At 44.0% G+C, this 144,179-nt stretch overlaps 2 protein-coding genes across 3 annotated transcripts; one reads left to right on the top strand and one right to left on the bottom strand.

Annotated features, from left to right (window-relative positions):
• Positions 1-868: 868 nt before the first annotated feature.
• SOD3 (superoxide dismutase 3) lies at positions 869-6,075 on the top strand. The gene is made up of 2 exons (XM_005554594.4): positions 869-934; positions 4,731-6,075. Exon 2 carries the CDS (start codon positions 4,747-4,749, stop codon positions 5,467-5,469), a length of 723 nt encoding a protein of 240 aa, XP_005554651.3. The 5' UTR covers positions 869-934; positions 4,731-4,746; the 3' UTR covers positions 5,470-6,075.
• Positions 6,076-8,778: 2,703 nt separating this feature from the next.
• On the bottom strand, positions 8,779-117,327 carry CCDC149 (coiled-coil domain containing 149). 2 transcript variants are annotated; one of them, XM_005554595.5, is made up of 13 exons: positions 117,114-117,327; positions 80,916-81,077; positions 78,139-78,177; positions 58,875-58,982; positions 43,794-43,910; positions 42,859-43,031; positions 42,067-42,139; positions 40,585-40,669; positions 37,191-37,335; positions 28,209-28,285; positions 26,773-26,805; positions 25,581-25,697; positions 8,779-14,089 (listed from the first exon to the last, which is right to left on the bottom strand). In XM_005554595.5, exons 1-13 carry the CDS (start codon positions 117,174-117,176, stop codon positions 13,659-13,661), a joined length of 1,623 nt encoding a protein of 540 aa, XP_005554652.3. In that variant the 5' UTR covers positions 117,177-117,327; the 3' UTR covers positions 8,779-13,658. The 2 variants fall into 2 exon arrangements, with proteins under 2 accessions (XP_005554652.3, XP_045248143.2); XM_045392208.3 differs by lacking the exon at positions 26,773-26,805.
• Positions 117,328-144,179: the final 26,852 nt, after the last annotated feature.

A 144,179-nucleotide genomic window follows, 5' to 3' on the forward strand; every position in this document is an offset into this window, starting at 1 on the left:
TGGTTGTTCCCACATGGGCTTTTCTGGGAAAGAAGAGCTTCTATTTTTGGAAAGGGCTGCTATGATTGAGAAAAGTTCATGGTAGCAAAAAAAGGACGGACATCAGGAGGGAAACACTCCGAGTTCTCCCAGACAACACATTTTTTAAAAAGACTCCTTCATCTCTTTAATAATAACAGTAACGACAATGACAATGATGATTATTTATGAGTGCGGCTAGTGCCAGCCACTGTGTTCTCACTGGGCGAGTGATGATCTCATTGGATCTTCACGGTGGGCGTGTGGGGTGGACAGCATCACATCCCCATTTTACAGATGATGAAAAGGAGGCACAGGGAGCGGTGCAGCTGCTCCAGGTGTACACAGATAGGAAGTGACAAGGCTGGGACTCTGCAGCCTGTGTCATCACGACCCACCCGCTGCTCTGCTCTCAGGTATGACAGCACAGCTCCGCAGCAAACACCGTGCACATTTGCGAGGTGCCCATTTCCATGCAGCAAAAATAAGTCAATAAGTTACTGACTTAGAGAAAAGCAAAGGGCCTCTCAATAAAGAGGTCATTGTACATCTCTCCAAACAGGCGATTTTCTTTCTCATTTTTATTCCCCTGCTGTGTACTGAAGGTCACTGGCTACAAGCCGGTGAAGTCACGGAATGAAATCTTTGGCCCAAAACCCCAGAAATGGGAGGGGCAGGGGAGGTGGGGACAGAGCGGGAGGAGGTGGAGGCGAACCAATTCTACAAGCCGGGGCTGTCTGGCCTGCTTTTCCTCCGTAAACCAGCCCAATGGCCTGCCTCCCTCACGCTGACCACTCCTCTGGGCTGGCCTCCTGCTGGGCTAACAGCCCAGGCTCCAGGGACAGCCAGCATTCCTGGGCCGGCTGGGTGCAGCACTCTTTTCAGGAGAGAAAGCTCTCTTGGAGGAGCTGGAAAGGTGGGTGCTAAGTTGAGGTTCATTTTGTTCTTCTTGGAGTGTGTTTATTGAGTTTGAAGTTGGGTTGGGGCAACAGGCCTCTTCTTGGGAACAAATTGCATCTTCTTGGGAGGGAAATGGACTTTCTCTGGCTGCTCTGAGAGGTTAGTAGGGAGGTGGAGTGAAGGGAGAGGAAGGCAATGAGGGGAGGAAGAAACCGTTCCTCCTGTGGATCTGCAAAGACCAGTCCAAGAGGACCTTAGTGTTAGGAAAAAGAGCTCCTTCTAGGAGCAAGCTGAGGGATGAAATATACCCAAGGCTCAAGAGGGGCAGGTTCTTCCCAGATATAGACCCAGGAAGGAGATAAAGGCTTGGTGCCTCCATTTGGTTCAGGATACAGGCCCCTGTCCTCTTTCTTTGATAACACTGTCCTCCCCTCCAGATCCATGTACAAAGGAGGCCCTTAAAAAGGCACTTGGTCATTTCACAGCTCAAACTGAGCAGGAGGCTGTGGGAGAAAAATGAAGTTGGTCCCAAGGGGAAGAGGTGTCAAAGGCTTAAGAAACAAGAAGTCAGAGTTTACCTGGGTTTAAGGGAGAATTTTCTTTCCCCCCTTCCTCCTCCTCTTCCTCTTCTTTTTCTTTTCTTTTCTTTTTTTTTTTTTTTTTGAGACACGGTCTCATTCTGTCACCCATTCTGTCGCCTAGCACCCAGGCTGGAATGTAGTGGCATGATCACCATCATGGCTCATTGCAGCCTCCACCTCCTGGGCTCAAGCGATCCTCCTACCTCAGCCTCCTGAGTAACTGGGACTATAGGCACATGCCACCACACCCAGCTATTTTTTTATTTTTGCTAGAGATGGGGTTCTCTCTATGTTGCCCAGGTTGGTCTCACACTCCTGGACTCAAATGATACTCCTGTCTCCGCCTCCCAAAGGGGTGGGATTACAGCAGAAGCCACCATGCCCGGCTCTTCTTTTGGTTTAAGAGAAAAACATCTCCTTAAAATATTTATTTCCCAAGGATTCTTGAAAAAGAAAGCTCACTGACACACCCAAAACAATCTGGTTTTGCTCTGTGCTTTTATGGAGAACTTTCTAAGCAGCAGAGCCCTTCTGAGTGGCAGGGCTGTCTTAGGAGGAAGATGTCTTTGATGATGGGGAACTTCATGTCCAGGTCTGGCAGGAGAGTTACCCCACTTTCCTGCCTACTCCCTGGGGCTTTGGGGTAGTAGTACCACATTGGGCCATGTCATTTAGGTGAGTCCTTGAACATCACTTTCTCTGCTTCTCCCTCTTTCTGGATACTTCTTCCTGGAGCCTTTCAAGGGCACCTCCTCTCACAGTGTCCACAGCGTCTCTTAGCTAATGGTCCTAAAATCTCTACCAGCAGCTTCTCTCTGATAGCTAAGAGCTGCCATTTCCTGAGAACTTTCTAGGTATTGGGCTCTGTGCTAAGTGCCTTAGATGAGAGATGTGCAGTGTGGTGCCTAAACCTTGGGCTTGGAGCAGACACACACTTTCAAATCCTGCCTTCGGCTCCTTATTGAACATGTCACCTTGGGCAGGACACATGCCTCTCTGTGCCTCAGTTTCCCACACTTTAGAATGGGGATAACAGTTACTGAATAATGTTCTTGTGAGGATGCAGGGAATTAACCCACGCACAGTACTTATAATAGCGTCTGGCACCTCTGTTCAATAAGTTTTAGCAATTCTAATAATCTTTTAAGCCTCGCAGCAAGCCTCTAAGGTAAGTCTGTATTAGTACCCCTATTTGCAGATGAGAAAACTGAGGTTCACAGGGGATGAGGCAGTGCACAGTCTGCAGTCCAGCATTTACTCTGCTACTTAGCAATAAAAATAATAACTGCTAACCCTTAGAGTAAGTGGCAGACTCAGGCTTTAGATTCATGAGGTAGCTCTAGAATCCATCCCTTTAATCACCACACTAAATTGGCTTTCTGAAATGGTTATATAAAGCATATCTACTCAATCTTGGAGTTTCTTAAATGGCAGCTAGTTTGGTGTTGGAAATGCAGTTGACCTTTAAAGCAGTTCTTTGGAGGCAGCACCGATCCCTCTGGACATATCTTGGTGGTATGGCTGGCCTTATGCTACAGGTAAGGAACCTGAAGCTAAGCATCAGTAATCCCATGAAGTCACAGTTACAGTTAGTATAGGTTGGAATTGGGATTCAAATATGTACCTGACTTTATAATTCCTGGCTGGGCTCCAGAATCTTTGATGGAGGTTTCTTCTTTCTTTTCTTTTCTTTTCTTTTCTTTTCTTTCTTTCCTCTTTCTTTCCCTCCCTCCCTCCCTCCCTCCCTCCCTCCCTCCTTCCCTCCTTCCTTCCTTCCTTCCTTCCTTCCTTCCTTCCTTCCTTCCTTCCTTCCTTTCTTCCTTCCTTCTCTTTCTTTCTTTCTCCTTTCTTTCTCACAGAATCAGAATCTCTTGGGGTGGCGCCTGGGCATCTGATTTTTAAAAATCAGAATCTGATGTGCAGTCAACACTGAGAACCCCTGCCAGCTTCATCTCCTCTTCCAAGTGCCAAACCCAAGTTTCCAACTGTCTGCCCACCTGTCTCCCCACCTGGGCACCGGCCAGCATCTCACCCTCAGGAGACTCCAGCTGAACTCATCCTCTCTCCCTGCTTCTCCAGAACAGGTCCCACCCTCCCTCCACCCAGTCTCTCCTGCTGGGAACCTTGGTCATTTGCACTGTGCCTTCATCTACCAGCCTGCCAGTGCTGCCTGGTGTGTCTCTTAAACCCATGCCTCCTCTGTGTGCACTGCCTCCACTTTGGTAAAAGCCTTCATTTCCTGCTTGGGTTACTACAATGCCCCCTAACTCATCTCACTGTCTCTATTTCTGCTTCTCTGTCTCTTCCTAGGCTACTCCCATTCTTTCTCCCCTTTCCTCTTCATCCCAAAGTCCAACCCATACATATCCTTTTACCTGTAGGACTTAAGGAATGAAAGACCACCTCATCACCCACTTTTCTTCTTAAAAACTTCCACTGCACTACCTGCTGAGATGGCCTTCTTACTCAACTTGGCTGGAAAACTCCTACCCATCTTGTGGAACCCAGTTCAAAAGTCACCACCTCTGAGAAGCCTTCCCGGAGGCTCCTAGGGAGATGGGTACTGCCTCCTCAGTCCTTCTCCAGCACAGGCCCGTCTTCAACCGTAGGATTGTGCTGGAATGATTGGATGCCAAGTCTGTCCCTCACTTAACTCCTTATGCAAAATCACATATTATATGTTTCCTATGGCCAGGTGTGGGCCCAGGTGCTGGGGATACCGATGAATAAAACTGAGTTTCTGTCTTCAAGAAGCTCCAAGTCTACTGAGTGTAGCAGAGAACATGGAGAAGGCACTTCAGGGAGAAGGCATAGCACATGCAAAGCCACAGAAGGCAGGGACAGGGTTGTCTGTGGGGGAGGATGGAGGAAGAGGGTAACAGGAGACCAGGTGGGGAGATGAGAGAAGGCCATGAGACACCCCTCATGCTCCCTGAGACCCCCTCCACGCTATGGAGATGGGACTGGAGAGGACCATGATCATTTGCGACTCAGATCCCTGTGGGTTTCTTCAGATTGGGTCGCAGCCATCTTTACAGCCACAACACCTAACACAGTGCCCGGCACACAGCAGACCGTGGAGAAACGTTTGCCACACGAAGGAATGCCCACTGGGCCAGGAAGCCCACTGGGGACTGGGCGGTTGGGTCTGCGACAGTGGGGTCCCTGAGAGTCCATGTTTCAAGTAACTAAGCCTCACTCTGCCCCCATCTCCGCGGGGGCGTCCCGCAGGTGCGCGACTCCAGCCATGCTGGCGCTGCTGTGTTCCTGCCTGCTTCTGGCAGCCGGTGCGTCGGACGCCTGGACGGGCGAGGACTCAGCGGAGCCCAACTCTGACTTGGCAGAGTCGATCCGAGACATGCACGCCAAGATCACGGAGATCTGGCAGGAGCTCACGCAGCGGCGGGACGGCGACGGCGCACTCCACGCCGCCTGCCAGGTGCAGCCGTCGGCCACGCTGGACGCCGCGCAGCCCCGGGTGACCGGAGTCGTCCTCTTCCGGCAGCTCGCGCCCCGCGCCAAGCTCGAGGCCTTCTTCGCCCTGGAGGGCTTCCCGACTCAGCCGAACAACTCCAGCCGCGCCATCCACGTGCACCAGTTCGGGGACCTGAGCCAGGGCTGCGAGTCCACCGGGCCCCACTACAACCCGCTGGCCGTGCCGCACCCGCGGCACCCGGGCGACTTCGGCAACTTCGCGGTGCGCGACGGCAGCCTCTGGAAGTACCGCGCCGGCCTGGCCGCCTCACTCGCGGGCCCGCACTCAATCGTGGGCCGGGCCGTGGTCGTCCACGCTGGCGAGGACGACCTGGGCCGCGGCGGCAACCAGGCCAGCGTGGAGAACGGGAACGCGGGCCGGCGGCTGGCCTGCTGCGTGGTGGGCGTGTGCGGGCCCGGGCTCTGGGAGCGCCAGGCGCGGGAGCACTCAGAGCGCAAGAAGCGGCGGCGCGAAAGCGAGTGCAAGGCCGCCTGAGCGGAGCCCCCACCCGGCGGCGGCCAGGGACTCCCGAGGTCCCCGTCTGCCTTTGAGCTTCTCCTCTGCTCCAACAGACACCCTCCACCCTGAGGTCTCACCTTCGCCTTTGTTGAAGTCTCCCCGCAGCCCTCTCCACCCAGAGGTCTCCCCTATACCGAGACCCACCAACCTTCCATCCTGAGGACCGCCCCAACCCTGGGAGCCCCCCACTCAGTAGGTCTGAAGGCCTCCATTTGTACCGAAACACCCCACCCACGCTGACGGCCTCCTAGGCTCCCTGAGGTACCTTTCCATCCGGACCCTCCTTCTCCACCCCATAAGCCCTGAGACTACCGCCTTTGACCTGACGATCTTCCTCCTTCCCGCCTTCAGGTTCCTCCTAGGAGCTCAGAGGCCGCTCTAGAGGGTTGTTTCGAGTCCCCCTACCCCCACCCCTCCCCACCCACCACCGCTCTCGCGGCCAGCCAGCCCGTGCAGCGGAAGCCAGGCCAAATGCCCCGCGTCTTCAGCTGTTTCTCATCCACCGCCGCCCCACTGAGACCTGCTCCTTTGGGGGGAAAGTTTGGCAATCTTTGTGTTGCACATTAAAAATTCAGCAATTCACTACTGCGTCGGGGCCTTGGTTACTTTTTTTCTTTATTTGTTTTAGGCTTCTCTCCCAAGCTGAGCTTTTTGTTTTGTTTTTCCTTTTTTTTTTTTTTTTTGGAAGTGGCAAACATACTTCCCAAATCCCTGCAGGACTTCTCCTTATCCTCTGCCCCCACCCCACTAACCCTGCTGGCAACAACGTTCAGCCACTGCTTGTCTTGCCCTTCCGTGTGGCTCCAAGAGGAACATCACCAGAATCACTCAGGGCAGTTAAAAAAAAAAAAATACAGCTTCCTGGGCTACATCCCAGAGCTGTGGAATCCAAAGGGAGAAGAGAAAGTTTATTTGCAACAAGCCTCAGGATGATTCTGACACTGGAACCTCTGGCCTGAGAGGGGAAGAAACCTTCAATCTCACCTGGGCTGGTAGCTTGTCACATCTGCCTCTGAGTACAGCCTTAGGTCCATTTTCCCAGATACCAGAGACAGTGCCAGGGAAACCAGGTGACTGCATCTTGCCTAAGCACAGAAGAGTAGGGTTGGAATGTGACATTGTTAGCATTTGGCAGGACCAAAACCAGAGGAAAACAGAGGCACTGGGATGGAAAGGTGGTTGATTTTGATGAAGGCTTGTTGGGAGTTTAGCTTTCTTTTGAAACTTACAATCTATACCCATGCTAGAACAGTCTTGTGCATACACCTTCATTCACAGAATAAACTTACTTGCAATAACTTTTTAGCCTCTCAGGGTAGCCTCACTTCCTAGCTGTGACTTTTCCATCCTGGTTACTGGGAGGCAGCTTCCATTTCTCCCAGACTCCTAAGGCAGTGCGACCAACTGAACCACAGCCAGAAACCCGTCCCCAGGGGTTATTTTTACCTCTAACTAGCACTAACTTGTTATTTTAAAATCTTTCCTTGAACCCAAGTGATAACTGGAGCGAAAGGCTATTGCCTGGTGACTTTTTTCCACCAACTGGTTCCTACTGGTTTGAATACTAACTTGAACTGTACTCATCAGCACTGAAAGGGGATGAGCAAACAGTGTCTCTAAACCTCCCAATCCTGATCTCAAATATCCCCCCAATTACAAGTTGCGACGAGGCAGCTATTACATGGGGACAGAGGATGGAGAGGATTAAAATGTCAAACACCCATCATCTACTCTGCTGTCTCGATTATGGTAAATTCACGACCATCAAGGGAGGTGTGGACCTTTTTTTTTTTTTTTTTCCAGAAGGAGGCTGACACTTCTTGTCAATTGCATTCTGTTCTTAGTTTCTCTCTTCACAACCCTTGACCCTGTAGATGGAGTCTGAAGAGGCACCCTAGCAGACTCACTCAATTTCTGTTCCAGGAATGGGATGGATAAATTATCCTGTGGGCCTCCAGAGCCAAAAAACCAAAACGAAACAAAACAAAAATCCCCAAAACAAAAAAAAGCAAAAAACAAACAAGAAACACACACACACACACACACACACACACACAGAGGAAATAATAGGAGGACAAATTACAGTTCATTGTCAGGGCAAAGATATGCGTCTAGCATGATGGTTAACAGGTCAGACTCAGGTAGAAAGGCCCATTTGAACCTCAGCTCTGCCACACTCACAAACTGTGTGATCTGAACAAGTCACTTAACCTCTCTGAGCATGGGTAAAATAAGATCATCATACCAGATTGTTTTGAAGATTAAATCAAGGGTTATTCATGAGAGGTGCATAGCATTGCATGCACAACAAATAAGGACCTAATAAGTATCTAATTAATAACAACGGCTAAGATCCAAAAAATAGCTACCTACTAATAAATAGATGGGACTGCCTTGTAAGGCAGCGAGCATCATGCAACCAGGATTCAAATGAAGGACAGTTGCTACCTCTGAGGTTCCCGAGAAGGATTTCTGCATCCATTGAGAGACTAGATGACATGAACTCTGCGATCCCATGTCTTGCGGGGAGGGGGCCTAGGATGAAGGGAAGATTGTGGGCCATAAAGGCAGACATCTGGTTCCTGGCACAGAACCATATGTGTGCCACCAAAGCCACCCACCGGACCCCACTTGGCCCCTGGAGTCTATTTTTACTCCTCTCATCTTACAGATCTATTTTGTTAATCTCCTTATATTTGCTGTTTTGACTTCCCAGCCAGCTTGCTAATCAGTTTGCCTGTTTGACTCACAGGGTTTGCATTTGTCACTGGGACTGAAACACACGCTTGTTTTGATTTCTTTTTGTAAAATTAGAAGCGTTTGATGTAATGACTCTACCTAGACACAGCTGGTAAAGTGAGAATAATGCTCAAGTTTGCACAGTTTAAACACAATGTAGACAATAATTAGAAATGCTATCTTTAGATGTTTAGGATAAGCTTTTTCTCAGAATTGCACTGATTTTTTTTTTCCGAGTGGGGCTTTTTAGTGCATATATACAGAAATACTAAAAATGTAAGAAAATAGAGCAAATCAGTGAGCGCTTTGGTCAACTTGAAAGACTGCAGGAAATCAACTGATTTTAGATCTGCCTTTTTTTTTGACTGAATGCATAAAATCTTTACATTCTCCATATTTTTCATGACTACCATATGATCAAATAGTTTTAGGTGACAGATTGCAACTGATAAGTTGCTGTAGTATGTCACAAGTCATGCTCAGCCTCCACTTGCCCTGTGGTGAGGGTGGAATAGGAAGTAAACAATAAAGATAATTAATCATCTCTATCAGGAAAATTGCCACATTTTTATTTCAGGTAACAAAAAAAGATAAGAGTTATGATACACAGTGACCATAGAATCCAATAAAGCAAGTTCTGCAAATGAATAGAAGGTACTTTTTCTTTAAATGAAACTACAAAATGGCAGCTGGTTTTAAAAACAAAGCCAATTGTTTTACATTTAATAGGCTACCACCGGCCTCTGCTAAGATCCCCAAATCTACTCCTGAGCTCACATAGATTCCAGAAAGTCAAACTTTTCAATAGTATGCAAACTTTCTCTCTGCATCCAAAAAAACTCTCAATTTAGAAAAGAGGTGATATGAAATGTAAGGCAGCATGTCCGTATCTATCATTTTAAATTGCCTTCATGCCGTATCAACTTGTTTTGTTTTGTTTTGGGAAGCAACCATAATATTGAGAGACGGGTCTTTCCTATTTTTTCTGCTTCTCATTTCTAACTAGATTCACTACGGAGCTCCCAATTGCATCTCTCTGATCTATACATTTTTCTCTGTTCAGGAAGACACCTGGAAAGAAGGGAATACATTAAAGGACTGTGTTGGGGGCAATGCTTTGGCCTTTTGACACCCTATCTAGTCTGAAGGGATTCTCACTATTGCTAAGGAGGAGAAGTGTTTTAAATGGAGGTTTCAGAACGAAAGTAGAGGAAGAAGGTGCTTTTTCAAAAAGAAGTAGGGTACAGGCCGGGGCAGTGGCTCACGCCTGTAATCCTAGCACTTTGGGAGGCCAAAGAAGGCATATCATGAGGTCGGGAGTTTGAGACCAGCCTGGCCAACATACTGAAACCCCGTCTCTACTAAAAATACAAAAATTAGCCAGGCATGGTGGTGCATGCCTATAGTCCCAGTTACTCGGGAGGCTGAGGGAAGAGAATCACTTGAACTCGGGAAGTAGAGGTTGCAGTGAGCCAAGATCATGCCACTGTACTCCAGCCTGGCCGACAGAGTGGGACTCTTAAAAAAAAAAAAAAAAAAGTAGGGTACCAAGTCATCCATAGGGCTGTGGGAAACCAACAAAGCCAGGAGGCCACCCCATTTTTTTGGAGTGAAGACCAATAGGGGCAAAGGCATGTTGTAATTTTAAAGAGACAGGGAAGATCACTTCTGTAAGTAAGTAGCTGGTCTTTGCCATTTCTTAAAGAAGAGACAGAACTTTTCATGTCATGTGGTGAACTGGGATGCAAAGGCTCCCAGTAGGAATAATACACCAAAATATTTACTCCAACATGTGAATAACTGATAGCAGAGCCCTTTTCTAGAACTTTGCGTCGTGATGGTGGTGCATGTTTGGGAGGGAGGTCACAGAAGAGGGCAACAATGGGCAAACTAATTTAGCTTGCTTAAGATTGCCAAAAACGGGGAGGGTCCAGCTGGCATTGAGCTGAGGCCATCAGGAGCCTCCCAGCTAGAGAGGCTTTGGGAATAGCTGCGGGAGCAAGAGAAGGAAGGGGGAGGGGAGAGGAAGATGGGCAGAGAAGGTGTGGAAAGAGGAAGAGCAAGAGTGAGGGGATGAGAAATGCCTGGTTTATAAAAACCAATCCATTTCTACAGGCCTTAATTAAAAGAAAGACAAACGCTCATGTAAAAATCCACACCCAGAGGCTCTCAGGCACAGAGCGATCACAGGAAAGGCAAGGTGTGCAAACAAGCTTTCATTAAGAGACCTGTCAGCTCTGTTTCATTTCTCTAGACTGCTCTGCATTCTGCTGGCAACCCAGCTGGAAAAATAATGGAAGGACAAACACGTCTGAACAGGCAAACGAAGGTGGGAACATTCCACCTACAAAACAGGACAGATGAGAAAGATGCCAGGGAAGGGGGATGAGATGGCATTTTTCTGAGCAAACCACCATAGCCCCTCCCCCTAACTCCAAAGTCATCAGAAACATGATTTTCTGGCTTTTTATGCAGCAACAAAAAGACATGGTGTTCAGAGACAACACTATTGGTTGTCTATTCCCAACTCTCTTACACATCCCAAGATATGATCCTGTTTTGGTGTTTTAGAGTCTGAATGTCTAGGGACAGGGCCCTTCTTCAGTTCTTAAGGGTGAATCTTGGTGAACCTAAACGGATCATGGTAATACCATCTCCCTTGCTAAGGAATGGTTAAGACATTGTCATGTGACATCATTATGTGACAATGTCGCATGCGACCACAAGCCCCAGGTGATCATTCTGACCAATAAAATGTGATAGGAACTGGGTTTCTCGCTCTTGAAACACACACACATGTCTGTGGGGAGAAAGAAACTTCCTTCTGCCTTTGAACAGATGTTATCTGGAGCTATTGCAGTCACCTTGTTATGAGGAAGCAGCTGACACAGCAGGAAGAGAAGGAAGATGGAAACCTAGAACACCTTGATGCCTTTCTTGAATGTATAGCCCTGGAATGCCCTACTTCCAAAGTTCTTGTTATAGAACAGAATTCACATCCCTACTGTTTAAGTTTCTGTTAAGTGTGGCTTGAAGCTGAGAGGACCATGCCTGATGCAGGGTTATCTAGTGAAGTAGGGGAGAGAATGCCACACCCTTAAACAATGATCCTAAAAAAGACAAAAGACAGCTGGAAGTAATTGCAGAAACTCCCTTTAATGCCTGTGGAACAGAAGAACCATGTTGGATGGGGAAAGCAGGGGCAGGACACACGTGTCACATATCTATGGGGTGTTATCATGGTTACATCTGTGACAAGATCAACTAACTGGCTCTCATTTCACTTAATAACATAAGACCCTCCCAGCTGACTATCCACAGTTCAGGTTATCACTCCCTATGACTCCTGCTCCCTGCCCTGCACCCTAGATTCTCTGGGACTCACCGCAGTTTTCCTCACTCTGATGGAATGTGCTGGAGTCTATGACGAGCCCTGCTTTTCCGAAGGTGCTGAACAGGCCCTGAAGATGTGCATCTGGCCGACGGTGGGTCAAAACCAGAGTTCTGCAGGCTGAGCTTTTTCCTTTTATTATTATTATATTAAACGTGGCTGTGTTTTCCTTCGGTGGCTCTGGCATCCTACGCAGTAGTGCTGGACATTTGCAGGCAGTTAAGGCCCACTCCAGCAGGAAGAATGATTTCCGTGACTGACTGCTGGTCTGTGCAAGCCCTCCAGCTGTGGGAGCAACCGCCCTTGAGGAGAGGTTGTGGGGTGGGCCTGGTGGGGAGAGGGATAGGCTGGGACAGAAGGAAGGATGGAACATTGGACCCAGTGGCCAGGGTCAATGGGATGTCCTTCTCACCAGGAGCAAGAGAACGCTGACTCCAGCATGCTCCCATTTCAACTCCAGTAACAGGAGGCCCACCCAGTGTGCGTCAGACAAAGGAATGGGTGCTTCTGGGCTGCACTTTGGCCTACTTCAGAGGAGCAGCACAGGAAGGGATGGGGAGCCCATTCTGCTAGCAGACTGATTCCTGGAGATGCAATCTGGGAGGGATGTATCTGTGTGGCTGGCCCCTCGTGTCCAGATGTCACATCTTAGTGTCATGAGCCTGGGACACACACTGAATTTTTAGGATGCATTTTCACTAAGAGAGCCTACCACTCTGGGAGCCTCTTTTTCCTGCAAGGAGCGCCTCTCAAAGGAGTGACTCTGGTTCTCAGAGGCATTCTGAGCTTTGGGATCTAGTCTCAGGCTTTCCAGGGAAGGAAAAAGCTATGGCTGGATGACCTTTTAATTTTCTGCGGTGCCGGATGCCACCTAGAAAAGCTAATATTTATCTGCAAGGAAAGCACCAGCTGGGATTGAGCACGCCCCCCTTTCCCACCCCTGGATCATGTTCTTGGTTCCACATCCCCCCTCGCCATGCTGTGGTGAAACTTTTTTGTTTTCCTCTCTCTTTCCCATATAAGGTTATGAGCTCTGTGTCTGGTCTTTGAAATTCTAATACTTGATGGCACAAATGAGGCAGCCTCCACATTCTGTTGAAGGAGTGAAGGGTTTGGAAGTTCCAGGTGGTGCGGGGAACTAGACTGGCTCCCAGCAGGTAGATCTTTCCCAAACCTGAAATGGCCATACGATCCTGTATGTGAGACAGGTTGAATGCAGAGAAGGAGCATTTCCAGGCTGTAGCTCTCATCTCATCTCACAAAAAACCAGACCACCACTGGGAGTCCTGTTCCCCGGCTTTTACAAAAGCTCACCCCTCCCAATCACTTCAGATCAGTTAATTCTTCAGATTTACGAGCCAGAAAACTCAGCTCTGGCACTCAGCACACAGGCCTCAACAGGGGCTGTGGATTTCAACCCAGAAGCCCAAGCTTCTCAGCCTGCTGAGGGCCCCTTCCACCTGCCAGTCTGCACAACAGCAGTGCTGTGGGCTCCATGCCAAGCACACCTATGCCAGGCAGTCCTACCGGGCGGGTCCTGACTTGATGGGGTGCAGCCATGGGCCCTCTGGACATGTTCTGCTCAATTACACCTTCCTCTCCAGCTGCCTAACCTTGACCAAGATGGGGGCCTGATTAAAAACCCCATCAGTTTCTAGCTCTTCCCGTAATTTTGATTGACAACATTAAATGCTAATACGAAAACATCTTCTCTCTGATAAAACAAAAGCTGACAGAAAGACGGATGCTGACAACCAGCCATATGGTGGACACAATTCCTGGGCCTGGCCCTGTTCACAGTAGCACTCTCTGGCAGAAAGAGATGACACTGAGAAGCTTGAGGACCTACGTTTAATAAATCAAACTGAACTGGCATCATCAGAATATTCACAGTTTGCAACAGGATCAGAGCATTTTCTCACTTGCAGACTCGGAGGTGTTTCAGGAGCAGGCGACGTGGGCGCGCCGTTCTGATGCTTCATTCTTGACCCTCTCTGGGCTTTCAATGTGTCATTGTGTCAGATCCCTCTCCCCTTCAGGTTTTCACGGTGCTCCTCGTGCCTCTGCCCTCTGGGATCCCTTTGCCGTCTTCCGGTGTGGAAGCTTCGGCTGCTGGCTGGCTGGCCTCGATGGAGTCCAGGTGAGATCTGGGGAGCTCCCCCTGGATGGCCAGGCCCGGTGGGGCTGGCCCCGTCTCACTCCTCTGACCCTCCATGGGACTCTCTCTTCTGACCTCTTCCAGTTCTGCAGCTGCCTGTTCCTTTGTCAGTTTAATTATTTCCCTTCCAAGGCTGTTTACTTCTTCCTCAGAAGGTAACTGGGGTAATGAAGGATGAAAGAGCTTGCATTGGTTCCCGTGGCTCTGATTTGCTGGGGAGTTGACAGCGGGCCTCCCAGCATCCTCAGGCGCTGTCAACGCCTCAGCAGCGGCACAACTTTCATCTCCTTCTTGCTTCTGAGCCTCCCCTGAAAACAGAACGAGGACAGCATTAAACCTCTGGCAGCAAGTCAACCCTCACCGCCCCTCTTCTGCCAACCTCCCGCCCAGCCTACCAGCACAGGGCCTCTGAGAAAGGATCAAGACTTTTTTTGGCTCCCTGTGCAGGGAACTGGAGACGAAGGGGAACACAGGACCCAGGTGAAACCAGTGAACATGCATTCTAGTGATTCCTGCATTATTAACAGAGGGCAAGAGAGCACTTGGGCCATGTCATAATCCATCCTTTCCAGGCACCTGGTTAGCTTCTGTTCCATTCTCTAATGGCCGCTTCTTGTGCCCATTAAATATTTATATTGAGGACAAAGGTTTTGTTGGTTCTGCAGCTCAGAACTGGGTCTTGTGAGTAATGAAAAAAGGTTCCGGCTGCATTGAGGGTGGGAAGCAGAAGGATAGTTCGGGAAGGATTTAGTGCCACCCCTTCTCCACAATTCTCCATCAGCATCTCATTCCTTAATGCAGACACCTGGTGTTCCTCAATATAAAATAAATCATATGCAAATACAGCTTCAAGCTTCCTCCCCTGTTGAGTTGTTGTCCCTAAACCCCTTTGCCATAGGATGGAAATTCTAGCACTGCAACAGGAAGGACATGGGAGAGAAGGGTGAGCCCTGAAGTGCTGACATCCAGCCCTCATTTTCCTACTCACTTGCTTTGTGATCAGGACAGGACTCTGATGCTCCTTCTGAACCTAACCAGCAATGGTTGCTCTGCATGACTGGGGAGCAGCATGGTGGAGCCAGCTCTTAGTACCCGGGCATGTGCATTCAACAACAGACACTGAGTTTCCCCAGAAGCCAATCTCTTCTCAGCCCTCAGGCTAAACAGTGAAGAAAGGTATGATAGAGCCACAGTGGGACTGGGTTTAGCCTGGGTGCAGGTCCTAGACTAGGAATAAGGGGACCCCAGGAACACTTCCTAGTACCCCTGAATGGAACCACAGCAGAACCCTACTGCAGTGGGGCTTGCTATCAGATATGTGCAGGTATGTTTTCAGGCTGTAAGTTGGAATTTGGGGAGCTGGAGAACTGCAGCAGGTTAGAAAGGATGTTGAGCATCATCTGGCCATGCCATTTTCCTGCTTAAAACCTTCTACTGGAGCCTTGTCACTTTCAGAATAAATTTCTTTTCACTTAGGCCCTGTCCTGCTGATGCGCTCCTGTTTCACTCTTCATTTCCCACAATTCCATCACACATGTCCTCCCAGCCATGCCATGCGCCCATTAGGTCTCCACACACACTGATCAGTTTCCCCCCTGTCTTAAATAAATCCTCCCAGCTAATGCTTATTGGGTGCTTTTCCACGCTACGCACTGCGCTAAACATTTGACGTGTTTATCTCATTCTAAATTTAAGTCCATGAGAGCAGGAGCCTCACCTGACTCATCCAGTGTCTGACACATTCTAAGCATTCAACAATATTTAAAAAATAGTTCCCTTTCTTTTATAAATGGAAGTATAATACACATGAAGAGAAGTGCACAGAACTCACGTATCCAGCTCAATGAATTTTCGCAAAGCAAACTCACCCATATAACCAGGATGAGAAACAAAATATTACCAACCCCTGCAAACACTTTAGAGTCCAGGACTCCTGGACCCCCTTTCCAGTCCCTTTTCTTCTGCCAAGGATAACCATTAGCCTATTTAAAATTCCGAAATGAGAACTGCCTGGTCCTGGAACTTTATATTCAGGAATCTTACTGTGCTGGGTCCTTTCACTTCACATGATGTTTGTGAGATTTACCCATGTTTATGAGTACAGAATTTGTTCATTTGAATGTACCACAATCTCCAACAGGTATGTAAATGTTGAATGAAAATGGGTAAGCCGGAAACAGAAAAAGATATAGAAATGGAGAGCAGACATATTAAACGATTCACACCATCACTCAAAATTGCAGAAATCTAAGTCCTAGCAAAATGTAGTTTTTCCTCTACCAGAATGGCAAAAATGAAAAGGTTTGACAAAGCTCAGTGTGGCGAAGGATGCAGGGAAACAGGTACAATCATATGTTAATGAAGAAAATAAAACTTAGTAATACTTACTAATAGTAAGACTCTTTTATAGGCCAGATATTTCAAGACATATTGTTCTTAGATACTCACTACAACACTGTTTTTAAAAACAGAAGTCTGGAAAAATCCAAGTGCTCATCAACAGGGGATTATGTATACAGATTTACTTGCCAAGTTGCGAGATTCTTTCTGATAATATGCACTAAAAATTGTAGGTTGTCTTTGGAAAGCAGACTGAGGACCACAGCAAGAAGCAAGGGTGGAGGAAGACTTTAAGTTTAATTTTCCATCTTTCTGTGCTATTTATATTTTTTAACATGTGCTGTATTCCTATTTTATAAAACAAGATATGCAACCTCCAAGATTCTACCATCCATTATCACTTCATCTTTCCTTTGCTACACTGATCTGTAAAGCTAGGAACCCATATCCACTGCTTCCACTTCCCAGTGCTGATTCACACCTTCAATCCTTCAGTCTATCCTGCGTCCCCCCTGCCTGTGAGGCCTCCTACATCTCCCTCCCCACCCTGTAGCATACTTTCCCATTGGCCACATGCTCCTCACAAGCTGTTTCTCCCTGTAATCTCTCCTTCAATCTAGTTCTGTGAGCATGATGTATTAGTTCCCTATAGCTGCTGCAACAAATAACCACAGATGTAGTGGCTTAAAACACATTTATTCCCTTATAACTCTGGAATCAGAAGTCCAAAAAAATTTCACTGGGGCTGGGCACAGTGGTTCACGCCTGTAATCCCAGCACTTTGGGAGGCTGAGGCGGGCGGATCACCTGAGGTCAGGAGTTCAAGACCATCCTGGCCAACACGGAGAAACCTGTCTCTACTGAAAATACAAAAATTAGCCAAGTGTGGTGGCGCCTGCCTGTAATGCCAGCTACTCAGGAAGCTGAGGCAGGAGAATCAATTGAACCCGGGAGGCAGAGGTTGCAGTGAGCCGACATTGTGTCAAAGCACTCCAGCCTGGGTGACGGAGCGAGACTCTGACTCAAAAAAAAAAAAAAAAAAAAAAAATTTCACTGGGCCAAAACCAAGGTTGTGCTCCCTTGGCAGCTCTGGGGCAGAATCCATTTCCTGCCTCTCCGACTTTCTGACAGCTGCCAGGATTCCTTGGCTTGTGGCTGCATCCTTGCTATCTCTGCTGCCATGGTCACACTGCCTTTTCATCTGTGTGTGCACAATCTCTCTCTTGCCTCCCTCTTGAAAGGATACATGATATTGCATTTTTGGCCCACCCAAATAATCCAGGATAATCTCCTAATCTCAAGATCCATAAATCAATCATATCAGCAAAGTCATTTCGCCATATAAGGTAACACTTACAGGTTTCAGGGAATTGGACCTGAACTCTTTGAGGGTCAGTATTCAACCTCCTACACATGCCTTCCCAGTTTCCTTTGTTGATTCTGATATTTTCTTCTGGCCCCTCTGAGGGCACTTTCCCCAGTGATCTGCCATCTGTTTCTCTTCATTCATTCTCACTCTTTGGCTATCATATGACCTTAATTCCTGCCTCTGAGTACAGCTCCCAGATCTATATTGATGGCTCTGCTAGCTTCTTGTAGAAGAGACAGACCCACGTTTCTGGCTGCAAATAGGATCCTCTACCTGGAAAATCTGCTGGCACTTTCCAGAAGATAGTTTTCCCCCATAGAGTAACCTCTTGTTTGCAGTTTCAGTAATGCTTCATAGTCACATGGGCTTAAGACCTTGAAGACCAGTCAACGCTAAGTCCTGTCTTTGTCCCTCTGTATAGTCTGTTTTCATGCTGCTAATAAAGACACACCCAAGACTGGGTAATTTATAAAGGAAAGAGGTTAAATGGACTCAGTTCCACATGGGTGGGGAGGCCTCACAATCATGGCGGAAGATGAAAAAAGAGCAAAGGGACATCTTACATGGCGGCAGGCAAGAGAACGTGTGCAGAGGAACTCTCATTTAATGAAACCATCAGATCTTATGAGACTTATTTGCTACCAAGAGAACAGTATGGGGGAAACCACCCCCATGATTCAATTATCTCCACCTGGCCCCACCCTTGACATGTGGAGATGATTACCATTCAAGGTGAGAGGTGGGTGAGGACACAGACAAACCATATCAGCCTCAGTGCTAGAGACTGTATTCTTGTGTCCTCCCAACATTCATATTAAGGCCCTAATCCCCAGTGTGATGGTATTTGGAGGTGAGGCCTTTGGGAGGTACTCAGGGTGAGAAGAGTCATGAAACAGGTCCCTCATAATGGGATTTGTACCCTTATATGAAGAGGAAGGGGCCAGAACCCCCTCTCTCTCTGCTGTTTGAGGATACAGCAAGAAGGCTGCCATCTGCAAAACAGGAAGAAGGCCCTCCTGAGTCACAGAATCTCTTAGCACCTTGATCTTGAACTTCCCAGCCTCTGGAACTATGAGAAACAAATGTCTGCTTATTGTTGAAAACACTCTGTCTATGGTAGTCTGTTATAGCAGCCTGAACTGACTAAGACACTCAGAAATGTTCCTTGCATCTGCCCACTCTTCTCTTTGCCCAACACCAAACACTGCTTGGATTTCTAAGGTTTCTAGATAAATTGCTGAGGCATATTTCCCCATGGTTCAGCTGGATGTGACTTTTAGACCATCCCCCCAGCCAATGAACAGGTAAGCATTCAGAAGGCAAGTGCAAACAATGCCCAATATTTCCGGAACTCAGACCCTGGCAGGTGACAGGTATGTGGTGACAATTTATAAGATGAATTTACAAAGATTATTTCATAATTTAGAAAAAATGTATATTCAAAAACACATGAGACTAAGCATGTGGTTAGATACTTTAGGTTAAATATAACCTAAAAAGGGCTGGGCACGGTGGTTCACGCCTATAATCCCAGCACTTTGGGAGGCTAAAGAGGCAGATCACGAGGTCAGGAGTTCAAGACCAGCCTGGTTCACATGGTGAAACCCTGTCTCTATTAAAAAAATATAAAAAATTAGCTGGGTTTGGTGGCGTGTGCCTGTAGTCCCAGCTACTCAGGAGGCTGAGGCAGAAGAATCGCTTGAACCCAGGAGGTGGAGGTTGCAGTGAGCCAAGATCGAGCCACTGTACACCAGCCTTGGTGACAGAGCTAGACTTCGTCTCAAAATAAATAAATAAATAAATAAAACCTAAAAAAGAAATATAATCTAACAAGTTTGAATTAAAATGGAGCTCAGAATTTCTGCAACATGTAATAATGTTATTACATCTGTGATCCACTCTAATTTTAATACAACATAAAAGTATTGATATGACATAAAAGTATTTATTGATATGCATGGTATGTGGTGAGCATTTCTTAATTACATAATTGAATACACTTTCGAGCATTTATTTATTTAATCAAATGTTTAAAAGTTTTTAAAGACTGAACCTTGGTAAAAATTCTGAGAAGCTCTAGAAGAAATGAAAGAGTGAAATCAGAGGGACTTTAGGACTAAAATGAAACTACCAAGATGAAGGGTGCAGCACAAGGAAGAGAAAATGATCACAGACAGAAGCAGCAATGTGATAACAAACATCAGTATCAACAGAGAAAGGGACTGTGGGTTTCAGCTAAGTAAGGTGGATCTTGGCTGCTGTCACCACACCCTATAGCTCTAATTCTCCTGATATACATTTGCTTTTCATATTCAAAATAAGTTTCCATTTCCTTTAGCCTTTGTGATGACCACAGACAAATCCCAGGGACAGAATTTTGACCAAATCTACTTTATGCTTTCTGAAGGCTGCATTTAGTCACAGACAACTATGTTCACTCTCCTAAGAATTCACTGACCTCAGTAAGCATTATATCTGCAAAGGAGACCATTACTTGTACTTACAATGAAATACATGAATGTAATAAAGCAAGCCTTGATTTTTTTTTTTTAAATAGCTATTCAGATCTGTTCAGCCAGGATAAGGTATGTTATTCCTGATGCGCAATGTATAGATGTATAGATGTGTGAATAAATCAAGCCTGGATTTTGAAAAAACAACTATTCAGATCTGTTTAGCAAGGATGAGGTATGTTGGTTTCTAACAGGTTCGTTTGATTCTAGTCTCCTCCTGCACTAATCCAACCTGTTGCGAGACAGGAACCTTCCCTAAAGCTTTGCTACCTAAAGTGTGGTTCATGGACCAGTAGTGGCAGCATCACCCGGGGGCTTATTAAACATGCAGGGTCTCAGGCTCTGCTCCAGAATGACTGGTTCTGAACCTTCACTTTAATAAGATCCTGGGTCATGTGGGTGCGCACTTCAGTTTGAGCAGCACTGCAAGCTTGAAGCACAAATCTCACCATGTCTTTGCCCAGCTATACATCATTTAAAGGCTGCCAGTGTCTCAGGAACAAAGCCTAAGCTCATAACCTGACATTCAAGGCCTTCCACGACTAACATCCATCTACATTTCTACCTGGCAAACCAACTCTTCTTTTTCCCTCTACTCCAGCCACACTGGCCCTTCATGTCGCCCACCCCTGTCCCCAGCACCTATAACTTAGAAAGTTGATTCCTCCATGACTATCATTCTCTCTTGTATGTCCCAGGGATGAACTTCAAGAGTCACCTCCACCTCCACATCTTCCATGATGCCTATTTGATTAAATCTGGCCAGAAGTAATACTCCTACCTTAAATATAGAAACTTGCCTGATTAATTTTTTAACCTTGTTCCATAGTGGGGACTCAATAATAAATAGCTTATTAAATGTTTGAATATATGAACAATATACATGAATGCGTGAATCCATGAATATATGAGTACATCTCTTTAAATACCACTCGTTAATATATGAAAGCAATCCTTGAATTTACGGTATTCATTTAAGGTTGTATTCAGGTTGCTACTCTAAAAGTTCTTAAAATGGTACTTTTGAAAAAGAAAGACAAAGATTTCTGACTTGCACAAACATTTATCTACATCTAAGGTAGCTCAGGGAAGCAATCACATAATTTTCATACTCACAGATGAAAATTTTTATAGTGGTCATACAGGGGACATGAGAAACAGCGGGTCAAAATGAGTAGGTTTCCAGCATGGTGGGGAGGCTTTATTTAAAAGGAGTAAATTACGGTACTTGCAGCAGCTAAATTTTCCACCAACGTGAGACGAATAAACTCCTTCTGGAAATTACTCTTATGAAATTATCTTCCAGGACACTTAATAGTATATTCTAGTGCCCCTGAAAAATTAATTAACCTTACTCGTAACAACCTAACCCCTAAACCATCTGTGGTGTGTTTTTACTGGAGGTCAGCTTAATCTTCTCTACCTTAATTTACATCTAAGTGAGGGTGGTCTAAATTACACAGGGGACTTTCAGTTGCTGGTATTTTGCCTTGTGCCATTTCGTTAGATGACATTCTGCTCATGTCCAAAGGTATGAGTCTCTTTTAATATGGTAAACCTCTGAGATTAGCAGGGAGAACTTTTTAAGCAGCGGGTGCGGGGGGTTGTGTGTGGCGCCAACACCGCTGTCCTCATTAGGGGTTAAAACACAGCCACAATAAGAGGAATGTACTCAGGCTGTAATCCTACTCTGTTTACTTTTTCTGACAAAGGCTAGATTTTCAGAGCCTTAGGACCACAGAGCTACAGGAGCCAGGATCTAGGACTGGATTGTAAGTCAACAGCAGGATTTACCAACCCACTCCCCCATTCTTTTCAAATCTAAATTTTAATTTTTAATTTAATTTTTTTTTTCTTTGAGACAGGATCTCACATTGTTCCAGGCTGGAGTACCATGCCACGATCACAGCTCACTGCAGGCACAACCTCCTGGGCTCAAGGGATCCTTCTGCTTCAGCCTCCCGAGTACCTGGGACTACAGGCATGTGCCACCACTTGCAGCTAATGTTTTCATTTTCTTTTTTAGAAATGGAGTCTCACTATGTTGCCCAGGCTGGTCTCAAATTCCTGGCCTCAAGTGATCCTCTCACCTCAGCCTCCCACAGTGCTGGGATGACAAGTATGAACCACCCTTAGACTATCTTTTTTTTAATCCAAAAGATACCTAAAATTATACTCAAGTCATTATCCGGAGACCAAAAAAAGTTATTAAAAATGTCACGAGCGTTGAGCTATCACTGGGACCTCTGGTTACTTGCTGTGGGAGCAAAATCCTCCTTTGAAGATTCTAGAATCTTAACTCTTAAGCTGTGGGCGTTTTATTTGTAAGGACAGACACATAGCATTGCTATTTCTATAAAATATTTCTGAACCAGCCAAGAATAGGAAAATATTACAAATAATCGTAATTATTTGGTGTTTTAGCAAACAGAATCATTAACACTTATTATTAATAATGATACACATATCAATGATGAGGAGGCAGTGAACGGCTACAAACGCATTATGACACAAATAATGTGGAAAGAAAAAATATTTCCTCTAAAAGATAAAGCAACAGTATCTCTTTGCTTAAAAGATTGCTAATCACCCAAAAGTGTGTCCCCCACTCCCCACTGCCACTGGCCCGAAGGGGCGATTCATCTTCCTTTGTTAGCTGCTCTCTGATAGGCTTTGTCCTCCCAAGTGTGCGCTGCTTTCAGTTGGAATTGATCACAGATGCGACAGTGATGAGGCCATCCCGGACGCTGACAGCCACGGCGTAAATGCTTCCTTGTTCCCACCCAGCGCTGTCGGAGGATGGGATAGGAACAATGAGAGCTAATGATGCAACTCTGGAAGTTATCATTTTGAATCAGTCCATGACTTACACCGCCCTTGTGAAAATCAAGCCAGGCTCATGCTCCATTTCAGGTTAGCAGGCCCAGGTCCACCCTGAGGCTCAGCAAGCCCAGAACAGACAGAAAGCTTTGGATCTCCACGTGGACGTTGGATGCCGGCATGGCATAACCACCATCCAAGACATGCTCCAAATCACACAGGGGGCCGCGGTGATCCAGGCCAGCCTTATAAGCAGCCATATGAGGCTTTCTGGCCAGTGTGGAACCAATTAAAGTCAGGGTCTCGCTCTAGAAATTCTCCCCACATGTACTTGAGGGGTAACCTTTCTGCTCAAATCCCAGATATGTCCTGGCTTCTACCACTCCATGAACTATTATGGTCTTATGATCAGGCTCTCAACCCTGTTGGCTTATCTGGGTCTTCTTACTCAGCGATAAGAAGTGGTCTTCTTACCACTCCATGTGCTATTATGAGTGATTTAAAGCAATGACTATGCATTATTTTCCATGAGCCTTTGGGTCAGATGGGTGGTTCCGGTTCTGCTAATCTAAGCTCAGCTCGGCAAGGCTCCCTCATCCCTACGCAAGAGAAAGCTTGCAGAGCCTAGCTTAGATTAGCAGAACTACCCATCTGACCCAAAGACTCATGAAAAACAATACATAGTTGTTGCTTTAAGTTCCACATTTTGAGTTGGTTTGTTACCCAGTAATAGCTAACTGACACAGCTGGTTAGTCCATTTAGCTGAGAGCACAGTGTTTAGGGCAGACAATCATGAGGTTGGAAAGGCAGGCTAGGCCAGGCTGCAGAGATGTTAAGTGGAAGACAGTGGAGAGCCACTTGGGATTTTTGAGCACGGCACAAATGTGATGAAACAGTACTCCAAAAGCTTTATTCTATAGTAGCAGGATGAAGATGAGAATAAAGGAAAGACAGTCAGGGAGGATGGAAAACCAGGAGAGGAGCCCTCCTGACAAGAAAATGAGGGCCTGAACCATGCCAGAGGCGGTAGCTCCCGAGGTGTAAAAGCTCTGCAGAAAGAGTTGAGTGAAAGACCACATGTAGATGGAGACAGAAGGTTGACAGTGGTTGACAGCTCCAAGGTTTTAAGCCTGAAAAGCTGAGAGGGTGACAAAAAAAGAAGGAAGAAAGCAGGAAGAGTTGGCAATGCCATGCTTGAGAAGTCCACAGAGTATTCACGGCAAGGGAAGCTGGGGCTCTGGGAAATGTGGGGTGTAACTCTGCAGATGGAACCCTGCAGGGGAAAATACTTTGAGAGTATTTTATGGAGGTAATGATTAAAGGCATGAGTCTGAGCAAGAGAAGATGGAAATGTGGATGTCTATTGTTTATCTATTGCTGTGTAATGAATTACATCAAACCTAGCAGCTTAAGACTCAGAAGTCTGAAAACAGTTGAGCTGGGTGGTTCTGGCTAATGGTCTCTCACGAGGCACCCATGAAATGCTGACCAGGGCCGTTGGCATCTGAAGGCTTGACTAGGGCGGGAGAATCTCCTTCCAGGATGTCTCACCCAAGTGGCTGATGGCTGGAGGCCTCAGCTCCACACCACGTGAACAGTGTGGACAGCTGCTTGAGTGTTCTCATGACATGGCTGCCAGCCTTCTCCAGAGTAAATGACCCAAGAGAGAGCGTAAGGGACAAGTCTCATGTCTTTTATGACCTGGATGTAGAAGTCACATACCCTCACTTCTGTATTCTATTAATCAGACAGACTGATCCTGATACGACACGGAAGACAGTTACACAGGGGCATGAATACCAAGGGATAGGGAACATTTGGTGCATTCTTGGAAGCTGGCTGCCACACTGGGGTGGCAGAACAAGACAAGCAAAACTTCAACAGATATGAAGTTTGTTGGGAAGACAAGACTCCCACACGAGTAGAGATCAGACTCTCAAACCTGTTGGCTCATCCGGGTCTCTATATAGGTCTTTGATCCCTTCCAGAACGCCCTGCCTCCAGAACAGTCTATCTGGTAGAGGAGGAGCTTTTCTCTCTATTCTACTGCTTTGCAGACTTCCCATGTACCAGGCAACGTGCCAAGATTTCCCTGAGGTTGACATGATCGTGTCACTGTTTTAAAGGGAAGAAAACTGAGGCTGAAGTCTCCAGCCCAAGTTCTCATAGCCAATGTGATATGGAACTGGCCATGAACCCAGGTTGTTCAGCTCCAGGGTCCTCACTATTTATTTTTTGAGATGGAGTCTTGCTCTATTTCCCAGGCTGGAGTGCTGTGGCACAATCTTGGCTCACAGCAACCTCTGCCTCCTGGGTTCAAGTGATTCTCCTGTCTCAGCCTCCTGAGTAGCTGGGACTACAGGCATGCCCCACCACACCCGGCTAATTTTTGTATTTTTAGTAGAGACGGGGTTTCACCATGTTGGCCAGGCTGGTCCTGAACTCCTGAGCTCAGGTGAAACACCCACCTCCACTCCCAAAGTGCTGGAATTACAGGTGTGAGCCACTGCACCTGGCGTAGGGTCCTCATTCTTAACCTCTCTGCCAACATGCCTAGAGAGCAGGGGCCTGCATGCTGCAGTTGAAACCTCCCAACAACATGAACCCACAGAAGCAACAAGAGGAAATCTGAGGAATGTCCCAATGATGCCAAAGCAGCAGCAGGAAAGGGAAGCGGAAGAGACCGATGTTCATTGAGCCACTCCTCTGTGGCAGGCACAGTCCAGGTAAAGATGGAGAAATTGAGGTGCACTTACCATCCTTGGGATCTGCTTTGTTCTCAGTGGGCTGCTCGACAAACTTCAGCAGTGGGGATCTCGACCTCTGTCCACTAGGAAGAGTGGGGTCGCTGAACAGTATGGTGTCCTTTCCCCCTGTTGTGGAAAAGGGGAAAATGGATGTCTTATATCATCAGTGGAGCTGGGTTACCTTTAGGCCCACACACTTAACTGGCTCAGGGCTGGCTGCCCACAGACACTACCATTGAAGGGAAGCCTGCTACGACTGCTGACATCCTCCATACTTCTTTACACTATTGCACCATCCTAGCCCTAGCCCTTGCACACACATACACACACACACAATCCTTATCATTAATTTAGTATTGAATTATAGGCCATTTCTTACTTTCCTCTCACTGCTTGATGTATATTCATCTTGCTTCCCTAAGTGGACCACAGGTTCTTGAAGGGGGCAATAAGCATGTCTAGAATGCCTGGTACAGAACTGAATTCACAAAGTCAATGCTCAAAAGGGTAACAACACATTGGTGGGCTATTACTGGAAGAGACACTGATTCTTCCCAGGTGTTGGTAAATGAGAGAGAGTTGGCAATTTTTTGATGTCATTGGAACTCTGCTCTCCAGTTGGCTAAACACTATGATTTGACTCCTACTTTGGGAAAGAAAGAAGAGGAAGAGGAAGAGGAAGAGGAGGAGGAGAAAAAATTGTATTGTGTCTTATTCCACCATTCAGTAATTTAAATGGAGACACAAAAAAACAATGAGCAGACAGAACAGACTGATCTTATTTATACTAGAAGAGGCTCTTTTTCCCTTTACTTTCAACATGGTTTGAAAATATCATAACATGTTTCTTCATCATAACACCCTTCACCACTGCAGAAGGTCAATGCTATTGCCATGACATAAACTGTATCAGATCTGGGGAGCTGCCACTCTTTCCTGTCCTCCCATTTTGTATCTATGTGGAGACCAGAGATTAGAACAAACAGGGCCACAGCATAAAATTCATTCAGCCAAGTCCCCAAAGCTAATTTCATCCTTTAATATTTGTTTTGTACTAATTGAATTCTCTATTTCAATTGACTATTCTAATCAGAAAAGTTCAAGGAAAGGTAGATAATGCATTTCTACTTATTTACATGCAGGGATGACATAATGCACTGCTGACGTTAGCCACAAAAACAAGATATTTTAAACAACATACTCCCAAATCCTACTGAAACATTGTAGCTCAGGCCTTCAGGCAGCAAAAGGAAAAAAGGAAATAGTTGTTATTGCATAATAGCCATTTGAAGTTGTACCCAGACCAAACAAAACCACAGAAAATTCTCGGCATTTGTTCACTCAAGTAACTTCCATCTTTTAATATAAATTGTAGAAGCGAAACAGTGAGAAATTTCACCAAGTCATTTTGAGAAAAAAAAATCAAACCCCCCATACACGCACAGACATGGCAATCTCAATGTACAAATACATGATCAATTTGCCCAACTGTGTTGAAATTCAATGCAATAAAAGAAAGGCCTTCCTAGAAGATGAGGCTTTAACAGCGTCAAAAGATTCTTGTGCAGAAATGGATCATTCAAATCCCCAGGACTGTACCCGGCAGTAATTAGTTCTGTTAGGTCTTTTGACATCAAATTTAAGGAATCATGGCTAAAAATTCCAATTCTTGAAACACACATCCAGGCAACCTAAAGCAGCAATTCAGGTTTACATTTCAGAAAATGTGTTGTTGGCCACCTGCCTCCCTGTGCTGACTTTTACTTATCGTCCATTCCAGGGAAGCACCCATATGATTCAAGGATGAAGGAGACTGGTTTGTGCGGAAGGTGAACTAACTAAAACTATAGGTACAACATGGTTTCCAGGGAAAGGGGAGATGGTGGAAATGGTAAATACAAGTTTCTGAAGAGTAAAAAGTCAATGGGGAATGGCTGACTGGGGTCTCACAAAAGGAGTATTTTACCAAGACAAGTGGGATAAATACAGCTAATTAAAGTAGAACACCAGAGCTTCCAAATACAGTGTACAACTGGAAAAAAAAAACACAGGAAATTCAGATTTTCAGACTAAGTAAAAACGGGATGGAGGAAGGGAAGAGAAGGAGGTGGTGGAGTACATTTTGGGTTAGAAAAATTGTCAGTTTTTATATTCATTTTTAGTACTGGTGATTAAATTGGACAAATCTTTGTATGTTCTTAGATTCAATTTTAGGACTGGTGATTAAATCACACAAATCTTTATTAAGTTCTGGTATTAACTTTTAGGGCTGATAATTAAATTAAACAAATTGAATAAATCTTTATAGGATATCTACAGATTAAAAGAAAAGAAACAATTCACTACATTCACAAAAGTTAAAAAAAATATATAGACACAGTGACAATTTCAGAATTCAGGCTTGCTAAACTTCATAGTTCCACAGATGAGACCCTGAATATTTATTGCATTTTTCTGATTCTACCCCCAGCCTGCCACGTAGTTTCTAAATTTAGAACACTTGTAGATTTTTTCAGCAATGATCTACTTTAAATAAGGTAGAATAAAAGGACTTTAAAAAGGTAGAAGATTCTTGTAAATTATGTGGGAGCTTCATTTCTTAAAAAAGGAAAATAGTTTTCATGAAGTTCTGTTTACCTGGAAGACTCCACAAACCAGAAACTTCCAGAGTTCTTAACTTTTTTTCCAGCTCAGCCACCCGATTCCCTAGGATTCTGAAAAAAGGGGAGAAGATGACAGTCGATTATTGAGCCTCCTGTCAGCCCGCAGCCCTGGAAATCCCACTGGTGCCCTAGTAGAAAAGTTTTGAGATTTATGATATACGCTAAAAATGGAGCATTTGTATGTATGTGTGTGTAAATAATATGTGCTCTATTGCAAGTGCATATGCAAATAGAAAGTACATGAATGATTAAAAATAATACTAAAATACTGTGAAAGTGAGCCCTCTCCCAAAAGGTAGTTTTCCTGGGAAGCTAAACGATGACTCCACTGCTGCCCAAATCATTTGATGGAATCTCTATTTAAGAAATGCTCATTGCAGAGAAGACAATAAATTTTGAATACCCTTAATAGTATCACACCTTGATTCTTTGAGGGTGAATCTGATTTTTGGAAACAATCAGGTCTGAAAAATAAGATGGATGGACACGCTTGGTAATGTTGTTTTGAGTCAATAAATAATACCATCAGCCTTCTTAGACTCATGTCTTACTGATGTCCACATTCTTGATATTTAGCACAATGCCTGATACATGGGAAGTATTTGATAAATATATTTGATTGAATAAATGCCTTTCTTTTTTCATGACTCATAATTAGCTATGGGAAGAATGAAAAGAGATATTTCAAAAGAGTTTTCAGTAATTGCAGAATCATTAGAATAATTACATTGTTTTCCAAGGTGACCATTCTGAGTCACTAAGATATATAAATTCTAGAATGTGTGTATTTGAAAAGACCATATGTTTACTTGGAAGCCAAACTCTCACTACATGCATGGACAGACATGTGGGCATACAGACTCCCACATCACTCTATAAAAAATTAAATATAGTTGGGAAATGATTTAATAGTCCTCTAAAACTTGAATCACTTCCCATTGGGCTGGAAATTGAAAAACCAGCCTTTATTTTATTTGGGGGATTTTCTTGGCACTGCTGTGCTAAAATAATGTGGAAATCACCTTAATAGCAAAGTTTCAATTCCTTTCAGCAAGATAAATCAGAACACTAGAATTATTCTCCTATCTCTCTTTATATTCCAGAGATAGCTACACACACCCACATACACACAGAGGCATGAATATGTATATATCTGCACATACATATGGCTGTGGATTCATCCTTGTTTTACCTGAATTGACTTGTATCATCTTAATTAATATTCCCTTTGAGTTCACAGAAAACTCAGGAATTACTCTACGTGGTTTTCTTCCATCTAGGTACTTAGAGCTTTTCTTCTTTTCCCTAAGTCTTAAAATTATGCATAGTCTTTATCAATTACTTTCCACTTTCATTCCATTTGTTGGGTCTCTTTTGCTTTCATGTCCCTGACCCTTCAACAGGCGCTATCCTTTTGTAATCTCGCTTTCCATATTTTGCTCAGACCTTCTGATCCGAGCTCCCTTTTTACCAGCTGATGAGTTTGAGATGCAATCACAACAGTGTTCAAGTTGATGCCTGTTTCTTAACGAGATCAGATCATCTGTAGGTGGCTGCTTCTTGGAAACAAAAGATAAGGCTTAACTCTTCCGTGGAGGTGGAGGGATGCCGTCTGAGCGGCATTTGAAGGTGTGGTGATGAGATACTGGGTTATATTTTTTCTGATGTTTCGGGATAACACAGCCATTTCTCTCAGAAATAGAATGAAGTGAATTTCCTGGTGTCCCCAGCAATCTACTTTCAGGGCCCCTGCCTAAGTTTGTCAGTGCTTTCTTCTTTGACCTGACTCTTATCAGCGTCTGATGCAGGGCTGGAGGTAGTAAAATGGACTCAGTAGAAGTTACGACAGTAGAAATAATAACAATAGTACCATCGACAACAATAGCAACTGCGTTACTGTTAACACAACTAATCTTTCCTGAGTCCTTAAGACACATCAGAGGCCATGCTGAACACTCACCTCATCTGTGTTAGCTCATCTAACCTGACAAAAACCCTGTGGTATGCATGGTATTGTTGTACTCCTTTTACACGTGGACCCAAAGGAACACAGAGGTTAGGCAACTTGCCCAAGGATGCACAGTTTATCTCAAAGTTCTGTCTTTCCCCAGCCCCCAGGAATCTCATCCACCATACTCCCCTCTTCCCACTAGGAAGGTGAGGAACAGAAGTTAGTTAACTTGACCAAAACCGTAAGCAAGACTCAGCTGGTGGTGAGACTATATTGGAATGTAAGCCTGGACTTGCCTCTGAAGCACATGCTCTTAACCAATGCCCCATAATGGCACTTTAAAACCAACCTTGACACATTCTTTCTCATGTCTGCATGAAGTGCTCCTTAAAAACGGTTCATGTTGAAACATGGATGTGGCCGCAGCTGCCTTGCAAAATACAAGCCACAATGCTTCAAATGGCAAAGAGGATCTCTGTTAGCTTCACACTGAAAGAATGTGGCAGGGAGCCCACTGAACCTGGTGTGACGCAGCCCAGGGAGAGAAGAGGGGCTATTTACGTCTTAGTAGCCGGCAGCATGGATAGGTGGAGAGAACAGCAGGAGCCGAGTCCATTAAATTCAGTTTGACCAATTCAACAAACATTTCCTGAGATCCAGCTCTGTAAAGCACTGTGCTACAGGCTGTAGGGGATAATGAGGAGAAGGAGACCCTGTCCCTGCATTTGAGAGACTGAGCGTCTGGTGGGAGACTGACTGATGCATACACACAAAAACATACATGGACGGTGCAGTGGAAGGCTTTAATAACAGCTGGTATTTGTTAATCACTTGCTGTATACCAGGTATGCACACACACTCCCTTGGTGTCCTGCAACAACTGATGCGTCAGCTCTTGTTAGCCTTATTTTGTAGATAGGAAAACTGATATTCAGAAAGGTCACTTAATTCACCCAGGCTTACACAGCTAGTGAGCAGAGGGGCCAGGCAAAAACATGGGCTTGAAAATACACACATGCTTATTAAAACTGTAGAGCAGAAATGAAGAGCTACGTGGAAGATGAATTGAGAGAGACCAGTAGGAACCCAGACAATGAATGACCTATCTGCCATATTGACAGCATTCAGACTTTTCTATATTGGCAATGGGGAGAGAGCGAAGAGGTTTTTTGTTGTTGTTTTGTTTCATTTTGTTTTGTTTTTTAAGATACGGAGTCTCACTCTGTTGCCCAAGCTGGAGTGCAGTGGCATGATATCAGCTGACTGCAACCTCTGCCTCCTGAGTTCAAGCAATTCTGCTGCCTCAGCCTCCCAAGTAGCTGGGACTACAGGTGTACGCTGCCACGCCCAGCTAATTTTTTTTGTATTTTAGTAGAGACGGGGTTTCACCATGTTGCCCAGGCTGGTTTCTAATTCCTGAGCTCAGGCAATCTGCCTGCCTCGGCATCCCAAAATGCTAGGATTACAGGTGTGAGCCACTGTGCCCAGCTCAGTGAAGAGTTTTAAGCAAGGAAGCAGCATGAGGAAGTTTAGGCAAAGTATTCTTGATGCCTAGTTGAGAATGGAGTGGAACGAGTGTGAGTAGAAGCAGAAAGATCAGTTAGAAGGGCATTGTCCAGTTGGGATTGATATGGTCCAAATCAAGCCAGTGGGGATGCCGGGGTGCTACAGGAATGGGGCAATAATGAGGAGGTAGATGAGCTTGAGATGCTTGTGGGAGATCTGTGCAGACACACTGGACACAGGAAGAAAGGCAAAGATCTGAGAGTGCAGGCTGAGGGAGTGGAGTCAGTAGCTCACCACCAGAGGGTGTGAAGTCAGAAAGAACAGTGGAGGGGGCAGAGGAGAGCCAGGACAATGTGCCACCTTGGAAGCCAAGTTGAGAGGGGTGCAGATGAGAAGCGTGGTCAATATTGTCTTATTCTAGAAAGTGGTCACACCGGATGGGAGTTGAGAAGAGGTGGCTTAGAAGATGTGCCTGACACTTGAAGGAGGAATGTTTCAGGACAGTAGAGGGGATGAAATCCACAGTCCAAGGGACTGGGCTGAGACAGAAGCAGACTCTGGGAAAAGTGAATATAGCCGACTCTTCAAGTAGCTTAGCGGGGAAAAGCAGGAGATAAACGGCAGTAGCTCGAGGCAAACTCAAACTTGAGAGAGGTTTAGGGTTTTTTTGTTTTTCGTTTTTCTTGCAGGATGAGGGAGATTTTAAAGTTTTTATTTAGTTATGGGTTGTTTGGGGTAGATTTCAGCATATATCTATCTAGTAGTCTAGGGACATCTCTCAGGACGCCAGGACTCCAGATGGCTTCCCTGCAGTGGTTTTAGATAGTAATGACATCATTGAAGGTGGGACGAGGAGTCTGCGAAGACAGAACTCACATAGGAACTGCACTACTGTGCTTGCTCTCTGGACAACACAGACAGCAGGAATACCTGAGTGAGGGTCTTTAAGGAAAGACTGGCTCTAAACAGGAGGCGGGTAACTGTGTCTCTACACACCTGGAAATGCCCCTGCCTCCTCCCACCCCAAGTGGCCTCCTTTGGCGTCTCTGCTCTGATCCATGACACCCTCTTGCTGCTGCTCCCCAAGATGCTGAACTTCCAAGCTCATTCACCATTGGCCAGGGAAAGAGAAGAGGAAACGGTTTCAGGCATAGCAGGAAGGATAGCAAAAGGCCAATATGTCCTCATATATTCACCACCACCTCCCCACCCTGGAGAACTAAATGTGGTGCACAGTGAAACAGCCCTTGAACAACCGCCTCGTCCACAAATGCTTTGCCACCCGGTTTGAAAGACAAATGAACCTCACATCCGTTCTTTCTCGATCACCAGGTAACTGCCAACTTGCTGGCAAGAAGTAGCTCAAGCAAATTGCCTATTAATTGAACGTCGCTCAAGATGTAAAGTCCTAGGTTTCTTCATCAATTCTTTGAGATGGCTCCGGTTGGAGCCTCTCGAGGGTGGTAACTGTTGGGCAGTGGAAAACCAGCAGGGGAGCACACGCTGCCAGGAAGGAACACCTTTACTGCTATGTATAATGCTCCAGCAAAATAAAGCCATTTCTTTTCTTTTTAAAATTAATTAATTATTTTTTTCTAAGACTGCAATTGGGGCATGCACATAGAGACCAAGGTAGTTTCCAGTGTATTCCAAAAGCTATTTTATTATTTCAGTTACAAGGCTAAATCAAGCGGGAGAACACACAGAAACCAAAGCCACATTCTATTCTCAGCCCTCATTCCATGTGTAGTATAATTAGTTTCTTTACACGCCCCCAAATAAAACATTTATTAAAAGTATGAAACAGAGGACCTTCTAAGTATTAAAGACGGCACATTAGGCAACTTATGTACTGATATAAAGCAATCTCCAAGATCCATTATTACAGGGGAAAAAAAAAATCAAGGTGCAGAACAATGAGAAAAGAAAGCTTTTTAAAAAATGAATACCAGTTACCATTTGTAAAAAAAAAAAAAAAAAAGACAGTATATCTATGTAAATATATGAGTATGTGTATATACATAAATGTATTGTGCATTTGCTTATACTGTCTATGCATCCTTTGGAAGGATACATAACAAATGAGGAATGGACGTTTCTTCCAGGAAGGGGATTAAGGTAGCTGGGAGTAGTTTGGAAATACATTGTTGTTTAACCTTAAATTAATATTAAATTAAAACCACAGAGGCAAGGCATGCTGGCTCATGCCTGTAATCCTAGCACTTTGGGAGGCTGAGGCGGGCGGACCACTTCAGGTCAAGAGTTTGAGACTAGCCTGGGCAACACAGTGAAACCCTATCTCTACTAAAAAAATACAAAAAATTAGTCAGGCGTGGCTGAGGCACAAGAATCGCTTGAACCCAGGAGGTGGAGGTTGCAGTGAGCCAAGATTGTGCCACTGCACTCCAGCCTGGGCAACAGAGCAAGACCCTGTCATAAATAAACAAACAAACAAACCAACCCACCCAGAGGAGGGTTCAAAAATTATTTTTAAAATAAACATGAAAAAGTACATGGAAACAAAAATAAACATGGTCAAATGAAAATGTCAGTCTTAGGCCGGGCGCGGTGGCTCAAGCCTGTAATCCCAGCACTTTGGGAGGCCGAGATGGGCGGATCACGAGGTCAGGAGATCGAGACCATCCTGGCTAACACGGTGAAACCCCGTCTCTACTAAAAAAAATACAAAAAACTAGCCGGGCGCGGTGGCGGGCGCCTGTAGTCCCAGCTACTTGGGAGGCTGAGGCAGGAGAATGGCGTGAACCCGGGAGGCGGAGCTTGCAGTGAGCTGAGATCCGGCCACTGCACTCCAGCCTGGGCGGCAGAGCGAGACTCCGTCTCAAAAAAAAAAAAAAAAAAAAAAAAAGAAAATGTCAGTCTTTCTCAATGGAGCGAGAGAGTGCTATGAACCTGGGGAATGGGCATGTTTGCAGTGGGTATGGTTAGGAACACATTAGGGAACCAATCTGTCAGAGGAGGCTGGAATCCTCTGCAGAGGCATGTCAGGCCGACAGCTGTGGATGCTACCTTTGGCAGGTAATGGGGACTCAGCCTGCTTTGCAGGGAAGGCTAGTGGCATGCTCAGAACTGTAGCAGGAAGGTGGGTTAGGCGGGGGGAGGTAGGGCTGGGGTCTGAGGATGGAGCTGTGGGAGGGTCTCCCCAAGGAAGAAGTGATGGTCAAAGGGCATAACCATTTGTGAAACATACTAGGATGGATGTTGACTGACGGAATTTGAGGAGCTGAAAGAATATCCGGAGAAACCATCAACCAGAAGGTGGAAATGTGGGTCTTGGTCTTGCTCTTGACGGGGTGGTGGGGATAAGAGATTTGAGAAGAGTCTGCAGAGAATGAGAGGCAAAGACAGAGACAGGGAATGAGGTCTCCCAGGTGGGGGAAAAAGCACCGAAGACAAAGAAAAAAGATGGAGTGGGTCTGGGGTGAGGGGTCAGGGGAAGAGGTGGGAAAAGGAAATGGGACAATGGAGAAGGCTGGAGTTTCCCCATTGAAATCCATCTTACTTGGATTTCAAGATGAAAATCTCAATGTGAAGAAATTAAAGAAGAAAGAGACTCAAAGGTGGAGTTTGGGGATACTGGTGACCTGCAAAGAAAGAATGCCGTGGGAAATGTAGGAAGAGGTCTTGGGAGGCATTAAAGCCAAGGTTATCTTTCTTTCCTGTGCATGGACTCATTTGGGACTTACTAAAATCCAGAATTCTAACCTTCCCTCCCACAAATCCTCAATTCTGCATTTATAAAAAAGTGTCCCCACCCCCCAGCTGCTGCACCCTAGCAATTCCAACATAAGTGACCTCCCAGAACACATTTAGACAGGGTGGCTGTTGAGGAAGGAGAGGAGGCCTTCTTCACAAACATTCCAGGCTGGTGGTATTTTTGAGAAGGCAGCAGGGTTGAGGAAAGGCTTTGGGGGCTCGGGGCAAAGAGGCAAAAGCCAGAGGAAGGGAAGAGGTTGAAGAGGGTGAGAGAGGAGGTCCCAGAGGAGCAGAGGCCCAGAAGAGAAACGATCCCAGGGACCAACAAGATGGCGGCTGGTGTACTTCCTGGAGACAGGAGTGAGCAGAACATGGGGAGACACTGGTTTTGGGGCAGCTGCAAGCTGAGGGGCTCAGGGTGAGAAGCCCCGTTTTCTCAGTGAATAAGGAACTGAGGTCACCTGCTGAGAATGGACCAGGGTTTAGAAGACCTGAGAAGGCTTGAAAGATGAGGTATTCTGTAGAGAGGGAACGACGAAGCCAGCTCACGGAGGACATTTCGTGCTGCGGGGGATGCCCATTCCTTCTTCCTCCCCTGAGAAGCATCTGCATTTCAGCATCTGGCTTTTCATTCCTTGGTTAAGATTTCATTTTTCAAGAACATTTAAACCTTCTCCTGTCAATAAATTACCCTTGTCATCCCTTCGAGATTGCCCTGCTTCCCTTTGCTGCTCTCTGCTTTCTTCCACATACATCTTCATCTCTGGTGCGATCTTCCCTTCACTCCAGCTTCTCTTTTTCTATTTTGTTTTTATAATACGTTCAATCATTTTCCACTTGCCTCTCTCCCATGCCCCTGCGTTTGTCAGGCCCCGGATTCTCTGGTCCCTCCCTTTGTCACTTGAAGCCTAGCCTTCCAGGACCCACTCAGTTCTCTCACACTTGCATTTTGGTTCCGGGTGTACGTCTGTCTTGCAAGCAGGACCAGCTACATAATTTGCAGGGTCCAGTGCAAAATAAAAATGTGGGGCCCTCTTGTTTAAAAAAAATGACTAAGAATTCCAAGATGGTGACAGTGGAGGATGAGACCTAACGTGGGGTACTTCTGAGCACAGGTTGCATGCCCACGAAGCCAACACCATGTGTAGTATTTGCTACTTTAATTTATTGTTTATTCACCATTCTCTGAACACTCTCGATATTGCATCTGTCATCTCTAATGGCTACTTTAACCTGCCTGGTTTTACATAATATAGTCAACATGCTATAAAAACCAAATAAGACATTCCATTTTAATTACCCTGCCTTTTCACCATCTTTTTTGCTGATCTGGAAGAGTGACATGAGATTCTTTTCTAGGTCCAGCAGCCTACGGAAGTTGATGCTTGGGCGGTTTCTGCCATTCAAAGACCCTCAAAGTCATGCTGGGAGTTTCAAATGGCACTGAGACAGTTTCTCCCCTAAAAGAAGAGCTGGAGGAGAGGTGGGTCAAGTCACCCAGGCAATTATTTTATGGAACTCACCCAGGAAATACATATTATTCAGGGCGTAGCTCAGAGTAAGCATTCAATGTGGCTGGTACTCTTTCCTTGCTTGGCTCCAGCTGAGAGCCAAGATGCTGATATAAAGCAGAAGCACCATTCTAGTTTAGTGAGTTTCCTTCTTGATTTGAGGGATCTCACCTTCCCTACAGGTCCGTGGTTCCACCTAGTTGACATTCACTTCTGGTAGCCTCGTCCCACTTCCTTCGCGCCCACACCCCAACCCAAGAGTTAGGCCACCTACTTGTTGGTTTGCCTCTGGTGCTGAATGACCATGTTTTTCTCGTGGATTGTTTCCAACAGGGCTGTTGCCAGAGATTTCAGGTCAGAAATGGACTGCGGAGTAGCTGGGAGGCTGCATCCATGATCCTCAGATAGCAGATCCTGAACTAGATAGGATACAAAATATATAACTCAGTTGTCATTCTTCTGAAACACTGGAATGCAAACCAATGTCAATCCTTCCTGGATAATGATATGTCCCCAGCTTCAAAATGCGACTGTGTTGTATTGAGAGTCCACCTCAAGTGTCAACACAACAAAGTAAAATCCAGTGTGAGGACTAAACAGAAAGGAGGAAGTTCTCAGGACTTTTATCAGCAATTTTTAAGAGGATAATAATATTTGCATTTGTCTAGTATTTAAAACACTTTCATAATGACTAACACATAAAGTCTTAAAATTTGGGGAAAAGATACCCTACAGAATATTGATTTTTTCCATTTCATGGACAAAACAAGGTGCAGATGGGTTAAGAACACTGGCTGAAGGTCACACAGCCATGCAAATGACAATGACTCCTAGCTCCAAGCACCTTGCTTTGTGTCAGTTTCCCACCATGTGATACCCCTGGCAGGTGATAAAATAATTTAGGAGATTATTTAAAGTTCAAAATATGTTTTGTATTTTAGTAGCTATGCATTTGTTTGAAGGTATTATAGAAAAGGTTATATATGGCATAATAAACCAGTGATTTCACAGGTGCTACTACTTAGGATAAGGCCAAGTAAAATGAGTCACTTTAAAATCGACTTAAAGAAAAACATTAAGCAAACAATAGCAAGGTGGCACAAAGATATGGCAAAAAGATATATAACAGACTGCAAATAGCAAATATCTAAATATTGGGAAAGAGTACATTATGCAAAATCTAGCTGTTCTTGGATGTTCGTTACTCCACAAACTGCCAAATCCCATTCACGGCCAAGTTCAAAATGAAAGCCAAACAACATACACAGTTCCATGTAATTGAAGGATTGAGACCCACATGAGAGAGACCCACCCCTTGTGCATATCCTGCCCTGGATGAGTCTGCTAACAAGTCTCCAGTCATCTAGGGATGGCTCCGATAGAAAATTATTTTTTTGTCTAGTTTCTAAAGTGTATACTTTAAAAAAATTCCTAATTTGTTTGCATGCCACTTACAAATACATAAAGGGATATTACAGTGTGGTATACTAGTTTAGCACATAATAGGACTGTCACCTCCTTTATCCCAAATTTCCTACTTCTGTGAATAGAACGTAAGATTTCCTTAGCTTCTTTGGCAATAAAACACTATTAATGAATAATATGACAATACTATCTACTAAAACATCTGTGACTCTTTCACACGTGATGCTGTTACAACTATGTTTCCCCATTTATGCTTGGCTGGGCTTGAAATGGCTTAAATTGCTCTCAGAAACCACCAGCCCCATCCATAGCATGGCCCCAATCTACATCTGCAACTTCTGCTTCTTCTCCCACCGTTCTTTTCTACCCTAGGGTCACTCAGGTGCTCCTGCGTATGTGTCCTTCCTGACTCTGAATGGCTGTTCTTCAAGTCTGCTTTGGGTATTTCAAAAGCACTCTTCAAAGGGAGACAAACTAAGAGTTAAACAAAAGGACAACAACCACTGATATTCCTACCAGACATTAAAAAATAACAATAATAAAAATCTCACAAATTTTATTTTCAAAAATGAAAAAAAAAACCCTGCTTTTTTCACTTAACAATATTATTCATTATTAATTTCCCTTAAAACATAAAATTGGATGGCTGCTTTGTAGTCCGTGTATAGATACAGAATTATTTGGCCGGGTGTGGTGGCTCACGCCTATAATCCTAGCACTCTGGGAGGTCGAGGCAGGCAGATTACTTGAGGTCAGGAGTTCAAGATCAGCCTGGCCAACATAGTGGAACCCCATCTCTACTAACAGCACAAAAATTAGCTGGGTGTGGTAGCACACGCCTGTAGTCCCAGCTACTCAGGAAGCTGAGGCAGAAGAATCACTTGAACCTGGGAGGCAGGGGTTGCAGTGAACCAAGATTGCGCCATTGCACTCCAGCCTGGGCAACAGAGGGAGACTGTCTCAAAAAAAAAGATACAGAGTTATTTAACTACTGCTGGACATTTATTGTGTTTTCAATATTTTTTATTATAAGCAATGTATGAAGAACTGTCTTGTAGCAAAATGTCTGCATTTATCAGTAATTGTTTTTTGTTGGTTCAAAGGGGGCCAGTTTAAGGCTTTCCATAGCACGCTGCCATAGAGTCATAGATTTCATTTACCAATACCAATAGATTCTTGATAGAATGCTTTTCATCATAGGTTTTCTAGAAAGGCTGTGCCAGATTGATGGTTCTGCCACAGTGTTTGAGTGTGGCTGGCATTCTCCACATCAATGATAACACTGGGTATCAACATTCAAAGATGGCTTGCTATATATGGTATCCAGAGCTAAACTTAGATGGGCTACTTCACATTTTTATAGAGTATTGTAGTTTTCTTTTGAAAAACAATTCTAGGGTGTTCTTTTCTGGTTGAGTGGAAAAAAGAAGTTGCTTGGAAAAGAGCCTTGGTTGTTATGTAGGCTGGAGACTCAGCACTTTTTTTTTAAGCCACTGTAGTGCTGATTAAGACTGCCATATGATAGTTGCTGGTCTGCACTATCAACAACCAAAAAGTGGGCCAGCTGAGCATGTTCAACTTAAGACTTATGTTTAGCATTGAATTCTGAATATTAAGTGTCAGAAGCCAGTGTGCTATTTATTCCCCTGGACTGTTCCTGGAAGATCATTATTTTTCATTGGAATCGACAAGAAGGAGGAACAAAATTGCAATCAATAAAAGCTTCTTCGAAAAAGGCACATGTCATGTGAGAAAATGATTTCAGCAGCTAGGAGACTTTTCTGATCCTAGAGGCCAGGAAAAGGGGAAATTCAAGGAGGTCGAAATGCATCCTTGGAGATGCTGAATTGGTGATTAGGAAAGAGAGAACATTCTGGAAAGGCGAACACAATCTAGGGGAATATGCCCAAATGGGGTCTAGTCATTAGAAAAACCTCGAATGCAGTGGTTCCCAAAGTGGGGTCCCTGAACCAGCATCAGCATCACCTGGGAACTTTTTAGAAATACATAATTCTCAGGTCACACCCCAGACCTATTGAATCAGAAACTCTGGGGTGGAACCAGTAATCTGTGTTTTAACAGTCCCTCCCGGCAACTCTGATGCACGTGGAAGTCAGGGAGCCACTGTTCTATGGATCGCCTTGGTTCCCAGACCACAAAAGCAGCATCCTGGATGGGATGTGGCCTTGCAGTTGTAGTATTTTACGCTCATGAGTGGTCTTTCCTGGAGCATGATATCCTACCTTGCTTTGCAGACAGGACTCCTGTCAGAGCACTGCTGCTGGATTTACCCTGGCCCTTCGAGTTTTTCCGTCTCTCCAGAGCATTCTAAAACAGGATTGGGAGAGAATAAAAACCCGTCAGAAAAGTCAACAATGGAAAAGTACCTAGCAGATGTCTCCTCTCATCGGCACACAAGAACCCCTTGCAAACTCCAAGTGCTAGCCTAATATTTAGAATTCCAAGTCTATGCCCAAGAGTTATAATTTTTACAGCCTGGTAAGAAGACTTTTTTTTTTCCCAACAAAGGTGGTGCATGGCAGAATGATAGCAATTATAGTCCCCTGTATACAAAAAGCACTTAATACATGTTAAATTAAATCAAATCTGAAGCAAGAATGCAGCCTAACATGTGAAGTCACTAGTAATGAAAATTCCTTCTGAATAGACATGAGATGGTGACTAGGTTTATTTTCATGCACCAATGCTGATTTCTGGAAGGAAAGAGAGCCATGATCAATTAGTGATGTCTGCTGTGGATACAGATTAAGGAAGTACATATGTGCCACCTACATGTCATTCCTAGAACAGACTTACATTAAAATTGATATGTAGCATCTAGTCAGTGCTTGGCACATAGAACTGAATAAATGTTGTTAAATGAATGCATCCACACATTTTTAAAAATTATGGATTAATTATACAACTTTAAAAGTTATATCCTTCTTTGGCTGAATGCATATAGATAGACTGGTATAATGTGTGGCCCCCACAAAATGGAAAGGAAGAACAGCATGGAGACTTGTGAGAACAAATGCTAATGTCAAAAGCCAGGAAAATAAGGTTCTTCCAAGTATCTAGATGGCTGTAAAACTTCACCCTCAGGAAGAGAAATCAATCTATTTTCCAAGCAGAGAAACCCAGGAGATTTTTCTAATTATAACACTTACAACTAACATCTGCAGAAATAGATATTATCAAACTAATGGTGCTGGAATTAGACTAAACAACAGTGGGGAGAATTTAAACATTCTGTCCTTGTAGTGTGACGTGAACATTATGGTTTAGACTGTGCCTTCCCAATCTTTGTTTCTTCATCACTCGGAAACCATTTTCTTATGGGTGATTATGAGAGAAATGGCATCTGATGAGTGAACATGTTATAGAGAAAACGGGTAAGAAACCTAATTGCAAATAGACCAAGGCTGTGTAATACACAAGTCCAGATTCTAGTGGAGAGGCTACACCAGGCACTAAAACACATCCTGGGTGGGCATGCCTTGCTCAGATAACAGCCGCAGAAAGAGCTCTTGTGAAAAGCTGCTTTGGTTTTTTGTTTTGGAGTCTTAGTTTTTACTGGTTACCCAGTTAAAGCTCTTATTAGACTCTATCTGGGATGGCAGGCAAGTACTAAAATATCTTTGGCACATAAAAGGGAATTAAAATAGAATGACATTTAGATGCACAATAGTGAATCACCATCATTGTCATCATGATTTTGCTACCTTGTATTTGGCAATGTTTGATTTCAAGAGGTTGACCTCTTCATGGAGTTGCTTTAATCTCTCTTGAAGGTACCTGGAAAAGAATATATAAAACTAGGAAGTGTTTAAGGGCTAAATAAAAAACACACACTGAAGTATAAGAGGAAAAAACAAAAATCACTTGCCAGAAGAGCTATCTTTTACACATAACACCTTGCCTGCTCACCAGAAAGGAGAAACACGTGCATGTTTGTGACCTTTTCTTAAATGAATGCAATCAAGGTCAAACATGCCCAAATCACACACACCCCACTTTAAAACAGCCCTCACAGAGATCCCCTAAGGATATCAACACAGTTTTCACATAATTCTCATTAAGACGATTCCACTGGGAAGAGAGGCAGGAAGAGGCGACACCAGACATAACATTAAGTTAGACACGCACATACTGAAATTTGCCTCAGGGAAAAGAAACAGCTAAGGGAATTTCTCAATTTATTTTCTTATTCTTTTCTTTCTCCTTGATGGCAATAACAAGCAACTCTCATGGGTTCCTCGCCCTTCTTGACCTACCAAGGAAGGTGTAGGGAAAGAGAAGGGAGATGTGTGCAGCTGTGCAGGTGTGGGCTGTTTTCCTTTTTCACTTTTCCAACTAATACGTGGCATTAATGTCATCATTTTGGGGGAGTAAGTTCCTTTTCACTTGCAAGGCAATTTTTTCCAAAGTAAATAGGGCTGCAAATAACTCCCAGCCTGCAGGCCTGTACAGAGCCAGCCTTCCTCCCACACACAGGCCTGGGCCTGGCCACTTGCCTGTTCTCCATACACAGGGCGTCCACGTCAATGATGCGGTTCTCATGCCCGCTCAGGATATGGTTCAGCTCCTGGTTGAGCCTCTCCACTTTGTCCTGGTAGGAAGACCGTTCTTCTTTAACGTCCTGAAGCTCGTCCACAGAAGCCTGCAGGTCATGCTCCAGAGACTCAATCTAAAACCACAGGGAGAACCCTTACCCAAGATGTTCCTCAGGCACCGGATTTATGGCCAGAGATGGAGCCTTCCACTTGGTTGACTGATTTTTAGAGAGTTTATTAACACTACCCGCTTGCCCTAAAACCATAAGCGCCACACACTGAAATACAGTCACAGCTAAAAGTGAGGGATGACTTCCTGCCAGACACTTATTATATCTAAGATAGGAGAGGTGCAGCAGCTTGGAAAACCAGAACTGAACCCTCGACTACTTCAGGATGCCCTGCAGCTGCCAGTGTCTTACAAATCCATACTTTTTCAAATCCACTCTAGACCCAGAAATCTTGTTCTGCTCTTCAGTTAGTAAGAGGAAGAAAATGAATTTTAGGTTCTCTTAGATGTTACCTAACTAGGGTTGAGATTTTGCACTTGTTGAGATTTTGCCTAAGAGGCATTGCTCAGCATTTTAGCAGAAACTTGCAAAGTAAGGCCAAGTTTGTCATGTGCTGTTCTCTCCCTATCTGTCCTGGGTAGGAGGAAAGTTTCTTGTTGTGTTCAGAACAATGGTACTCAATGGCAGGGAGCAGACCTGCCTGCTGGAGGCCAGAAACCCAAGAGTCAGCTTGGGACCCTAGTGCAGTGCCAAGGAAGTAAAAGCATTCAACGTGCATCCCAGCCACCCCACCCTCTGAGAAATGGGGGACACGGCCCACTCTTGTTTGTGTTGTGTCCAGCCGTGTAAACGCATCCCCGACTCCAAATAGATGTTAGTGAGAACCTGTTCCTTCGCTCTCTCCAGCTGCTGCACCAAGTCTTCACGTTCATGGGCTGCAAAGTGTCGCACGCCGATTTCTTCGTCTCCGAGCCGTTGTTTGGCAATCGTCATCCTCAACAGCTGCATTTTCCATTGGTAGAAAAGAAAAAGGGACGGAGAGTAAACAGATCCAAATAAAAACCAAAGGACACTAAGAAACTTTTGGAAGATAAGATACTTTCAAGAAATACTGGAGAAAGCACAAAACAAAGAAATTACTTGCCAGTATCACCAATGTGTTTAAAAATTAAAAATATAGATTGTAGTGTACACATGTATACACTGTTTAAGGCCTGGACACGCTAAGCTGGATGTCTGGTGGAGCACTGCCACTGGGAGGAAACAAATTCTGGTTCCCATTAAAATTTGGCAAAGATTCAAAAATGATAACCCAATGCTGGTAGATTCTGCTGAGATGGGCACACTCCCACACTCATAACAATGAGGTGACATTATCAAGAGCCTTAAAAGTGTCCCTACCCAATGATCCAGTAACTCTACTTTTGAAAATCTGGGCCAAGAATAATTCCAGGCTGCTAACTTTAGGAAAAAATGAAAAAGTAGATTGCACTGTTATTTAAAGAGTTAAAAAAAAAAAAAACACAAAAAAACTAGAAACAATGTCTAACAATAGTGGAATGTTTAGCAAACTACAGTGCAACCAACCAAGTGGCTAATTTGCAGCTGTCTGAAATGAGGCTTATGTGAACTAGGTAACACCAGAGAACATGTCTATGATGCCACGTTAAGTGGGGGAAAAAAAGAATACTAATGCTTCTATGCAGTATGACTAAAATTATACTAAGAACTCTCTCTCTCTCTCTCTCTCTCACACACACACACACACACACACACACAGAGAATGACCAAATACATCCAAATATTAAAAATGTATATATTTGGCCGGGCGCGGTGGCTCAAGCCTGTAATCCCAGCACTTTCAGAGGCCGAGACGGGCGGATCACGAGGTCAGGAGATTGAGACCATCCTGGCTAACACGGTGAAATCCCGTCTCTACTAAAAAATACAAAAAACTAGCCAGGCGAAGTGGCAGGCACCTGTAGTCCCAGCTACTCGGGAGGCTGAGGCAGGAGAATGGCGTAAACCTGGGAGGCAGAGCTTGCAGTGAGCTGAGATCCGGCCACTGCACTCCAGCCTGGGCAACAGAGCGAGACTCCGTCTCAAAAAAAAAAAAAATGTATATATTTTGGTGATGGTGAGACTGCTGCTATCTGCTTTTTACTTTCTAACTTTTAAAATATTCATTCACTGCATGAATTTCATAATATGCCTTTATTTATGTTTTAAAATCCTCAGGAATAAAATTGCAGTCTTCCAAAACATAATTTTCCAAAAGATCCCTGCAGAACCCATAGCTTTCCTGGACTCCAGAGCCAAGATCCACCTGCAGCTCCAAACCTTCTAGGTGGGGTTGCAATGGAAACTGTGTGAGAGGCCCAAGAAGACCCCAATGGTCTCAGAGCATCCCCTACCTGCCCATCACAACTCCAAGGATCGCCACTGAAGAGTGACTTTCAAAAGTTATGGCAGCGCTTTCCAATGTTTCTTTTATGAAGGTTTTAATCTGATTCCACGCCTCCCCATAGGGCAGATGTGGATGGGTTTCATATATGAACGGAAGCCTGAGGACAGTTTTTCACTGTCACACCGATCCGACCCAGGCAGGAGTGCCCGCGGGGGGCATGCTTTTCCTTGTTCCTGCATGAATCTTAAGGGATTCATTGCCAGTCGAGAAAATGGTTTAATTTTCAGAGTCTCTGAAGGATTTATGGGCAGGTGAGAGATAGGAAGTTAATTTAAGCCAAGGAAGAATATTAACTAAATTGAAATAATAAATAATAGCAAGGAACTCTGAAAGAAATGATGACTAAAGAAAAGTAAAGTACATTTTCAAATGACACTTACTTTGGGTCCCTATTTGAAAACTACTCAGTTGAACTCAACAAATATTTGCTGTGTCCCTACCAAGAGCAAAAGCACCATTGGGACCGGGTGGACAGTGTCCCAGGCAGGTGGAACAGACCGTGCAGGCAGAAGATGCAGGACGCTTAGATGTGCAGATGGCTGCACTTCCTGGAATCTGGTTACAAGCGATCCTCATTATCCATGGATTCTGTATTTGTGAATCTGCCTACTTGCTGAAATTTATTTTTAACCCCAAAATCAATATTTGCAGTGCTTTCATGGTCACTGTCAGACACGCAGATAGTGGCAAAAAATTACAGTCGCCCGACACACACGTTCCCATGGAGGTCAAACAAGGCCACATTCTGCCTTCTTGTTTCAGCCCTTGGACTGTAGACAAACGTCCTTTTCATGATCTAGTGAGTGCCACCACATTTGTCACATTTTTGTGCTTTCCATTGGTGACTTTGCTGTTTCAAGTGGCCCCCACGCATAGTGCTGAAGGGCTGGACGTGCTTGCCCTTAAGTGTTATCAGTGCAAGAAGGCTGTGAAGCGCCTGATGGAGACAATATGTGTGTTACAGAAGCTTCCTCCAGGTATGAGTGACAGTGCTGTTGAACTCAGTTCAGTGTTCATGAATTAACTGTATATGTCAAATAAGGTGATGTTAAACACAGACACACATAAAACAAGGTTATGACTGATCAGTTGACAAAAATGTTGTGACCGGAGGCTTACAGGAACCTAACCTTGCATTTCTCCTAGGAGCAGTGGCTCGGTATTCACTAATCCAGTAGTTGGCAGTGACTTCACAGAACAAATTTGTAGCAAAACTGGTAATTCCACTGAAAGCTGATATACAAAAACTCTATTACATCACACAACTCTTGGCTTGGGACATCAGAATCCCAAAAGTGGATACACAGGAAGGCAAACAGCAAGACAAATAAAAAAAAGGTCTATCAGATCTGAGGGTCTAGAAACAAGACAACTCCTGGCTTTCAGTACAAGGCCAACAGGAGGCTCAGGTCGTGTCTTTGAAAGCAGGGTATTTTTCTTGGTCTATGAAAAGCCATACTGACAGCCTGAACTTTAAGTAATAAAACACTGTGGTTTTCTATTCCCAATATGCTTCACTGAGCACTTAATTTAGAATTGCACAATTATGTTTGCTTAATGCCAATTAATTATTAAACATGTTTATTGAGGTCTGACAGCCATATAAGAGAGTCATCGTTTATATATTGGATGCCTGTTAAGCTTCAATAAATACGTTAACAATCATTTGGTGTTTAATGTGCATACAATATCGGCTGTTAAATCTCAGGGCTGGACTGGTTGAAACACTTATTTTTAAAAGTGAGGCCCAAGTTCGTAATAGCTGGATCATTAGTTGGGTCTGAAGCTCAAGTGCAGTCAGCCGAGGGGGTCTAAGAAGTCACTGCAGGGGAGACAGCAGAGCCCCAGGGAGAAGGCTCCTGCCTTCCCAGCTGACAGCTGGTGTGTGCTGGAGTTGGCCCACCTAGGGCCTGCATCCTGGTCCCACAGTCTGTGAGCTGTGCAACCTCAGGACCTTGTCTGAACTTCTTGGAGTGTCAGTATCCTCCTCTGTAAAAACACAGCAATAAAAGTGTATCCCCAGAGAAGTGCTGTAGGCATGAAGTGAGAGAGCAGGGTTGAGTTAAATGAACACTGAACTCAGGGGAGTTCAAATACTCATATATACGAGTTTGGGGATTAAATAGAAGAGGGAAGAGAGGATGAGAGAGAAATAAACCAAAACACTGGGTGATTCTCCCAATTCCTATGCTCAATATCCCTGCTGGAGAGTGAGGGGGAGAGGGTGACTGATAATATATTTATGCAAAGTCACACTGTTCTATTTTTACATAATACCACTATTCCGAAGCATACATACACCATGAAAGTTTTGGACAATTTCAAAGGACAATCGGGGGAATTTTGGCTACATACAAGTTTCTGCCTCTTACGTGCTGACTTCAGAACCTAACCCTAAGTAAGAAAAGACGGGACTTCTCTTCAATACTTAGCACAGGCCCTGGAGTATATACTGTGTTTAATAAATAATAAATGTTAGGGGCTCTTATGATTATTGTAATTATCATCATCATCCTCCTCCATGTATGTTTCCCCACACAGAAGCCCACTAGGGAAGTCCGACCTTTCCTCTAAGCTGGAGAAAGCAGAGCTCCCGAGCCAACCTTATCTGTGTAGTGCAGGCAAATGATGTTGATTTTCCACCTTGGAAAATGGCTATGAAGCAACTGCTCAGGGCACTTAATTTCCTCAAACAGCGCCATCAAAGCTGCACAGCCAGCCTCCCCGTGCCAAGCCACAAAGTGGATCAGTGCCTTGCACAGCACCCGCGCCGCCGCCAATAGACGCATTCAGTTGCTGATTTAGATAGAAATAAATGTTTATGAATGAATTATGGGTGTGAGTCGTCAGCTTGCGGATGAGGCGCAGCTGCAGCTGGGAAGTGGCTGAGGGACATGGCCGCAAAACAATGTGGTAAAATGGCTTCTGGGTGCCCTGCCCCCAACTCTGCCAAGAGCCTGCTCAATCCGTCCTCCATGAAGCCTGCCCAGGCCTTCCAAGTCGGAATGACTTGCTCCTTCCTCGATCTCTTCTCAGCCTTCGTCTCCCACAGTCCTCAACATTCTCTACCTCATCCTATTTTCATTTACCTGAATCTGTTTTACCCAACAGTGAGAGGCAGCCAGGTGCAGGAGCAGCTATTCTCTGGGTATTATCTACATTCAGATCCAGCTTCTACTAATCCTAGCTATGTGCCCTTGGCAAGCTCTCTAATGCTGGGGGGCTACATGTGACTTGTTTTTGTTTTTGTTTTTGTTTTTTTAAAAAAAAGGATAAAATCTATCTTGTAGGCAGGACAGCCATGTATGGCTGCCCAGGCTGTGCACTGCACAACTCCATCTGTGGAGATCACATTACCACAATGGGAAGATACAATGCAATGATCACTGTCCATGTAACTTCATGAGCTTTCAAACTGCCATCCCCAGTTACAGTTGGTATAGGTACAGTTCTTATACAGTGGCTGTCAATTTGCCAGAGCTATTGAGAGGGTCAAATGAAAGAATCATTAACAGGAAGTAGAGGCTAGCCCTTCCTTGCCCCCAGTCCTCATGTACTGCTGTAGATAGCTCACCTGGGGAGAGGTCAGCACCAAAAGGCATTTATTAAACATTCATTTGGAGTGGCACTGCGCTGGGCAACTCAAAAACAAGACCCTGCCTATTATTTCTTTACTTTACCTGTTAGTTTCCTCCACATCCTCTCCAAATGCCCCCTTACCTTTTGGAAATACCTTCAATAAAACTGGACGTGAGAGATTAAAAAGGCTCCAAGTGGGCCACCTATTGTGTACACCAGAGTCCAAATTCCTAGATTTATATGACATTCCAGTTTTAGTTTCAAACAAAATAATTTGTCACTTAAAACAAATCAAAACAGTAGTTTTCATCCTCTGTCTCCTACCCTGGAGATCATCACGCACACACTCATTAGTGTGTATACGGATGTCACCCAGTTAACAAGCTCCCAGTGTCGTCCAAGCAAGCAATGTGCTAGCAGCTTTTCTTACACCACTGATAGATACCCCAAGTGGCTCTTCACAGCACTGAGATCCGCACAGAGCCTCTACTAGGGCTGAAGAGGCACAACATTACCTGCTCCCACCTGCCTCCTGACCCCATTTCTAACCATCCCCCTATGTCTATGCTCCAGCCATGCCGGCTTCCCTCCCTTGTCCTAAACATGCCACTCTCATGTCTGTCCCGGGCCTTTGCACTTCCTCTGCCTTTGGAAGAGCCCACTCACAGGTCTGTCCAGAACCCACTTCTTTTGTCTCATACAGGTCAGATCAGATCTCTACTGTCTGAGAAGTCTTCTCTGCACATTATCACCAGAGGCATTCACCCCTAAGCCACTCTCAACCCACACTGCCCTGCCTCCCTGTCTTCATCATACTTACCAGAAACAATCACATTCATCTGCTTGTGTCCACCCCACTGTCAGCTCCATCAGGCATGAACCTTGCTTGTCAAATGCACTGAAACACCTTGGTCTCCACAACCATGTCTGGCTAACCATAGCCTGTCCTCAAATGCTTCTTAGATCTATTAAATAGGAAGTCCGCATTCTGTGCTCCCCACAACTCTCAGAGGCAGACACTGTCATCTCCTCTTTACAGTGGAGAGAACCCCCTGAGAAGCTGGCACAGGGCTCTGAGGCCAGTGTTAACTGGCCAAAAGCTTCAGGGCGAGGGCACTGTGACCCACTGGGAACCATGTACAAATCAGTGGGCCAGGCCAGGTGTGGTGGCTAACACCCGTAATCCCAGCACTTTGTGGGGTTGAGGCAGGCGTATCACTTGAGGTCAGGAGTTTGAGGACAGCCTGGCCAACATGGTGAAACTCCATCTCAACTAAAAATACAAAAACTAGCTGGGCATGGGTGGTGCGCACCTGTAGTCCCAGCTACTCAGGAGGCTGAGGCAGTTGAATTGCTTGAACCTGCAGGCGGAGGTTGCAGTGAGCCGAGATCACGCACTGCACTCCAGCCTGGGTGACAGAGCGAGACTCCATCTCAAATAAAAATAAAAATAAAAATCAGTGGGCCACAGTGCCTGGGCCTGAAGCTTTTGGCCAGGTAACACTTAGCACTAATGTGCCATGCCATGCACTGTCCTAGGTGCTGATCCCCATTCACCCATTTAAGTCCACCAAGCACCCTGGCAGGTATTGTTGCTATCCTTATTTGCACGAGAAGCTGAGACAGAGAGAGGTGGAGGAACTCGCCTATGTCACACATCTTATAAATGGCAGTCAGGAATTGAGCCCTGGCAGTTCAGGGCTCTGAAGTCTATGCTGTGCTGCCTCTCTTCACAACTGTGGCAACAATTCATACACAGCAGCTCCCCTGGAGAACGTGCTCTATGTCCAGTGCTTTATAGAACTTTTTTTATTTAATCCTCACAAAAGGCAAACTGCATGCCTTCCGTACCAAGCCCCTGACTCCCTAAGCTCGCTCCCCTCACAGGGTCTTTGGATTTCATATCCCTCGTCCCTATATCTGACCCCTCCCACCATACTTCCTTCAGTGTTCTGTGTCACCCACATGAGCAGAGGGCCTTCCCCGACCACCTGATATAAACGGCATCCCTGCCCCACCTGAGCTGTATTCTCTAGCCCCTTATCCTGCTTTAGTTTTTCACTTAGCACTTATCACTTCCTGACATATTATACCACAGTTCATCAAATATAAGACTCCATCAACTTTAAGAGCCACCACTGTGCACCTCTAAAAAGAGGTAGTTATGCCAATCATAACTACACAATACACCGACTGCATCAGAGATGTCCAAATGGGAAAAACTGTGCATCTCGGAATCTGTGAAATATGATTTATTTGCTTACTGTCCATCTGCCCCCACTAGAACGAAGCCCCAGTGGGAGCAGGGACTCACTGATATTGTTTGCTGTTAGCCCTAGACCAGACAGTCCATCCTCAACAAATACGTGTTGAAACGAATTGCACTGAACCAACCTCCATGAGGCAAGTACTACTGCTATCCCCATTGTACAGATGAGAACAACTAAGGCACAAAGAAGTCAAGGAATTGTCCGAAGATCACACAGCTAAGAAGCCCCTGAATTACTGTCAGATAGTTCAGCACATGTTGCTCCCAGAGCCAAAATCTTTAGTGTTGCATCAAGCAGTTTTAAAGAAGCTCTGATTTACTTTCACTTTAGTGTGTAATTTGGACATGGTGTATGATAAAACAAGTCTTGGGTAGAGATATCTTTCAGTTCTCCACTAGGAAGTGTAATTGTGTTCACAGTCTATGGGATGAATATCTGAAAATCATGCTGTTTTGGTCACATGGTCTACCCAGACTATGAGCTCATGTAAACCATGGCAGGCTCAAATAAGGTATCTGAAGACCAAGTGTATCCAATTCACTTACAAATAAAACATGAGAGACTGCTGAACTAGACTGGCTGCTTGCTGGACTCACTGAGCATTGCCTATAGTTCATAATCAAGATCCCACGTAGAACAAGACATGATAGGGTGGGGAGGCGGGGTGCGGTGAAGGCCCCTTCTCACTCATTGTAATTCTTCATAATTAATTTCTATAGTGCCCCAAGGCCCGAGCTTTTCATTAGAGTGCCATCTTTACTTCGGTTTCTTGCAGGTTAGGACATCTCTCTGCTCCCTTTGAAGCATAAAGTGAAACAGCTTCCGAAGAGCTCTCTGATCCCTCATCCCGGACCATTACGAACATCCACAGCTGAGCACTCCTTTTCAGCAAAGTGTACTTTAATTAGTCACCTGCACACTCATTGCTCTGTCTTTATTGGCTTGTAGCTGTATCTTAATTGGTTTGCTCACCAAATTCATCCAAAAGTCCCATGTCAATAGAGGTATGTTCACAGAAGGTCTCTATCATTTTATGGCACCAACGCCAGATAAAACAGAGGTACCTAAAGACCTTCAGCTGGTGTAACATAAAACTCATTATTAAGGGCAAAACCCTGTGTTTATGCAATATCACAACAGCTAAATTAAAATTTGCCAGCAGGGGCCCAGGAAGTATAAATGTATGACATTGGTAGGAGCATTCACCTACCGAAAACTTCCTTGCCTTTGAACACATCGCACTGTATTATTGGCCTTCTGCACGAAAGTGCCATAATCTTTAAAGCAAACAGACAAGAAGACCAACTGCCATCTGTCCCAATGGGAACATGAGTTGCTGCTTCTGACGTATCCTATTAGATGCTTATTCCACAAGGGGCACACAAAATGCAAGAAAGTTCCCAGGAGCTCGGCACCAAAGCAATAATGCTTGATGCTGGCGAAGTCGAGGCTGGTGATTAGGACGGCTGACTTTTGGGGATCCATCTGCCACATGCCAGGTGTCTCACCAGGATCATTGTCTCTACTGGGGCGGGGGGACATATCTAGTTCACTGGAAATAGCTTAGAAATAGAGAGGAAGATCTTAAGATTTCTGGTGGAATTCTTGCACAAGTGGATTCTCAGTCAATACGGGTGCATGTTGTGCTAAAGATAACAGCAACACTTTCCCTCTGGTAAGTGCTTGCTAGGTGTTATGAACCATGCAACACCCTCTACAAACGATATTGCATGCAAGTCCATCCCTAAATCATTAAATCTCATTGTCCATTCTCTTTTCTTCTCAGACTAAGCACTGTCTGATGAAATTACTTATGTATTTTATTTTCTTATTATCTACTCCCCAACTAGAATATCAGTGCCATGGGAGCTAGTACCCTGTCTTTCTTATTCTTTGATGTGTCCTCAGCTGCTAGAATGTTAATTAGCATGTAGGAAGTCCACAATTATGTGCAGAATAAATGATGTGAATAAATGATTAAACAATTCTACGAGAAGTATTATTATTGCCACTTTACAGATGAGGAAACTGAGGCCTGGAGAGAAAACTGACTTGCCGAATGCCACAGACAATAATTGGCAGAACGAGAACATAAACCTGGGTCTGACAATTTTAAAAGGTGGACCTCTTGGGCTGCATCGCACTGCTCCACTTCGCAGAGGCAGGCTGGAGCTATCTTTTCCTGGAGTCCAAATATTTCCAAGTTCAGTGACTTCACTTTGGTAACCTGACATTTGTCATGGCACCAGTATCTATCACACAGACAGTGGCAAAGGCAAAATGTTACAAGTCAGGCTTCTTCTTTCAGAGAACTGGTTCAGGAGCACACTTCAGGGAGTGGTAGTCCCCCTAATTCTTGGTATCAGCTACCTGCGGTCAACCGTGGTCTGGAAATATTCAATGGAAAATCCCAGAAATAAAAAATTCATACGATTTATATCATATGCCGTTCTGAGTAGCATGATGCAATCTCGTGTCCTGGTCCATCCCACCTGGCCCTGCTGGAGAAATGCAAATCCTTCCTTTGTCCAGGGTCCACGCTGTCTACACTACCCACCCCTTAGTCACTGAGTAGCCATCTCAGGTATCAGATCAACTGTCATGGTATTGCAGTACCTGTGTTTAAGGAACCCTTATTTTACTTAATAATGCCCTGGCCAGGCATGGTGGCTCATGCCTGTAATCTCAGCACTTTGGGAGGCTGAGGTGGGTGGATCATGAGGTTAAGAGATTGAGACCATCCTGGCTAACATGATGAAACCCTGTCTCTACTAAAAATACAAAAATTAGCTAGGCATGGTGGCACGTGCCTGTAGTCCCAGCTACTCAGGAGGCTGAGGCAGGAGAATCACTTGAACCCAGGACGTAGAAGTTGCAGTGAGCTGAGATTGTACCACTGCACTCCAGCCTGGCGACAGAGTGAGACTCTATCTCAAAAAATAAATAAATAAAATAAAAAAGAATGACACCAAACACAGATTGCACCACTGCACTCCAGCCTGGCAACAGAGTGAGACTCCATCATAGATAAATAAATACATACATACATACATACATACATACAATAAAAATATAATGACCCCAAACACAAGAGCAGTGATGCTGGCAACTTGGCCATGCCAAAGAGAAGCCACATACTGCTTCTTTTAAGTGAAAAGGTGAAAGTTCTCAACTTGAGGGAAAAAAAAATCATATACTGAGGTTGCTAAGATCTACAATAAGAACCAATCTTCTATCCATGAAATTGTAAAGAAGGAAAAAGAAATCTGTGCTAGTTTCGCTGCTGCACCTCAAAACTACAAAAGCTACGGCCACCGTGCATAAATGATCGGTGAAGATGGAAATGGCATTACATTTGTAGGTAGAAGACATGAAGACAAACGGGCTCTGATTGATGGCAACCAAGTTCTGCACTAACCCAGGTTTCAGCATCCACTGGGGGTCTTGGGAAGTCTCCCCCAGATAAGGAAGGACTGCCGTCTTTGTGATTCCAATGTCCTCTGCTAGTTCTGCTGTTTGACCTACTAATCCTTCAATTCTCTGAGACCCCTTTCTTCCTCCTGATCCCCTTTCCCTAAATCTATTCTTTTCTTAATGCCCAGAAGAGGAACAGGCCAACCTCTGGGGCAGGCCAAGGGGAGCTGCAGCTGTCTCTGTGGCCCCAGCACTGCCTGAGTCTTTCCTCGTTCCTTATAGACTGATACACTGAGAGCCCTGGGCAACGTGCAAAGCTCTTCCAGGGTAATGCGTGGCTTCATGAGCCCTCCTTTTCCCAGAGGTCTCCTCTAACCTTGTTAATCTTTAAGAACTGTAATTTTTAAGGAAGGGGAGGGTATCCAGTAGGTTTCCCTTTTCACATCTCTCATCTGGTTTGGCTTGGAAGTTTGGGTTAGTTTGGGAGCCTGAGAAATTCTTGGGCACTGGACAGAGATCGCAGGAGGTAACCGATCACACAGGTCCCCCATCACAGGATGCCCATGTTGGCACAAGAACACTGCCCCCTGCCCCATGGGAGAGCTAAGCTGCTTGGGAGCCAGGGTGGCAACAAATCTTTCGGGAGGCTGTTTGGAAATGCTTTATGGCCCACAGGGTTACAAGGCTCTAGCTGAACAAATGGAAAAATTAGTCCACCCTAAAATATCCAAGGCAAGTAATTTCCTATCACCTTGTTTTTCAAATGTACTTAACATCTAGAATCTCGGCTTCTCAAAATATGGATAAGGGTCATCAGTTAAAATGGCAACTCAGAGATAAAAATCTTCCACTTTAACAGTCACTCATAAAATGACGCCATCAGCCCTGCTGTTTGGCCTCAGAGTTAGGAGTCCAAAAACAACAATTATTAAGTATTCTTGATTTAACAGACTTGAACCAGCCAATGAGCAGGACACTTATCCTTTGTCCCCCAAGGCTCAGCAACTGACCCTCTGCTCTCTCCACAGAAGCTCCTCAAAGACACGTATCTGGGGTTAGTTCCCCCTCTGTTGGGACAGTTTGCTTTTCTGCAAAGCCTTTTCAGGGTAATGTGTGGCTTCGTGAGCCCTCCTTTTCCCGGAGGGCTCCTCTAACCTTGTTAATCTTTAAGAACTGTCACTTTCAAGGAAGGTTCCTTTCTCCAAATTTCTAAACTACTTCTTACTCCACAAAGTACTGATGACAACCAGATGGCAGTTGGTCTGTTTATTTCTTGCATGCTTTTTTTCTTTTTCTCTTCCTCTTCCTTGAATCCTTTTGCTCTTCTTTTCGTTCCCTTTATTCATTCATTCGTTTATTCCATTCCACTCCTTCAATAGAGATTATAAAATACCTCCCTATCAGGAACTAAGAATGCTAATTTATAGGATACAGATGGAAATTCGGCCTTCAAAGAGCTTCCCTTTGGGGCTGGCGGTGCCACGCAAGTGTGAGCAGAGGGGCAGAGCAAGACATTGCAGGCTGCACGGGACTGACACCTAAGAGCTGGAGAAGGCTGCATTTGATCTACGACCTGGGAGAGGAACAGAAGCTTGCAGGGGAAGTAAAGGGGAAGAGTATTCCAGATTGAGCAAACAGCAGGTGCAAAGGTCCTGTGGCCACAGGCAGTGCAGCACAGCAAAGGGGCTGATAGTAGTGCTCTAGGGCTCAAGTATGAAGTGACCAGGAGCAAGGATGTGGCCGTAGAAATCAGTAGGGGTCAGACCATGGGGGCCTAGCACACCATGATCATGGAGGCCTAGCGCACCAGGAGGTAGAACTGAATGCAGAAAGTGATGGAAGAGTTGGAGTAGAAAGTGCCTTAATTAATTAAAAAAAAAAAAAAAAAAAAACTGAAGGTTTAACTCATTCTGTACCACACAGCCACAGGAACCTGGGAACAGGGGCTTCCAAGGTTCTCAAGAAAGTCTGGTGTCATTATGGAAGGAGTAATCTGGCCTCTAGGTGGGGGATGGGGGAAGGATGATCGTGACTCACACGAGCCTGAAAATAAACCAGCCCTGTAACTTTAGAGGCAAATGAGAATAAATGGAATCTCTAGGGCTCACTGCAGTTAGACTTTTTTTTTTTTTTTTTTTTTTTTTTTGAGGGAAAGAGGCCAGATACTGAAATGGGGAGGTTTGCTGAACAATAGAACATCTTCTCACTTCCCTTTTGGCAGGCAAACTTCTTCACAGGCCATGAATAGGAGTCACTAAATTCTAAACCTAAGGTGAGAAGACAAAGTTTGATAAATGCGCCCAGGTACAGGAATAAAGACCCAGAGAGCATGCAGATCACAAAGTTCAGACTGTGACAACCTGTGCTCGGTTAAACACACAAACATGCTCTCTCACACACACTAACACACTCACACACATGCCCTCCCTTTCTTTTCTTTCTTTTTGAAAGAGATAGGGTCTCATTGTGTCATCCATGCTAGAGGTCATTGGCATGATCATGGTTCTCTGCAGCCTCAACCTCCTGGGCTCAAACAATCCTCCGGCCTCAGCCTCCTGACTATCTGTGGCTACAAGTGCGCCACCACGCCTGGCTGCTCTCTGTTTCCATGAACTGTCAGTTGCAAACGTCAATTCCTAAAATTCTCATACCTAAAAGGCAAAAGAATTGAAAGTGATCAATAGATGAGACAGGAGCACATTTAGGAAAGCTGAGGGGAGGAGCAGCTCAGGAAAAAAAATGAAATAGAAAAAATATGTTATTAGTCAGTCAAGAAGAGTCACGGCTCCAGAAGTCACATCTTAAATATGTTTCAGTATTTCACGGGTTTATAAACTCCTCTAGTATTCTCATGGGCTTAAAGAAAACTATTGCATACATTTTGTTTTATTCTCCAGCAAATCTTGCCCTGCTGCTATCACTTGAGGAAGTGAGTAAGAAGGTCTGTCCTTTAATTATTGACCAAACACCTAGGTTACAGAGCTTAAATCCTTTTAATGATGCATAAAACCACACAAGGGGCCGGATTAGCTTGTCCAGTGTTAATTAGAGCCTTTCCTGCACATTCTTTCCCACCCTTTATTTCATGACCAGGAATAGTAAAGCCTAAGTTTTCAAATTTATGTTAAATCCAAGAGGTTAAAAAAATGTAAGGCCAGTTAAGTGGAGAAGAAGCTGTGTAAAGAAGGGTTACTAGATGTATATATGCCCTCAAGTCAGGACTCTCAAGCCAGCAGTATGCAGCACCCTCTCTGATGTCTTGTTATGGAAGAGCTCTCTGGATGACCCAGGCAATTCTATGCATTTTTTAAAGAGTGGGCATTTTTCAAAATGGCTCCTTCTAATAACCAACAACTCCCAGCAATGATGAAAGTCACCATCATTTGTCAAGCAATTTGGTAACATCTAAAAACAGTTCCCTAAGAACTGCTCCCCTCCAACACACTGCGCGCACACACACACACACACACACACACACACACACACACACACACACTATAGTTTTCTTGAGTCCACTTTCAAAGCCATCTCTGTTGCAAAAGCCGCCTCGGGCAAGGAGTTGGAAATGAATCAATCTTGGCAAAACGGGAAATGATTTTGGGGGGCAGAATTAAACTTGGGTAGTTTTTCTTTCCTTTCTCAATTGTACTTTTGTTCGTAGCTTCAGCTGGGAGAGAGAGTGCACACGTTTAGTTGGGAGTTTATGAGTTCATATTTTATAATTAACGTTGCCAACAGGGGAGTTTGATTAATGCCAAGCAGTGGATTTTGAGCAATGTTCCATACAAATTGCCAAATTTAGCAATAAAATAAATTGGTTATGCGAACATAATTAGTAGGATGACTATTTAAAATTCAAAACCGAATGTGAATAATTCCAAATCATCTGAGCCACAAATCCATTATGTGTATATAAGGGGGAAAGAATAACATTTGGGTTTTATTTTGCCCTCAACCACAGTGTTATTCACCACCAAGCTGAACAGAATGAAACTTCCACAATGGGTTGTGGAAATATTTTAGAGCCACTGAGAAACACACATATACATGCATGCACACACATAAAGGGAATATAAAAAGGCAAGATACGCTAAACTGCGAATTTTCATTATAAATTTAAAAATCTATAACAAACTTTTCAACAAATGCTGCATTACATTTTTCCAATGTGCAATATATAAACCTCAAATGCACAGTTTTGCAGTAGAGCTTTCTCCCTGTAAATACTCACAGTACCTTGTTGTCACCCTGGACTTCTCCAAGCCTTTGCTGAAGTTCTTTAATTTCTTCTCCCAGATGTTTATTTCGGTCCTGAGAATCTCTCAATAGTTGTGCAAGATTTGCCTACAAATATCAACACATTATGAAACAGAATGAGAAATGGAGGAGTAGATAAATGCAGGGCTCTATCGGGCTTGTGGATGCTGGCGTCCAACCCCAGCTGAACCCCACAAAGCCTGTTATAGTAAACACATATATGAATGCAGCCAGTGTGTGAATCACGCCACTACAATGGCACGCAGGAAAATGAAGTTGGCCATGAACCTCAATTTGGGGATATTCTTTTGTTTCCAGAATGGCTCACAGAGGGCACTAGGACAAGCAATGGAAGAGTCAGTCTTATTTGAGTTAAAAAAAAAAAAAAAAAAAAAACTGTGAGGCTGAGGCAGGAGACTTGCTTGAACTCGGAAGGCAGAGGTTGCAGTGAGCTGAGATTGTGCCACTGCACTCCAGACAGAGCAAGACTCCATCTCAAAAAAAAAAAAAAAAAAAAAGAGAGAGAGAGAGTTTATCACTAAAAATCTTGAAAATGGACATAGCGTTCAATTGTAAAATTTGGGCCAGGCCAACAATATAGAAAAAGCTTCATTTTCTTGTTTAGATAGCTTTTGTTTTTCTTCAAATATATGTGTTTTGTCTCATGAGTTTTTGTGTGTGACCTCAATGCCTAGAATTTTGATTACAATTCCAGTGGGCGGCCAGAAAAGAGGTCAGTGACGAGCAACAATTTCTGAAATCAGGATCCAGAAGAAATGCAACAGTTTCCTGGGCTGGTTTTCCCCCTCTTTATTTCCTTATTTTACCTCACATCCGGGAGAAGTACTAAATAGCCAGGATAGTCGCCTTTCATTCCCATCTTCATGACATCATCCTTTCCTTAAGATTTGCCTCCTGTTGGGATCCAGGTCCCCCCGATCTCCACGGCCGGTCCATCAGCCAGCCTCCCCTTTCGGTGTGGCTCCATCTCACAGCCTCATCATTCCTTTTCCCAGAGCATGCAGACACCTTTTGCCATATCCTCACCCCTTTCCCACATTTCCTGAACCTGGGATTCCTGGGTGCCCATCTAACTACCTACTCCAGCCTTTTACTCATATTCCTCCTCGCGCACATGGCTTCTTGTTCTCCTGTACTATTCTTATTTAGCTAATGGACTTGCCCTAATTCTCACCTGACTTACCACATTCTTATTGAAACTTAGCAGGGAGAGACTGCAAGCTACTGAAAGGCAGAGATTCTGCTTTCTGCTTCCTCCCCTTCCATGTGTGTTGTTCCAGACAGTGCTCAGGTACCAACGAGTGTTTTAAAAGCTCATGATGAATAAATGAAGGAAGAAAGGAGGGAAGGAAGCAAGTAAGCAATCCGAACAGTCCTCTTGGAAGGGGAAATCATTCAAGGAGAGTCAAACAAGGGATATTAGAGATGATCTTAATATGAAAGAATCCTTTCCTGCTACAGCTGAAGAAACCCAAATCCGGAGAGGTTAGGGAACTAGCCAGACTGGAATGGTGACATTTCCAAATACTTCAATGCTAATACTTTGGGGAATATGCACCTATGGTGGGTACTAGAAAGAGAATTAAAGGGAAAAGATAACGACTATATGTTGGCTGACCTGCCTTATCCCATTTATCCTGTTGTCTTACCTACCAGGTCTCCCCAACTCATGCTCACCTCCCTGTGGTCCCCCACACAGACCAGGCATGATCCTATCTCAGTGACAGGGCCCTGCTCTCTCTGCTTGGAATGCTCTCCCTCCAGAGAGCCTCTTGGTTCACTTCCTCACCTCCTTCAGTCTTTGCTCAAAGGTCACCATCTCAACAGGGTCCATCTTGACCGGTTGATTTAATACTGAAACCTTCCCCTGTGCTACCTTATCTTTTTTTCTGGAGCACTTGCCATCTGTTAATATACCATATCATTTACTTCATGGTTCATTGCTCATTGTTGCCTCCTTGTCTCCCTCTCCTTACTAAAACGTAAGTTCCATGAAGGGCAAGGAACTTCGTTGTCTTTACTGACCTCTCCCAAGCACGTAGTAGATGCTCCATAACTATTTTTAAAATAAGAGGCAATAAGCTGCGTGTGGAGGTTGCGCTCTCACCAGGAAAGATCAGGAATAATAAGAGCGGGCACCAAGACTGAAACCAGTGCCTGGCATGGAGACTTGCATAGAAAATCATTCATTCCTGGCTGGCTGCTGAGGCTCACGCCTGTAATCTCAGCCCTTCGGGAGGCCAAAGCGGGTGGATCACCTGAGGTCAGTATTTCAAGACCAGCCTAGCCAACATGGTGAAACCCTGTCTCTACTAAAAAATACAAAAATTAGCCAGGCGTAGTGGCACATGCCAGTAGTCCCACCTACAGTGGAGGCTGAGGAGGGAGAATCCCTTCAATCCGGATGGTGGAGGTTGCAGTGAGCTGAGATCGTGCCACTGAACTCCAGCCTGGGCAACAGAGAGAGACTCTGTCAAAGAAAGAAAGAAAGAGAAAGAAAGAAAAAGAAAGAAAGAGAAAGAGACAGAGAGAGAGAGAAGGAGGGAAGGAAGGAAGGAAGGGGGGGAGAGAGAGAGAGAGAGAGAGAGAAAGAAAGAAAGAAAGAAAGAAAGAAAGAAAGAAAGAAAGAAAGAAAGAAAGAAAGAAAGAAAGAAAGAAAGAAAGAAAGAAAGAAAGAAAGAAAAGAAAGAAAGAGAGAGAGAGAGAGAGAGAGAGAGGGAGGGAGGGAGGGAGGGAGGGAGGGAGGGAGGAACGGAGGGAGGAAGGGAGAAGGAGAGAAGGAAGGCAGGAAAGAAAAAGAAAGAAAGAAAGAAAAGAAAAGGAAAAGAAAAGAAAAGAAAAGAGAGAAAAGAGAAAAAAGAAAAGAAAACAAAACAAAAGAAAGAAAGACATTCATCCCCATTGGCTGGATGTAATCAAGCCCTGATCTCCACTCACTTATTTGAGAATATTACTCAGTAACTCCATCCAATTTTTCAGCCCCCTATTTGCAAAGCTCCCATCTTGTAATATTTGAGTTCTAATTTTCCCAGATTTCTGTTCTCCCAAGACAAAAATTTAGTGATGGATGAGGAAAATCAAAACCTATTTTGTAGGTAGGAAAGCAAAGAAACAAGAGACACTGTGAACAAATGACTGCCTTTGGAAATTTCCCTGAATGGGAAGAATCAGAGAGACGAGGCTGCATTCTGATCATGCCACTTCCTGGGCTGGATGACCTCGCAGGAGTTTCTTAATCTCTTGGGTCTCTCATCTGTAAGGTGGAGCTAGCAACACATAGTGATTTGATCTTTAAATAATGAACACAGAATGCCTACCACAGTGCCCAGCATCCAGTGTGCACTCATTAAAGGTGGGATACCTCCCTCAACTGTGCCCACCCCGTGACTCCTACTCTAACACTCAGTGAACAGAGCTGTGTAGATGCAGTGAAGGCTTCCTTGGACACAGCTGACTCCTTTGCAATCCTGCCCCTTCACTGTTGATTGTTCATTCATTCATTCATCTGACAAATATTTATTGGACACCTGGCATCTGCTTGGCACTGTTTTAGACCTGGAGATACAGCAGCAAACAATACAGACAGAACCCTTACCCTTGGAAACTGACCTTGAATGGGTGACATTACATTAACTGCATTATATTACAATAGAATATACAATGAATCCATGTGTTAGAGGATAACATGCTGCAGAGAAAAATAAAGCAGGCAAAGGGAACAGAATATGCTGGAAGAAAGGGCCACAGAAGGTTTCACTGAGAAGGTCACATTTAAGTCAAGACTTGAAAAAGGAGAGAGAGAGCCTTGTAGATATCTTGGAGAAAAAGTCCCAGACAGAGGAAAAGGCAAACAGGCTTCCCTCTCTCCCTCTCCCCATCACATCTCAAAACTTCCATTTGGAAGCACAGCTCAAGGCCACAAGAGCAGGCTGACCACAGGGACTGCAGTGAAGTCAAGAGATGACTCAATTCCTGATTTTCTTTTCCTGGTTCCCCCTCTCCATCCACAGCTCTCCTTCCTTAGCTCAAGGTGTCACATGTGGGTGGACTCTGCCTTTCCTCCACAGAACTCCAGAACATTCCCCAGACATTAGCTCATTGATCCTTTCCCCAGGCAGCAAACATAATCCCTCTCTACCAGATGGAGGGCCAGGCCACTGGGCAGCAGTGACTATCCCTGGGGAGAGGCAGGAGGAGCAGCCCAGCACTTGCTCTGTCTGGGAGCTGGCTGCCAACTGCACATTCAGGTGAATCTCAGCATCCCCATCTGGAGGAAATGCAGCAAAATCCACCTAAACCTTCATTTAGCAGAAGAGAGGCCCAAAGAAATGTCTGTAAGGGCAACAATGAAAATGTAACAAAAGACAAGGGAAAAAAAATCTCCAACCTCCCTAACCTTCCCTTTTTAAATCAATATTTCCTTAGTCTCTGGTGGGTGGGAAGATCCTGACATTCACTGACCAATGTCACTGCAGTGGCTACATTGGTAGCTACTGTATTGGTAGACCAGTACAACTCAATCTATTGGTGGGGAAAGACCAGTTCTCTTTTTCCAATCCACAACAGATCAATACTTTTGTAAAATCTAATAAAAATGAATTACTAGGCAAATAAGAAGACAAGAAGATAAAACCCCAAATGTGTATCATTAGATTCAACAGACATAAAACCATGCTGTCAAATTGCTATGAAAGTTTCTGAACACTTACTCTCAATTTCTGTATGTATCTTGTCATGGATCAGAAACAATTAGGTTGCAGCCTGGCCCTGGTCCTTGGGCCTCACTTTAAAAAGCATTGAGCTCACATGGTTTTCCCAGGGATGTGGAAACTAGGAAGACACTTGGTATAAAAATCAGTCGATAATTCCAGCGATGACCAGGACAGAGGGCAGGGCTGCTTTAGGAAACAGTTATTTAGAGACCCAGTGATGTGATTATTGAACATGATTTACTCTGCAGCCTGGCTGAAAAGAAATCTACGAAGAGCCAGGCGTTTCTACATTAGCTGCAAAACAATGGTTTATTAAAATCGCCATGCCTCCAAGTGAGTTCACTGTAAATGTACCCCAGCTTCAAACTTGACCCCTGGAGTACGGTGGGGTGGGGGCGGCGCCGCTGCTTCAAAGCAGGTGACTGTAATTTTCTTTTACATTTAACAGGCTAGATTCCTTGTCAACACACAATCTTTTGTATTCAGTCCCTCCACCTCCTCAACTCCAAAACAATAACTTTGAAAACTAGAAAATGACTATTCTGATAATGGTGCCTAATTCCTTGACATACACCTTAAAGAACAACAACAAAAAAGAAAGGAGTACATTTCAAAGTGCTCAAAATAGAGGAGAAAAGTTCACACGATTCTTTTGACCAAAAATAACACCCATGACTCACACACATTCACTATAACAATCCATCAAGCTAACACACGGTGCCTGCTTATAATTTATCAGCTATGCAGAGTGCTTTGTCTCCCTGTTACTGAGAAGGACTCTGTGACCATCAGTTTAGAATAACAGCACTATGTAAAGGAAATATCAGGGAAAAGTGGCAGCCTACCTAAGACTGGGTTTCACAGGGAAGGAAAACAAAACCAAGAGATTCTTTTCTCTAAATTTTTGGGGGCAGGAGGCAGCATAAATAGCAAAACATAAAGAGGTTTAAAAAGAAGCCTCTTTTAAATATTCAGATCAAGCGAGAGCCGACATTAAAGGTTGACATTTTTGCTCTGATAATAGTGGAATGTTGAATATAGTGGGATATGTGGTAGAATCCATATATTTAAGTCACTCTTTCTAGATAGGAGTTCATTAAAATTGTGATGGGAAAGGGAGGGAAAAGAGATTTGATGAAAACATAGCTGTGAGATTCAAGGCCAAAAGGATATGACAGCTCTCCATTCTGAAATACCTTCCTTTGTCAAGGAACAACTCAATCCCCAATTACAAATGATGCCTGCAGAAACAATTCACCAAAGTCAGCCCCTGGTGTGGGAACTGGGAGGCCCTGGAAATTCTCTCTGGACAGGGATGATGACTACAAATACTGACAGTTGTTGTGAAGGCAAAGACCAGGGAATTGACAGAGCCGTCGAACCTCACCCCAACCTCTTCCCAACTGTTTGCAGGAATCCTTACGGAGGGAGGTTAGCCACGTGGGAGAGGGGAGCTATCTCGCAGCCTTTCTTTAAGCCCTACTGCACCCTGAACTCTAGCTCTTGCCTCTATCACCATTCCAATTCCCCTATAAATGCCGCAAAGTATGTCAGAAGGGTTTACACTACAGATGCAACATGTTTTCTAAACTTACAAGAACCAATGGGAGATTTTAAGATACAGACAGTCCCTGATTTAATGAAGCTCTGACAACTTTACAATGGTGTGAAAGAGCTATGCATACAGTAGAAACTGTAGTTTGAGTATCCATATAGCCATTCTGTTTTTCAGTTTCAGTATAGTATGGAATAAATTATACTTTATAAAATAGGTCTTATGTTAGATGATTTTGCCCAACTGTACACTAATGTAAGTGTTCTGAGCATGTTTGAGGTAGGCTAGGCTGAGCTAAGCTATGATGTTCAGTAGGTTGGGTGTATTAAACGCATTTTCAACTTCTAATGTTTTCAATTTACAATGGGTTTATCAGAATGTAACCCCCTTGAGCATCCCTTTACGATTAAAACCCTCAGCAAAATCTGCATAGAAGGGATATACCTTAAGGTAATAAAAGCTATCTATGACAAACCTACAGCCAACATTATGCTGAACAGGGAAAAGTTGAAAGCATTTCCCCTGAGAATTGAAACAAGACAAAGATGCTCACTTTCACCACTTCTATTTAACATAGTACTGGAAGTCCTAGCCAGAGCAATCAGACAAGAGAAAGAAATACAGGGCATCCAAATCGGTAAGGAGGAAGTCAAACTGTTGCTGTTTGCCGATGACATGATCATATACCTAGAAAGCCCTGACGACTCCTCCAAAAAGCTCCCAGATCGATACAAAATCAATGTACACAAATCAGTAGCACAGCTATACACCAACAGAGGTCAAGCTGAGAATCAAATCAAGAACTCAATCGTTTTACAAAAGCTGCAAAAAAATAAAGTACTTTGAAATATGCCTAACCAAGGAGATGAAAGACCTCTACAAGGAAAACTACAAAGTACCACTGAAAGAAATCAAAGACAACACAACCAAATAGAAACACATCCCATGCTTTTAGACAGGTAGAATCAATCTTGTGAAAATGAAGATACTGCCAAAAGCAATCTATAAATTCAACACAATTCCCATCAAGTACCCTCATCATTCTTCACAGAACTAGAAAAGACAATCCTAACATTCATATGGAACCAAAAAAAAAAAAAGAGCCCGCATAGCCTAAGCAAAACTAAGCAAAAAGAACAACTCTGGAGGCATCACACTACCCGACTTCAAACTATACCATTAGGCCATAGTCACCAAAACAACATGGTACTGATATAAAAATAGGCACATAGATCAATGGAGAAGAATAGAGAAGCCAGAAATAAAGTCAAATACTTACAGCTAACTGACCTTCGACAAAGCAAACAAAAACATAAGGTAGGGAAAGGACACCCTATTCAACAAATGATGCTGTGATAATTGGAAAGGCACATGCAGAGGAATGAAATTGGATCCTCATCTCTCACCTTATACAAAAATCAACTCAAGATGGATGAGGGACTTAAATCTAAGACCTGAAACCATAAAAAATTCTAGAAGATATCAGAAAAACCCTTCTAGACACTGGCTTAGGCGAAGACATCATGACCAGGAATACAAAAGCATATGTGACAAAAACAAAGATAAATAGATGGGACTTAATTAAACTAAAAAGCTTCTGCATAGCAAAAGAAATTATCAGCAGAGTAAACAGACAACCCACAGAGTGGGAGAAAAATCTGTGCTAACTATGCATCTGACAAAGGACTAATATCCAGAATCTACAAGGAACTCAAACAAATCTGCAAGAAAAAGACAAATATTCCCATCAAAGAGTGAGCTAAGGACATGAATAGACAATTCTCAAAAGAAGATATACAAATGGCCAACAAACATATGAAAAAATGCTCAACATCACTAATTATCAGGAAAATGCAAATCAAAATCACAATGCGATAATAACTTAAATAAAAAAATAATAGATGTTGGCATGGATGTGGTAAAAAGGGAACACTTTTACACTGCTAGTGGGAATGTAAACTAGTACAACCACTATGGAAAAACAGTACGGAGATTCCTTAAAGGTCTAAAAGTACATCTAACATTTGATCCAGCAATCCCACTACTGGGTATCTACTTAGAGGAAAAGAAAGTCATTATATGAAAAACACACTTGCACATGCATGTTTGTAGCAGCACAATTCACAATTGCAAAAATATGGAACTAACCCAAATGCCCATCAATCAACGAGCAAATAAAGAAAATGTGGTGTATACACACACACACACACTCACACCCACAAACTAGAGAGGGAAAACTCTCTAAGCCAGAGGCATCCTCAAAGTTATCACAGACAGAAGTTCTACAGATGCTTCTCTCCATGGTCAGTTGCTTTGTTGTTTTTATGTTTTTATGAATACTACTCAGCCATAAAAAGGAACAAAATAATGGCAATTTCAGCAATCTGGATGGAGCTGGAGACCATTATTCTAAGTGAAGTAACTCAGGAATGAAAAACCAAATATTTTAAGTTCTCACTGATACGTAGGAGTTAAGCTATGAGGAAACAAAGGCATACGAATGATACAATGGACTCTGAGGACTCGAAGGGAAGGGCAGGATAGGGGAGAAGAATAAAAGACTACATATTGAGTACAGTGCACACTGCTCAGGTGATGGGTGCACCAAACTCTCAGAAATCACCACTGAAGAACTTACTCATGTAACCAAACACAACTTGTTCCCCCCAAAATACTGAAATTAAAAAAAAAAAAAAAAGTAACCCCCTTGTAAGCTGAGGAGCATCTGTGTAATCATGGATCACATTTGGCAATGACCATGATGTTAAGGGAACCTATTTTCAATGATCAAATATTTGACAGTGGTCAAATTTGACAGCCCTAAATCTTTCAGATTTGGGAGAAAAGCTTCCATTCTGTACCATTTCTCTCCCTGCTATCAGAAATGAGAAGATGGACATGAAGGGAATCACGATACACCACCCTGAATGATGCCACTTTGGCATAAGTCTTTTGAGCTAAAGGCAACTGAGAATCAACAAATGCAGGAAGAGTTCTCTACACTCCCTTCTCTGCCTAAAAGCAGGCATACATTTCCCTTTGAGAAGGTGTTCCCCACTCCAGTACCAGGAAGAAAAGAGAGACTCCTATCACCAGAGACAGTCAGAACCAAGATGAATCTTGATAGATAATAGTGTTTTGTGATGCTAATTGTCTCAAAATGAAGTCACTGATGACAAGTGACAGTGAAACTGTTGACCCCTCAAAGTGATAAACATATGTATAATGGACTGAGGTGATGATTCCTGCTGCGGCTAGGCACCCTGAGACCTGACGAGAAACTGAAGTCACGTGGCAGCTGAGATAGTGAGTGTGTACACTCTGCGGAGGGCCGTGAAAACAGCAAAGCAACTGACCATGGAGAAGCATCTGCAGAACTTCTGTCTGTGATAACTCTGAGGCCGTCTCTGGACACCAGGAGTGGCCACCAGAAGTTCTGCCCAAAAAGAGCAGTCACCCCCTGCTGGTCAGCAATTTTAGAAGATTCCAGCCCTCTCTAGTTTGTCTGTGGATGTGCGGTTCTCCCCAGCTACTCGCTGTGGTTTGTCCCCCTCTCTCTCATCACTGCCTATGCACTGAATATACTTACGTGATTGCTAGTGTGTGAAAGCCTCACAACACAAATCGTGAATTTGAAAACATTTAGTTGGCCACTGATTCATCGTGAAACCTCTTGGCCCCTGCTGGAGTTAACATAACTAGGCTGATTCAAACCTGATACAATATTCTTCATAAACAAATCTTACTAAAATAACCCTTATTTTCCATTAATTTCTCCCATATATTTCCTGGTTGCTTTCCCACAATTCGTCATCACTCAAAGCCCAAATTCCCTTTCCTTTGTTAAAACGGCACATAAGCCCCGGAGCCTAACTGCTTCCTGAGTTTTATTTTTTTCTGTGAATTTCCATTGCATGTAAAATGTTAATAAAATTGTATGCTGTTTTTCTCCTGTTAATTTGTCTTCTGTCATTTAAGTTTGCAGGCCCCAGTCACTGAACCTAAGAGGAGAAAGGAAAACTTTTATTTCTCCCACAGACAAAACAAAAAACAAAGTGATAAAAGTTTAAGAGAGGCTGGGGGCAGTGGCTCAGGCCTGTAATCCCAGCACTTTGGGAGGCTGAGGCAGGAGGATCGCCTGAGGTCAGAAGTTCGAGACCAGCCTGACCAAAAGGGCAAAATCCCATCTCTATTAAAAATACAAAAATTAGCGAGGCGTGGAAATACGCAACTGTAGTCCCAGTAGTCCCAGCTACTCGGGAGGCTGAGGCAGGAGAATTGCTTGAACCCAGAGGTGGAGGTTGCGTGAGCCAAGATCACACCACTGCACTCCAGCCTGGGTGACAGAGCGAGACTTCATCTCAAAAAACAAAACAAAACAAAACAAAAACAAAAAACCTTAAGAAAAAACTTTTAACCTTGTGTTATTCCAGACACTGGAAATAGGAATCAAAGGGGTAGGCCACATGTTTTTACCTGGTCCTTAAATATTTCAGACCAGTAGCCAAGAGAGGAAAAGACCAATATTCCAGGAACAGTACGGCAAGTTGAAAGTGCCTTTGCAAAATTACGACAGTAAGAGAAATCTGACATGGCTTCTAACCTCACAGGCTGGCTGTCTTCACTTATTCTCCAGTGTAGAAAGTAGAAAAGTTCCTCTTCAAAGCTCGTCTTGGTTTAAAAATAAAATAGTAGACACTAGGAATAATAGTTCCTTACTCTAAAGCCTCCTATCAACTATTAGTTCTTACACTTTAGCCCAGGCATGTCTGGACAGGCCCAGGCTAGTCTTAGCTCATAGCTTATGCCCCTTCCTTATTTAGAAATGTTATTGCTTCCTTATACCTTTCATAAGCAACTTCTTCTCCTTCTTTCTTCTTCCCTGCACTTACCTATTTAAGAAAGTTTTAGGCTATTAGCAAATCAGGGATCAGTTTAAGATTGTGAGGTTCAGCTCCAGCCAATGGATGCAGGACACAGCAGTAAGGATGACCTAAATCGTAAGGGATAAATATGTCTGCTTTTTCTTTGTTCAGGTGTGCTCTCGCCATTGTTCCATCTGCTATTGAGCACCCTTTCTGCAGAAAGTAAAGATTGCCTTGCTGAGAGATCTTCTGTCTCCATGCTGACTTTTCTTCATGGGGCCGATTATCTATTTCTAACAATTTTGGTATTTCTAACACCTGGCATGGGCCAGGCTAACTTTGCAAGAAATTTAGTTTATAGTTTAAATAATAGCCCTTCTCAAAAACTAAACTGCTCTTGTAAAACTAATGAAAAGCCAGCAAGTTAGAAGGCCTGAATTCTATTGAAAGGTAGGTATCATCAAATAATCACCAGCCATTATTCCAGAGATCACAATATTTGCAGTTTCCCTAATTATTCCTGCTAACAGTGCCACTATTGTAGAACCTAAGATTGGCCTTTTGAGATGTCTTTTTAGGTTTTTGCATTTCTGACAACTGGATAACCTTACTGGGACTAGCCAACCAGTCCCGTGACACTCACCCAGGAACCAACTCGGCCCAAGAAGACAGCTTCAACTCCCTGTGATTTCATCTCAGATCTGACAGCACTCCCTATTCCCTGGCCCCCTACCTGCCAAATTATCCTTGAAAACCCCTAGTCTTCAAATTTTCAAGGAGACTGATTTGAGTGATTAAAAAAAAAAAACTCTAGTCTCCCATTCAGCTGGCCCTGCTTGAATTAAACTCTTTCTCTATTGCAATTTCCTTGTCTTGATAAATTGGCTCTATCTAGGCAGTGGGCAAAATGAACCTATCGGGCAGCCACAAAATCATCCTAAATTCTTCAGAATTTATTAAATATAGTTGATCCTTGAACAACACAGGCTTGAACCACACAGATCCATTTATATGTGAATTTTTTTCAACCCAATGCAGATCAAAAATATAGTATTCACAGGATGTAAAACCCATGGATATGGAGGGCCAACTTCTTGTATCCACAGGTTCTGCAGGGCTGACTGGGGAACTCGAGTATGTGAGAATTTTGGTATACACGGGGGTCCTGGAACCAATCCCCTTTGTATACTGAGGAATGACTGTACATGTAACCTAGCCATGGAAAAGTTATTCTATACGATAATATAAAAATGAGGTATTCCAGAAAGTCTGGGTAACATACCTCTCAATTTGAAAGACATATATCAGAAGTGGAACTCAAAAATGAGAGGAAAATAAGAGAGAGAGACAGACAAGCAAGCCCTTGACCTAGGCACTTTCTCAAGAAAAGTAAGGAAAAAGAGAATGAGAAAAAGAGACCAGATTTTTGCATGGTATTAAAAAGTTTGATACTCTAGGACCCTCGTCCATCCCTTCAATATGGGAAAGTACTAGATTAAGCAAGAATACATTTAAAAAAAAGTCTGATGACACATCAAGCATTCTTGAGAGATGTGATTGATGGCAAACTTAATTGCAATTTCTACTCTGCTGCTTTAGTCTGATGGTGACTCCTGTGTTAATAGTAATAGAGTGAAACTTGCTTTGCTTAGCAAGGGGCCCCTGTTCACCGCAACTGCCAAGTGATGACCTTTGCTACAGCGACAGCTGTCTTATTTACAAAAAGAACGACCAGCCGAGAGCTTATTCGTACATATTTTTTGGCTATGCAAGGAGACCTTAGCAGCCTACTGCCACCTCGTAATCTCAAAACACACACTTGTGAATGAATGCATTTCCAGGCCCCACAGGCAAATGCTTTTGAATAGGCTTGGGAGGTTGCTATTTAAATAAATGTTTGCTTTAATCTTGGCCATTATGATTCTGCATCTGCCACTTAGTGGCTCCATTAATAGCTCCCAAGTTCTTTAGACTCACTGAGCCTAAATTTCCTCATCTATAAATTGGGGGGGGTGCTTCCACCTTCCTTACAAAATGGTTTCAAGGATTGAGAGGGCTTATGGCAAGGTGCATTAGTCCTCACAATAAAGTTGCTGTTGTTATGATTTGGGAGTGCTCCTAAGGACAGGACCTGGGATTTCTTCCTAGTTTCTCTGGTGTAATGAAAAAGTCATACCATTCAAAGTGATATAAAAAGAAACATCTCAAAGCACTTGAGATCTTTGAAGGAAGTTTTAGGTTCTGAGCAACAAACCAGGACGTATATACAAAGTCACTGTGATTTGCAGTCACAGGAGACTAAAACAAGCTTGACCAAGGAGACTTTTCTACGGAAATGAAAGGCTCCTTCCTATCCCACAAAGGACCACTCTATGCTCTGATTTTTCCAGGGTTGTCACCTTGGCACATGTCACTGTCTAAACAAGCCATCACGTTTTAGAGGCGAGAAAGCAACAGCTCCCTCCTGGACCAAGAGAGATACCTTTCGTGGTATGTCTGTTTGAAATCAAAAAAGGAAAAGACAAAGATCTTAAAGATGTGTTTGACTGTTTATTCAAGGAGTTTTCGTGGGGAAAATGTACCTCTGTAACCCCGAAGAATCCCATCTTATAAGAAAATTAACCCAAGATAATTTAAATTCCCCTTTGTCTGCTTTGCAGGAACTGCTTGTTTAGCAAAAGAAAAATATTTAAAGGGTCGTTGGAGATCTTTTAGTGATCTCTCACTGCAGTGCAAAGGGGCACTCTGTGTACACTTCTGCCTGAAGTCACAAGAAGAAATTTTCATTTCAATATCCCACGAGAAGCTATTAGTGCAATCACTGTTGTCTCAATTTCTCCACAGCTTCTTTAACGGATGATTTGCCATTGGAAATTGGTTGTTTTAAAAAGGATTCTGAGTTCCAAAAGAAAGCCTCAACAACTATATTTCTAGAACTACAAATGTAAAAGTTCTCATCTATCCTTTAATGTGAAGACCCAAAAAGCAAAAAACAAATATATATACACACACACATACACACACACACACACACACACACACACACACACACACACACACACACACACACATATATATTGGTTGCTACGGGAAAGAAGCCTGGCTTAGCAGGTAAAAATTTCTAGCTCAATTTCTGGTTCTCTACCACTCCTAGGCAGAAGGCTTTGAACAAGACACTTAATCTTTAGACTTCCAAAATGGGCTGGACTGAATGTTGACTACGGTTTTCCCCAGCTCAAACAGTCTAGGAATCGAATATAGAAGAAAAAGCCTGAACTAGACCACCAAACTACAAGCTAGAGGGGTCTGGATTCTAGGCCTTCTCCATTAACCTGCTATGTGCCCTTGGATAAGTCACAGGAAAAATTTAAAATATCCAATACTCATTGAGCACTCTCCAACTAACAGGCAATGCACAGCACAAACACTGTCACATCAATTCCTCATAAGAGCTTTACAAACACATCTCAATATCATGTCCATTATGAACAGGAGGAAACTGAGTCTTTGAAAGGTGACATAGTTTGCCCAGTCAGCAAGTGGAAAGGTTAAACTTGAATCCATGCAATTAAATGCCAGAATCTAAACTCTTTTTATTTATTGCTAACTGTGATGCTGCCCTGTGCCTTTACGAAAGACATACCTCCCAGTGTGACCTCAGAAGAATGCTGGGAGACTGCATGCAGGCATGCATATATACATGGTCTCTGAAAAATATGAAGTGTTTCAAAGACTAAGAATGTGATATTGTTTTCTATCTCATCTCCACTTCTGAGGAGGAAGCAGAAAAGGAGATGAGAGCTGACGAGAGGCCTGGGCTCCTGGGCCCTGCTGTGGCTATTCCTGGAGCCCAGTGGCACTTCTGTCTCCCACGGGGAATGCTTAACCAACTCTTCCCATAATCTATGAGCCGGAACCTGTCTTTGGAGCAAGCTACTTTGAGCGGCAACTGCAACCAAAAGAGTCCCAACAAGGGCAGTGTGTCCTGTTGACAGCCAAGAGCTGCGCTGGACAGAATCAACCTGCTAACATACAATTGTTTAAAAAAGAGATGACGAGGAGGAGCAGCAGGTGAGAAACACTGATGGATGCTGACCTCGTGCCAGGCACTGTGTTGAGGCCTCCACTTGCACTGTCTCATTTGATCCTGACAGCCACACTATGCATTGGGTACCATATTTATCCCCATTTTATGGATGAGAAAGTTGAGACTCAAGACACTCAAAGGAGCCTTCCCAAAGTCTCACAATTAGTTTAGTGGGCATCATTGCTAACTTCTAATAGCCCTTCCATCCCAAGTGACGAATCAAAGCCGATGAGTGTACAGCAGCCCCCTGGTGCGTGTTACTAGACCAGGAATGGGAGCAAGTCCTACACTGGCCCAGCCAGACTGCAGAGGAGGACTTATTTTCCATGGCTGCATTTTCTGCTTCTCCTGAGGGGAACCAGACACAGAAGGAAGCTGATACTAAATGTAAGAGGAAGCTGACGAGTTAAAATCGGCAAAATGGTAGAGTTGTCAGTTAAAATACAGAATGTCCAGCTAAATTTGAATTTTAGATAAACAATGAATAATAATTTAATATAAGCCTATCCCCAAAATCACATAGAACACACTTTTGTACTTAAAAAGAGTACAATTTTCTACATTCCTATCTGAAATTCAAATGTACCAGGTGCCCTGTATTTTTACTTGCTAAATTTGGCACAGTGGAGAGAATGAGTACATGACAACTTCATGAAGCCATAAACTATCAAGTACTTAAAGCCCACACTACCGCTGAACTTCTGGCTAGGTAAGGTAATTAATTCGTTTATTGTTCAAGCAGTTTAGAATTTCTGTCACTTGCACCCCAAAGCATCCTATCTCATGCAGCAGTCACTGGTTCCAACCCATGCAGGAAGGTGGTAGAGCCCAAGCTCCCACCACCACACTCAGTCCTAAAGGGACAGAAACTTAATGCCATATGAAAAGCTACAAAGCCAACGTTTAGGATGTTGAACTTATATTTTTAGAGCTGTAAGAATGCAGCTTAACAGACTTACTGGGATTCATCAGATTCTCTTCAGTTGATATAAATTTTTTATTATAAAGTTATGGAATATGAATTCCCCTAAAACTATAAAACTCCTTCATGAATACTAACAAACTCTAAAATAGCAGCAAAGGTGCTGCTTATAACCACCGAAACCTTAAAACCCAAAACACCTGGCAATTCAGGATTAAGAACTCCAATTTTTAAACATTAAAGATAAATTTCTACATTTTGTTTAGAAAAAAAAGTCAATGAGCATCACAGAAAAATGTGACTTTAGATCAAACCTGGAGCATTATAAAATAATCCGTAAGATAGAGAGGGAGTGTATAAGTAAGCACACTGAATGAATGAATGAATGAACGAATGAATGGGTAACCGTAGGACTGAGCTGATCTCTGAGGCTAAATGTGTGTGTGTTGGACATACTGTTCACCAGCACAAAAAAGTTTCAAGGTAATGACTCCACAGAATTAAGGAATATACATGTGGTGCTGGTACACCATCAATGAGCAGAAGCAGGATGCTGGGTTAGTCGTGACAGCTGGGAAGAGAGCAAATCATTCCTGGGTTGCTATCCGCATCCACCCATTTCAAAGTCCTGCTCAGGCACAGAGGCTTCCCTATAATGGGAAACACACAGCATTAACATCACCATGATCTGGACTCCCTTCAAGTCCATAAGAAGTTGCCATTTAGGGCATGTCGGTACAGAACAACTATAAAGTTAAGGAAAGTTCTAACAAAAGTATATATGAAAATAGCTTGCTCTCTCATTCTCTCTCTCTCTTTCTCATAAATACATGTATAAGAAAGAGTGACTCAGTGGTTCCAACCCAGGCAGAAAGCCTGCAGAGGCCAAGCTCCCACCACCACACTCTCAATCCTAAAGGGATAGAAACTTAATGCAATTTGAAATGCTACAAAGCCAATGTGTAGGTCATTGAACTTGCGTTTTTAGAGTTGTAAGAATGCAGCTTAACAGACTTACTGGAATTCATCAGATTCTCCTTAGTCAATGTAAATTTTTGAATTATAAAGCCACAGAACATATCTATCTATGAGAGAGAGAGACCAAGTTAATTTATAAATTTAACAAAACCCCTATCAAAATACCAGTAGGATTTGTGTGGGAAGGATCAGAGGAGAACTTGATAAAATGTTTCTAGGTTTTATCTGAGAAAAGTAACAAATAAGAAACCTTTAAAAAGGAAGAGCAAAGCGAAGAAGGTTAGCCCAAAAAGATATTAGAAGTATTATAAAGCAAAACAATAAGAATAATGTGGTAGAACCACAGGACTTTTCAGGGAGATCAAAGGAACAGAACATAGAGTTAAGAAGAAGATCCACATATATATAAGGATTTGATGATAAAAATGTGCATCTAAAACCATTGGTTTGGTCAATAAACAGTGTTGGCCACGGTGCAGGAGAAAAGAAAGTAAAGGCATGTGAATTTTAATGGAAGACGGCTTTTAAGAGTGTGAAGTGGCAGAACCTAAACAGAACAGTATGCACCCACAGAATGGCATGCACCCACCAAATATTATGTATCTACCAAATGGTATACACCCGCTAAACATTATGTGCCCACAGAATGGCATTTACCCACCAAATGGTATCACCCACTGAATGTTATGCACCCACAGAACGGTATGCAACTACCAAATGGTATGCACCCACAGAAGAGCACGTACCCACAGAATGACATGCACCCACTGAATGGTATGCACCTACTGGACCATATGCATCCACTGAACAGTATGCACCCACAGAATGATATGCACCCACTGAACGGTATGCACCTGCAGAATGGTATGCACCCACTGAATGGTATGCACCTACTGGACCATATGCATCTACTGAACAGTATAGACCCACAGAACAGTATGCATCCACAGAATGGTATGCACCCACTGAATGGTATGCACCTGCAGAATGGTATGTACCCACTGAACAGTATGCACCCACTGAATGGTATGCACCCTCAGAATGGTATGCACCCACTGAACAGTATGCATCCACCAAATGGTATGTACCCACAAAATAGCACACACCCACAAAATGGTATGTACCCACAAAACAGCACATACCCACCAAATGGTATGTACCCACAGAACAGCAGGAACCCACAGAATGGCATGCACCCACAGAATGGTATGCACCCACACAACAGTATGCACTCACCAAATGGTATGTACCCATAGAAGAGTATATAGCCACAGAATGATATGCACCTACCAAGTGGTATGTGTCCACCAAATGGTATGCACCCACTGAACAGCAGGCACCCACCAAATGGTAATCACCCACAGAACAGCATGCACCCACCAAATTGTCTGCACCCACAGAACAGCTTGCACCCACAGAATGGGATGTACCCACCGAATGGTATGTGCCCATTGAACAGTATACATCCACAGAACGGTCTGTACCCACAGAATGGTATGCAGCCACAGAACACTATGCACCCACCAAATGGTATGCACCCATAGAAGAGTATACAGCCACACAATGATATGTACCTACCAAGTTGTATGTGTCCACTGAATGGTATGCACCCACTGAACAGTATGTATCCACTGAACAGTATGCACCCAGCAAATGGTATGTACCCATAGAAGAGTATACAGCCACACAATGATATGTACCTACCAAGTGGTACGTGTCCACTGAATGGTATGCACCCACTGAACAGTGTGTATCCACTGAACAGTATGCACCCACCAAATGGTATATGCCCGCAGCATGTACCCACTGAACAGTAGGTAGCTCAAGTCCTGTAACCATGTGCCCTCAACTCTATTTCCCATCAGGATTCCCAACAAGAAGGGGAATGCAGTCAACTGGTGTACCTCCCCCATCCAGACTTCACTGGGTTTCCTTCACTCCACTCCCAATTTCTCTTTGCAGTTGGAATCTCTACCCACTCCTCCCAATAACAGAAAGAATTCCAGGAAATTAAAGGAAGTTCTTTACATTATGACATTCCCTGATCCTCCCAATTGCTGCAAGTTATCAGTAAAACAATCTGAGATCAGAAATAAGTCTTACCTGTTTCCTTTTTTCAGGAGGAAGTGATGGATCTCCATCCTACAAAGAAACACATGCTACATTTTACTCTGTAAAAAAATATAGATGTACTTAGAAACAAGAAGTTGAACTAAATTATGAACCTAAATGTAGATTCTCCCCACCCTCCCCACCCTGCAGCCAGTAATGTGCTGAAGCAAGCTCAAATATACTTTAAAAAAATAACTACAAACTGAACCAGAGTTATTTTGGAAAAACCTCTAGAGAATCAATCCCATTAGGACCAAATCTATATATTTTCTAAAATCATTTGAATAAAAAAACTGGATTTGTCAAAATTATTTTTGATCACAGCCTAAACTGAAATAATATTTCATTTGGTTTGAGTTCCTCTTTTAAATAGTTAGAACCAAAGAACAGTGATGGGGACGCACATACACACATAGAGAGAGAGGAAAAGAGAGAGAAAGAGAGAGAGAGAGTTTTCTCTATGGGCAGAACAATCAATGTTGGGAGGGACAGTACTTGCTCAAAGTTAAGAAGACATTGAGAACTTCTAGTCCTATTAGATTTTTTTTTTTTTTTTTTTTTTTGGCCTTAAAAGGATTCAGGCCGGGTGTGGTGGCTCACACCTGTAATCTCAGCACTTTGGGGGGCCAAGGTGGGCAGATCACCTGAGGTCAGGAGTTCGAGACCAGCTGGGCTAACATGCTGAAACATGTCTCTACTAAAAAATAAATACAAAAATTAGCCAGACATGGTGGCGGGTGCCTGTAATCCCAGCTACTAGGGAGGTTGAGGCAGGAGAATTGCTTGAACCCAGGAGGCAGAGGTTGCAGCGAGCAGAGATTACACCACTGCACTCTAGCCTGGGCAACAGAGTGAGACTCTGTCTCTGAAAAAAAAAAAAAAAAAAAGGATTCAATTCCTCTCCCTTTTGTGCCTTATCAGGGAAGACGAATATCTCAGGTGAATAAGCGAATGCTCCTTAAATGAGCACTCTAATATCTGATGCTGTCCACATATAAGTCAACATGATTTTAACCTGAGGAATCTATTCTATTCTATTTCTACTCCAGGGCTGTTTAATAATGCCAGCGCAGATAGTTAAATGTCAGTAATAGTGTCCCACTTAAAAAAGAGATTGCCTCAAAAGCAGCAAGAATGAAAACTAGTATTATGCAGCTGGCATTCTCCATTTCAGTATCATTTGCACCTTAAAAGTTTTGCCATATAAAAACCTAGAGAAAATAAAAAAGCCCAGGATACGAGAAAAGTTACAAAAAGTATGGCTATGTCCATACTGTGTATTACCATGCAACTGTTTAAAAGACTGAGTTAAAGGCCAGGCGCAGTGGCTCACGCCTGTAATCCCAGCACTTTGGGAGGGTGAGGCGGGCAGATCACGAGGTCAGGAGATCCAGACCATCCTGGCTAACACGGTGAAACCCTGTCTCTACTAAAAATACAAAAAATTAGCCGAGCGTGGTGGCAGGCGCCTGTAGTCCCAGCTACTCGGGAGGCTGAGACAAAAGAACAGCATGAACCCGGAAGGCGGAGCTTGCAGTGAGAGGACATCGCACCACTCCACTCCAGCCTGGGTGACAGAGCGAGATTCCGTCTCAAAAAAAAAAGACTGAGTTAAATCTGTATGCCTAGAAATCTGGATGATTCAAATCTGGATGAGTTAGATCTGTAGGCCTAGAAAGATGTCCAAAATAAAGTGCTGAGGGAAAACAGCATGTTTTATTATTTTTAAAAATAAATTTGGAATTTATTTTATTTCTCCATGAATTTTTTTTTTTTTTTTTTGAGAACAGTTCTCACTATGTTGCTCAGCTTGGCCTCAAACTCCTGGGCTCAAGCAATCCTCTCATCTCAGCCTCTCAAAGTAGTTGGGATTACAGGTGTGTCACTGCATCTGGCCTAATATAACTCTCTGGAAGGATGGCAATGCTCTCTATATACACTGCCCAATACAGCAGCCATCAGTCACCTGAGCCCATGAAATGTGACATTGAGACTGAGGAATGGAGTCTCTTATTTTATTTAATTCTAATTAATTTAAAACTAAGTAGCCACCTGTAGCTAGTGGCCTCTGTATTACTGTAGACTTATGAATCCTCTTTTTGAAGAACTCTATATAATCAAATTAACAAATAAACAGCCACACATACAGTAGTCCCCACTTCTCCTCAGTTTCAGGTACCTGAGGTCAACCATGGTCCAAACATGTTAAATGGAAAATTTCAAAAATAAATAATTTATAAATTTTAAATTGCATGCTGTTCTGAGTCGTGTGGTGAAATCTTGCACCATTCCCCTCCATCCCACCTAGGATGTGAATCACCCCTTCATCCAGGGTATCCACGATGTCTATGTGGCCCACTCGCTAGTCACTTAGGAGCTGATTTGGCTATCAGATTAAAAAAACAACAGCATATATAGGGTTTCATACTATCTGTGGTTTCAGGCATCCACTGAGGGTCTTGAAACATGCCTCCCTTGGATAAGTTGGGGAGCCTACTGCAAACACACACATATATGTTCACAGATGCCAGAGCAAGAAGCATATACATACACACATACACACACACACACAGAGAGAGAGAGAGAGAGATTAACTTGTGAGTGGGACTGGGTTGTGGAGGAAATAGAGGTGGTGACTTTTACTTCTAAATTCTTCCACTTTGAACTGTTTACATTTAACCATTTCTAAAGCAACAGCATGTGAAAATCTCTTTATATCTTAATTCAGGGAATAGGAAAGTGGCTGAACAGGGCAGCCTAACACTTACGATCATCTCTCGGTACTTCTTCTTCAGTGACTGGTGGCGCTCCCGGAGCTGATTGGCCATGAGTTTGTACTGGTCTCTTTCCTGTTGACAGGTGTCCAGCTCCTTGGAGAGGATCAGCAGGGCTTCCTTCTTGCTCTCCAGCTTCCTCTTACACACCAGGTACTACAAAGCAAAAAATCCAGGCAACAGGTTAAAAACATCCATAGGCCTCCATTTAACACACAACGTACCTCACACACCCTGTGGAGAATTTTTGCCATTCTCATTTTTAGAGCTCATGTGCCCAGAGAGATATTTTTTAGCAAATGACATGTACGTAAAGGCTTCGACAGTGCTAACATACAGTGCCCTCACGACAGAACCTAAACCTTGGACAGTAAGTCAAAAACCAGAACGTTTCAAAAAGTTGCATAAACGGGTAAACAGGTAGACAACTGGACCCCAATTTTGTTTATAAAGGATTTATATATCCAGGTAAGATTATGTACAATTTTATTAAGATATTTAATACAACTTTTATTAAAATGTTACTAACGATAATGTCTTGGTAGTCAAATTATTTACCCAGGTTTTAAAACTTTTCTTGATGCTTTTCTGTGTTTTCTAAGTTTCCAGAGTAAACCTATATGGTTTTTTGTTTGTTTGTTGTTTGTTTGTTTGTTTTTTGAGATGGGAGTCTTGCTCTGTCATCCAGGCTGGAGTGCAGTGACATGATCTCGGCTCACTGCAACCTCCACCTCCTGGGTTCAAGCAATTCTCCCACCTCAGCCTCCCAAGTAGCTGGGACCACAGATGCGTACCCACCATGCCCGGCTAATTTTTGTATTTTTAGTAGAGACAGCCAGGCTCTGTTGGCCAGGCTGGTCTTGAATTCCTAACCTCAGATGATCTGCCCACCTTGGCCTTACAAAATACTGGGATTACAGGCGTGAGCCACCACGCCTCGTCCATATAGTTTTTCTTGTAAAAAAAAAAAAAAAAAAAAAAGCCAAAAAAGTTAGTAAAAATAATTGAATTGAACCATAAATCATTGCAATAGATTGCAACTGCCCACCAAACCCATCAGCTATTTTCTCACTTGCAAATTTGTCCACTAACGTGGCCCTGATGTGTTTAACTTTTCCTGTGATTCAAATGCAGGCACTCCCCATCCAGAGACCAATCTTAGGAGCTAAGCATTTTAGCTACATTTTGAATTCCCCCAAAACAGTTGAGTACACCTGGTTGGAACTCTTGCCTCAGAGTGATGTGGCATCCTTCCTTCTGCTCACTCTCCTGCACCGCAAGCCACCCTCACCTAAGTCTGACCCACCATACTGGCCAGCGTGGGCCCGAATAGGACACTTCACTTTTTATTGGATATATTGCACCGTCTGGTATTATTCACATATGTGAAATGTGGCACTGAATACCTTTTGAATTTGCCCCGTAAAAGACCAAATTCAGAGCATTCATGAAAACAATTTATAGTTTCATTATACACTCTGACATGAGTACTTTGTCATTATGGACGCTCACACAAAGCGGAGCGAGAATCAGCACTCCCATTCCACTAGAGTCAATGCTCTTTTATGGACAAAAAGCATTACTCATATATAGTGCTTGCTCGGAACTGACTTTGTTAAGTTCAATTTCAAATAAATGAAAGAGGGAAAAAGAGAGTTTTGTACATTTGCACAATTTTTTTTTTTTCCTTAAAAAAAAAAAGAGTAATTGCTTAGCTTCAAAAACAAAGGGGAAAGAAAAGGCAATTCTGAGACGGATTTGAGTTCTAAAAAAGGACACTTCCACCTTGGATGAATTTTATTTCTGGCAGTAATGAGGTTGGAATCCTGCCTTAAAATGTCCTGGATTTTGAGACGTTGACATCGTCTTCATGGAGGCAAAATGGTTCTGTTGTCACAGTGATTTCTCAAGAGTAAAATCCCCAATGAGTAAATATCAGAGGAGAGTGGCTCAGAAACCCAAACTGCAGTGTCCTCAGGGATGTATTGAGATTTCACAGGAAAAACACCATTTACACACAATGTAACACATCTGCCCTTGTTCCTCCAGTTCTTTTCCTGTAATCAGCACCCTTGGTTGTCAGCACTGCGAGTATCGAGTATCGGTGACCCAGAGACAGTCACCTTTATCCCTTCAATTTATCAGATTCAAACCTGAGGCCCCAGAGACACTCTTGCCTTCCAATTTAGGGGACAAAAATCCTCACGCATGGAGACACTGGAAGCTGCAGTAGGTAAGCTCCGCGGGAACACCCCGCCTATTGAAGGGTAACAGGTAAGGGCCACTGCTGACTGTCAAAGTGGAAATTCAAGTTCCTTGACCTTGAACAGTCTCTGTTGGGGTCTAAGAGAAAAGCTATTTCACTCACAAAGCACGGTCCAGATAAGGCCATGAAAGCCGAGAAGGGCAGTAAAATGCCTCCCTTGCTTCTGGGTCTGAAGTGCCTGGTAGAAAACAGGCACAGAGGCCTCTGCTGAGACCCACTGGCCTGGGATTTGAAGAGCAAAAGTTCTGTAGGTCCCAACAATTTTACTCCATGTTATTTATTTTTATCAGCAGGACAAACCTGAGGCTGAAGCCTCATTTGTAAAGTAGCTCGAAGCAGAGCTCTGGCTGAAGGTGAGACACCTCCCCTGTAGTTCTGCCGCACCCTGGCACGACAGTCTTTGGCATCTATAAGGAACCCTAGACTCCTTGCCAGGCACGGTGGCTCACACCTGTAATCTCAGCACTTTAGGAGGCCGAGGTGGACAGAATACCTGAGGGCAGGAGCTCAAGACCAGCCTGGCCAAGACGGCGAAACCCCCTCTCTACTGAAAATACAAAATTAGCTGAGTGTGGTGGCGGGTGCCTGTAGTCCCAGGCTACTCAGGAGGCTGAGGCAGGAGAATCACTTGAACCCGGGAGACAGAGGTCGCAGTGAGCCGAGATCACACCATTGCACTCCAGCTGGGCAAAAAGAGTGAAACTCTGTCTCAAAAAAAAAAAAAAAAAAAAAAAAATTAGCTGGGCATGGTGGCAGGTGCCTGTAATCCTGGCTACTTGGGAGGCTGAAGCAGGATAATCACTTGAACTCGGGAGATGGAGGTTGCAGTGAGCCAAGATCATGCCACTGCACTGCAGCCTGGGTGACAGCATGAAGACTCCATCTCAAAAAAAAAAAAAAAAAAAAAAAAAAGAAAAAGAAAAAAGAAAAAAAAAAGAAAAAGAAAAAGAAAACACTGCTCTCTATCACCTGGGATGCTTGTTAAAATGCAGATTCCTGGGCTCCAGCCCAGGCCCACTAAATCAGAATCTCTGGTGCCTGGCTCAGGAATCTGCATTCTTAGCCCATGGTTCAGATGATTCTCATCCAGTCCATACTTTAAAAACTCAGGCTCTGGAAGCCTCAAGCTGCACAGTGTCTCAAAAGTTAGAACCAACTACAATGGTCTGGAGGGACTGAGGGGCCACAGTTAGCCCACGAGTTCAGGGGTGAGGAACACTCTCAGAGCCATTCCGACGAGAGTCTGTGCCACCTTTTGTAGCTTTTGGGATTCTAGACAAGTACAAACACGGACTGCATTTTACTGCCTCTAGCCAAAAATCTTATGCAGTCATGTAGCACATAACAACACTTTAGTCAATGGCACACTGCATATATGATAGTGGTCCTACCATAGAAAGGTGGCGGTACCTTTTCTATGTTTAGATACATTTAGATACACAAATACATATCATTGTGTTACAAGTGCCTTATATTCAGTACAGGAACGTGCTGTATACGTTTGCAGGCTGGGAGCAACAGGTTGTACCACACAGGCTAGGCGTGTAGTCGGCTGTGCCATCTAGGTTTGTGTAAGTACACTCTATGATGCTCACACAATGATGAAATCGCCTAGCGGCACACTTCTCAGAAGGCATCCCTGTCATTAAGAGACGCATGATTGTATGTGTCATGAAAACTCTGGGAAGTGGGGATAAGGGAGTGTTGGAGAATGAGATGAAATTTCTTGGCCTCATTCTAAAAAAGTAAAAGCGTATTCCCTGTAATGACAGCTGTTAAAATGTCCCATTTCTTATCCCTGTGATTGGAAACAAACACCAAAAAAACTGGAGAGAAAAAGGTCATGAAGATCCTTCTTAGTGGGCAGCTTTGAACAACCACCAAATATAAGGCTGGGGCATTAGAAGGAACCCAAATTAGAATGGAAAACCAGACAAGCTAAGTCACTGTGCTTGGGTTGTTTAGGCTCCCAGAGGAGGATCAGTAACTATAGATAGCAGATCCAGCAATGGGCTCATCATGAACTGCAGGTACCTTGGGAAAGACATAAAACACAAGGACCAAAAGAACGCACACTCCCCGGGCCTCATTTCCACACTTGAAAGATGAGGGGGTTCCCAGGGCACTCTCCACCTTGAGGAACCCACGATTTCAACACCACTGTTGAATATCACTGGATGTGAAGAGTGCAGGGGAAAGCACAGGGTAAGGGCTCCAGTCCAGAAGGTACAACTCACTTTAAGCACCCAGAACTTGCTTTCTCTGCCTTGTCTAAGACAGAGCTGGCTCAATGATTTCCAAAGACCATCTGCGGCCAGAGTATTTCCAGAATCTCTGGACAGTCACTTGGTGGGACAGGGTGCTGGGACTGAAACTGCGTTTGCAGCAGCAATTTATAATCGAGTGAGAAAACGCCAAACATCTATTGAGTCAATATTCATGGCACTTGCTATTATTTCTAGTTCTCCTTTCCTTCCAGGCATGTGGCAGGACTGTCCATCCCCACTGCTTTTGGGTAAAGCAGAAACACAGAACCTGCTTTGCCTGATAAAATGGGATTGGAAGGGATGTGAGTTGCTTCAGGAGGAAGGCACTTGAGAGAGGAGGTGAGAATTGCTGGGTTTTCTCCTCCCCTGCAGCAACAATGGTGGAAGCACAGGTCGCTATGGGGCTGCCACAGGATAACAGAGCTTGGAGGGGCAAGCACAGCAGACAACTGCCTGGAGAGCCATTTGGGTCCACAGGGAACTTTGTGTGATCCAGAAAAAAATGATTGATGTGTCAAAGTACTGAGATTTGAGGGTTTGTTACTGAAGCATAACTTAACTCATCCTGACTCACAGTGTCTATATCAAAGAACGGGACTGTCTGGGGTGGAGAGAGGTTATACTTGCCCCTGGGCTGTGTGTCCACTGAGTCGCCACACTGAGGACGAGGGTTCATGTGATCACTATTAGTAGTGCTATTGATGACAAAAAGCAAGGTTTTGTAACACACGCTTTACCTGCATAATCTCCTTTAATCCTCAGGACAATGCAATGAAGTTACTGTGCTAACATCTGCATTTTATAAATGAGGAAGTGAGGCTTAAATGAAAGTGTTTGCATAATGTGCCAAGGGATTGCGAAGCCAGAATTGGAACCCAGCTCGTTATAGAGCTAAGCCTGTGGAACCCCAGCTCCTGACACACTAGACATTCTGTGTCCCACCCCCAAAAATCAGAATATTCATGGAGTTGGTTACCACATCTAGTTGGTATTCCTAGTACAAGGAAACAAAGAAAGAGACATTTTGAATTTGGCTACTTTTCTGGACCTAGAACAAATAGTAATAAAGGTTTTATTGATTCAAACAACTTTTTCTAAAACTAGTGGGTCTGCCACTTATTTCCTCAGATGCAAAGCCTGAAGGAAGATGGAAAAAAAAAAATGTTTAAAAATCCACAAGCCTCACTATTCTCTCCTTTTCATGAGGGAGCCAAGTGGAAACAGTAAGGTTTCCATTCACTTCTAAGAAATGGGACAAACTAAAGGGCCTCAGAAAGGAACTAGAAGGTTCTCTTCTCAAAAGCAGTTTGATTGCAACAGGAGTTTTCTGTAAGCTATAGCTGGCCTCATTATTCAGTCAAATATTTTCTGGGTGCCTTCTATGTGCTGGGCACTGAGCTAAGTATTGGGACCCTCATGAGATAAATGATATCATTGGATTTTGATGAGGGAAGGCATGATACCTGGATAACAAAACATTATTTCCTGCTATCTGGAATCCTGAAGGTTCTGAAAACTGAAAATGTGTTTCTATCTTGTTAGTGACCTAAGCTGACGTGAGGGTGTCTGTGGCCTTTATCCCACGGAGTGTGAATATTCATGTATTTGCTGAAGAAAAATCAATGTGTTTGATCCCTGGCTGCTGCCTGAGACTCTGCTGGGGATGACATATAATACACAGTGTGTGTACTGCATTTCGTTTCAGATTCCCAAAACTCCTGCATGAGAAACACATCTGGGCTCCAGGGACTTCAGATATGGAATCTTTTATTGGAAAGTCACCCTTACAAATCTCTAGTCTCGATGATGAATGTGTGAATAAAATCAAATCTTTCTCCAACAGTAATTGCCCAAATAGCTAAGTATTCATTAGATTTCTACTTCCTCACATAGGCCAAGAAAAACTGTAAGTGCATTAAATGCAGTAAATCTTCAAGCTTCCATATGCTTACGTGCCTGTTCCCCCAGCCTCCTAACTTCCTTATCCTTTAGAGTCAGCACTGAATGCTGGAGCTGGGATAAACCTCATGGATAACCCAAGTGACTTGCCCAGTTGTAAAGAACAAGGCTCCTAACTTCCAGCATATTCCATGACAGTGTTTTCCAAATTGTGGGTCATGATACATTAGTTGCAATCCTTGTTTTCTTTTTAAAAAAAAAAAAAAAGATACAGAACAGAGCAGAAAATATCAGGGTGTATGCCCTGTAGTAAGGGTAATTATTGTTTCCTGAAGCTTTTCTATTTGAAAAGTCTATAGGAATAAACATACACATATGCCTATTTTCATATATTTCTTATGAGCTGACATTTTAAAAGTCTGAAAACCACTGTTCTCTAATAAGCCACTCTGGACACTTATCCATTCACTCAACAAATAACTGGTGAAAGGAACGAAGAGAGGCACAGGTGGGTGGGGGTGGGGCAGGGAGGAAAGCTTGAGAGATGATGTTCGATGTGAATTTTGAGAGGTGAGTAGGTGTAAAAGGCACCTCAATAGAGACCATTCTGTCATGGAAATCATTCACTTATTCTCTGGGATTGAGTCACAGCTCTGGGGATTTAATCCCTGCTCTGCCCACCACCTGCTGCCCCCTACGTTGAGGTTATTGTGAGCTTGAAAGGAAATTTATGCTAAAGGCTTTGTAAACTCAAAAAAGATTGAACACATGACTTTTAGAGCATTTAAAGCATCCAGAACACTTTCGCAGACACGCTCCCATTTGTCAGTCAACACTCCATGACAGGTGGGACAAGAACTGCTTTCCCCATTTGATGGGCAAAATAGCTGAGATTCAGAGAGGTTAGCAGCTTTCCTAGAGATAAGTAACTAACACCTGTCAGCTGAAACCAGAACTTTCCATTACACATTCCAGGTTCTTTTTACTATTCTGTATTGGCACCAGATTAGTTATAAGTGGTTCAACACATTACCTGTGTTGAGCAAAACAGTATTTTCAACAAGTCACTCCATAGAGGTAACTGCACAGCTCAGAGGAATACATTGTAACTCATTTCCAGGTCCTGTTTGGGCGAGAGGCAGCTCTCCTGGGGCCCTAAGTCGAATTCCACATGGAATGGCTGAGGTCCGAGAGGCCACCTATAGATTTAACAGTGTCAACAACAAACTGCATGTACAACAGTGGTCCCGTAAGATTATGCGGCCATATTTTTACTGCACCTTTTCTATATTTAGATATCTTTAAATACACAAACACTTACCACTGTGTTACAATTGCCTAGAGTGTTCAGTACAGGCACATGCTGTACAGGTTTGTAGCCCAGAAGTAACAAGACATACCATGTAGCCCGGGGGTGTAGCGGACTATACCATCTAGGTTTGTGTCAGTACACTCTAGGATGGTCGCACAATGATGAAACGGCATAACAAAGCATTTCTCGGACATATCCCTGTCATTAAGCAATGCATGGGCACAGATAATAATAGATGGTAATAAGTAGCTGATTATCATTCACTAATAGTGGCTAACTACAGTACACTAAACGCTATAAAAGAGACACAAAACTCCCAGAAAAGAGAGAAAAGTAGTTTAGACTAATGGTTGGGAACATGGCAGAAGGAGCCGAAAATGCCTGAGTTCAAATCTTGGTTTTTGTCACTTACTAGCGACATGACCAATTACCTAGCCTCTCTGTGCCTTGGTTTTTCCATTTTTAAATGAAGATATAGCATCTTCAGAGGGTTGGTATGAGAATTAAGAGTTAGTATATGTCAAACATTTAAAACAGTGTGTTGTATGCGTGTTAATGATCATTACTACTATTGTTATCACGGAGGAGAGAGTGATCATAGCTTAGCAAAGAAGGTGCTCAAGGAGTTGGAGGACAACGTAGTATTTGAAATGGATCAGGAGGGAGAGGTAGAGGGATACATCTTGGCTGAGGATAGATGGAGTTGTGACAAGTGGCAGTGACAGGGAAAATGTTACTCCTGGCTGGGAAACAGCCACAGCAAAGCACAAAGGTGAGAGGCCAGAAGATGTGTGGTCAGAACAGTGAGCCACACCCTGGGCTAGCTGGGGTGGAGGGTGGGAGTAGAAGTGTGAGAGATAAAGTCAGAAAGACAGATGGGTGGCCAGGTCAGAAAGGGCCTGGATGTGGTGCTGAGGAGTTCAGATTGTATTCTTCCAGCAATCAGGAGCCCCGAGGGGCTCTGAATGGGGGAGTGTCATTAAGAATCATCTCAGGAAGAAACTTTCATCCTGTGGTGTAAATTATATTGGACAGTACAGTGTGGGTGGAATGTGTTGCCAAGCTTGAGAAGAGAAGAGAAAGTGATTGTGGGTCAGGACCCACTCTACAGATACACCTTTGGATCCTGCAGTTTGATCTGAGCTGTCAGTCCTACAGAGAACACACTGGCTTTGCTGTTTCTTAATGCAGTCTGTGATCATGGTGTCTAATGCAGTATTGTTACACAGGGTGCTACCCAGGCAACCAGACTCATGCATGGTTTCAGCCTCCGCTGTGACAGCTGGTGCCAGAATCACATCAGTGGGTGAGTGGGTCACATGGTTGCCCAAACACACTCCAAAGGGCCAACTTGAGCAGGGAAAAACAGGGAAATACCCCACTTTCTGGTCACTAGGAGGGGCCAAGAGACGCACACTTTATTCTCCTAATGCCTCCACTTTCCCTCTTCAGTCAAGACGAAACTCTGCTGGTCAAGTTCATGTGTAGAGTAGGGACCACCGACATTCTCTCTCCTTCCCAGCTCAGGAAGGTTTCAGTTTGTTTTCAGAAGAGGGGACAGAGAAATGAAATTAGTATTTTTTTTAATATCTACTATGTGCCATGCACTCTTAGGAGTAAGAAGAAGACCTTCATTTGATTATAACAGTAACAGTAGCAGCCACTATCCAGTGAGCATTACTGTTTTCCAAACTGCTAAATGTTCTACTTGAAACATCGTATTTAATCTACATGGCCACTATGAAATAGGTTGTAAGATTAGTCCCATTTTACAGAGAAGGACACAGAACCTCAAACAGGTAAATTTATCCTTCATCACAAAGGTAGTAAGTGGAAGAGCCAGACTGTTACCTGGGTATATCAATTAGGATTCTTTGGTGTAAGCAACAGTAACTGACACTCTAACAAAGGAATATATTGGAAGGATACTGGCCCTTATAGACTTGGCAAGAGAATGCAGAACTAGACTTAGACACAGGTGGGCAGCAAGGCAAATCTGGGCAATGGAGACGGGAACCAGGAACCACCAACCACCAGGTCTTGTTGCAGGAAAGGTTGAATCAGAGGTTGCCAAATGGGATGAACTGGACTCTGTTACATTTCAATCTCTCTGTCTCTCTGTTCAAGGATGTCTCCAATAGCCTAAAGCAGATTATGGGGAGCCTTTGCCTAGGCACCTGTCCACAGTTGTTAATGTACACAGACTGTATCCAATGGTAATACCCTCCACATGGAAGTGCTATTGAGAAAAAGCAATGAATTCTGGGAAGTGAGAAAACAACAAATGTGCACCGCACCAACCTGGGGAGAATCCATGCTACTGAGTTTACTTCTCAACCTTGCTAAGGCTCCCCTTCTTGTGGTTTTTGAATAAAGATTGAAAAAGAAATGGTGATCATGTAATAATAATCCTTTTACTTTAATTAACCTCTAAGTCTCTATTAATCATACACAGAAACACAGGAGTGCATAGGAGCTGCAGGAACACTCAGGGCGAGGCTCATGTGGCTGCCCTTGGGTACACACCTACCAGCTGGAGTAAGGAAGAAACCACCTGGTATATACTAACGCCAAATATACTAGGTAATCAGTGACACGCGAATGGAATAAGCTCAGTAAAATATGCCCAGTTTTGAGCGTGAATACTAGATATCATAAAATATTTTTATTATTCTCTCAAAAATAAATTTCTCTGGAATTGCATTTCCATTACATTTTTAAAGAAGAGCTCACAACTCATTTGTCAATGTTAATTCACGCCCACACACAAACACCATGAAGGTAGCCCTGTGCTCATCATCCTAAGAGCCCAAACCATTGGCCATTGAGGGGCTTTTATCTACCCGTTTACTGTTATCTGCATTAAAGCAAATCATAATTGCTACAACAAAGATCAAAAGATCATAATAATTAAATGGCTATCTGACATACTACATTACTATTTGGGTGCTTTATAGTCAGATAAATGAGAGATGAAGGTAGCTGGGGTGTAGTGCGGGGGGGCGGGGGAGGGTAGAGGGTGGGGATGGGGTGGAGTCACCTCTCACCAAACAAAGACTCCTGTTCCTTCGAGATTTTTACTAATGGGATCAGGCTAGCTCTCATTAGCCACTGCAAGGGCATGCCTGCGAATCCAGACAGGCTTCTCAGCAGATGATAAACAGACAACGGCCAAAGGGTTCATGTTCAGGAATAATTTAGAAACTTCTCAACTGCAGACTCATTCTTTCTGCAGAGGTACCTCCACCCCGATCACCCTCTACTCATAACTGCACTCGCCTTCCCCTCTTCTCCATCCCCCATCCAGCAATACCTCACTTCCCACCCAACAAACAGCTCCAGGTGAACAGCATTCGACAATCAACCTCCTTTCCCAGCCTCTGACAAGCCACCCCTCCAGCCTGGAACCTCTGATTTGCTCTGCCCTGTGATCTCTGGCAGGGATCATCACAACAGCCTTCTGGTTTCCCTACTTGTCTAGCCCGGGTACCAGTCCTTTGGAGGATGTAAATTAGGGCTTGCCACTCTTCTTTAAAAAAAAAAAAAAAAAAAAAACTCTGATGTTAAGGAGATTCGCAAACAGGAGCCTTTCAGTGTCTGGCTGCAACGCACCTCTCCGACTTCATCATCAGCTCTTCTATTCCTGCCCTCCACGTTCCTGTTCAGCCCACCTACGGCTGCCCCCACTCTCAAGCTTCTTCACCTCTCTCTTTTTCTACGCTGTCCTGCACCCTGTTCCCGAGTCCCTGTCTGGGAAGCTTCTGCCATGCCCCCAGGCAGAGTGAGAGCCATGCGGCATTGTGAGTATACTTAGAGTAGCACTCACACACCCTGTATCGCAGCACCTGCCCACCTGCCCACTTGTCTGACTGAGGCCTCTTTGCAGCCAGGGCCCATCTTATTCATCTTTGCACCTCCAGAGCCAGGTACAGCTCCTGGCCCGCAATGTGTGCTGAATACATATTTGAGAAATAAATTTCAGTTCCCACCAAGCTGTATACATACATATAAAGATAGATAGATTTTACATATTTTAGTCAGATAGCCATCAATTTATTATGATGCCTAAATGTCTAAATCTCATTTAGGATCATGCTTTGGGGAAAAAAGAATATCCAGTTACACAAACTGAGTGTGTATGGAGAGGATGCAGGACAGTTCCTATAGAATCATCAAAACGACATTTGTATGTTGACCTCGTTTTTATTGCTTAAAAGGACCACTTCCCTGCCATTACAGGGGTATACACTCCATTCAGCACCTTCGTTCTTAAAAGTCCTGCAGATTCACCAACCCCAGATAGGCATTCAGAACCGCCACTTGGAGATACACGTACATTTAACCTCTCCAGACACGGATTTGGGTATCTATGGAGTACAATGCTCTGTGGGGCTAGTCACATGCTGATGTTCATTTTGCTGAAGTCCTCCAGCCTGCGGCAATCCCTAAGCCCTGCAACATTAACACGCTCACATCTTGGGTGTGAGCCTTTCCTGCCCACGCCGATACTCTGTCCTCCAATTGTAAGACTCCCTGGGCATTTCCACAGCCTTTTCTAAATCTGTATTCACCTCTGTAATTTTTAGATAACATTTCAGCAATTTCAAGTCCATAGCTTAATGATTCTAATGCCATTCTCTAAGAAGGAAGACTTCTTTTTTTTTTTTATGATCTATCTTTCTCAGACTCACCATTCGCCTCTCCGGTATTACTTTTGACAGGCAAACTTTGATTATTTGAATGCCCCAGGGGATGTGCTGAAATTTAAGTGAGATTTCAGGTAATTGAAAGAGTTTATGATGTGAACTATGGTAGCTGGGGGGTATGTGAAATTCACTGACAGTCTTGGCTAACCGAAGTTTTGAATAACGAAGGTTTGCCTGAATATCTATTTCAATTCTTTCACTTCTCTTACTTCTCCTTTCCTCCCTCTCACCATCTTCTCAGTCTCTGCATTCTCCACTGACTATACACCTGTCCTTGGCAAGCCTATAAAGATGAGAAGGAAACACATGGAAAAAAGATTTTTTCTCGTTGGCCATAAACGGACTAGGAAACTCACTTGCTGAAGATAGCATCTGTTTCTAAAAATCACTGCTTGCCTAGAGTGAATTTGCTCTGTCCCCAGTGCTAGGCTGATCCGACCTTGCCTCAGGCCGAGATGCTGCCAGTGCACCTTGCAGCTCTGGTTTGTTTCAGAGATCATGTATGTATTCAGGATGAAGCACTAAAATTATCCATGCATCTGAAACCCTCTCTTTGCCATCCAGGTTGCCAGGGGCCTGAGATCTGCTGGATACGGGTGACAGGCGGCTTGCATCACCTGCCCTCACATACTGCAATTACACATTATGACATATAACTGTCACATATGGAATGTAACGATAGATTCACTGGTTACTTCATTATAGAATAGTAATTCAATTCAGTTGCAGAGGGCTTTCCTTGTGGGCTTTGTAGCAGTAGAAAGTCAGCAAAGCATGTACAATATTTTGGTCCGACTGACTTTAAAAGCTGTAAAACTGCTGTGGTTCCTTTTATCTATCTCAAGAGAAATTCTAAAAAAAAACCCTAACCCCCTACTACTGATGAAGCCCAGTGCACTTTTGCTTATTATCAGCTCTTAACTTCTTAGACCTGTTCCCGAACCCTGGCAGGCCACGGGGACCTGTAATCGTGCTTCCACTTTATAGATGAGGTACTGAGAGGGTTACAGGATGGCATCTGCAGAACTAAACTGATTCCTTGACTGTCCTTTAACAAAAGGGAAACTTAGGAGATACAGACAGGAAGGCATCATTAATAGAAGCAATGTGGCACCTGGACTTTACAATGAAATGATGTGGGTTTTGCCACTATCTCCTACCACGAGGACCACAAGAAGCCGCTCCCCCACTCTGTGCTTCAGTTTTCTTTTCTATAATGATACAAACAGCCAGCAGCATTTGGAAGCCTACTCAGTCCTAACAGATGATTCAGCATTTCATATACATTAATCACTAATCCTCATCGCCACCCCAAAATGTAAACACCATTACCCCCCTTTACAGGTGAGGAAACTAAGGCTCTAAGAGTTTTTTAGGGGAAAAAAAATTATGAAGCTTGTAAGAGGCAAAGGCGGGATTTGAACCCAGGACTGTCCCATGCCCTTTCTGCCACAGCACCCCATTCACTCACAGGAGAGTTGGAAGGATTCTATAAAATTACTCACATGAGAAAAAGCACTCAATAAACTCTAAAGACACCAATCTTCTTATCACAGTAATCAAAAGAACTGAGTCTGTCCCATTTGAAGACGGAAAACAATCTCCATTCCTAAATGTGTCGACATATCTTGTCTTCTGAAAAATATGAGTCCCCTGCTGGGATGAACAGTCCCATAAGAGGGCCAGTGTGTTCAAGATGAAGCTTCAACCCAAGATGGACCATGTCTGAGAACAGTCCCTCACTCCCAGCTCGCTGATACTCGAGTCAGGTGCACATACTCTAAAGCAAGGAGGTGTTCCATCCCAGTCTGCCCCAAAAGGCAGTCATCTGCAGACTTGAGATCTTGAAATCAGCCGTGCAAATCCATCACTACTTTAATTATCCAAGTAAATAGAGCTCTTACCACCATCTGCTGAGATTTCAACCAATCATGATCAACACAGTCTTTCTGGATGAGAACCTCAGAGTCATCGCTGAAGGGCCACTTGGGCCCTGAATTTCTGCCTGCAGCATGCAGGCCTCCCCAGCCGAGCCCTGTGGCTGGGAGCTGTTTTCTCCCTCTCACTGCACCTTGCTCATATTTTCCTGAGTGCCGTTAACTTGCTCCTGCACTTCATCTTCATCATTTTTGTTTTCTTTCCATCAACTCCAGACACTACTGATTAGTGAGAAACTCTCCTCAACAAGAACTGTCAGTTCAGAACTCAGCCCCCCAGCAAAAAAGTCGGGCAGAAATTTATTCTGGGACATGGATGGGTGTACAATCCTGGTGATTCAAATCACTGAAGTTTTCAGAGGACAAACTAAATTGGAAACATTGCTCAAGGTGGGGACTCCATCCAGGTCTGTTTCTCTGGCTGATAACTGTGATGGGCTGATTATGTTGGCAAAAGGCTCCCATGGGTGACCCAAATTAATTATGGCTTTCTGGGAAAATGGCGAAATCTTCACTGGCTGCAGATCACCAGTGGACTGCAAGCCAGTGATGGGCATGATTTGACCTGCTTTTCTTAACAGTCCATTTGAACACCACCATCATCACCTCTGTCATCACTATTGATCAAGAGGACATTTAAATGACAACAAAAATGGGTTGTTTGAACGTTTACTCCCTTGCATGTGCATCTACAAGATCTAATATTAAATAAAAAATTCCTTTGGAGAAGTGCATGTAGACATCACTAATTCAGATAAGCTCAAGGTTTGGGAATCTCACTTTCAATACAGAAAATTTGCCAGGCACAGTGGCTTATGCCTATAATCCCAGCACTTTCGGAGGCCAAGGTGGGAGGAGTGCTTGAGCCCAGGAGTTTGAGACCAGCTCGGGCAGCATAGTGAAACCCCTTCTCTAGGAAATTTTTTTTTTTTTTTAATTAGCTGGGTGTGGTGGCACACACCTGTAGTCCCAGCTACTTGGGAGGCTGAGGCAGGAGGATCCCTTGAGCCCAGGAAGTTGAGGTTGCAATGAGCCATGATCATGCCACTGGATTCCAGCCTGGGGGAGAGAGTGAGAACCTGTCTCAAAAAAGATAAAAAGGTCAAAAGAAAATTCAGTAGTCATCAGGATCATCATAAAGAGTAGCATCAAAATGGATTGTTAAATATATGTCCAGGCTGACCATTCCAAAAGGAGATGAAATTCAGAGGCAGAGAGACTTAAAAAGATAGAAGGCAGTGGATACTCCCAAGTAAGACCCGGGGTGTGAGTCAGACTTCCCGCTGGATTCCAACTCCCGCCCTATCACTTCTAGCTGAATGATCTTGGGCAAGGAAATCCATTGCTTGCTGAGCCTAAGATCTTTTATCTGCAAAATAAGGACTATGATAGCACCTACTTCATGGTACTATGGGTTTGCCAAAGGAGTAAATGAGACAACGAAAAGAAGGCTTTTAGCCCAGTAACTGGCACGCAGCTGCCATTTACTTAAGAGCTTATACTCATCATCATCATCCATAATCATCATCTTCCTGGTTAACATCAGCACTGCTTGCTGACCACTTACGTGGAAGGGTACAAAGACTATAGTAGTTAAAACAAGTCCTTGGGAAAGACCTACCAAGCCTGATGGGCTCAGATCCCAGGTATGACCATAGAAGCATCAGCCAAAACACTGATGGCAGGCACTGTTCTGGGCAGTTTTTCACATTAGCCCATTTGATCCTCACAAGGAGGCCCTCTGAGGTAGGTACTATGAGGATCCCCTATATAAAATACTGTCCAGTGAGATGGAAGCAACAGTGTCTGAAACATTTCCTTTCCAATGTTTTAGACTTCTGAAACATTTCCTTTAAGGGAGGGGCACTGTCTTTGTCCATTTTTTCGTTGCTATTACAGAATACCAGAGACTGGGTAATTTATTAAGAAAATAAATTTATTTCTCGCAGTTCTGTAGACTGGGAAGTCCAGGAGCATGACACCAGCATCTGCCAATGACTTTCTTGCTACATCATAACACAAATGAGGGAAGGCATCCCATGGTGAGCAAGAACTCAAGACAGAGAGAAAAGAGGGCTAATCGCCCTCAATAACAAACCTACTCCCATGATAATGACATTAAATCCATTCATGAGGGCAGAGCCTTCCTGACCTAATGACCTCTTGAATGTGCCATTTAGTAACACGATCACAATGGCAATTAAGTTTCCGTGTAAGTTGTGAAGGGGACATTCAAACCAGAGCAGGTTCATTCTTGCCTATGTCTTCCTCCTTCCTGCCACATAGTGGTCTGCAAAGTGGAAAGCTTCACGCATGGAATGATGAACCAGAAAAATGAAAGGTGGCTGGGTCCTTCACAGATCGTAAGCCTGCATGCCAGCCCTAAACTGCCCACCTCCACGTTTACTGCACTTCAGAAAAAAATTAAGTTCAATATTATTTAAGCCATTATTATTTCTGGCATTTCATTAAAATTAATCCTAAATAAAATACCAACATACCCAAATAACTGGTATGAGGAAACTGGGCACCCAATATTGTAAGATTTGTAATCCACTTCACAATCAGAACTCTGTGTCACCACTGACAGATGACACTGATTATATGAGACACAAAAGTATGTAAGTACTACATCAGGGCATTATGTAGTCAAGGTTTTAAATAAGAGAATGTTTCCCTTCTAGCACAATCTAAAATACAGACTTTTTTTTTTTTTTTTTTTTTTTGAGATGAAGTCTCACTCTGCTGATCAGGCTGGCGGGGAATGGGGCAATCTCAACTCACTGCAACCTCTGCCTCCTGGGTCCAAGTGATTCCCCTGCCTCAGCCTCCCTTAGTAGCTGGGATTACAGGCACCCACCACCACGCCCAGCTAATTTTTGTATTTTTAGTAAAGACATTTGGCCAGGCTGGTCTCAAACTGCTGACCTCAGGTGCTCTGCCCACCTCAACCTCCCAAAGGGCTGAGATTACAGGTGTGAGCCACCACACCAACGCTAAAATACAGACTTCTTAAAAATGAGGGCTTCAGTGTACCAGGTTGGTTGGTCCACTCATTCACTCATTCATTCCTTCATTCATTCATTTGGTAACACCGTGTTAGAGTAGGAACAATACAGACTTCAGAATCAGAGAAACCTGGAGTTCATATCCCAGCTCTGGCTTTCCTTGCATATTCCCTGATGTTTACTTATCATCTTTTAGCTGCACTGAAAGTCGTATGTCAAGCATCCAGCACAGGACTTAAGCATTAAAAAGTGCTCAATGAATGTTTCCTTTTTTCTTCATATAAGTTCCTGAATTGAAAATTACATTAAAAAATCTTCATGTGGTGCCTGGCACACCGCAAATGGAAACTTAATATAATTTTATTGCCATTAGTAATAATAATAAGAGTAGTGGTAGCAATCAGCATAGTGGTTGTAGTTATAGTGGTAGTAAAATAATCAAAACCTAAACTGAGAGAGGTTGAAGAGAGGCAGGTTTCCAAGTGTGCACAGTTAATGCCTACATAATCAAGACTCAGCTGTTCAGCACTGAGTGGGAGGGTATTTCTGGGAGATGTGTGGAGCTTTTCGCCTCCTTGTTGGTGTCTTCACAAATTCCAGTAATCAAAATAGTCATTTTCCTTCCTCACCAATGTCATCTTAAAAGAACCTCTCTCTAAACCCAGGTGCTTAAATTGTCCAGTGACTTTCTCTCTTCTTTAAGAAGTTGAGGAATGGGAGAAACAAGCACCTTCGTATTTGTTCTCCTGTAAACACCAGAGCAAATGTATGTTTGAAAGGGCATCTCACAACGCATGTTAGGATGTGAGATGCTCTTTCGAACATACACAGCAATGGTTATTAGAATGTTTAGCATAACACACGTATATTCAAAAAAACTAAGCAAGCCACAGAAGGCACAAGTAGGCCTTGAAGAAAAAAAAAATGTCAAAGTCGCTGACACCCCTGCAGCCTGTGCTAGAACCAAATAGAACCCCTCATGCCAGTCATTTAGGCTTTCTGATAGTGGGAAAAAATAGAGTAGGCATTTCTAAAACATAGGCTTAAAGTCCAGTGCAGGCATGGTTTGTCAATATCATAGAATCCCAAGCTGCCGCTCTGGCGATGATGATGATGATGATGATGATGATGACGACGACGACAATGATGGTGATGATGGTGAGTTAATGACATGGAAACTATTCACTACTTATTGCTGATTAGGAATAAGAAGTTATAAAAACAGCATATGGCACTGGAAGTCTGAATAATGGTTGCTTCTGGATGAGGCAGGAGCAACATCTTGGCTCAGAAGAGCATAGGAAGCCTTCTGGGGCGCTGGGAATGCTCTAGAACTTGCTCTGGGTGGTGGTTAACGCAGGTGTGTGCACATGTAAAAATGCACTGAGCTGTCCACTTAAAATGTGCGCATCTGCTGTCTACATGTTAGCCTCGATACAAATGAAGTCGTAAAACAGCCTATACTATAAACTCATTTTTAGAAATTAGGGCATGGAAACATGGAATATTACGGCAGTCAGCTCTGGGTAGTCAAATTGTAGGTGGCTTTTTTTTCTTTTATATGTATCTATATTTTCTAAATTTGGAGGGTGCAGTGAATTGACATTGCTCGGTGTTTAAAGTTAAAATCCAGTTACCTAAGGCATTTCTCATCTCTAGATAACACCTTCACTCATTCACTTTCTTCTCAAACGTGTCCTCATTCACAGGTTCAGGCAGTCTGCGGCAGGCCCCTCATGGCTACCTGAGGAAATTCTCTATAATGGGGATGAAGCAGGCATGGGGTTGGGGAGGTGAGTCCGAGGTATTACTAGATTATCTCACTTTCTTGGAGCCTCTGCTCAGACGGGACTGGGTCACCTGGTACACCCACCTTCAGGCTCCCACAGCAGAGGGGCTACGAGACCGTCCCTTCAGGATGACCTGACCACACTCTTGCGGACTCCTCAGCCCACTGTTGCTCAGTTTCCAGACTATACTGAAGTCTGGGCAGGAATCTAGAACCAGACCCCAAAAGTCTCCTTTTCAGCTCACATTGGGTTTAGATCAGGTGAGCAGAAGCAGAGATGAGGAAAGCGGTCTTGCAGCATGCAAGGGCTGCCGCCTCTCATCTGGAAGTGAGTGTGCTGGGGGCCTGAATCCAGGGTTCCCAGCACAAACCCGGGGTTCAGCGGGGAAAACATCTGACAGGAAGTTAAAACTGAGCTCCTCTTGCTTGCTTCTTGCTGAGTGACCACAAAGAAGGACGCTGAATTTCTGAGCATTTCACGAACACTCTGAATTACCATGTCTTTATTTACATAATGAGGTCACTACCACCTGCTCAGTCTAACCCACAAGCTTGTTATGAGGGTTCCACAAGGAAATGGGGAGGAAGGTGATGACATCCTGGTGGACTGTGTACCCCAACTTTTGGCAGAGTGCCTGAGACACAGTAAATCCTTGTAAATACCAGTCGAAGAAAGACAAATGTAAAGAATTATTTTTATCATTATTTTTCTTAATAAGAAGACCATAGGGACCAAAGAAATTACGTGACTTCTTTGCATGAGAGTCAACCGTAGGTGGTAAATAACCGTTGGAGCAAGCTTGAATACTAGAGCAGGAGAGAGTTAAAGCCTGGTGGACGTTCAGACACGCTATAATACAGGTCAGATCCCATTATAGAAAGTAGCTCTTTACAACAAATGATTTCCCACCCACAGCCTCTGCCTAGATTTTTTTCAAGCAATATATCTGAGATAATAAAATTCCAGTTTGGAAGGAAGGAAGGTAAAGAAAGGAGGGAGGAAGGAGTTGACTTATAATAAGTTCATAAATCCCTTAGAGCTTATTAAAAGGTGATTTGACTTACTACCTTGAAAAGATCACAATCTATATTTTGAAAGTCACGTCTGTGGGATAAAAATGAATACAAAAGGACTTTGGGGAAAGAAACAGATGATAATGTTGTTCGGACAAAAAAAAAATGAACATCCTTGTGTTAATTCAGTAGTTTTTCAATTTAAGTATTAACTGAGAAACCGTGAGGTTTGTCATCTCTTTTAGGTTTTTCCACTATATGCAGGACATTGTGCTGGTCACAGTGGGAGATTCAAAGATGAATTGGTCAGTTCCTGCACTGGAGTAACTCCAAGCTGGAGGCAAGGCACAAACACATGTAATTCCAACCCACGGCGGCCCGGGAGACATGCGGTCAGAGAGGCATGGCTAGATGTTGTAAGATCACAGAAGGGGAGGAGGGCTTTCAGTCTGGGGGCAAGAGAGTTGCGACTGAAGCTTGACAGAGAAGTAAGAAAAAGGAAGAGAACAAGAGTTCCAGGCAGAGGGCACGGCCTGCTCAAAGGCTGGGTGTGTGGAAGCATGGGCTTCAGACAGAAATGGAAGTGGTTGTTTTCCAAGAGTGCAGGATGTGTGAAAAGGAGAAAGTAAAAATAAGGCTGGAAAGTTTGGTTTGGACGAAAGTAAGAAAGGCCTTAAATGACAGCAGAGTTTGGGCCAACATGAGAGCTGACGAGAGGTATGGAGGTCTGTGAGTGAGGAAGGGTCATGGTTAGAGTTTTGCTTCCAGGGACTTGATCAGGCAGTAATTAATGCAATGGAAAGGTACAAGGAGACACAGGAGGCAGGGAGGCTGCTAGGGAGGCCCGAAAAAATCCCAGAGAGAGGTTGCTATGAGTTCTTTGTGAGCAATTGCAGTCTTCTTTCCTAAGCACTGAAATCAGCTTAATAAAAGGCTTATTCAAACTCCAGCAAATCAGCAAAGGAGAGTGGCCAACAGATGCTCTGAAGGCCAGAGAGGGGTATGAATGAAGAGGGAAGAACAATTTGGGCATGAGTTTGGACTTGGACACAATAAGAGGCATATGAAGTCAGAAGGTAACTAGGAGGTTCTCAGAAGGGGCCGTGGAAATGGCAGCTGCCCAGGCTTGACTGAGCAGCCTGCATGCACGCTGCAAAGTCTGGCAAAGCCAGAGACTCTTGGGAAGGAAGAAGAGGTTACAGATTGACCCCAGTAGCACTCACCAGGTTGGAGCAAATTAAAAAGCAAATTGGAACTGGCTAGTGAGAGAGAGTCCCATCCCTGCCATCTCCAATACTGCCTTGGTCATGGGGTCTGCAGATGGCAGAGCAAGCAGGCACAGCAATCTGCGCCCCATCAATATGATTTTTCCACGGCATCATGTTGACAGCCAGCAGCTGACACATCACCTCTCTCTGCAGGAGCATCTCTGAAGCCCTGGGGAAGGGTTTTCCCAAAGCCCAGGCAAGGATAGGAGCATCGCCTCATCTGGAGAGGGCTGGGGGCTTTAAAACACACTTTCACATATATCATCTCACTTTATCATCATCTTAACCAAGAGACATCCTCACTGTATGAAGTCCAGAGAAAATGAGTTATTGGAGAAGTCAGGAGATTTGCTCAAAACCAGGTAGCTACTTACTGGTGGAGCTTGGTGACGTACAAAACCCATTGCAACTTGAGCCTGGAAGCTGGCCAGGACATTGGGCATGCTCTGGGGCACTTCAGACACTCCCAGCTCCCTTAGGGCCATGACTGGTCTGGGGGAGAGACTGGAAGTGGGGCACACCAGCAAGGTTGGCTTCAAAGAGAACCCTGGAAATGACAAGGTTAACTGCCTTTCCTTCTTATTCCCTCCCTTCTACAAGCTACTGCTAAGTGTCTATCCTGTGCCTAGTATTGTGCTAGACATTGGTGACCACCCACCACTCTGAGAGCCCCCATCCTCAGGAACCCAGTTACTCTGCCAACAATCCCCCATACCATCTTCCCACGTCATGTACCATTCATTGCCTAACCTCTTGCGGCCCAAGGGAAGTGGGAGACCCAAAGGGAGTCTGTGACATTTGAGCTAGGCTTTAATATATGAGTAGGATGTCACCTTTGGACATAAGCAAGCCTTAGAGATGCTATAGGGCATGGAATGATCTGGCCAGAGTCAGGAGTACTATGAAGGGTAGGGGAGGTGGTGGAAATAAGGGATACAGGAGTTACCAGAGATGGGGAGTAGGAAAGGCCCTTGGAGGCCAACTGAGGGATACGGCCTTCACTCTGTAGTCCCTAGAAAGCCATCAGAGAGCTCTCAGCAGTAGAGCGGTAAAATCATTTCTATGCTTAGATGATGACTCTAGTAACTGCATGGAGGAAAGATGGTCCTAGAAGATATTCCAGGGAGAGGGGTTGAGAATCTGGCCACAGTGAAAGAGTGGGAATGGCGACATGGATGCCCTATTTAAGGACTTGTTCAAAAGCCAGAAAGATGGATCTTAATGAATAAGAATTAGAATCGGGTTGGGAGGTGTAAGTTGGGAAGAAGAATCAAGGTAGACTTCACAGCGATACCATTGAGGCGGGATAGAAAGAGGAAAGAGAGACAGGAAAGGTGTAATATAGAAGGAGCAGGAGTTCCACTGAGGGCACACTGAGTAAGGTGTTTAGTTCCTGGGGACATGGCCAGTAGCCACATGGAGGGATGCAGAAGCCCAGCGTGTAAGAAAAGAAGAGGAGGCTGCCTGGAGTCAGAGGCTGCACAGCCAGCAATCGAGTCCTAAAGAAAGACCACTGGGTGTGGTAGTTAGGAGGCTGGTCTTAGGCAACCCTGGCAAGAGCATTATCAGGGACAACGAAGCTGTGAACGGGAGACCTAAGTGAGCTGAAAGTGGATAAGGGCAAAGGGACAGACAGACACAGGCTCCTGTGCTCTCCCAAGCCCCATCCCTGTCCAGTCCCTCACATACACTCCTGGCAGATCAGTTCCCTCCCCAATGCATCCAGGCAACTTCTTCTACTCAAAGGAGACTATTGTGCCATTGTTCACCTCCAGAATGAATGCCATACTCAGGACCCTCGCGCCCTCTATACAGTTAACAGGGCATTTGAGGCCTGCCTAACAAACACCCGATGCCCCACTATGTGTCCCCACCAGAGACCAGATGATCTGGGATTTCCCCCAATAAGTCTTGCATTTTGCTACATCTGCACCATTGCCATCTCCATTCCTTCTGTCTAGAACACCCTTCCTTTACATCTCCATTTGCTGAAATTCTGCCCAACCTTCCTGGCCAAGGTGCCACCTCCATTAAGAACCCTCCTCAATCCTCCAATCTAAATTAGCCTCCCCTTAACCTGAAGAATGCTTATCACAATGTACATCACAGCGTAGTGACCTCATCCCCATTCTCTATCACCACTGGACAGTAAACTCCTTGAAGGCAACTGTCATATGCAGAAGGCTCTGCCCATAGTAATGCTCACTATATAACCAGCACATTGAATGCTGACCTTTTCCTCTGCTAGACATTCTGTCCCACTGACATATGAGGGCTGTCCTTCACTCCTCCTTCACATCAACCAGCCAACTCACTACAATGGTGGCTCTCTCCTGACATCGCTGACCTCTACCTTTGTGCCTGCCATTAACAGAGCTATAGGTGGGCAGGCACATGCATGAGCTACTTTCCCTAAATGAGGATGTGAGATCAAAGTAGAGGCTCTGCAAATGGGCCAGAACCAGGTTGGTTCTGTATTCTGTATCAGTGCCCTGCCTCAGGACCTGCACACCTGAGCCACTGCATGATACATCATCATTCCAGAATTCCTGTCTCCTACCCCAACATAGATGACCGCAGTCCTTCCTCTAAGGAGCTTGTCAACTTATACAGGAGTTAATATCTACACAGAGACAAGGCTTCTCTCTTTCTTAGGTAGCGAGTGAGTGTGAAAGGATCAGTTTAAGCCAAGCCACATAAGGCAACAGGACAAAGAGCTCACTTCAAGATTGGCATCATGGAGGATTTTAGGAGGGATGTGGGTTTCCACCCCACCTTAAAGAACTGGTGAAGGCTGTGGTCAGAGAAGAAGTGGGAGGCCCACCTGGAAGAGGTTAGGGTGTGAGACAAAGGTGGGGGAGCCAGAATACATGGCAGATTATTTTGACTGAAGCAGCCAGCTTACGTGGGGAGCAATGAGACAGAGGCAGAAAGATAGGTCAAGGCCAGCATGAAGAGCCTCGAACACCAGGTGATGGGGAACTACCGCTGAAGCTTTCTGAGTAAGAGGACGTTGCGAAAAATGTTTTTTCTTAAAGGTGGTTTAATTGGCTAGCTGTACAGAGAATAAGCAGACTTGAAGAAAATCTGATACCCTGAACAGTATTAGGGTGCTTGTTGCAATAAAATAGCTTCAGATAATGAAGAGAGTGGACCAGATAAAGGTGAAAGTGGAAAGACTTCAAAGTAAAAATCAACCAAAGGTTTGTATTCTCTGGGAACCAGGTCTCCCCTACCACTGGCACCATTCTGCCTGATGGGCCAGAGACAGGTGCAGACTCTCAAACTTAAGCAACTTCTCTGCCAGGAGGTACCAAAGCCCCAGTATGGTTTTATGGGTGGAAAACCAGGCAGTGAGTAATAAATGTCATTCATTCTGGTCATTTTCATTCAGGGACTGGCCAAAGTCCTCTTCTCATCTTCAGCCAATGTATTTTATTCAATGTGAAACTCACTATATTAATTTTTTTTAACATAATAAGAGTGGAAATTGTCAATTTTAGGAGCACATATGCGAATTTCCCTGCACAGGAGAGAACATGAATCCCATCAGTTAAAAATAGCAGTTGAGCTCACTTTCCCCCACACACTAATTTTAATAAACTTACTCTGAAATTAGCCTGCCACTATGAAGATAGCTGCTCATCGAAAATGTTCCCAGTAAGCACTAATCTTGCTTCTCAAGAGCTCAAGTACTCCCAGGAAACTCTGAATGATGCACAGTTCTGAAGAGAACCCATGCTCTTCTCACCAGACTCATATCCCCTAACCTCCTGTGACTTCCAGTACCACCACCCTCCAGCCATGCAGCAAGGGCCATCTTGGACTCATTCTATTCCATCTCTCCAATTCTGCTAGCCATGATTTGCTGTAGGGGTCTTCCTTTAGAATGTTTCCCATAGCCATCCCTTTTTCTCTATCCCCACCAATGCTGTAACCCCTTAACACCTCATTCATTCAAACAACCAAGCATTCATACATTCCACGTGTATGGAGTACCTGCAATGGGCAAAGTACAGTGCTAAGTGCTAAAGTTACATATGGTCCCTACTCTCAAAGATTTCAAGATCTTTTGGGTTCAGAGGAGAGACAGATAAGTCAAGGGTTAGGTTGAAAACTACATGATAAGTGGTAGGACTTAGGTGCAATGGAAATAATTGAGAACGTTGATGGTGACAGAAAAGGCTAGATTACTGGTATCTCTTCCTAAATTGTCCTTCCCTGATTCCTGGCAGGGTCACCAAATTAGTTTTTATATCATCACAGCCTGACATAGTACCTTGCAGACAGTACAGCCTCAGTAACTGAATTCAGTGGAAACCAACCTATCCCAAGTATTTTCATCAATTTGTACTCCAGTTAACAAAAGCGTTCAGTGCCTCCCCATTACCAGCTATATCAGGGCACATCCTGCAGCCTGGTTTTTGAAGTCATTCACCATCTGGTCCTCTCTGGTTATCCAATCTCATTTTCTGCTGTACCTCAACCCAGAGATTTCTGCCTTTATCTGGAGCATCTCTGCAAAGGCCACCAACTCAGCCCAGTGCTCATGCCTGCTCATGATCTCCCTTGCCCTCTTCAACCAAAGGGAAGGGACTCAGTTAAAGCTCAACTTCTAAGAAGCTTTTTCCCACTCCATGAAGCCTCACCAACTGCCTACATTAGTGTCTCAGATCTATTGCTCACTATTGTGCATGGTGTTTTTATCTAATAATAACAGCTAATAAGAACAAGTATTTTAAGCCAGGCGCAGTGGCTCACACCTATAATCCCAGCAGTTGGAGGCTGAGACCGATGGATTGCCTTGAGCTCAGGAATATGAGACCGGCCTGGACGACAAGGTGAAGCCCTGTCTCTCCAAAAAATAGAAAAATTAGCCAGGAATTGGTGGCTCATGCCTGTAGTCTTAGCTACTCAGGAGGCTGAGACTGGAGAATCACTTGAGCCTGGGAAGCAGAGGTTGCAGTGGGCCGAGACTGTGCCATTGCACTCCAGCCTAGGCGACAGAGTGAGACCCTAGCTCAAAAAAAAAAAAAAAAAAAAAGAGCATTTTAAAATATTAACTGACAGCCTATCTTCCCACCTTGCTTCCATTTCCTGCAACCCTTACCCTAATTCTCCCCCACATCTCTCTCTCCCTTTTTAAGAAGCCAGACATTCCGTCTTTACATCTAAGAAAGGCACAGCCCAGCAGAACACAGGTAACAACTGACTGGCTTTTCCATGTTGAGGGCCTGCTCCTGAAGATACGAGGGTGCAGTTGAGTCTCTCCAGTGGTGCCCTCAACCATAACTCCTCAAAAGACTAGAAAGGATCTTCCAAGTCGAGAAAAGGGCAGAATCCGAGTACAAAGGAGAGCCTGGTTATCAGTCTCCAAGGAGGAACACTGGGCTTGGCCCAATCAGCCTGGGGTCGAGAGGGCAGAGCAAGGACTCGGGGCTGAAATTTGGGGGGCACAGCTAGTTTTGATGGAAACCTGATGAGCTCTGGAATTGGAGAGATAAGGACTAAAGCTCTCTGTAGCAATGGCTGTTTAAAATATCCATTCACCTCCTTTCGAAAAATATTGAGTTTACTGAGGTATAATTTGGAGAAAATTTCATCCCTTCTAGGTGTAAGGTTCCATGAACTTCAACAAGCTTACACAGTCATATAACCGTCATCACAATCGAGACAGAATACATCCATAAATCCAAAAGATTCCCTCATGTTTCTCTGCAGCCAATTTCCTCACTGTACCTTCAGGCTCTGGCAATCACTGATCAGTTTTCTGTCTTTTTAATTTTTTAGGTTTTTTTTGTTTGTTTGTTTTGTTTTTTGGTTGTTTTTTTTTTTTTTTTTTTTTTGAGATGGAGTTTCGCTCTTGTTGCCCAGGCTGGGGTGCAGTGGCATGGTCTGGGCTCACTGCAACCTCCGCCTCCTAGGTTCAAGCGATTCTCCTGCCTCAGCCTCCTGGGTAGCTGGGATTACACGCACATGCCTCCACACCTGGCTAATTTTGTATTTTTAGTAGAGACGGGGTTTCACCACGTTGGCCAGGCTGGTCTCAAACTTCTGACTCGGATGATCCGCCCGCCTCAGCCTCCCAAAGTCCTGGGATTACAAGCGTGAGCCACAGTGCCTGGCCTTAATTTTTACTTTTCAAAAATTTCATGTATACCTTGATTGTGGTGATGGTTACACCAGTGTATGCACACATCCAAACTCATGAAATTGTACACCTTAAATATGTGCACATTTTAATATATTAATTATACCTTAATAACGGTGTTTTTAGAAAGATACAAGACAGCATTAATTCATAAGTACAAAATAGTCACTCATCACAGATGTTAAAACTATCAGCTTTTACCCTGTACCATGTACCCTGTAACCCACTTCCCCCAAATGAGTTATTTGGTTGTGGCTGCTCTGGGCACACTGCCTATGGGGTAGCCCTGCTCCACAAGGAGCAGTACCTCTGCTGCTAGAATAATTATTTTTTAAAACAAAGTTTTTTGGTTGCATACTGTTTGAGTTACATACATAGATGTGCAGACAGGTGTGGACATGTGTCCTCATTTCTCTTCGACCCTACCTAGGAGAAGGATTGCTGGGTTGTTTGGTTAAGTGTATGTTTGACTTTAAAAGAAACTGCAAACCTTTTCAGAAGTGACTTTACTATTTTACATTTCCTCCAGCAATATATGAGACTTCTAGTTGCTCTGCGCCCCTGTCAGCCCTTAGATGATGAGTTTTGTAATTTGTTGCTTTTCCATTCTAATAGGTATGTTGTGGTATCTCACTGTGGTTTCCATTTACATTTCCCTAATGACTAAGGATGCTGAGCCTCTACTCATTGCTTATTTGCCATCCTTCTTCTTCGGTGCAGGGTTTACTTAATTCTTTTGTTCATTAAAAAATTCAGATTGTTTCTTTGTTTCCGTTCATTTGTTTGTTTGTTTGTTTTGAAATGGAGTCTTACTCTGTTGCCCAGGCTGGAGTACACTGGTGTGATCTCAGCTCACTGCAACCTCCGCCTCTGAGGTTCAAGCGATTCTCCTGCCTCAGTCTCCCGAACAGCTGGGATTACAGGTGCATGCCACCACGCCTGGCTAATTTTTGTATTTTTAGTAGAGACAGGGTTTCACCATGTTGGTCAGACTGGTCTCGAACTCCTGACCTCATGATCCACCCGCCTCGGCCTCCCAAACTGCTGGGATTACAGGAGTGAGCCACCGTGCCCGGCCTTTCTTCTTATTTAGTGAGAGTTCCTTTTATATTCTGGATACAAGATGTGTGTTCTGCACATATTTTCTCCCAGTCTGTGACTCTTTATTGTTTTAACAGAGTCCTCCAAAGAGAATAACTTTTTAACTTTGATATGTCAACCTACTCATTTTTTTTTTTGATAACTTATCTTTTCCATGTCCTATATATTCTTCTTTGTTTCTTTTTTTTTTCTTTCTTTTGTGAGATAAAGTTTTGCTTTTGTTGCCCAGGCTGGAGCGCAGTGGCACAATCTCTGCTCATTGAAACCTCCACCTCCCGGGTTCAAGTGATTCTCCTGCCTCAGCCTCCTGGGTAGCTGGGACTATAGGCGCGCGCCACCACGGCCAGCTAATTTTTGTATTTTTAGTAGAGACGGGGTTTTGCCATGTTGGCCAGGCTCCTGACCTTAGGTGATCCACCTGCCTTGGCCTCCCAAAGTGCTGGCATTACAGTTGTGAGCCACGGTGCCTAGCCTACTCTTATTTCTTAATAGGACCCTCCCAAAGTTAACATGGGCACATTCTGCTAAAGACTACATTTATAGCCTCTCTTACAGCTACGAGTGGCCGTATGACTATGCTCAGACCAATGGGATGTGAGCAGATGTGATATGTACAATTCTCCACTCATCCCTAATTAAAGAAAAGCCCCTTGCCCTGGAGTTCCCCCTTCTCTCTTTTCCCATGGGCTGGGACACAAATGTGGCAGCAACAAGCTTCAGCCACACAGATGAGGACCATATCCTAATCATGGAGCAACAAGATAAATGTGAATTCTTAGATGACTCACGGAGCAGGGCCGCCCTCCATGCCTGAACCACCACACTCACATGAAAGAGACACAACTGTCTTACCTTATTTAAACCACTCTATTTTGGAGGCAGGCATATTGCTTACAGTGGCTTAGACTTTACCCTGACAAATACACCCTTATTTCTTAGGAAGTGAAAACTAATCCCCAATTCCCTGGACTCAGCCTTGGTGTTGTGACATGCTGTGTGCACAAGTTTCCCAAAGTTTCCCATAGCCCCAGGGTGATTTGAGGGCAGCATAATAATTTAGCCCTACAGTAACTCAGGGGCAGCAGAACAAAGTTTTTATTTTATCTTATTTTATATTATTTTATTTTATTTTATGACAGAGTTTCACCCTTGTCGCTCAGGCAGGAGTGCAGTGGCACAATCTTGGCTTACTGCAACCTCTGCTTCCTGGGTTCAAGCAATTCTCCTGTCTCACCCTCCCAAGTATCTGGGATTACAAGCACGTGCCACTACACTCAGCTAATTTTTGCATTTTTAGTAGAGACGGGGGTTTTGGCCGGGCTGGTCTTGAACTCCTGATCTCAGGTGATACGCCTGCCTCAACCTCCCAAAGTGCTGGGATTACAGGCATGAGCCACCGTGCCCAATTTAAAATAAAATTTTAAAATTTATTCAAATTTTAAAAATGAATAAAACTTGCCCCACCTTGGGCAAGACAGCAAAGTTCACCATGCCCAGAACATTAAAAAGCAGTTCATCATTGTTCTTCATTCACCCAAAAGTAGCATGGACGTGGTGCAGACAGCCAGAAGACCAGAGGACATCTGAAGGGGTATGAGAGATGACACGACAGTGACCTAGAGTGACCAAGGGCAAGATACTAGACTAAATTAGGAGCCTGTGGATAGATAAAAACAGCCCACCCCAGCACCTCAGCCAATGACTTAGCCTTAGTCTTAGTATTTCATAAGTCCCCTAGAATTAAAATACAAATTCAGGGAAAGGGAGTGGTGTGGCTTCATATGCAGATTACATTTTCACTACTCAAACAACAAAAACTTGTAATCAAAATTAAGGCATTATAGCAAATTATAGTTTTCACAAACTAGAGTTTCTGTCGTGAGGTTCACGCTCACTATTCTACCACTGCCTTGCCTGGCAGAGGCCTATGTACTCACAAGCATTATTTCATTTGATCCTCACAATTAGGATCACCTATGAGGTAGGTACTTTTTTTACCCTATTTAAAGACAAGAAAAATGAGGCTCAGAGAAGTTACATGGTGCAGTCATTCCCTCAACACTCATTCTCCCTCTTCTGGAAAGAAGCCCCCCAATTTTACTTGGGGATCTACCCTAGCTCCACTCACAGTCCATGTATCCTGGGGCAGGGCTCCAAACACAATTCCGGGCCTAAAACAATCAGATCACTAACCACCTCAGCGATTTCTTGCAGGATAGGTGAGTGATCTAAGTGGGTTTAAATGGAGCATCCCAGGGTTTCACAGGATCTGCTGGAGAAGGGTCTCGTCTTCCCCTCTGGACTTGAACTTGAGAGGAAGGGAGGCTGAGACTAAAGCCAGGCAGCAAGCAGACTCAAAGATGGAGAGAAACTGTCTTAGTGTTGAATCAGCCGAAAGCCATCCCTAGCATGGAATTATTAGTCATATTAGTTATATTCACTTCCAAGGGCTGCCATAACAAATTATCACAAACCGGGGGACTTAAAACAACAGAATTCAACTGTTGCACAGTCCTGGGGGTTAGAGTCCAAAATGAAGGCGTTGGCAGGACCGTGTTCCCCAGTGAGGCTCTCGGGGAGGATTCTTCCTTGCCTCGTCCTAGTTTCTGGTGGTCGCCAGCAATCTTTGGCTTTCCTTGGCTTGCAGCTGCATGACTCCAGTTTCTGCCTCTGTTGTCACATGCCTTCTTCCGTCTGTGTCTTCACATTTTCTTCTCTTTGTGCATCTCTGTGGCCAAATTTGCCTCTTCTGATAAGAACACCAGGTCATTGGATTAGAGCCCACCCAAGATGACCTCATCATAACTTGATTACATCTGCAAAGACCCTACTTCCAAATAAGGTCATATTCACAGGTGTTTGTGTAGTGGCAGTTGAGGGGAGGGTGTTAGGACTTGAACACATTGTTTTGGGGACACAATACAACCTACAATATCAGCCAATAAATTGCCTCTAAGCTTATCCACTTTGGTTTGGGTTTTTGATCTTTCATACCAAGAAAAAGGCAGGGCCAGGACTTACCCCCAGGTCTCTTATTATCTTCAGAGTCAAAGTCAACAACTGAAACCCAAAGCTGGATCTTTACCTTAATGAACCACAGAGCTGGTCTCTATACCTATTCAACCTCTCCTTTCCAAATATCAGTGGCTAGGCCAGGCACAGTGGCTCATGCCTATAATCCCTGCACTTTGGGAGGCTGAGGCAGGAGGATTCCTTGAAGCCAGGAGCTCCTGATCAGCCTGGGCAACATAGTGAGACCCTATCTCTATAAAAAAAAAAAAATTGGCTGGGCATGGTGGCACGTGCCTGTAACCCCAGCTACTCAGAAGGCTGAAGCAGGAGAATCCCTCGGGCCCAGGAGATGGAGCTGAAGTGAGCCATGATCGCACCACTGCACTCCAGCCTGGGCAACAGAGTGAGACCTCATCTCTAAAGCAACAACAACAAAAACCAAAAATCAGTCTCTACTTTGGGTGGAGGCCCACGGTTAACTGTCTTCTGCCTCCTGGCTCCTGTACACAACATGCTCAAGGAATAGGAGATTGATTGCTATCTAACCAAAATTCAAACAGTGAAATGGAATTATGTATAGTTTATCATAGAGTGGTGGGCTGAGCAATGACCAGGATTTTTATCTTGGAAATAAAAAGTTATTGATTGCCTGCACAGCTGTACTTCAAGATGTCTCCAATTTTGAAAGCTTACCTCAGGTGGCAATAAGAATATCTGCCCCTCCCCAGACATTTAATTTCCAAAACAGAACCCGGCCATGCTTCTTTCACATGCATGGGTGTGTTTACTTCAGGGCCTGAGAAAAGGCTGTAATTTCAGCTTATTATACCAAATATATGAAAATAAAACTGATCTCTGTAGGATCGTTTTAAATGAAAACTGCTTCCTCGAGGCAAGTGGAGGAAGCAAACTGATTGAAAGAGAGGACAGGGCTCTGGGCAGGTGATGATGAGGTGAAACAGAGGTGATGCAGAGAGGATCCAGGGTGGGAGGCAGCACCCAGGACTTCTGCAGAAATAAATGCAAGTCCACGAAAATCCCATGTAGTGTAGATTAGTTGTGCAGTGATGTCTTCCTTAGGTCCTTCTGCCAGGTCCCCAAATCACTCTGTAACACCACAGCTGCTGAGCACACTCTTCCCTGAATCTCACCTGGCTGGTACCAGACCCAGTCACACCCATGGAACCCCCGCCAGCCAAACCTGACTGGGCAGGGGAATCACCTGGGCAGCTCAGCTTGTAAGAAAGGCAGATCGGGGGCTCTTCCCCCAGGCACTTTTGAGCAGTAGGTGTATTAGTTTCCTGTGGCTGCTTGATATGGTTTGGCTCTGTGTCCCCACCCAAATCTCATCTTGAATTGTACTCCCATAACTCCCACGTGTTGTGGGAGGGACCTGGTGGGAGATAATTGAATCATGGGGCTAGTTTCCTCCATAATGTTCTCCTGATAGTGAATAAGTCTCATGAGATCTGATGGTTTTATAAAGAGGAGTTCTCCTGCGCAAGCTCTCTCTCTTTGCCTGCTGCCATCCATGTAAGATGTGACTTGCTCCTCCTTGCCTTCCAGCATGATTCTGGGGCCTCCCCAGCCATCTGGAACGGTAAGCCCATGAAACCTCTCTTTCTTTTGTAAATCACCCAGTCTCGGGTATGTCTTTATAAGCAGCATGAAAACGGACTAATACATTGCTGTAACAAATGATCACAAATGGGGTGGCTTAAAACAACAGAAGCATAGTCACTCACAGTTACAGAGACCAGAAGTCCAAAATCAAGGTGTCAGCTGTTGTCTTTTTCTGGGGACTTTGAGGGATAATCTGCCTCTTCCAGCTTCTGGGGGCTGCCAGCGACCTTTGGCATGCCTTGCCATGTGGCTGCATCACTCCAATCTCTACCTCTGTCTTCACATGGTCTTCCTTTCATGTATCTCCATCTTCCCATAGCCTGCTCCCTTGTGTGTCTGCAGCTTAAATCTCTGTCCTTTCTCTTCTAACATACCAGTCACTAGATTTAGGACCTACCCTAAATCCAGGGTGATCTCATCCAAAGATCCTTAACTTGATCATATCTTCCCTATTTCCAAATAAAGTCACATTCGCACCTACTGGGGTTAGTTCCCAGATGCATCTATGGCAGGCAGGGGGTGGGGGGCAGGCGGGGTACATAATTCAATTCACTACAATAAATTTGGGAGAGACCCATAAACTTGAATTTTTCACAGGCACCCAAAATGACTCTGATGCAGCTGATCTGTAGGCCATACTCTAAGAAACAGCGATCCAGTTGCTGGGGACTCAAAGTTGAATCAGACATGGTCTCCTTCCTTGAGGAGCCTACCATCTAGCAGAAGATACAGACAGATGAGTAATGATTAAAATAGAAAGTGTGGCCTAGCGAGGCTCAGACAAGCCAAGGCTCAAGCAAGGAGTCCAACAGACCAGGATTCAAATCCTGCCTCTTCCACTTACCAGAGGTGAGGCTCTGAGCAAGTTCCTTAGCCTGTCTGAGCCACTGTTTCCTTACCTGTAAAATAAGAAAGAATTCCTACCTTATGTCATTATGAGTATGAGGCCATGTAAAATGCTTAATATGAAGGATGCACTCAAGAAATAGTCATTAGCTATTATTAAGGTGGGAAGTAAGACCCATTTTCACCTCCCCCATGGCCCCTGGCTATGTGTTCACCTCATGTTTGTGAAGTTAAGGAGGCGTTACTCTGGAGAAACTCTGCTGGGATGCGTAGGCAAACTCCTGAAGGACCTACTTCAGGATTCACTGACTTATTCAACAAGCATTTTTTGAGCACCTGATGCATACAGAGCTCAGTGTATAGGCCCTGGAAATAAAGAGCCAAACAAAGCACACAGTCTAGTGAGGAAACCCATTATTGTTACAATAATGCAGTCAGTGCAAGGTGGAGGTAAGCCCAACCCACTGAGGGGCACCCCTGCCATTTAGCACTTGAAGTCATTCCATCCTTTAGTTCACTCTTACTGTCTATGGTGTGACCTTCCTCACAGACTATATCATGAAATCCCCAGGAGTTCTTTGAGGGTAGGGGAGTTGTCTTATCCACCACTGAATCCCAAGCACCTCACAATGTACCTGACTCCTAACAGGCACCTGATATGCAACTGTTGCAGTAGTGAAGATTCTGCTGCTATTTAAGGGCCTAACACCGGACTTCTAAGAAGAACTACCTCCAGCTCCTTGACTACTAGGTATGATTCTTGATGGGACCAGAAACAAGGTCCCCAGAGGATCTGTCCCTTGACATAAAGCCTGTCAGTTTGAGAAGATGGAGCCAGGCTGCAATACAATGGATCATAACACCAGACAGGAGAGCTTTCAACTACTAGACCAACGCCGAGCAAACTAAACTAGGGCAGAAGCTACCGCATGTCATTCCTCTTCAGAAACACAATGCTCTGCACACACTGGGCACGAAGCACTATTATCAGACTGACCTGGAGACCCAGAAAACGATGAAAGGAGTGAGACAGTAGAGGGTTTCCCTTCCCATACCCTACAAGGGAAAGATAAGAGCAAACTGATACACTCCGCATTGTGTGCACAGGATTAAAGAAAAGGAAGCCCCAAGTTGGCCTTGGGCTGGAGCTTGGTTTTCAGAAGGGAGAAATTCCCTGGCATGGGTAAGTAACACCAGGAACTGCCCCCACAAATGGTGGCAAATCAGGGCAACTTACCTGCGAGAGGAAGACATCCGCGTTCCCTCTCACCTGGAGAGGCCAGCAGCTTCTCTTAGCGGGGACTGAAGAGCAAATAGCACAGGAGGCTGAAAGCGGACCCCCAGGGTATGTTTATGACAAAAGAGTCTCAGGGCAGGGGGACACGTTGTTCTGTGCTTCCACAAATCGAATCGCTTCTGCACCTGTGTTTCACTTTTTTGATAAATGCCCCTCCCCACCTTACACATGGTAGGCCTGCAGTAAACACGTGTCGACTGAATTGAGCAAGTGAATGAGTGAACGGCTGCGACGGACCCCCGAACTCCCCCAACTCGAACCACCGAATTCCACCTGGCCCAGGTGCCACCCCAGGGCTCGGATTCTACCCCAAGGCACCACCTTCCCGTTTCAGTCCCAGGCGTCCAATGGTTTGGCTCCACAACAGTCGCGAGCAGGCAGGCAGGTGGGGCTTGGCACCTTCTCCTCCCGGATCCCAGGGCTTCAGCCTCCAATCCAGGGCCAACCCCTGCCTGGGGGGAAGGCCCCTCCCCAAAGGCTGACACCAGATGGCGCGGAAGAAAGTGGCGCCCGCGCAGACCCGAAAGTGCGGGAGGAGCGGCGCACCTGGCGGGGTCGCGCGGGGGCGGCAGCCGCGGCCGCTTGGGGTGCGCGCCCCCCGCTAGTCCCTCCCCTCTCTGTCTCTCTGGGGGCGCTGGCCCGGAACGGCGGCCGCTCGGCCCGGCCCATCCCGCCTGGCCGGCGCCGAGGCCTCACCTCGCTCACCAGCCCCTGCCAGTCGCTCTCGGTCCGGTCGCCGTTCATGGTCTCCTCTTCCATGTGCGGGCCGGCCTCCTGGACCCCCGCCTCCTCCTCCTTCTCCTCCTCCTCCGCCTCCTCGCGGCGTCACCGCCGCCGCCTCCGCTGCCCGGGCCCCGCGCGGCCCCGAGAGGGCCCGGCGCCTCCGAGCCGCTGCGCCGCCGCCTCCCGCGGCCGCCCGCGCTGTTGACTCCACGTCAGCCTCCGCGGGAGGAAAGGGAGGAGGGGCGCGGCCGCTGGGGCAGCAGACACAGCCCGGGCCGCAGCCGAGCCCCGCCGGGCCCGCCCTGCGTCCTCCGCCCACGAGCCCCGCTCCCTCAGCCCCGCGACCCCGGGCTCCGCGCCCCCTGCCCGGCCTCTAGGCAAGGGGAAGCCGGGGTCTCAGCCTACAGGTCACATCGGACCCGTCAGCGCTCTGCGCGGAAGGCGGGCCCCACGGGCAGTCCTGTGTCCCCCGCAAGAAACAAATCCCCAAATCCAGTCCTCCTCCGACCACCATCACGACTCCCACCCGTAGAATGAAAGCTCCCCGAGGGCAGGGGTTTTCTAGGTTCGTAGATGCGCCTTTGGCAATCCTGGCCCATAGGAGATGCTCTACAAATATTTGTTGAACGAATGTTTGTTGAATGCGAGAATGAATGAACCGCGTTTTATTATATACTTAGCATTGTTTTTTAAACTATTAATGTTTGCTTATATTTACTTTTTTAACGGTTCAGCTGTCATAAATAGAAAGCAAATGTAAAAATTGAAAATAAAGCATTGTTCAATTGTGAATAGGGCCAAAAACTCTGAGGGAGATGGTTAGCATGGGTTGGGAGAGGAGTCAAAGACAAATTGGCACTGGTGGCATTCTATGGCTCGTGCCTTAATTCCAGCACCTTGGGAGGTTGAGGCAGGAGGATCCCTTGAGGGCAGGAGTTCAAGACCACCTGGGCAACAAAGCGAGACACCCCCTCTTTAAAACAATAAAATAATTAGCAAAAAGGGAAGACATTGGCATGAAGCTGAGATTTCTCCTAAGAGGAAGGACTGAAACAGAATGACAGAGGGAAGGTGTATCTCACACATAAGTCAATTGTATTCAGTGTGGTGTTCTTATGACACCTAAAATCCCCTCTTGGACCAGCATCAATAGTGAGCCCTCTGTACTCGCAGAAACGCTGTGTGTGGAGATGAGCAAGTAGGTTGAGAAGTTGTGAACCCATTGTACAGTTGTGGAAGCATCATTGCCAACATTTATTTATAATTTTTTAGCCCCTGTTGATCCTGGATCAATCCTGTGAAATGGATGTTATCCCCATCTGTCAGATGGGGAAACTGAGGCCTGAAACGTAGAGAAACAGGGACTCAACTAGGACTTCTCGCTCCAGCATCTTGAAAATCTAGGAATGAAGTATCACCTTGAAAGTTTGTTCTTGGCCTTGTTTTGCACATGGTAGATTGCAAAATGGCTGCAATCATTCCCCTTCTTTGTCCCTTGCCCTGCCACAGTCTCTAACTTTCATTCTGTGCTCAGTCATGTAACTTGCTTTGTGTTACTGGAACAAAAAAATAAATAAATAAAGGCTTTTAAATCAATTATGCATCGGGACTTACTCTTGCTTCTGCTCTTGGAAACCTGTGATCACCACCTTGTAAATAAGCTCAGAATAGCTTGCTGGTTAAGATAGGATTCCCAACCAACAGCCAACCATCACCAGATGTGTGAGTGAGGCCACTGACTACCTGCCCTCCGCCACCCCAGCTGATGACAAGCACATGAGTGAGCCCAGCTGAGACCAGCAGAAGAATCACCCAGCTGAGCCTTGTTCAACCAGCTGACTCACAGCATCACATACTAAATAAATAGTTGAGTTTAAGCCACTAAGTTTTAGGGCTATTTGCTAGGTATCAACAGGTAACTGAAATGGATTGTGACACAACTGATGAAGGGCCTGAACGGCTCGAACTCTCCCTGGCAGCCCTTCAAAAAGCAACAGTCTCTGGCATCATAATCTAAAGAACTGGCTGGCATCATCTAAACAGACTGACTGGCCAGGAGCTAAGAAAAGGAACCGGCATATTAGTCAGCACATTGGTTTTCTGCCTGTTGTATACAACTGCAGCAGTCATCCTGGGGAAGTTCAATAACATTGCACACCATGGTCCCTGTCCTAGGGGGCTTGCAAACTAATGTGCTAGAGAACAACAGAAAAAAAGTGGGAGCTAGAATGCAACTAAAGTTTCTTCTGGTCTTCTGACCATTCTGGGCTGCCTAACTCATTATCTTTTTAATCTAAGGAGGTAGAAAGAAGGTCATCCTTGAGCTGAATGTCTAGAGTTAATTAACTCAGTGCCAAGCATTTGTTCCTAAGCTTGACGTCTCATGCCTAAAAAGCAAGGTACTGTTCGCCAATATATTGCCCTCTGGCAAACCATCTGTTTTCATCCTGACCTGTGGATGAAATAGACTGTAGGAAAAGTGGGCAGAACTTGGTCCATCTGCCTTTTGAGCCTCCTTGTCTGCACTTTGCTCTCTGCCTGCATTCAGGTGGGAAAGCCCATTCCAGTTTCCACAGTTAGCTGAGCCCTTCATGATATACCACTGCTCCTTTGGCGCCCTCACTGGTATTTCAGGCAGCAAGACAGACAATCAATGAGCGTTGGGAGCCAAGAAATCTTCACATTCCAGACTATGTGCCTTTAAGACCACTGTCCCTGTGACTCCATTTCCCCTATTTGCTTTCCTTCTCTGAAATAAGTCAGACAGTTATTACGGTACTTAAAAATAAAGTTGGGGAGGAAAATCAAAGCGTGACAAGCCTCTACCCTCCCCAGAATGTGAAGAGATTTCAACTCAGTTGAAACAGCATCTCTAGCTGCCTGGGTTTTCCTTGGAGGTTTCATGCCCCAAGTGCCAGCTCAAACCTGCTTCGCTTGTGAGATGCGATGAAATCACAAACCAAGGCAATGTAGCTGCAAGCGATTCTTTTTTATCTCTTTTCATTTATGTAGCCTGACATTGAGTAATAATAATAATTAAATGCAGTTTAACGTTTTAGGCACCTATACCAGAAGGCCTCTAGATACCTCATCAACAGCAGCCCAGACTGACAAAAAAGAGAGCTAATTATATTGTGGTTAGCTTTTTTCAAAGAAAAAATAAACCTATACACCAACTATCTTTATCCCTGATAAAAGCATTACATTAAATGTCCCATCCGACGGTCCATTTGCACAGGACCACTTTAAAACCTGGTGCCCTTGTCTTAAATGTGCCACCCTGTTACAAAGTATTGAAACGTTTGCTTTAGCCTCTATTTTCACATCCCCTTAGCTTTCTGAAAACTCATCTCTAGGGACCTAATTTTTCCATATATATTCATAGCCCCAGGACCAGTTTTATTGATTTATTTATGTGCACCTATAGTGTTAGAAGAAAGTACTTAGATGTCTTTGAGTAATGCTTTTCACTTTTAAAAGTTTGAGAGGATTTTAGATGTGGAAACTCCAAAATAACTTAATCTAAACACTTGAGCCAGCACAGACTGATGAAAACAACAACAAAAAAAATCTCTGGAAATATTGGGAAAGAAAGGATGATTTGAACTTATTGTTAGCAACCTAAGCTTTCATTATGGGTTCTATACTGACTTGCACGAAGACTCTGGCCAGGTCTCAGCAGCTCCAGACACGCGGGAAAGCCCTAAAGCTTTTGATGTGACTTCTCCAGACAGTATTTCAGTTCAAATTCTGGCTGCCCAAGCAAAATTCTGGCTGTTGGAGTTCTCATTAAAAGAAACTAAGCAAATCTCCAGTAGAGATTTTGGCCGGGCTTCTCTCTGAACTGTATAGTTGGGGCAATATTCATGGCCACTTTTTTCCCCAGTGACTTTTCTCCAGCCTCAGTTAAGAAACTCAATCTGGGCAGAAAACAATTCATAATGACTGTTGTTTATAATGGGGTGTGGGTGTGTGTGTGTGTATGTGTGTACATACATATATTAATTAGCTCTATATGAGCCAGGCGGGCCATTTTGACAGGTCCTGCCAGGAGCCCCTATAGCCTGGCTGCTAAACTACTTCATTTCCTCTTGGTTTTAACCAGGGTCAGGAGACTACAGGTCCTGGTGAGTGCCACAGCCAGGCCTCCTGCAGAGGCCTGAGACCTGAGGGCCTCTGAAACACTGGCCTCAATTCTGTAGAAGATAAGCCTCTCTCTCCTCCCCCTACCTAGAGGTTCTCTGGGAGGGACCTCATCCATCATTTCCCTACAGAGGCCAGCAGCCAGACACCAAAGGGGCAGATGGGGGATTCTGGCCGGGTTCCTGTCTCAGGGAATCCTCTGTGTGTCTTAGACCCCTGAGCTCCCAGGTCCTCTCACGGCCACCCCTGCCAAGCCCTCCCTGCCCAGCGGCAAACAATCAGCGCGAGCTGCTCCCCTCCAGCCCCGCTGGCTGCCAATCAGCCGGGCAGCAGGGGATGGCAGGAAGTTGTACTCCCTGCTGAACCGCAGCACTCAAAATGACTGAGTGGGGCTGATGACGGCCTGGCAGGCCGGGGACCCGTAGTTGTCACCCTAAGGGGGCACAGGCTTGGGCATGATTGGCTTGGGCGTTGCGGGAGACAAGGGGTGGGGAGGAGCAGAGGCGGAAAGGCCACTCCTTGGCTGTTGGAGGGGTTCCCAGAAGGGGGACTAAGATGTCAGGAGGAAAGGAGGATGACCAGAAAGGAGTTGAGAGACAGAGAGAGACAGGGCCTGGGGCGCTGGAGGAGACGCCCAAAGATAAAGAACCACGGGAGGAGATCGGAAAACCACCGGCGCCGGCGGGGTGGGGAGAAACCCAACCCCAGGCTGGAGGGGGAAGTGGATGGAGATGCAGCCCACGGAAGGAGTTAAATGGAAAAGAGACAGGAAAAGTCATCCGTTCTCAGATTATTCAAATTTGTTGTACTTATTGATAATGTATTTCATTTCTTCTGCGTGGGGGGGATATGATTCAGCACAAATTTGATGTAAATTTATGGAAATGGAAACGCAGAGAGGCAGCAGGCCCCGTGCTGCTGGTGGGTTAGCAGTGTGGCCCTGGGCGAGGTGGAGGTTACTGCACTCTGGACTTGGGGAGCTGAAAATAGAAATGTCTGACTTGGGGGCCACTGGCCTCTCCTGCAGGCCAGAAGAGGGACTGACCCTGTCGCTCTGGAAGCCTTATGAAAAAAAAAAAAACCTGATGAATATCTAAAATAGGATCACCTACATTGCCCTCCTAATTTTTGTCTTAGGGTGGGGGACAATCTTTAAGGGAGAAAAAAGAAGACAATAAAAATGATCAAGGACCTACTGTGTACACAGAAATCGCTAGTGAAGTGACAAAAATGATTTTTCTTCTGTACTGTAGAATACGGGGCTTGGGGAAGGGGAAAAAAAACAAAGAAAACAATTTGATGGAGAAGGTGAAAAGGTGGCCTTTCATATAAATGACCAGTGCTGGTGAAATATTTATTGTCCATTAGGCTGTCCTTCAGAATGTCGGATGTTGGTTTTTATCCAACTTCACCCCCACACCAGGTCATGGCATTTATCTAATGACGTGCCTCTCCCAGTTGGTAGCAACCTCTCTAGCCTGGCTGTGACCAAGACAGCACATCAAACCTTTCACAGTAGGAGAATTGCCTCCCTGGGCCTTGCTCTGCATCTTACAATTGCATTGAAACAGGAGATTCATGACTCTACGGTGCAAAGCCAGACCAAAGAGTTTTACTGTTCCTCCATTCCTATTAGAGACAGATATTATCAGCACTGGTTCCTGCCTTTGGCCAAAGCTGTGATTCCTTTCTCTGTCCAAAACTTTCTGGGTTCCTGAGTTGCTGGGGCTTCCTTGGTCTGAGGGTAGAAAAGAGGAGTTGATCTGCAGCTCTCAGCCACGGTGTGTCAGTGTATTGGGGCAACTGTTTCAAAGTGGGAGTGATCTCATCACTTTTATTATATCTGTAGGGCAGAAATTGCCAGCCGTTGGTGACATTCATTACATTGCTTTGTCCTCATTCAGTCAAATTTCTCTTTGTTCTCTAATAGAAACTCAAAATGTCAAGTAAACGTGATTTCTAGATAGACACTGTCAACAAGGGTGTTTGCCAATATATCATGTCCCCTGCTATTGCACTGAGCAGCTTACCTTTGGGAAACAGGTACATGGATGCCCCTTCTATATCCACATATGACACATTGGTTGCCACTTACTAACTTACTAGCCCCATTTGTTTCCATGATACAGGAATAACAATCTTAAGGTGCTATAAGAGAGGCTTAGCAGGGTCTCCTTTAACATAATGGGTCATTAACTCAATAAGCCTTTCTTGAGCTTCTCTTATATGCTGAACTAGGCTGTGAGGATGACAACCAGGACCCAGACATCTGTCCTCAAGGCTTTTGGAGTATGATAGCCATGTTCCCAAGAAGCTTAATATTGCAGAAACACAGAGAGGCACCCCAGAATTGAACTCTAGCTGTGATGTGAGACACAAAAAGCCCTTTCAGTAATTGGAAATGAACCATAAAACCAGGTCCATTGGATACACATAAAAATGGTTAAAATGGTAAATTTTATGTTATGTATATTTTACTGGTAAACAACAATAACAACCTTTGCAGGTGGGGGGTGGAAATGGAAAGGAAAACCAGGTCTATTTGGAAAGCTCTGAGAGAGGCAGGATTGAAGACTACCAAGATGTGGAAAGCATGAATGGGTGATTATACTCCCCATATCTCAGAATATTTGAAAACAAAGAGGAATGACCCTCTCCAAGGTGAAGGACGTAGTAATTGAACAAAACATTTAAAAAGGGAACAGTGGGTTGGAACAGCAAGCATAACACCTTTACCTTTCCATGAATTAGTGTTGTTACCTCCACCATGGGCGGATTGGGCCAGATGATCTTGAAGGCCTGTGACTCTATGAAATTAATTTTACATTTGGGTGGGGACTCTGTATAAAAGGTTAGTGAAGGTACTGTTACTACTATCCAAGAAAGATTATAGTAACCTAGAACATAGAAATATTAAGAATCATAAAGCTCTGGATCCCTTGCTATACAAGAGAAGAAACAGAGGCCCAGAGAGATAAAGCAATGTGCCCATGGTCATAAAGTATCTTAAGGACAAGCCTGTGGCTACAACCTGGAACTTTCAATGCCCTGGCTCCCCCACAATGCTTAGGAGTTGAAGGTATTTGAAGTTCATGAAGAGCAGAATTCTGGTTGTCTATTGCTATACAACAAGCCACCCAAAACCTTGTGGCTTAAACATGGATTTATTACCATCTCTTCTGGCTTTGTGACTGGGCTCTGCTGGGTGGTTTTCATGTGGAGTTTCCTGGGTGAATGTAAATGATGGCCACAGTTGTGGTTATCTGAAGGCTCAACTACACTGGACATCCAAGATGGCCCACTCACATGGCTGACCATTGGCTGGGAGCTTAGCTGAGGCTGTCAACTGAAGCCCCCACTCATGTTTTTTCATGCTGGGCTCCCCACAACATGGCAGCTTACCAAGGGAGCCTCTCACAACATGGCAACTGGGTTCCCAGTAGGAGCTTCCCAAGAGCTAATGTTCTAAGGGAGAGGAAACGGAAGTTACCAGTTCTCTTAAAGTCTAGCCCTGGAACTGGTATAGAGTCACTTCTACCACATCCTATTGGTGAAAGCATTCAAAACCAGATCAGCCCAGATGCAGAAGGGTGGATGAATAGATTCCACCTCTAGATGGTCATAGAATGGAGCCATGTCTGTACCGGAAGGGAAGGATTTGATGACCTCCATCTTTGGAAACAAGCTACCATAGCAGCAATTCTGATTTCTACCACAAATTATTCTTCCATGTCCTGTTTGGAAAAAATACATATTAGACAAGTATTAACCAAGCCTGCATTGTTTATCTTAATGGAAACAAAATCAATTAAATTCAGGCCTCAATAGCTATATATTTTTTTAGAACCTACCAGTTCAGGGGTCACTTAAGCCAAACCATGGCATAGGTGAGTTCCTAAGGAAATTGTTATTGAGGAATGTATGAGAACATCTAGCATGGAAAAGTGGGTGGGACTGTCAGCAACAGGTGCTGAGACCCTGGAAGAGCCTCAGTTTCCCTTCATCAGGAAAAACAGGGGAGTAGAAAAGAGTGTCTCAGCTTTGCTAAAAATAGACTCTTTGAGAGCAGGGATTGCACCTACAGTGCCTGGCACATAGTAGGTGCTTAATAAATGTTTGTTGAGCTCAATTTCGGTACTAGTCTCCTCATCAATACTATAAACAGCATTTAATAAGGACTCTTCATGCACCAGACACTTTTCTAAGCATGTGACATGTCGCTGCATCAAATCTTTACAACACCATATAATTATGTGATGATCCCAGGCCTGATACTCAGGAGGTGAAAACGAGGAAGGCCCTATTGGTCACTTAAATATCAAAATACTTCCATACAGATTGGTAAATTACGGCTATTCTGTGTCCTTTGAATGAACCCTATATGTACTTCTTTCCCTGATTCAACACCCCAGTCCAGGAGAGACCCAGTGGGCACGGCCCAGGAGCCTCCCTCATGACTGAGAGCTCTCTATGGTTCTCCTACAATGGCTCCCATTTCTGGATCAAGTTTACAAGACTTTAAGGAGGTAGGCAAAGCCCTGGTGCAGGTGGTGCTGGTACCTCAGCATGTAAATGTTTGGTGCCCATCTAGCCATCTAAGCAAGACTAGACAGGGTCTTTCAGAACAATGTACCTGCTGTCACCCCCCAGCGCCCACATGTGGGAATGGCAGCCTCTGGCCTGCACTTCGTGGGCTGTTGAATATTTGAAATCCTAATTACCCACATATGTGAAGGAAAAGGAAGCTGGGGACTTTACACAGTTTTTTTTTAAAGATTTGATGAAAGTCACATAGCTAGTAAGGGGTGGGTCCAGGGCTACACTGCCTCCAAAATCCACACTCCCTATTCCCCGCTCTTGTGCTGTGCTGCAGTGTCAGTTTGCTGGGGCTGACAAAGGACCACAGATGGGGGTGTTTAAACAGCAGAACTTTATTGTCTCAAAGTTCTGGAGACTAGAAATCTGCAGTCAAGGTGTCGGCAGGGTTGGTCCCTTCCAAGGGCTTTGAGACTTTGAGATCCTTCATCTGTTCCAGGTACTTTCGGTGTGTGTCTCTTCATAACATCTTTCCTTTATGCGTATCTGTCTCTGTGTCTAAATTTCCCCTTTTTATAAGGACACCCATCATATTGGATAAGAGACCCACTCAACTCCAGTATTTCATCTTAACTAATTACATCTGCAATGACCCTATTTCAGCATATGAATTTGGGAGGAGGAGGGCACAATCCAGCCGTTATAGTGACTTTCTTTTCAATGAGACATCCCTCCTGTTATAACAAAGTTAATTAGGCATTTACATAAGTCATCTAGAGAATGTTCACTTGGCGTAGGTCCACTAGGTCCCAGTGAATGCTTCACCATTCCAATACTTACCCCCGCCCCACCAACTTCAGTCAAAGCGGTTTGAATTGGCACTTATTCAGTAATATTTGCCCTTCCTCCATGCAATCCACATCTTTCTATTGTGCCAAATCATTTTGATACCTAGTTGAAGGCTGCGGTATGGGGCATTTTGGATTCATTTTTATTCTTTTTCATGTTTCTCCAACGTCCTGAAGCTCACTGATGTTCATACAATCAGGGGCTGGTGTGTGAGTCAGCTCCTGTCCCTTCAGCAGTTTAGTGAACTCTGCAGCTGGCGAGATTCTGGAACTGCTATTCTCAAATGATGAATCCCTTCTTAGTTCAAGGAGATACTACAAAGGCTTTCCCCAGTGAGTGCTATAGGAAGGTATTACCTTTGGAACTTTTCTCTTGCTGGGGGCTTCTGCTATATTCTGAGTGTGTGAGATGGTTGTCTGGTTTTCTTGCATACTCCTTTGAAACACACAGTAACCTTGGTCTCAGATGCAGTGTCCTCGGACTTGGAAAATCATTGGACCAAAAATGTCTACAACTTATTTTTCCCCTTAGATTTTCTTTTTTTTTTATTGATTTTCCATTTTTAGCACAAGATTGATCACCAGCGAAATACCAATTTACATACAGATTCTGCTCAACTCAGCATCCTATATACTTGGGACTTTTTTATCCATAAACCAATTTTTTAAAGAGAGAGAGTCTATTATCAGAAGCGTCCCTGATGACACTCAAGATGGTCTATAGGGAACAAGCTCAGGAGGGTTACAGCCTGGTGGGGTGAGCTCAGATGATTTGTGAGCATAATAACTATGGGGATAAGGTCACACAGGCTGATAATCCCAGGGACAGTTTAATATTTGCTTACTTCTGTGGCCACAAGCCTAAACTGCAAACCTTGATCAGCTATCTTGCAAGTTCATTAAATAACATTCAACAAATACTTCTTGAGTTCCTACTATGTTGAGTTCCTGCTATGCCAGGCATTGTTTAAGTACTGGGACTAGTAGGAGAGGCAAGAAGGACATAAACTTTAGCCACATGTTGTCTATAGTATAGTGGGGAAGCAGATATCAAATGATTATGCAAAAATTATTTAATCACCAAGGTGATAAATGCTGTGAAAGAAAAAAAAAAAGGTTTTCTTTGAGAGATCTAATAGGGAATCTAAGTGAAGAGTCATTGAAAGCAAGACCTGAAGGATGTATAAAAGTTAGGTAGGCAAGAAGATGGGCTGAGAAGGAGTAGCACGTGGGCAGAGAGAACAGGTGAAAACAAAAGAACTTGAGTGAAGATTAGTGTGACCAGAGAATAGAGAGGAGGGAAGAGAGTGACAGGAGATCAGACAAGAGTGAGGAGCGGAGCCTTAGTCATGTGTTAAGGAAGTTGGAATTTATCACACAAGCCCTGGGAACCTTTGAAGTATGTATTAGGATTAAAGCTAAGCTTCAGTAACAAAGACACCCAAATATACAGTGGCTTGACTAAGAAAGAATTTGATTTCTCCTTCACAAGACAGGTTGCCAGGGCAGCCCTGCTCCCCAAGGCCACTCTGAGCCCTAGATTCCTTACAAACTGTGATTCTGTCTTCACCTCGGATACTGCCCTCAGATGTGGGTTTGAAGCTGGGTTGCAGCTCAAGTGTGTTTCAGCATGTGGGAAGGGAAGAGGTCCAGGCAATATCCTTCTAAGCAAGTGACAGGGAAGTAGCATATGTCGCTTCCACTCATATTCCATTAGTAAGAACAGACATATGGCTACATGCCACTGCAAAGGAAGCAGGGAAATGTACTCTAGCTGGGTGGCCATTTGCCGAGAAAGATGAAAATGGATTTGGGATACGGGGAGTAGCACCACTCTGACCCAAAAGATCTTAAGTCATAAAGTGATGATATCAGATATTCAAGTCTTTACAGCTTAAAAAAAATAGGATCTTGGAAGTCAGTTAATCCAAACTCTTCATCTTACACATGTGAAAACCAAATGAGGTCCATGACTTTAGATACTATTGCTGCATAACAAACCATCCCAAGTTTAGTGGTGTGAAACATCTCGTTATGTTCATGGATTCCATGTACAAGAATGCAGAAAAGCCACAGTAGGGTCAGCTGGCTCTGCTCCATGAAGCATGAGGCCTCAGCTGAGAAGATTCAAAGACAGAGGGTGACTCAGTGGCTGGAGGCTGGAGTTATCTGAAGACTCATTCTTTTGCATGCCTGACACCTACTTTGGGAGGACCCAAAGACTAAGACTGTCAGCTAAAATGCCTTAAATGTGGTCTCTCCATGTGGTGTTTCTTCCTCACAGCACAGCTGCTTCAGAGTAGTGAATTTTTCTGATGGTGCCATGGAGTTGCAAGAATGACTATTCTAATTAACAAAGTGGAAACTATACTGCCTTTCATCATCTATTCTCGGAAGTCATTCAACATCATTTCCACCACATTATTTTTTGGTTATGAGTGAGTCAAAAACTTGTCCAGATGCCACCTCTTGAGTATGGATGAGTGTCAGTTTCATTTTAAAGAAGCTTGTGGGATGGAAGAAATTGTTGCAGTCACCTTTGGAAAATGCTATCTACCACAGTGGCCACATCCACTGGCTACAATACCCATCACATGTACAAAATGAATAACCTCTCTCCTGAGACACCCAAAGTTTCTTCCTGTTACTACATCAGTTATAAGTCCAGAATCTCTACATCTTGTCCAAGTGTGGTTGAGGCTCCTCAGGTACAGTTTTTTGGGTCAATCATCCTCTTGTTCTGAAGATCTATGAACTAAAGAGATGAGTTCTCTGTCCCTTATACTAGCAGCATGCCACAGTAGAACAGGCATTGGATAACTGCTGTAGACATTCCTGTTCAAAAGCAGAGAAAATGAAAGGCATTGGTGGTCACTGGTCCATAGCAATTCTGAAATGTGGGGACAGCTTAGGACTCAGTCATACTCTCTGGGAGATTTTCTTCATGGCTCTTGGTTCAGCCCTCTGAGTTATCCTTCATTTTCCATAAGAAATACTTCAGTATGCAATTGAATAGCCCTTTTAGCCTGCTTCTTGCCTTTAAAAGACTGGGGGTGGGGTAGGGTCAAAAGGATTCTTTTCATCTGATACTGTCTCTGTTCCTGTCCATCAAAGCTAACATTTTAAAAAAAACTTTGCAGTGTTTTGTTTTGTTTTATTTTTTATCTATCTATATATATAGATATACAATCAACTTTATAGACAAAAATCACACTTACAAATCTCTTTGAGTCAGGTCCTTCTCTATCTTGAGTGTCTGTGCCACTGTTGTGGGACAGTGTCTTCAAGATTCTTTGAAGTCATATTGTTTGATGAAGAAGGTCTACAGGACAAACACTATAGATTCTTAGAGAAGGACTTTTATCTTCCTGGAAGCTTCTCTGAAGTAGCATGTAAGATATTTCTGAGACTTAAACAAGGGATCTTACAGTCCCATTCTGAATTTATATTTTCCCAGAGCCTGTTTCTTAATTTGGGGCACTTTCCTGACTAAGATGACTATTCTGAGACCTTATCTATCCTTTCAATTAGGCTTGAAGACTTAAGAATTCATTCTTGGCCAGGCGCAGTGGCTCACACCTGTAATCCCAGCACTTTGGGAAGCTGAGGCAGGCAGATCACCTGAGGTCAGGAGTTCAAGACCAGCCTGGCCATGGTGAAACCCTATCTCTACCAAAAAAAAAAAAAAAAAAAAATTAGCCAAGCATAGTGGTGTGTGCCTGTAATCCCAGCTACTCGAGAGGCTGTGGCAGGAGAATCGCTTGAACCTGGGAGGTGGAGGTTGCAGTGACCCGAGATCGTGCCTTTGCACTCCAGCCTGGGCAACAGGAGTGAAATTCAGTCTCAAAAAAAAAAAAGAAAAAAAGGAATTCATTCTTGAGCTTCTCTCACACCTCCCATTTTGTTATAGAGAACTGAAAGAAGTTAGTCAGCACCCTCAATGCTTTGCCTGGAAATTGAGTTTAATAAATATGCTTTCCATTTTATGCATTATCACAGGGAACAGTTTTGCTGAACTTTCTTCCACTGCATAACAAGGATCTCCCTTTCCTGGGTTTCCAGATAACATATTTCTCAGTTTCCTTTGAACCCTCATCAACGCTCCCCTTGAGGCCCTTCTAGCTTGTCCTACCTTCCCTCAGGGGCTTCCAGAACCCACTGCGTGCGGGGTGTCCCAGTGCTAATACTACATGTTTCCATTTTTTGCTACAATTGTCTCCCACTTCCAGGTTCCAAATTTCTATTTCAATGTTTCTGTTTCTACTGCTGCTGATTCTGTTCCTATTGCTTCCAACTTGGTAACACAGAATAATCATTTTATTATTCTCACAGATTATGTCGGTCAGGAATTCAGAAAGGGCATAACAGGGAAAGCTTGTCTGTGCCCTGTTTAGGGTCTCAGCTGGAAACGCTTGAAGGTTGGGAGTGATTCCCTGCTTGGGACTGTGGATCGTCTGAAGGTTTCTTCAGTCACATGTCTGGCACCTGGGCTGGGAGAACCTGAGACGAGGACTGTTAACTGGGACACCTACACGGGGCCACTCCGTGCCACTTAGCTTCCTCGCAGCATGGCAGCCTCAGGACAGTCACACTCCTTAGAGGCGCACGGCTCCTAGTGCGAGTGTTGCAGTAGACAAAGCAGAAGTGGCATTGCCCTTAAGACCCCCGGCCTCAGAAGTCACACATGGTCACTTCTGCTATATCCCATAGGTTACAAGGAAGTCCCAAGCTCATTTGGATTTGAGAGAAGAGGACATAGACTTCTCTTAATTAGAGAATATCAAGGTCACATTGTAAAGGAGTACATGAGATGTGAGGTTCTTGCAGCCATCTTTTGAAAATATAATTTCCCACATCCAGGAAGGTCATTACTGACGAAGCAGAACTGAAACTCAGTTGTGTTTATGGCCAGACCCCTGTTCTTTCACTATACCATGCTGATGAGTCAATAGCATCATTTGCATGAATGAAAGATCTCATGTTATTAAAAAGAAAAGTTGAAATATAAGGCAAGAAGCCAAATTCAGTCTCAATTGAACATTCTCTGTATTACAAATGCAGCATAAATATATGTTTTCCATAGCTCTTGCAGAGCAAACAGCTGCATTTATTTGCGTCCAAAAACATGGAAAAATTCCAAACTATAAGCAAAGGGAAGGAACTCAAGAAAACGACTCAAACTTCTGTAAATGTAAATCTTCACAAAAATAGTTGTAACGTTGATTAAAGCAGGTGCTGAAACCTCATAGCCTGAAGTATTCCACTTACAAACAACCCCCTTCCCGTATAATGATGTAGTTTTCTAGGAACTACTCATATATTTGGCTAAGCAGTCAAATGTCTATTAAATAAACTTCCTTATATTAACTTGATCTGCCACCTCCTCCCCCATCTCCAACATACACCAACTCTGGCTCTCTCTACACTCAAGCACACTCTCTCTCTCTCTCTCTCTCTCTCTCTCTCTCCTGTATCACCCTGCAGTCCTTTAGAGTTCCTTATTAGATCTTTTACAGGGGATGTATACATGTATGCTTGGCTTGAAAAAAAAGTCAGGGTACTTATACCTGTGCACATCCATGAAATCTAAGTGAATTTCTTCCTTTTGCCCCATGAATAAAGATAGAGTCTAGAAGAAGGATAGGACCAAAAAGACCTCTACAAAATGTCTCACCCCTTTCCCTCCCTCTATCATGTTCTATGTCTGGTCTGGGAATCTGAAAATGTCAGGCAATGCATTGCTCCCTGTGATTGAGCATTAGCAAGAGAGCGCTTTGAAAGGATTCTATTACATCTTTATGTCTTTGCACATAAACTTGGACTTCTCTAAAAACTCAGTTCAAATTTGATTTGCAGTGAAAATTCTTGACATTGTGGTAAGGATCTTAAGAGATAAAGAAGGAAAACACTATTCGGGGATTACTGTGTGCAAAGCAACATGCTAGGTATTTTTCTAGAGACACGTACATTGGACTGTGGTAGCACAAAAGAGGTTAAGATTAATACTATGTGTAGATGGTGCAGGTGCCCAGGAAGGAGAAGATGGTGAAGGGGAGGAAAGGGTAAGGCATTGTGAGGGAAAGTGGGCACAAGCTTGTCCTGAAGGATGCCTAGGAATTCCAACAGAATGGATGGTATGTATAAAAGTCAAAGGCTTAACATGGATGACCAGTATTTCTCATTTTCTTCATGAACTCACTGATTCCTTCTCATTGTCAATATATGAGCCTAACTATGACTGGGTGATCCAAGACTGCTCTCTCAACTCCTACTACTCTTTTGCTTGCTTTCTTTGCTCCAATCACACTCGCCTGGCCCTCTCCCCTCTCAGGGATCCCCTGCTTGGAATGCTCTTCCAGAACTGTGACAGAATAAATTTCTGTTGTTTTCAGCCACTAGGTTCATGGTAATTTGTTACAGCAACCCTAGGAAACTGATACAGGTGCTGTCATGGTCTTCACAGGGCAGAGAGGTGTCTTCCTGTCACTCCCTAATGTGTCCAAAAACTGAAATGAGTCCAGAAGGTCAGGAAGGCAAAGAACAAGAGGAATGGGGTGAACTTCATGTGACAGGCAGGGCAGCACACTTCCCATTTTCAGGTGACATTTATGGTCAACTGAAATGATCTTGCATTATTGCTAAATTTCATCTGCCAGGTTACTACAGTGTCATGCATTGAGCTCTGTGTCCGCCTAATTTAAACAAAGAATCAGTGCCCTTTTTGCAGAGAGCTTTTATCCACTGGTTCTTTTATGAAAGGCTGAGGTATGGGAATCCAGCCTCTACCTCTGGGGTTTGCCGTCCCGTGGTCTGGTGAAGGTGCCTGGTCCCATTCCTAGCTGGCCTCAATGTGCTGGTTTATGACTTCTGCGTTTCCTAAACTGATTGCCAAGCAGCCCTGCCCTGCTGATTCTCAAAAACAGCCCATCGTCTGCAGCACTTTTTCTCATGTGGGCTCCCAGGGAGTGGGAACCGGCTCTCAGTGGCTCATGAATCATGGTCTCAAGGATTCTTCTCAGAGCGAGGCAGAAAGATTTCTGGGTAGATGAGGAAATTTTACAAAATCTCTTCTCCCTCCTAATCATTAGCGCCACCACCGCTAACATTTCCATAATCATCTTTATAATTATTTGAAGTGAAAAGGGAGCAGAGTACCTGCTTAATGAAAAATAGATGGGAAAAATTTGAAACTGTGGAGATAGGTGATTGAATAGCCTCTCTCAGAAATGCACATCCTGTGTGATTAGGGAGAGTTTGAAAGATCAGACCCCAACACCCTTTTCCAACGTAAACTCTGTCTCTCCTCTTCTTACACCCTTCACCGCAGTCCAAGTGAATCTCTGACTTTCTATCATAAAGACTTCCTAATTTCCTCCCTCTGTGCCTCTGCTTATGTTTTGCCTAGAACACCCACTCACGTCACAGAATCTTCCAGCTAGCCCTGCTTCCGAACTTCCAAAAAGTCTTATCTGAGCCTTTTTTGGAGTTCTTGTCATTTTCTGCTTTATATTTTATTGCTTATATCCATATTTTTCCCCACCTGATTATGAACTTTAGACCATCTCTCTGACTCTCTGCCTCTCCCCTCATCAACCAACAAGCATGCACTTTGAATGCAGGTGCTCAACAAATGTCTATTGACAGAACAAGAAACTAGAAGTTTACTATTATTCTTTTAATTGACACATGTTGGCGAGAAAAGTGTTTATCAGAGCCTGCTATGATTCTCCAAACACCTTTACACCTTTCCTCTTTTTCCTGGACATACAGACAAATGACATTTACTTGCCTGTTTTTCAGCTGGAGGAGACCCTGTAACCGGGAGAGTGGAAAGTGAACAGAAATGATGTGTATCACTTTTAGACCCGCATTAAATCTCCATGCATGACCTTCCATTTCCTTTCCCCTCTACCAGCTTGTTGCAGATAAGTATGGTGACCTTGGAAACCACAGCTAGGAGGTGGCAAAGCCACTAGACGGAAGGAGCTTGCATCCCTGAGTCATCACATGGAGGGAAGCCACCTACCATTCAGTAGCACCATTTTGGGATTCTGTGTAAAAAAAAGGTGTGTCCCATGTTTCGGTCATTGCGCAATTTTGGGTTTATGTGATTACATAAACAGAATGATTACAGCAGCTAGGATTACATTAACCATTGTAATAAACAGGCTTTACTATCGCTGAAAAAGTACAAAAACTATGATTCTTGGTTTTCTTAGGCAAATGATTTTTTTCTACTTTGGGCACAAATATGTCCACTTTAAAATTTTAATTTTTGTTGTAGAGGTATTTAAAGACCACTCCCATTTCCAGAAATGTTCTCACTCAGCCACTCCCCAACTCCCTGTCCCTCAATGAGGGGAAGCAGAAAAGGGTTTGGTGGTTCTTCCTAGAAGTTGTCATACTGAGACATTATTCCAGTTTCAACAGCAAGCAAGAGGGTTCCTGCTACTCTAAACAGGGAGAGTTTATAGAGATAAGTTAGAAATCATGATAAAAAATTTTTGTTTTAGGGATCATAAAATTTAACTTTTTTTAATGTTAACTTATAAAACAAACTTCTAGTGTTCTGAGCTAGAGGAGGGAGGGATCCTCTGGCACAAGCTCATACCTAAAATTATGGAAGGCTCTTGCTCTTCAAAGGGCTCTCACTGGTACTACCTGCTTGGTGTAATTATTCTAGGAAACTCATACTTAATGATTTCCTGCTGCCTTGTGGAATAAAGTCTAAACTCTTTTGTCAGGAATTTAAGGGCTTCAGTGATGTAACCCCAGCTTTTCTTTCTAATCAAACATGTGTTCAATATGTTGTACTTTGTCCCATTTCTATTTTTTTGGGCTGTTCCACCATGATCATCATATATGTACACACACATACACATATATAATGTATTATAAAATATTTGTATATATTGTATAATATGCATATGTGTCTGTGTATATGTGTGTGTATTTATATATGTGTGTATATACATATATATACACATATCAGTACAGGCAAGGCTGTGCCACAGTGCAAAATTAAGCCTAAACTCTCAGTGCCTTAGCACATGATACATTTATATTTTGCTCCTATTACATATCCATTGTGAGGTGTGTGTGTTTGGGTGGGGGGATGTGTCTTTGCTCTACACCACCACTCAGGTACCCAGGCTGATGGACTTTCTACCATCTTTAGCTGCAACACCTGGGGTTAGTGTCCTCATTCACTGAAGCAGGAGAGAAGAGAGGCCAAATGAGTCAGCACTTTTATACACATCGAATTGGCTAGAACCAGTCACATGACCCTAATTGCAAAAGCACTGGGGAGCAAGCAGGTGGAGGTTATGCAGTGCGTATTTTGTGAGCATTATTGTCTTTGCCACTTATGCATCTTCCAGAAAGCCTTCCTGGTTTCCTCTGGCTACAAACAATGTCTCCTGCCTCTGAATTCTGGCAGCACTGTAATATGTTCCTCCCTTATATTGTATGGAGAGAAGTACGCATATATATAGAAGTATGCATAATCCATATCATGTCTATATAAAATAAAAATCACTTACTATGTCAGACACTCTTCTGTTTATATTTATTAACTCATTTAAATCCTCATAGTAACCCTATGAAGTAGCTACACTTTTTGTGTCCAACTTACAGATGAGAAAACTGAGGCACAGAAAGGCTAAGTGTTCTAACAGGATTCTAGCACAGCCAGTTTAGTTCCACAGTGCTTGCTCTAAACTATTATATTATATTGTGGCTTCTCTTTTAAACTTCCTTATTAGCAAAGACTAAAATATAAAATTGATTTGTTTCTGTATTTGTCATAATGCCAAGTACAGTTTTAGGCACTTAACAGGTTTTCTGAAAGACATTGCATACAATTAGTACCTTTTCTAATGAAGATCTTCAACAGATCTGATCTTTTAGTAATTTAAGTTTCAGCACTGCCAGATTGCTCCAGCTGTACCAGGAATCACTTTAGGAGATGTGATTGTTTCTCTGTTAAAAGCTAGAGGTCTTCACAGAAGATAGAATGGGGTCTTTGGGGACACCTAGGGGACAGCAAGACAGAAGACAGGAGAAGTTAAGGTAAGACACTCAGGAAGGAGTCAGGCCACTTTATTTATATTGTGTTTGATTTTGTGCTTAAGAGACTGTTAAATTGAAGTGGGGAAGTGTGGCTGCTAAGTCTATTTGGTCTTCTTTTGAGTCCTCAAACTCTATAAATAAATCCAGATCCCCAAAGACGACTTTCCTTTGCTTTGAATGTGGATTCCTGGTAAGCTGTAATCCCCTCCCATTGGCCATGAGCCTTCTACAGACTAAATTTAGAAAAATTAAATTGCAACCCAGCACTGGCTTCCAAAGTGAAATGAATAGGGCAGAATACCTGAAAACACCAGGGAAAACGTTAGTCAGAGGGAAGTGTCAGGGACCTGGTGATCAATCTCACATCTCCACAATCAGAAAAGCAAAGGTCTTGTTCGTTTAGAAAGAAAATGGAACTGTGCGAACCAATTTAGAGCCATCAGAGCAATGATCTGGGAGAGGAGCCTTGTTCTAATTATGACTCTGTGTTCCAACCAGGCATGAAAGAAATCACAGCAAACCTATTTCACAGAAAGGCATTCCCAATGTGGCAGCATCCAATGTCTTATGCATGGTAAGGGCCAGTGAGTCAGGGAGGAAAAATACCAGAAAATGATCTTCTTCTATGACTAACAAAGAGGGGGCTGTTCTTGTGTTGCCCTGATGGAAAAATTGGTGGGATCTCAGGAATTAATAAGGAACTATCAGCCCCAGCTTGGATGTGCTATCCTAAAAGTGAGGACTTGTATGTACTTAAGTGGGAGGGGCTGGGTGGCACTAGAAATCTATCCTGGGAAGATAGGATACTAAGTGGTACTTTGTCATTAACCTACCCACAGGATTATTCAGTGAATGGTAATAATGCCCAAGTCATCTTAAAATGCACTGCAGATCTTGAACCAAAGTATTTTCTGGATTTATAAAAACAAATGCCTGGTAAGTTTTTCTAGCAAACTGATAGAGAACTTTGATTTAAAAAGCAAAAGTAATTGGATGTTTAGATTAAAGAAAAAAATGTGTCTGTGAAGATGGGTATAATTTTTTGTGGAAAATTAAGGCTTATGTTAGGGTTCTTAGTATTTAGTTTATTCAACAAATATATATTAAGTCCTGAAATAGGCCAGGCATTGTTCCAAGCACTGGGAATACTGTGGTGAACAAGACAAAGTCCTTTTCCTCCTGGAGTTCATATTCTTGAGGGAGAGACAGAAAATAAGCTGTAGACAAATAAACGAATAATTGTGTGATTTCTTATTGAGATAAGTGCTATAAAGAAAAATAAACAGAATGAAGAGTTAGAGACTATTTCAGTCATCAATTGGCATGTAATAAACTATCCCAAAATGTAATGGCTTTTAAGAATGACATTAATTTTTCATGATTGTGGGTTAGACATTTGGGGAGGGCTCAGCTGGATGGTTCTTCTGCTCCATGTGACACCAGTTGGAGTCAACCACTTGTTGGCATTCTGTTGCCACTGGACAATGCTGAAAGGTCCAATTAGTTATTAATATGTTTGATGCCTCAGCGCTCCTTCATGTGTACTCTGTCACCCTCCATGGTGTCATTCTCACCATTCAGTAGTCTAGCCTGATCTTCTTCACAGCATGACAGCTGGCCTCTCCAAAGAAGACCAAAATGGAGGGTGCCAAGCCTCTTAAAAGCTAATCCTAGGACTGTTATATTGTTTGGCTGTGTCCCCAACCAAACCTCATCTTGAATTGTAGCTCCTATAATTCCCACATGTTGTGAGAGAGACCCAGTGGGAGGTAATTGAACCATGGGGGTGGTTTCCCCCATACTGTTCTCATGGTAGTGAATACGTCTCATGAAATGTGATAATTTTATAAAGCATTTCCCCTTTTGCTTGGCTCTCCTTCTCTCTCTTGCCTGTTGCCATGTGAGATGCCTTTGCTCCTCCTTTGCTTTCCACCATTATTGTGAGGCCTCCTCAGGCATGTGGAACTATAAGTCAATTAAACCTCTTTTTCTTTATAAATTACTCAGTCTTGGGTATGTATTAGCAACATGAGAACAGACTAATACAGATTGGCACACTGCTACCTATTCTGCATTCTCTTGGTCAAAGCAGGCCACAAAACTGGCCCAGACTCAAGGGTGGAGATATGGACTCCACCTTCTAATGGCAGAATTAGTTATCTACTACAAAGAGTGACTGGGAGTAGTGGACCCTGTTAGATATTGTAATCTCAGGAAATGACATTTGAACAGGGACCTAAATGAAATGGGTGGTTGAGCCACAGCAAAGATGGTCTAGATGCACACTCTAGACAGAGGGAAACATGAGGACAAAGGCCTTGAGATAAACACTTAGTGTCTTTGAGGATTAATAAGAAGGTCAAAGAGAGCAAAGATATGCGATATGGCTGAATAAAGTCGACTGAGAATACAATAAGTAAGTGGTTGATGGAGACAGAGAGGTAGTCAGATTATCACAAGACTTGAAGGTCATGATTAGATCTTTATATTTTATTACAAATGTGATGAGAACCTCTCATAGAAGAGTAACATGAAATGGCTTATATATCCGAAGGATCCCACTGCCTTCCATGTAGAAAATGGATTAGAGGAAAGAAGGATAGGTGGGATGAGGGAGACCAGATAGCAGGCTCCATCAGTCATCCTGATGAGAGATGATGGTGGCTTACACCAGAGCAGTAACAACAGAGATGCAAGAATTTACCAGATCCTGGAAGTATTTTTAAGTTAGACCCAGCAAGGCTTGCTGATAGATTGGATGTAGAAGTGAAAAAAAGCACGTAATTCAAACTTACTTCAAGATTTTAGGACTAGACAACCATGTTAATCATGGTACCATTTTCTGGAATGGAAAAGACAAGAAGAGCAAATTTGGGGTAAAGGGTAGTAAAAGTAAAGATTTATATTTTAAATAATTCAAGGGGACTATTAGAAATCAAAATAGAGATTTTAGTTAGGCAGTATACTGTGACCTGAATGCGTGTTTCTCCCTTAAATTTATGTTAAAACCTAACCCCCAATATGAAGGTATAAAGAGGTGGGGACTTTGGGACATTATTAGGTCATGACAGCAGAACCCTCATTAGTGGGATTAGTGCCCTTATAAAAGACCCCAGAAAGCTCCCTTGCCCCTTCCATCGTGTGAGGACCCAGTATGAAGGTCATGTGAGGACCCAGTATGAAGGCACCATCTATGAACTAGAGAGCAAGCCCTTACCAGACTCCAAATCTGCAGGGCATTGCCTGTGAATTTCCAGTCCCCAGAACTGTGAGAAATACATTTCTGTTGCTTATAAACCACTCAGTAAATGGTATTTTGTTATAGCAGCCAGAAAAGACTAGACACAATGAATATATGAGTCTAAAGTTTAGGGGAGAGGGAGAACCAAAGTTATATATTTGGGAGTCATCCATATATAGCTGGTATTTAAAACCATGAAACTGAATGGAACCTAGAGCTCTCAATTTTTAGAGGTCAGGGACAGGAGAGACCAGCAAAAGAGACAGAAAAGAGGTGGTCAGTGAGTAAGCAGAATAAACGAGAAAGAGAATGATGTCCAGGAGGCCATGGAAAGTGAATGTGTCAAGAAAGAGGCAATGCTCACCCAAGTTGCTGATATTAGTTAACACAGATGAGAAGTGCTCATTGGTGCAGAAGTCTTGGGCAACCTTGAGAAGAGCAAGTTCAGTGGAGTAGTAGGGAAAAAAGAACTGATGAGAAAGTAGAGGCAGCTGATATGTACAACTCTTTCCAAGACTTTCACTTAAAGTGGCAGGGGAGACATGGGTCAGTAGGGTCAGTGGGGGGTATGGATAAGGGAGGTTTTCAGCTTTGCTTTTTGAGGTTTTTTTTTAAGATGGGCAATATTACCGCATATTTTTACAATGATTGAAATATATCAATCATTATATATATATTTACATATATATATCATCAAATATATGTTCTAGGGAAAACCAGGCTTTATCTTCTTTAAATATTTTAAATTTATTTTTCAAATGTATAACTGACATAATTGTCCATATTTATGGGATATAATGTAATGTTTCAATGCATGTATATATAGTGTCATGATCAAATCAAGCTCATTACCCTATCTATCACTTTAAACATTTATAATTTCTTTGTGGTAACAACATTCAAAATCTCCTCTTTCCGCTTTCTTGAAATATATAGTACTTTGTTATTTTCTATAGTCACCCTAGAATATAATAGGACACCAAAATGTGTCCTTCCTGTCTAACTCTTTGTTCCCATTGATCAACCTCCACAGTCCCCCATTAGGGCAATGGGGATGACACCACTGGTGGAACGGGTTTTAGAGGCTCACTGGAAGAACCTGAGAGTGGGAAAGGTTGGCGGCTTGACTTGCATTAGGAGATGCCCAGAGCTGCATGGGAATCGAGTCAACAAGGAATGGCCTGGGAGGCTGGCATGATTCTGTTAGGTTGGAGGTAGTGAGATCAGTCCTGAAGGTCTCTTAAGGGAGAGGGAAAATCAGTTTTAATTACAGACTCCCTTTGGGGCCTGGTTTCTGAGGTAATTTTTGGTGGTGCAGTGGGCAGTGCCCATGGCAGAAGAATGGTAAATCTCTTCAGGGGCACAGGTGGACCTCTTTTACATCCCGTTATTGGTGGTGCCAAGGCCAAGGAGAAGAGAGTCCTACCAAGGCCAACAGAAGCAGGCCTTGGCCTAAATTAAGCAAAGGTGAATTTATTAGAAGGTTATCAAGAAAACCACAGAACTGACAAAAATCTGGAGAATTTGGCTGGGAAAGAGACAGGAATAAATGGAACTCAGGAGGGGTGGAAGGAGGTGCAGTGGTATTCGTTTTGTAGCATAAATAGTCTGGTGAGCAAACTGGTCCTGATGAATGTCCTCCAAGCATTTATTCATGAATTGAGGTGTTCACTCAAGACTCCCAGTCTTGGGAGAATAACCTGTTGACCATTTCTAGATCAGCATCTGTATTAGTCATGATAGACTAGGCTATGCTGCAATAGCATATTAAAAAGTCACATTTCAGTGGCTTAACACATAGTTTATGGTGCAGTGACATGTTAAAAACCCGTATCTCAAAGGCCTAGCCAAAAAAGATTTGCTTTTTGCTCAATCTTTGTAGTTAAGCAGGAGGCTCTGTGCCATGTGGTCACTCAGAGATTCAGGCTGTTAAAGATCATACTGGTTGTACTGCCACACTTGATGGCTTCAAAGCTTGCTGAGGAAGAGGAGGAGAAAAGCTGGAGAGTTACACCCTGGCCCTTTAATGCTCTGACTTGTAAGTGATGTACATCTTCTAAGACGACGTACACTTCTATTCACACCTATTGGCCAGAATTAGCCGCGTGACTCCTCCTAACTGTAAGGGGTCCAGAGACATACAGAAGAGCACATGGAAGTTGGTGAGGAGTAAATGTCCCTGCTGTTCTAGAACTGAAGAGGGAGGTTGGCAATACATCTGAGTTCTTCTGACACAAAATTCACACTCTTTCCTAAATGCTGTGCTGCCCCTTACAGATATGTTGGTGGTTGGCGCGTGGCGGGGGGCGGGGGGGGGGCGGGGCAGGGGGCGGAATGGTTGTATAGGGGGGTATTTGATATTTCTGTATGTGCCTTCCTATTCCTCTCTAAAAATACTTAACATGGTGTTGGAGCACAGAGCATATGCTTGAAATTTCTTCTTTGTTGATGGATGGAGTAAAGTTTAATCAGGGTGAAATCACCATAGTTCACAGAATCAAGATCTCCAAATAGTGTAAATTCATTTCAGCCAGACCCTAAGAGTGAATCTGCATCATGCATCAATTATGGGCATTAAAGAGAAATGACAGAAAGCCCTGATCAGGAGGAGTCTGAGGTTAGAAATCCTAGAAGAGGAATATTTTTTGTTCCTTTGGCTATTAAGAAAAGCCTTAAATTTCCCTGGGGAGGAAAAAAAAAAAAAACAGCATTAAGAACTGAAAAAAAAAATAGTTTAAAGTAATTAAATCTATTGGTAAGGTAGACGTATCATCATTTGACTCCAATAAATAAATTCTGAAGCGGGAGTTGGGGGCAAGGGGAGGGAGAGCATTAGGACAAATACCTAATGCATGCAGAGCTTAAAACCTAGATGATGGGTTGACAGGTGCAGCAAACCACCATGGCACATGTATACCTGCATAACAAACCTGTACATTCAGCACATGTATCCCACAACTTAAAGTAAAATAAAATAAATTTTGAGAGCTTTTATACAATGACTTGTTTTCTGCCATGTATGATTTGAAAGGATAATGATGATGGTAGTTGTTTTTGGCAACTGTAAGTGTAAGGAAGCTCACGACCACTGGTAAGGTCATCAGAGCTCAGGTGCAGGTTCATTTCTGCTTCAGAGTCCAGCCCCTACTCCCACATTCCCTCTCCCGTCAAACCCTCCTTTGTCCTTACATGGAAAACTACCTGCATTGCTCTGTCACCCAGGCTGGAGTGCATTGGTGCAATCTCTGCTCACTGCAAGCTCCGCCTCCCGGGTTCACGCTATTCTCCTGCCTCAGCCTCCGGAGTAGCTGGGACTACAGGGGCCCACCACCACACCTGGCTAATTTTTTTTGTATTTTTAATAGAGATGCGGTTTCAACGTGTTAGCCAGGATGGTCTCGATCTCCTGACCTTGTGATCCGCCCACCTCGGCCTCCCAAAGTGCTGGGATTACAGGTGTGAGCCACCACGCCTGGCCAATGTCTGTTGTTTTAAGCCACTCTGTTTATGATAATTTGTTATATGCCAAAACTTTCTTTTTTTGAGATGAAGTCTTGTCAGCCAGGCTGGAGTTCAGTGGTGTGATCTTGGCTCACTGCAACCTCTGCCTCCCAGGTTCAAGCAATTCTCCTGCCTCAGCCTCCCAAGTAGCTGGGATTACAGGGGCCAGCCACCGCGCCTGGCTAATTTTTGTATTTTTAGTAGAGACGGGGGTTTCACCATGTTGGCCAGGCTGGTCTTGAATTCCTGACCTCAAGTGATCCGCCCACCTGGGCCTCCAAAATGCCAGGATTACAGGTATGAGCCACCATGCCTGGCAGCCCTAACAAACTAATATATCAAGTGATGCTGATGCTCTTGGTCTGGGCATCACAACTTGAGAACCATTGTTCTAGGAAAAAAGGAAAAGGAAAAGAGGAAAGAAGGCCAAGTACCTCTTCATAGGCAAAAATGGAAGAATTTGGGTGATAAGTATTCTTGAAAAACATACTTTACAGTCAGAGATAGACACACGACGCTTGCTTGACCAATCACTCTCTCTTCTGGGACTTTAGGTTGTTAGCAAGAGACGCAGACTCAAACATACAGCATTTCTTCTTCCCAGTGCTGTGACCAGGCATCACTGTGGACAGGTGTCATGGTTCAATGGCCTAGCCTGAATCCTGTCCACTTTCAGGCCAGTTCTCCAGGCTCCTTGAG

The sequence above is a fragment of the Macaca fascicularis genome, chromosome 5 (assembly GCF_037993035.2).
Source record: "Macaca fascicularis isolate 582-1 chromosome 5, T2T-MFA8v1.1".
In the NCBI taxonomy this organism is placed as follows: Eukaryota; Metazoa; Chordata; class Mammalia; order Primates; family Cercopithecidae; genus Macaca; species Macaca fascicularis.

Excerpts from the sequence above, each read along its gene's own strand:
- CCDC149 (XM_005554595.5), bottom strand. The coding sequence starts at position 117,176 with ATGGAAGAGGAGACCATGAACGGCGACCGGACCGAGAGCGACTGGCAG. Across the intron at positions 40,670-42,066 it reads CAAACATTGCCAAATACAAG|AATGCTCTGGAGAGACGGAA; the intron begins GTAGCAAAATCA and ends ATCCTGTTTTAG. Across the intron at positions 14,090-25,580 it reads CAAAGCAGATCCCAAGGATG|GGGAGGCTCAGAAGCAAGAA; the intron begins GTAAGTGCACCT and ends TTCTGTTTTCAG.
- SOD3 (XM_005554594.4), top strand. The coding sequence starts at position 4,747 with ATGCTGGCGCTGCTGTGTTCCTGCCTGCTTCTGGCAGCCGGTGCGTCG.